The following is a 144179-nucleotide window of genomic DNA, read 5'->3' as shown; positions in this document are numbered from 1 at the left end:
CATAGACTAAGCAATTCACAAAAGCAATTAAAAAAGCAAATAAAATGTTAGGTAATATAAAACTGTTGAATTTAAGTGTAGGGACGTCATTCTTAAACTATTTAATGCACTCATAAGACCACATATGGAGTATTGTGTGCAGTTCTGGTCACCACGGTATGAGAATGATATAGCAGCACTAGAAGCTGTGCAGAAGAGAGCAACCAAGTACATCTGAGGACTTGAAAGACATGACCTACTCTGACAAATTCAGAAAATGAAACCCATTGAGTCTTGAGCAGAGGAGACAGCATGGGGACCTAATCCAAGTATTTGAAATCCTCAAAGGCATTGATAAAGTAGATCCAGCAAAATTCTTTCACTTTAAGGACATCAGTGGAAATTAAGGAGAAGTGTATTTAAGACAGAAGCCAGGAAGCACTTCTTTATGGAAAGAGTTGTGGGACGCTGGAAAAAACTAAGTAGACATGCAATTAAAGTAGAAACCTTGACAACCTTTAAGAAGAATCTGGATGAGATACTGGGACAGCTTAGCTATTAGCTACATAAATGAGCTTGATGGACTGAATGGTCTCCTCTCATTTTGACAAATTTATGTTCTTAGTACTTTTCACATTTATCCAGAGTTTAATATGGTGTCTTTTTAGCAACATTGTTTACTTTTACTGATTTTATTGAATGACCTGAATGTGTTTTGTCAATTGTACTTGTTCTGGCACTTTCCATTCATTTTTATGCATTACTTTTTATAAAAATACATTTTGCTCTTTTTCATGATAATCTTCTTCAGTCAATTGTGCAAGCAACTTTTATTTATATAACACTTTTGTGCACCATTCCCAGGGCACTTTGTCAATGTATTACAGGTAGTATGAAGGTCATAAGCAGGCCGGAGACGAGGATTGAACCAGTAGCCTTGGGGTTTAATGTGCAGAACCTTAATCTTTAGACCACACTACCTGCTTTAGAGAAACAATTACTCATTGTCGACCATAGCCCTCTAATGAAAATGTCTTGTTTAACTAGAGAGCAGAGCCAACATGATTACACACCAACTCTAATAATAATAATTCTTTACATTTATATAGCGCTTTTTGTCAATACTCAAAAGTGTTTTTACATAGTAAGTGGGGAGCCACTTCAACCACCACTAGCATCCACTTGGATGATGCAACAGAAACCATGTTTGACACAAATACGATTTCCTAACAGCAGTTTTTTTGGTGGTTTAAGAGTGAGAAATAGTTATCCAATTAGAGACAGGGCATGATTAAGGACCAGAATGACTAGACCATGGAGGGCAATTTAGCCAAGACATTGAGATACACTAAGCTCTTTGCGATTGATGTCCAGAGATTTTTTTATGGCCACAGAGAGTGTGGACCTCAGTTTTACATGTCATCCAAAGGATGGCGCAATTTGTACAGCACAGTGTCACTGCACTGGGGCATTGGGATATACGTTGAAACCACAGGGAAAGCACCCCCTGCTGGCCTCACTGACACCTCTTCCAGCAGCAACCCTAGCTTTTCCCGGTTGGTCAGCCAAGTAATGGCTGGGCCCAAACATGCTTAGCTTCAGGTGGAAAACCTGTTCTGAACAGTGTGGGCTGATTGTAAACTACTAGTGAGACATATATAGACAGGCCTGACCTCTTTAGATGTGTGTTGTGATGATTTATAAAAAATGTAGAGTGTTAATTGTTTATACTTGTGCTTTACTCCTGAACAAATCTGATTTATAAGTGGCATATTCTGTGTACATAAAAGGCTGCTCCTTGAATAATCTTGTCTTCATTAAATATTGACACCTTTCTAGTCATGGCTGATGAAACTATTACTAGATCTCTTAAGTGACATTTATAGTTAAGAATATTTAAGCAGTAGGCTGTTCTGAGCTTTCACTTTCTTCACTAATATTTGCGGGTGCCAGCGCAGGGGTCTGTTTTTATAAAATATACATTTGTATTTCTTTGCATATATTTGTTGCACTATATACACTTACACTGTATTTTGTCATTAGTGTAAAGAGGGCTGCATTTGTAAGTGGAATAGATAGATAGATACTTTATTAATCCCAAGGGGAAAATTGTGCTTAATCAAAATAAACTATCAGAGTGTACTTTGTGATAGACTAATACCCTTGTCCAAGGTTTGTTCTTGATTTATAGCTACACTGAGAGGGCTGAGTGAATGAAAGTACACAATAGGTTTTTAGTGCTCTCCATTGGACGTTCAGCTACATATAGAGCAATTGAGGTAGGTGATTACACAATGCTTTTTTATATTATTTCTGCCTTTTAGTCATACTGGCTACTGTGTCATCAAGTTAGCTCAGGTGACAGGTTCTAATATGAGGAACAAGAAGAGCGATGAAGGAAGCAGTGTACAAAGAATTTGACACTTGTAACAATGAGCTTCAGCTGTGACTAGGCTGCTTACTTTAATTTGATACGGCTTTACAGTCTTACTTTCCCCTCCAATGTGCACTTTCTACGCAGCATGGGGAATCCCAACCAGTGTTCCCTTCCTGAACAGTTTCTTTCCATCCTGGCTTTGTCCTTTGCAAAAAAGAGCTTTGGGGTGTTGCCTTGCAGGCATTGAATTACTGGGTGGGTGATGTGAGAAATCCTGCTTAAGAAACTGTGCTGTTCACAGTAGTGAGTCGCAGATATACAGGCTGGAGGCAGGGAATTTTTACTGCACTTTTGTGGTTTGTGAAGTAGCTGGCAACTCATGTGAGTGGTTTTATGTCTGAATAGAAGCAAATTTAGTTTGCTTCTGGGATACATTTCTGCTATTTTCCAGTGGTACATTTTTAATTCTCCAAAAAAAGCTACTAAGGAGATCAAAGGAATCTCTGTTAAGAGTGTAATATTGTAAAAATTAAAAGATCAGATACCAGTGACCAATAAATAAAAAGTATGCAGAATTCATCTGTGACATTTGATTGCACAGTGGAGCACTATCCTGCGCAAAGCATTCCTTGGCAAAACTGAAAATCCTCAGAGATCAGGAAGCAAGTTCCCAATAGTGCAAGCAGAAAATAAGGTGCAGTGAAAAGCATGTTCCAGGTCTGTGTCTCTGGATATATTGGCCATGGGTTTTTCTTATTTTTGCAATGATATGAATAGCAAGTTCACTCCTAGGTTGTGTGGCTATAGAATAAGCGACTGAAGGCAACAATAATGCTTGTTTATATAATCACAATTTGAGATATATATATATATATATATATATATATATATATATATATATATATATATATATATATATATATATATATATATATATATATATATATATATATATATATTGCCATCCATCATCACAAAGCATTTCACATAATTCCCAACAAATCATACTACCTCATAGCTGAAACAGTAAAAGTGATTAAAATGTGTCAATTTAAGTTTATTTTCTTATCTGCAAGTATTTCTTCTTTTTTTCAGATCTATTATGATTGATGTATTGTTGTCTGATGGATTTTTAATCCCTACCACTGAACAGTTGGATTCATTGGATATTGAACCTTTAGGTAAGTGCAAGCACTGTTGCTCGCTTTACATTTTTAATGTATTGAAATGCAATCTTTACTGACCATTTTTCCGTTTGACTGATAGAAAATGAATTGGGAGAAGTTCCATCAATCCCTTCTACTTTTCTACGATTTTGGCAGCCTTTGTTCAGACTTCTGCAGTCTCGGGTTTTTGTCTCTATGCTGCTTCAGAAACTCTTCTGTGAACTGCAGCAGTGCTGTGAAGTCACAGAAATCAGAACGCAGTACATTGTGGGCTGGATCAATGAAATTATTACTTGCATTCAGAAGACAGGTAAGATTCCAAGAATTTCCAGAGTCGCTAACGACTTATACCCCATAATTTCTCCAGGATTTACAGTTAATATAAAATATAACACCTAATTTTGCACAGATTTTGTCAAGTTTTTCTTTTTAATTTTTCTTCCTGTTTAGTCATTCTGGTTTGTGTTCAGATCATAGTTTGTATGTACATGTAAGTAATGTATCTTTATTTTTAGAGCTTATGTAAAAATCCCAGTTCCCCGCCTTAGACAACAAACTCACCCTAAAGTTCTGTAAAGCACATACTTCTGTGTGTGTGTGTGTGTATTCTTGTTTATGTGTCCTTTTATCATTTTATGTTTTTACGGTTTACTTTTTAATTTGTATTACTTTTTATTTCACCTTGAACTGCACATAGATGGATCTGCACATACTTGTATAAAGTTTAATATTATTTCTTCTGACTCACAAAACCTGTGTGTTGCACCGATAGAGTGCGGCTTTTCGAAACACAACTCTCAGCTACAGATTATGACAACTTTCTTGTTATAATTGCATGTTTTTTTAGTGCTTATCAGATGATTAAATTGGTCAAATTAAAAAAAATATTCCTCCTACCATTTAAGAGTTGCCAGTTAACCTACCTGCACATCTTTTGGGATATGGAAATAAAGCTGGAGTCCCTGGAGGAGCACGTGCAAAGACATAGAGAAAATGTGAAAACTCAACACCATATTCAGTGGGTCCACGGAATTTTAACCCGAGAACCTAAGACCTGTGACATGGTGTCACTTTAGCACAAACATAAGCATGATAGTATAAAAATATTCTGATAAAAATGGTATAATTTTTTTCAATATATTGAAGTGAAAGAAATCTGAACAAGTATTTAACCAAACTTTTTGTCATGTTTTGTCATTGTCTGCATGGGTCGTCCTCTGGGTACTCTGTTTTTCTTTCTATATCCCCAAAACTTTTCTGGATAAGGTGATTAGCTGTTACAAGCTGTCTGAGCGTTTGTGTGTTGTGTGTGAGAGAGATAGCATTGGGTTACCTTCCCAGAATTCAACACTTGTTCAACACATATTTCCTAAAAGTGAAATGTCTTGGTACATTTGAAAGGGATTTGAGTAACATTTGACATCTTTATCCAGATGACTTTAAACACTAGAAATACTAAACATGTGACTTGGCTATCAGCATACCAGAGAACTCTATTTCCTTGAGTCAGTTCCTTGAGGAATACTGCCAAGTTCTGTAATGAAAAGGAGTTGTTCATTTTCCGCTGAAATGTTTTTCTCCATCTCTTTCTTATAGAATATACACCAAAGGGTACCTGCCGTGGTCAGAAGGACACAACATCGAAGAGGGATATAATTACATGCAGATTTCGCTTGGACTGGTGGCAGCTACTGAGAATGTGCCTTGCAGCTCCTTGCCCGGCCACACCTGTACTACTTCAGCTGTATGTATTCAGGATTAGAGGCAAGCTGTATGAAATTTTCGTTAAGGTTTATAAGTGTCCTTAGTGTCTGTGTTTATACAGAGCACAGTATTCCATTAATTAATATGTCTGACAGATTTTGTAATGAAATACAGAAAATTTTTCCTGGCTTGGAAAAAGTATTCAGCCTTCAGAAATATTCTCACACTTTATTGCTTAAGATTCTAAACTTGCAGTACCTTATATTAAGGTATGATTGTTTCTGGCAGAAGGTAACAGTGTACATCATGTCAAATCAAAAGAATCAAATTGAAAAAGTTTCAACATTTTGCTAAAAAGGAAAAATCAAAATTTAAATTTAGGCAGTATTCCTACCCTTTGTAAATATAAGGGCAACTTTGCCGAAGGGCTATGTATTACCTTGACAGCTCACCCAGTTTATTGAGGTCAAATAGTGTTGTGGAGATTTTCCACAAACCAAAATGAAGACTGAAGAGCATTCAAAGCAAGTCTGATATAATTATAGAGTAACACTGGTCTGAGCAGCGGTGCAAGACCAACTCAAAGGCACAATGAAATTCAGTGCAGAGCGTCATATGAAAGAGGATATTATATGGAACTATCAATCAATCAACATTTATTTATATAGCACATTTTCATACAAAAAATGTAGCTCAAAGTGCTTTACAAAATGAACTTGCAGCCATACTGCCTATGTCAAACCACCTTTCTAATCTAACAGGGATGGCACTTCTCAAAGAGGCTACTATGACAACGTTTGTCACTCTGATTTGTAGAATATTTGGTGAGGTATTTTTTATAATCTCCGAGGCATGACACTCAAAGGGCTTTTATGCAAGAGAAGCAAGGAAGAAGACAAGACTGAGGGTGGACTGTCCTTGCTCATAGCCAGGTAACACCATCCCCACTGTAAAATATGGGAAGATGAATGCTGCATCACACAGAGATTCTGAAGGAAAACCTACTCCTCTCTCACAGAATGCTTACACTGGAGAGGAAGTTTGTCTTTGGAACAGAACAATGACCCAAAGCACACTGCCAGAACAAAAGTGAAGTGGCATAAAAGGAAGAAGAAGAATGTCCTTGACTGATCCAGCCAGAGTCCAGACCTTAACCCTATTGATCAACTGTCATGACGCCTAAAAAGTACTGCCAGCATCTGCTCCCCTACTAACCAGGCACAGCTTGAACAATATTGGAATGGGGAGTGGACAAATGTCTCATTGTCTAAAATGAATAGAGAACTACCGAAAAGAACACTTGCTGTAGTAGCTTAGAGAGGTGGTTTAACCAAGTGCTTTTTGGAATTACTTAGAAACTGTTGACTTTTCAGCTTTTGGAATTTTCTTCCTTCTTTGGGTAGCACAATGAAAATGATTTATTTTACAAATAAAAAATCCCAAGTTTTCATTTATGTGAGAAAAAGGTTAGGGGCTGAAAACATTTTTTAACGCATTATGCGTTGAGCACTTCAGTCTTGAGGGACCTCAATGACTACAGGTTTTATTCCAGCCCATTTCACAATCAGTGCACCATTCTTTCTTTTACTGGATCACATTATTTAATCATCTGGCCTACAAAAATATCCTAAGAAATTCAGAATTATTTGTGTTCTTTGTCATAGCTTTAAATGCTTATTTTTCTTTTGCCATTTTCTTTTTTAATTTATTATTTTTTTGACTGTGTTGCGTAGAGAGCACTTTGAGTAGTGAGAAAAGCACTATTTAAATGTATTATTATTAGTTTTATCCAAATACTGGCAGCATTGAATCCACCCGTGAATGCCTTTGTTCCTCATTTTTACATTACACATGCATTATTAGTGTCAGGTGAGTGCTCACTGGTTGTCAGCTCTCATGCATACAGAGCCCAACGCTAGATAAAACTTTATTTGTCCAAAGGGAGGTTTTGGTATTTTATATAAGCTCTTTAAATATAAATAAATTATTTTTTATATATATACATAGGTACACAGACAAAAAGATCTCAAAATACAGTGGGATGTCTAAAAAAAGAAAGAAAATTAAAAGAAAAACTTTGACTTGGCAGTCTGTCACAGTGAGACATTATACAGATATATTGTTGTTGGCAGTATTCCAAACTTCTGCAGAACAATTTATTGGCTGAAAGTCCTCAGTGGTTAGTGTGTCAAAGACAAAATGTGCAGCATTGTTCATAATGGCACTCAATTTTGTTTTAAGTCTCTCCTTCAGTGGTTACTCCAGGGTGTCTAGAGTCTTTCCTATAACTTGAGTCTGCCCTTTTAATTAGATTGTTGATTTAGTTGCCCTTTGAAGCGATATTCCTAGCCTAGCATATCACAGCACAGAACAGTCACACTGTCCATCACAGAATTGTAGATGTGAAGAATGTTGCTACACACATTAAAGGAAAGAGCCTACTCTGCTCTTTCTTATATAGTTCCTCTGTGTTACGAGATCAATCCAGCCTATCAATAATGTGGACCCCCAATTACTTGTAGCAGTGCATCTAATCTACATCCATTGAATAATGACCAGAAATAGAGGTTGTTTGGTGCAGCGAAAGTCAATAACCAGTTGTTTGGTTTTGCTGATGTTAAGTTGCAGACAATTCTTTGTGCATCTCTTAATGACTTAAGACAAAACTAGTAAATCGTGCTTGCAAAAATTTCGCAATAATAATAGCGTTGATGAAATCATGATGAGGGAGAGAAGAACATCACATGTTACAGTAAGAAAGGAGATTATTTTAATGAGTAGTGACTTGTGAGAGAACTCCTATATTAGAATAGTAATATGATTAGTATGGGATGTTATTATAGTCACTTACAACAGCATGAGTATTTACAATACAAAGTGTAACATGAACAGGTTAACAGAATATATTAGATAAGAAGGGAAATGCAGGGCATGTGTAAGTCTGTATGTGTGAAGTGTGGCCGTCATGTAATGTAGTATACCGACGTCTATAATAATTGTCAGAAAACGCAATTTGTTGCATAAACGTTATTGTCACCCAAAATATTCCCCTGTGTGTAACCCGCAAGTACCTGTACGTTTAACTCGGGTTTCGATGCAACTCTGGAAAATGTAGTGTACAGCTGGCCATAGGTAAAAAAAACAGGGCCTGGCAAATACTCTGTTGTAATGTTTCTTGTTGTCTGGTAGTTTGCTGCTGCTCTTCAGAAGGGTTGTGTGTCTAATTCATATTTTGTTCACTGTCTAGATGCAAGACTTGCTGTTGCTAATCTTTGAATAATGTTGCTCTGTGTTTAGTCATACACTTGTTCTAAGACTTCTGACCTTTGCTGGTTGGTCTGGCATGGTGTAGATGTTTCTGCTTCTGTGCGTTAGTGTGAGTATGTAGGCCTGTGAGATCATTTCTGTTGGTCGCAGCTAGGCTGTATGTGCCTTTTCATTTTATCAGGAGGCTTACGTTGAAGGAAAAAGGTGGGGTAAAATGGTAGTGTCATAATACAGTTTTGATCAGTAATAAAGTATGCACCAAATAAACAGTCAAATACCACAGTCAATAATTGGTCACATTGAAGACTTGAAGATAAGCCTAAGACCAAAACTCTGCCAGGAACATGGATTCCTCGCTATTGTTGTGGAGAGATAGTAGTTGTGGCAACCGTTGTTTATATCGAGCTCGGACCGACACAAATGAAATAATAGAAGGATGGGGCGAGTCACAGACTGGTTGGAGTTGCTAGGTATGTCAGAATACGATGGGAAGCCACACTCCACCACTGCCAATGACTCCCTCAGATTATGAAAATGAAGTCCACAACAGAAAAGTACTATAATATGGCCTTAAGCTATCTGGAACTAGAAAGCCGTATATTGAAACTAGATAATTGCCAAACACTAACTCCTGCATTTGCATCCACATGGAAATTTCATTGCAGGGAAAGCTTTTGTTTTACATGTTAGAATGTTTGAATACTGGAAAAGCAAATTGTTACTGTAACCACAAGGTTGTAGGCTCTTGACTTCATGCTGATAACCTTCATAGATTTTTGAAAGAACTGTAAAAATCACTGCTTCAGGCATATTCTGAGCTTTGTACTTTAATTAAGTTGCAGTTTAAGACACGTATTTCTTTTTGAATATGTGATTCAGAAGCATATTTAGTTTTTGTTATATTCTGTTTGTTTATAGCAGTTTAGGAGTTAATCCTAGGTTGCCATGTCAGTCATCTTGGACTTCTATGTTCTTACATTGGCTGTTTTGCCTAGATTTTATATAAAAACTGCTTTGTGGCTAAAGCAAGCCACCTCAGTTTTGTTATTAGTTCCATCTAACCCCATTTTAAAGAGCATACAAACGCATAAAGTTCCATACAAAAGTTCAGATACTCCTGGCCAAATTATATATTTTGTCAACATTTGAAAGGAAAAATAGTAAATAATAACCTTAGCAGCAAATAAACTAAAACAACTGCATTTCATGAAAATGTAAATGTACACTTGAGATTTATTTGATGAACTGATAAAAATGTAAGGTCTCAGAACTTGTTCAGTCATTAGTCTGGTTTGGCATAGCTCATTTGGTGTTATTCTAGTCGACAGTTGCCATTAGGAAACAAATATCAAGTGCTGACATTTCCAGAGCCTATTAAATTCTTTGACTCTTCAATTATTGTACATAATTAATAGGCTTTTCTGAGGATGAGAAAATTAAACTAATCTATACCTACCAAGCAAGGGGAAGCATTGAAAAGATATTAACTCTTTTAGGGCGGATGTCGACTTTTGTCGACAGGGGTAGAGGGCGATAATCAGCTGTAAACGTCGACAAGACTCACTGTTACGTTATAGGTAGACCCTCTTTGCTAGGAGGACTGTTGGACTCGTTGACTTGATGTCGAATTTCAGCGTGTGTGTGAGTAGCATAGAGTAAACAACGTCTAGAATGGCGTCGACATCGGGCAAGAGAGCGAAGAGAATGCACAAAGCAAAATGCTTTGCGTGCGTTATTTATTTTATTTTTTTGTTTGCGTGCTATCTCTGGAGCGGATTTTGACTTAGCTCCTGATTTGTTTGCATACTGTAGAGCGTCTTGGAACCAAAAAAATTGTTATAAATAAGCGTTTTATGTTGATTTATGTGTGACACCATTACTTTTTTTTTTTGGGAAAAATATTCAGCCCTGGGAGAAAAACAAAAAAAAATAATTGGCCTAAAAGAGTCTTGCTGTTAAATTCTGGATTTGAACTTATACTCTTAAGGTTGTGTGGCAGCTGATGGCACATTTGTGCAAGTACAGAGAAGATTTGATTCCAATAAATACCAACAAGTCCTTGGGAGGAATGTCAAGACAGTAAGTCAGGAAACTAAAGCTGAAATAAGGATGGGTTCCACAAAAAGACAACAATCCAAAACACACTTCAAAGTCTCAAAAAGTGCACACAAGGTTTTGGAATAGATGATGCAGTCCCCACATTTAAACATTAATTGTGCTGCCCATCTAAGATGGATTGAAATCTAAGTAATCATTGTAGACCTGAGTATAAACATTTTTAGTAAACCGTACAATGCATATGTCTCTGCTATATGCCATTTGGTATGGGATTCATAAAAGCAGTGTTAATGTTTGGCATGTCCCTTCTATTGGAATGACAAATGCAATGTGTTTTATTACTATAAATGTTTGCGATGTGCCATCTTTTGGAATGATGGAGACATAGCAGCCTGATTTGCACATAGAATAAACACACACTTATCCTTTTATTAAATATTTTATTATTCTATTATTAAAGCTTTGGTTCCATTTGGGAGACTGGCATCATCCCAACTGACTGGAAAATGGGACTTGCCGTCCCTATCTGGAAAGGGAAGGGTGATCGCCTGGATTGCAGCAACTACAGGGGGATAACACTGCTCTCAGAGCCGGGTAAGGTCCTTGCTAGGGTCGTCCTCAAAAGAATCCATGATCAATTGCTCACCTACCAGCGACCGGAACAGTCTGGTTTTATGCTTAAGAAGTCTACCATCAACCTCATCCTGGCACCGAGGGTTCTCATGGAGCGCAAACACGAATATCAGCAGTTTCTTTGCAGCCTTTGTCGATTTTTGCAAAGCGTTCGACACAGTTGCTCAAGCTGCCCTGTAGGACATCCTGAGGATTCACAGGATCCCCTCGAGGTTGCTGGATATCATGGCCGGCCTGTACACTGGTACTGTGAGTGCTGTGCAGAGTGGAGGCAGGACCTCTGCATTTTTCCCAGTTGATTCTGGCTTTCGTCAGGGGTGTGTTCTTGCTCCTACTCTGTTCAATGCTTGTATGGACTGGGTGTTGGGCAAGGTCGTGGGTTCCAGCAGCTGTGGGGCATCTGTTGGTGAAAAAAGGTTCGCGGATCTTGACTTTGCTGACGATGCTGTGATCTTCGCAGAGTCAATGGAGGCTCTGATCGAGGCTCTTGACAGACTGAGCGAGGAGTCTGAGTGACTGGGCTTGTGAGTGTCCTGGATAAAAACTGAGATCCAGGCCTTTAATGACCTCTTGGGCACAGCCATCAGCAGTGTGTCTGTTTGCGTATTGACCTTGTCGAGAGGTTTACTTACCTTGGCAGTGACATTCATGACTCTTTCTATGAAGTCAGTAGACGAATTGGGAGAGCATGGGGTGGTCGTGAGGTCACTGGAAAGGGGTGTGTGGTGCTCCCAATATCTATGCAAAAGGACAAAGGTCCAAGTCTTTGAAGTCCTGGTGCTTCCAGTCTTGCTGTATGGTTGCAAGACATGGACGCTATCCAGTGACCTGAGATGAAGACTGGACTCCTTTGGAACTGTGTCTCTCTGGAAAATCCTTGGGCACTGCCGGTTTGACTTTGTGTCGAATGAGGCACATTACCTGCATTGTGAGGGAGCATCAGTTACGGCACTACGGCCATGTGGCGCGTTTCCCCGAGGGTGATCCAGCTCGTAAGATCCTCATTGTTGGGGACCCGAGTGGCTGGACCTAGCTAAGGGGTCGCCCACGTAACACCTGGCTGCGGCAGATAGAGGATCATTTCTGGAGGGTGGGACTGGACTGTGTGTCTGCCTGGGGGGGTTGCAAACCAGGATCACGAGTTGTTTTGTTGTGTAGTGGGTGTGGCAATGGACTGTACCAGTGCATGTTCCCCAACTTGACTTTACTTATCCTTTTATTAAGGCAGATTATTGAAAATTAGGGTGTAGATCTTAAATGTGATTTGCATGCAAGACCCAATAATATCTCATGCCTAGAAGAGATCTGCAAGAAAGAATGGGTGAAAAATTGCAAAACAGCAGTTCCAAGACTCCTTAGCTGGCTACAGAAATGTTTACAAAGTATGATTTTTGCCAAAGAGTTTGTTACAAAGTACTGACTTAAGACGGTGCTGAAACCTTTGCCACTTTTACTCTTTTTTTTTTTTTATACATATTTTCAAATCTTATACTAAATTGTAATGTACATTAACATTTTCATAAAAATGCTGTTTGAGACTGTTTGTTGTCAAAGTCAAATGTAAAAAAAATGTGTCATTTGGCCAGGGGTGTCTGTACTTTAGCATATAAACATTGCACTGGTGCTGCATTCTTTTTGTATGGGCTCCAACTCTCCACAACAAGTTGCATCCGTGAATGAATAACTGACTAACTGGAGATGGAAATAAGAAAATGCATGAAGAGTTTATAATATCTTATCTAATCCAGATTAATTTAAATTAAAGATAAAAACAGTGGTGATTCCTGACTGCACTAGAGTTCTGAATTCAAATCTGGGCCCGTGCACCTTTGTGTGTTTTTTTTTGTTTTTTTTTTTTTTTGCCTTTTTCTTCCATGCTTGTGTGGGATTTTCTCCATTTCCTCCTTCACCACCATCCCAAAAGACATGCATGTTAGTTTGAAGTTTAATGGGTGGCAATAAATTTGACCCTGTATGCAAGAGTGAGGGTGTGTGCATGCTTTGCATCCTGTACCAGGTTGGTCCCTGTCTCCTGCTTGATGGTGTTGGGACAAATGCCAACCTCATGTGATCTTGTATTAGAATAATTATGTTTAACTAATTATGGATGATGAATTAAATCCCTGTGTGTAATTTAGACCAACAGATTAATATATTTTAATTGATAGACTAATAATAGGTTAGTTATCTGATTATACAGTACATACTCTGATGAGCTGGTGGCATTGTGACCTTTCAGTCAATTCATTTTAGTATTACAGTATTTAGTATTTTACAGTTAAGGTCAGCAGAACAGCTTGGGAAAAGGAAATAAACTCTACTGGATTTTTGCCTCACCAACAGCACTATAATCTTGTCCTTTTCTGCAGAATCCTTGCAGAGATCAAAGATCCATTACCATTGGACACCAAGCAAAAGCTTATCCACCTCTGCTCAATCTACACGCAGACTGGAGACAGTGGCATGTGTTCTCCTTCCGACAGCGATGATCAGGAGGACTGCATCTACACTCTGGAGAGCCTTCAGAGGTCCATGAAGCAAGAGCTACCACATGCTGATGACAACCTGGAAGTTGAGCAATCTGACCAGGAAAGCTGGTTCAGTTCCACACAACCACAAGCAACCATTTCAGAAAGGCTGACCCCAGAGGTTGTTGCTGAGCGGATGAGCGCTCTTAAGGGCTCACCATGGCAGATATGCACAGGTATCTCTACTGATAATATATCTTTGAGGCAATGGGATTACATCAGTGGTTGTTAAACTTTTTAAATTTGTGGACCTAAATAAGAAAAATAGTATCCCAAAAAGAGGATTATTACCGTAAAGACAGCAGACTCATACATACGGTAGATAAATAACGATAGATATATTATTAAAAAAAAAAAATAAAAAACAAGTATATTTGTCACATGAATTTTACTAAAAGAGAAAACAGAAATACAGACATATTGTTAATAAAACAATAATTATCATTGAACACAAGGAGCAGATTTCTAATATTCATCACTACCAGTGCAGATACTTATTTTTAGGTTTAGTTAAGCTAAAAAAAATAAGTACCTATTTATAAGGAATATGGTGCAAGGATAATATGATATTTGTGAGGATAGTATGAATGGTCAGTTAACTTAGATAAAGGATAAAGAAGTTAAGAAATAATTAATCGATGCAGTTTCTTTGTCTAGTCTTAAATCACATTTTCTAACGAGTTCCAGACTGACAATACGCACTTTGCAGTGAGTTGTTCCTTGTGTCTGATTTTCATGCAGTAGTTGGGTATAAAATGTTTAGCAATGTAGCTAAATTATTCCTAAAAAAACTATGCACAGTTTGTATTTTATACCGATGACGGGATGAATCCTGATGAAGAATTCAGCAAACAGGCCAGGCTGACTGACGCAGTGCTGAAAGTCTGCTCTACAGTCTGTCCCACCCTTTTGATATTTTCTGGTGTTCTTCCAGTTCTCAGTGGTTCAACAAACACAAACTACTTGCTACCAGTAGACCACTTTAAAATGGTGTGAAGAGTAGGAATTCATCCTCACTGAGCTTTATGCACATCTGTCTTGATTCAGTGTATGCCATATTGGTAAACATACAATGAGGCACTGACCACACAAACATATGATACCCCTGCCATACTGATTCAACCCCAATCCTCCAAACAAAATGCCCTGAAACCCATCACATCCCTGTCATTCCCTCCTCTCTCCCATTTACTTTTATTTATCTTTGCTTGTCAGTCTCCTTAGTTTGACTCTTTTACAGGATGGTGTTTGGAGAATATTAATTACATTTTTCTGCCATAGAAGCAACAGCTCTCTCTGATGCAGCAACAGCATTGTTCACAGGCTGTCAAATCGCATTCTACTACAGTAAAAAGTACTCTAAATGGGAAGGTCTATTGTTCACCGTAGAATTTGTCATTGGACAGACTTGGTTAATTATATTGCACAATCCTGTGGCGACCCATCACAAACATGTCTACAACCCCCATAATTTTAAGAAACACTAGGTTAGATTAAAGGGGGGTGATTACTATTAAGATGTTAATCTTTTTCCTTCAGACTCTGTGAAGTGGGAAGAGTATCCATTAGGGAAAATACCTGGACAATCAGATGACCCTAGCTGCCTAATGGTGGACAGTTATTCTACAATGTCAGTGATGGACCAGTCAGTGGACCTAGGCAGGATAGCCTCGCACAGTACAGGCACGGGGTAAGTATGACGTTGAAGTTTACCTGTTGGCGCTCACTAATGTTACCACACAAGTAGCTGCTTTTGAAGCACATCTAAAATTTTGGACAAAATCTGCCTTAACAAATATTTACCCAGCAGAGGAAAGAAGACCAAAGTAAAATCAGTAAATCAGCTTAGCATGCCTAGAAAATCGAGAGAAAAAAATCAGTTTGGAGGAAAAATTCAAAAGAGAATTGATTTGTAATTGAGTATTGTAATGCTTGTAAAAATGGTGTTCACAAGAGTTAGGAGGGATGTCGGATAAAAATCTTTAAAATTAATAAAAAGGGAAATAAAAAGGATAGTGGACAGTCCATATCTTCTGCATTTAGACCAATAAGATGCACAAGCATGGCACACTAATATGGATGTCTGTCAACAGAAACAAATTGCTGCCAATATAAACCAAGCAGACGTTCATTTTTGTTTTTGTCAGTTTGTGGGTGCAAGTTCTAGGTGGAGTCTACATGTGACTGCTTTTGGTAGCTCCCCGAGAATGAAGTCACATGTGTGTCGTTCCACTTGACTTGTTGTTTTCTCCCTTCATGATGCTTCATTTTGAAGTAAAGAAACTAAGAAAGAGGAAGCTGAGGGCCAGCTGCATCCTGTACGCATTATGTGCAGGTTCCTCCTTTTGAGCCTTTATGACTTTATGAATCGGGTTTGCTAAGCATGTTCTAACAGCAGCTGGTATTATCATAAACTCCTTATTGAGCTCAGGAGCAGGGTGACGGTAACAAATCTATTATTATAAACAGCATATTGACTAAAACCTTTATCTGAGGCGATTTACAGGATCAGAGTAAAGTACAAATGTCTACATGCGTTTCTACAGTTGAAGCACAGGTGTGGGTTCAGTGACATGTCTTTCAGAGTCGCATAGTAAGGCAGAGGCAGCGGCTTTCCAGTCAGCTTTGGTAGTTTCTGTAAATTCTTTTATTTATTGAACTTAAGTATGCTACAGTACTCGTACCAAGATGTCAGCAAACTGATCTCTACCTTGGGCCCACACATTGAGCAAAGTGGACAAGGTTACGTCGGTAACTGTAAAACCCGCTTAACATCATCACAGAAAGGATTAAGGAGAATTCAGAAGGTGCTGGTGTATTATGTTAATGAAAAAAATGAGGCTGGCGATCTATCCTATCATAGAGGAACACTTCAGTGTTTTACTCGCTGCGCCAGCATTTGTCCTGCCCAAGGCATTAATGAAATTCCTAACTTAGGCTACGTCCACAGTACTACTTTTTTTCATTTTAAAATGGCCTTTTTTAAATAAAAATGATCTCAATCCACACTAGTCTTTTCAAATCATTTACAGAAGTATCTCCACAGACACTAAATTGACTAAAAGTGTATATGACATTGCTGTTTGCCAACACTGAGCATTCCTTTGTCAGCCGTAACAGGAAGAGGAAGCTTCCTCCTTGAATGGACGGTATTGCCGTTGGCCACGGGGTTTTTCACAGATCTGTAGTGACTGGTAAATTTACCGTTTGCACATGTATATAGCATTCAAACTGTAAGTAAGGCAATTCAGATAAGCAACACAATAAGCACCTTGGGAAAGCAGCTCCTCTGTTTCTACAATGTTGGAATAAGGTTTTCTTCCATGAAGGGTGACCAATCAGAATTGGATGTTGTAGTTTCCCAAACCAATCAGCGTGTGATTAGAGTCTCCATTTTCAAAACTCTTCCTTTTCATCCATCCACACTGCAACACCGAGTCTATATTTTCAGAGATGTGCAACTCTGGGGGCATTTTCAGAAGTCTCTGTTTTAACGGGTTTGAAACGCTTGGGATGGTATGCACGGAAGGCAGAAAAGGAGTCTAATGTCTGTGTTTTCAAATGAAAATGTAGCGGTGTGGATGTAGCCTTATGCCAGTTGTGTGAACTGGCCCTTTAAGATCAAGAAAAATTCATCTTTCATATGAAGGACACTTCATACACCTATTTGCAGACTACTCAGGTTGACTGTGGCTGTAAGGAAGGAAAACGCAACCTGCAATTAACAAGGAATGCACTGCTGGCCTGTCTTGTTCCCTGAAGCACCAGTCAGTTCATCACCTCTGATGACCTTAATCAGACCAGTGAAGCTACTGACAATTTTCAACTTACTGGAAGTTTCCGTTTTCGAACCATGCAATGCCTGTCTTCATTACATCATTCATTGCTCTTCAAACATTCCCCCCCCAGGCATCTCTCACTGACAAAGAGGGGGTCTTGCATGCTTTCACTTTGTTTGTTCAGCTATGCTTTATATCTGCAAAGCTTCAAGCTATTTAGTTTGTGATTTTCACATTAACTTTCTTACTAAATGAACACAATGTGGATGTTTTATACTTCCTTTATCCCCTAATCCATTGTACTCAAGTGCTTCTGCCCCTTTTTCCGGCCTATTTCTTTCTCGTCAGTGTTATTTAAGATAATGCATTTAAATAATATATGTCAAATTTGTATAATTTTGGCAAGGGGGATTTATTTATATGTTTACTCTTTGTTTTTCCTTTGCTTATGTATGTTTTGTATTAAATGTAGTTATGGAGGGGAGGCCATTGCTGCCTTGTCATCGGAGCAGCTGTGGGACGTCCTAGGCTTAGTTATCTGCAGTTCCTCCTGTCTGCGTATTTGCGTGTTGGTTGATTTTTTTTTTTCTTCTCCTTGAGACACATTGCAATGGGACCTGCTGTTTTTGCTTTTTTTCCCCACTGTTCCCTTCTCCTGATTATCTACTCATTCTAATGCATCAGTGGATTCCATTTAAATATAATAATGAACAGACACAGAGGGCTGAGTGTGAGGAGATTGTTGGATTTGGGGTTTGGGTGGGCAATGGATGGTATTCCCTACTGTTTTAATATGGGCAGTAAGGTGTCCAGGGTGGTGATGCTGCTCGGTATTTGTTGCTTTTTTCCCTCTCTTTGTCCCTCCACATCTGCTTTTTTTCCTATCGCATCTCTTTTTTTTTATCATCTTTTCATTTATGCTTAGTAGTTTTCTCCTTAACTTTTTTCAGTTGCTAATATACAGTTGTGCTTGAAAGTTTGTGAACTCTTTAGAATTTTCTATATTTCTGCATACATATGAGCTAAAACTTCATCAGATTTTCACTCAAGTCCTAAAAGTAGATAAAGAGAAACCAGTTAAACAAATGAGACAAAAATATTATACTTGGTCATTTATTTATTGAGGAAAATGATTGAATGTTACACATTTGTGAGTGGCAAAAGTATGTGAACCTCTAGGATTAGCAGTTAGTTTGAAGGTGAAATTCGAGTCAGGTGTTTTCAGTCAATGGGATGACAATCAGGTGTGAGTGGGCACCCTGTGTTATTTAAAGAACAGGGATCTATCAAAGTCTGCTCTTCACAACACATTTGTGGAAGTGTATCATGGCACGAACAAAGGAGATTTCCGAGGACCTCAGAAAAAGAGTTGTTGATGCTCATCAGGCTGGAAAAGGCTACAAAACCATCTCTAAAGAGTTTGGACTCCACCAATCCACAGTCAGATTGTGTACAAATGGAGGAAATTCAAGACCATTGTTACCCTCCCCAGGAGTGGTCGACCAACAAAGATCACTCCATGAGCAAGGCGTGTAATAGTCGGCGAGGTCACAAAGGACCCCAGGGTAACTTCTAAGCAACTGAAGGCCTCTCTCACATTGGCTAATGTTCATGTTCATGTTCATGAGTCCACCATCAGGAGAACACTGAACAACAATGGTGTGCATGGTAAGGTTGCAAGGAGAAAGCCACTACTCTCCAAAAAAAAACATTGCTGCTCGTCTTCAGTTTGCTAAAGATCACGTGGAAAAACCAGAAGGCTATTGGAAGAATGTTCTGTGGACGGATGAGACCAAAATAGAACTTTTTGGTTTAAATGAAAAGCGTTATGTTTGGAGAAAGGAAAACACTGCATTCCAGCATAAGAACCTTATCCTGTCTGTGAAACATGGTGGTGGTAGTATCATGGTTTGGGCCTGTTTTGCTGCATCTGGGCGAGGGCAGCTTCCATTCATTGATGGAACAATGAATTCTGAATTATATCAGAGAATTCTAAAGGAAAATGTCCATGAACTGGATCTCAAGAGAAGTTGGGTCATGCAGCAAGACAACGACCCTAAGCACACAAGTCGATCTGCCAAAGAATGGTTAAAGAAGAATAAAGTTAATGTTTTGTAATGGCCAAGTCAAAGTCCTGACCTTAATCCAATCGAAATGTTGTGGAAGGACCTGAAGCGAGCAGTTAATGTGAGGGAACCCACCAACATCCCAGTGTTAAAGTTGTTCTGTACGGAGGAATGGGCTAAAATACCTCCAAGCCGGTGTGCAGGAATGACCAAAAGTTACCGGAAACGTTTAGTTGCAGTTATTGCTGCAAAGAAGTGTCACACCAGATACTGAAAGCAAAGGCTCACATACTTTTGCCACTCACAAATATGTAATATTCAATCATTTTCCTTAATAAATAAATGACCAAGTGTAATATTTTTGTCTCATTTGTTTAACTAGTTTCTCTTTATCTACTTTTAGGGCTTGAGTGAAAATCTGATGATGTTTAAGGTCATATTTATGCAGAAATATAGAAAATTCTAAAGGGTTCACAAACTTTCAAGCACAACTAACTGTGGTATCTTTGAACATTTTTGACCTGGGGTCCACTACTAGAAGATCAGATATATTAGATTATTTGTTGTGCTAGCATGTTCATATTGCTTTCCTTCTGGATATTCTACTACTAAATATGGGTTATACCCCAAATTGGGATAAGGTGTTATTTGATGGCAGCCTCATCTTCTGTCCAATAAAAAATTGGGGATGTCTTTCTTCTGCGGCCAAACCAATCTTTTAGATTTTTTTGTAGAAGTAATCAGAATAGTTGACAAAAACAAATCATACGACATAATTTACCTAAACCTTCAAAAAGATGAATTCTGAAACTAGAAGCTGTAGGCATTAGAGGTAACCTCCAAAACTGAATCTCTAGTTTGTTAACCTTGACAGACGAGAATGCTCCACATGGAGCCAGGTCATCAGAGGAGTCCCTCGGGGGGGTCTGCCTTTGGACCATCACTTTTACTGACTTATACTATTGAAATTGATTCTGGTATAGTTAGTAAACTCGTCAAATTCGCAGATGACACCAAAATTAAAGGGATGGCAGACACTGAGGAGGTGTCAAAAAAGAATTCAAAATGATCTGGACAACCATCAGAACTGGGTGAACACTTGGAAGATTCAGTGTAATATAGAAAAGTGCAAAGTGCTACACATTGGCAAAAGGAATATAAATTATAAATACCAGATAAAAGACCCTGTCATACAGGAAGCAACCTCTGAACGTGATTTAGGGGTTTTTGTTGGCCGACCATTTTCATAGACTAAGCAATGCACAGAAGCAATTAAAAAGGCAAGTAAAATGTTACCGTAGGTTATATCATAAAAACTTTTGCTGAAACTGTTTTAATGCGCTCGTAAGACCACATCTGGAGCACCGTGTGCAGTTCTGGTCACCACGGTACAAGAAAGACATAGCAGAGCTTGATGTTGTGCAGAGAAGAACAACCAAGTGCATCCCAGGACTTAAGGACATGCATGAACTACTCTGACAGATTCAGAGAATTAAACCTGTTGAATCTCAAGCAGAGGAGACAGCATGGGGACCTCATCCAGGTATTTAAAGTCCTCAAAGGCATTGATAAAGTAGATCCAGCAAAATTTTTTCAGCTTAATGGTGAATCACGTACTTGAATCAGTGGAAGTTAAGGGGAAGTGTATTTAGGACTGCAACCGGGAGGCACTTCTTTACAGAAAGAGTTGTGGGACTCTGGAACAAACTACCAAGACATGGAGTTAAGGCAGAAACCTTGAGAACCTTTAAGAAGAGTCTGGATGAGATATTGGGACAGGTTAGCTATTAGCTGAAGAAATAGGTTTGATGAACTGAATGATCTTCTCCCATTTGTCAAATTTCTTATGTTCCTGTGCAGTGTAACCTCCCAATTAAAGTTTTAGCTTGGCGCACAGCAGCATCTCCACTTTCTTTGGCATCCCATTATTCAGGGGCATCATCATGAGTTTTCTAAGCAGCTGCATCATTATCTGGTTTGGAAACTACGGTGTGTCTGACTGTAAGGGCCTATAACAAAGAGTGCACTTAGCAGAAAAGATCATTGGGACCTCTCTTCCCTCGATGAAAGACATTCTCATAAACTGTTGCATCTGCAAAGCCAGTTGTTTTCTTTCATTCCATTTCCAATCAAGTTGAAATTCACTCCTCTTTATCTAATCTGACCCTAAAGAAGCCCCTGGATGATGAAACCTCTACTGTCAATCCCACTACTACTTACTACTCTTCAGATTAAAGAGGCTTTAGTGTCTTTGCAATCTGGGAAATCACTAGAGCCAGATGGATTACCACCTGAATTTTATTTGAAGGTTTTGAAAGCGGTCTCCTTTTTTTTCCCCCAAAACTTTAAACTCTGCTATCTGCACCACATGGTTGAATGATTCTGTTATCTTTTGTGATCAGTGGGCTGTTTACAGTTACTTAAGGTACCATCCCATCTCTTTGAATTCTGATGCAAAAATACTTACCGGTAATAGGTTTTAGTGTCTGCCTTCAGCTTATAATTTCCATGTTGATTCACCCCAATCAGAATGTTTGTTTATACTCGCCAGGAGATGGACAACATGAGATGTCTTCTCCATAGTATCGAAGCTGCACCCAACCTTCCTCAGGCACCCTCTTTGCTGTCTTTAGATGCTGAAAAGGCATTCAGTCCAAATGAACTTGTCTTTACTCTGCCAGGTCAACCTTTATTATGATAGCACTGGTGATTCCTCATCTACAAAAAGGACGTAGCAGCACTAGAAAAGGTCCAGAGAAGAGCAACTAGGCTGATTCCAGGGCTACAGGGGTTGAATTATGAGGAAAGCTTAAAAGAGCTGAGCCTTTACAGTTTAAGCAAAAGAAGATTAAGAGGTGACATGATTGAAGTGTTTAAAATTATGAAGGGAATTAGTCCAGTGGATCGAGACTGTTATTTTAAATTGAGTTCATCAAGAACACGGGGACACAATTGGAAACTTGTGAAGGGTAAATTTCGCACAAACATCAGGAAGTTTGTCTTTACACAAAGAACAATAGACACTTGGAATAAGCTACCAAGTAGTGTGGTAGACAGTAAGATGTTAGGGATTTTCAAAACTCGGCCTGATGTTTTCTTAGAGGAAAAAAGTGGATAGGACTGGCGAGCTTTGTTGGGCTGAATGGCCTGTTCTCGTCTAGAGTGTTCTAATGTTAAAAAAGGTGTGATATCAGATGGGGTTTGGGGAGGTCTGTGTCAGTATGGTCAGGACACTTTATTCATCTGTCTCCGCTATTACTATCGCTAATTCAATTATATTGCAGCATTTTCGGATTTCTTAAGAAGCCATACAGTGCTGCCCACTTTCCCCTTTTCTCCTCAGTCTCTCTCTCTCTCTCTCTCGGACTTTTAGCAATTCCTATCCATAAGTCAAATTAATCTCCCCTATAACTTAGCAGGGCACTCACCACATAGTCGCACTTTATGCCACTGCTATCGTCTTGTTTTTTCTCCATGATGTCTCTTTGGAAGTGTCATATGTTCTTATTGTATTTCTTTTTTCTATGTTTGTGCCCGGTTACATAATAAAGATTCCAAGTCGACGACTCTTCTCCTTGATGTGTCCAGCAGTCTGGTGGACCATTTCTGGGGTCCACAGCAGGTCTGAGCAAGTGCTGGCAGTACAACTTACAAAGTCAAATACCTGGATATCATGTCACCTCATTAAATTATAAGTGCATCTTCAAAAGTGCCCAGGATCCTCCGTCTCCCCCTATCCTTTTAGTCCCGACTTTAATAAAATGAATCTTGTCCCTTTGTTTAATTTATCATCTGAAGGACCCACACCTCCGTCCAGTTAAATTCTGGTCTAAAGTTAGATCTCCTTTGTCCCAATTCCTTTGTAATGCTAAAAAAAATGCACATTTAACGTTTTATATTGATCTGAGATAGGTTGAGTGGGAAGTGTTTCCTTGCCAGATCTTGAAATGTAGCAATGGGCATTTACACTTGGATCAGTTTTGAGCAAGTTGCATCCCCCATTGATATTCCTCTTTCTTGGCTCTCAGATGAAAGTAGATTTGCGCTTCCTACTGTACATCTCGTCATCACCTTTTACTTCTCTGTGATTTCATTTAAATTGGGCTCACTAGTTACATACGCACTTCCTATAAGGTGCAAGATGGAGAAGCAAACCTACATTTACTTACTTCCATCTTTAATAATGCAGCCTTGCTTCTTGGGGGCATTTTAGTCCCCAAGTCTGGATGCAGTGTGGTATCACCAAGCATTCAAACACTAAACGCTGCTCTATATCAGTCCGTTTTTGAGTCTGAGTTTCTTTGTCTTCTTTCTCCCTGCTGGCCCTTAGTCAGGCTGTTCTCTCCTAAAACCAAGCCTTTGTATTATATGTGAGATGCCTCTCCTAGGTCTCGACAAGTTCCCTGGGTTTGAGAGTGTCATTTAAAAAAAAAGTATTACTTTAGCACCTTTGAAGCCGTCATCAATACACACTTGTGTTTGCCTCACTTACCTTTTAGCTCGCACACATTCTGGGAACGCCCCAAGGTTAGGGTTTTCTGATGTCATTTCTCAAAGCTTCTGTCATCGATTCTTTCCGTTCTCACCTCAAATGTCGCTTCTTGTGGACTTTTCTGCCATGGTTCTGTGTCTTCCAGCATAAGCTATTCTTTCTAGGCACCGTTGCTACCAAATTGGCCTCAGCCTCCTGCTGAAAACCCCCCAGTTTACCTCCTTTTTAAATCTTATATTAGAATTACACGCAGCTTTGATGAATGGTGCATTGGGTTGTAGTGTTTCAACTTGGCAGGCCTTCATCTGTAGCCATATAGAGGGGAGCTGCAATGCAGTGTCCACCATTCCTTTTCATATCGTTGCATCTTCCCCTTCTTGGCTATCTTTGTTCATACAAGGCAGGGTGAGTAACTGACTGGCCTAATACAAGATTTGCTCATGACAATTTCTGTATTGCACAGTGGTAAAGATATTTAAAAATTTCCGTTGAAAATATTGAAACTGTAATTTACATTTGAATGTATTTGATACTTGAAAGCGAATGTCACAGTCCTGCTACACGTCCCGCTTGTCTTTCTCGGTCTTCATTACAGGACAACAATCATTGGCTTTCATCAGGGGTGTCGAGCTCAGATCTTAGGATGCTGCAGGTTTTTGTTCCAGTAATCTGAGGCTAGTGGACGACTTATTTGGCCTGGATTTTAATTGACTTGGCTCTTAAGACACAGAATCCTTCTTCTTTGTTTCCTTAACCAGTAGCCAAACAATAATGAGATGAAAAGTGAGGGAGTCGATAGATGAGCAGCTCAAACTGCACAGAGCTTCTTAATTTGCAGCCATTATGTCATTTTATGGGTTGTTACTGCTCTCACTCTGCCCCACCAAGTGTTCTGTGGATGACCACTTATTTCATTCATATTGTATGAAATGGGATCAAGTTATCTGGTCTTCTTTTGACACACTTTGCATCGCATTATTTTTTGACTGTTGGTAGAGGAAAACCAGAAACAATGAAGGATGTGGAGTCCTACAAAGTAAGACAAATAAAGCAAAGGAAGTCTGTCCCACTACCAATGTTGGTAAATAAGAAAGCGGATGGAACGAAAACCCTGACACCACTGTAGCCCTGCAGGGTCCGAGTTTGACCCTTCTGGCTTGTATTATAGAATAAAAGTGTTAGAAGAGTGTCCTTCTCATCTGAATGCACTTTCTTATGCAACACGTTCTAGATTCTGAAGATGTCCAGATGTTCACGCAGAGCTGATCTGCTGTAGCACTCCATAAGCGGTGAGACCCTCTTGGTCTGGAGGGCTAGCACGGCTGTAGGTTTTCATTCTAAATCTTTTCTTAACCTCCTTAGACTTGGACCTGAGCATCACTCGGGCTGTGAAAATAGTGCTAAAAGAGTCTCTCGGGCAACTGTATAGACACGTCTCGCATAAGACCCCAGGTTTACTTGGGCTGTAAAACTGCCGACAGCATTTGTGCCTAACGTCACTCGGGCAAAGGTATTGGCAAGACTTGTGTCGGGCCCGAGCGTCACCCCGGTAATGGTGCAGATGCGTCTTCTCCGAGCCTCATAAGGGCGCCACTCCTCGGGCAGTGATGACGAGGTGAATCTGTCATCAGGCAGTGACACTTGTGTCCCTCACTCATATGTGCTGTTCATACTGCATCATCATTATACTTTCAACACTTCTGGCTTTATACTTTTAAGTGTTATGCAAGTTTTACAGTAAGATGAGATTTAATAAAAATGTGATGCTTTTTACATTTTTTTGAGAAAATGTGTAACACTAAGGAGGTTAATTAGTAAGCAGTTATTGCTGCTAATTAATTCTTCTGTCTTCGTTTTAAATGACTTCCTAAGACTCAGCCCCTTAATTGTTTCTTTTCTCTTTAATTAGCAGCCAAAGACTAATGAGATACAAAATGAGGCAACTCATGACCAACCAGCCAGCCTGTGTCCATCACACAATATCTGAAAATAAAGAAAGGTGACGGCCTCAGTAATAATGTTGATTTACTCCACAAAACATTTTGATGGTTTTCAAAGAAAAAGGAAAATCGACAGTTTTGGAAATGTCAGCCATGGCAGAAAGAGAGCAGCAACAAGTCATGCAATTAAATAGCAGAATTAATTAACAAGAAGAATCGACTTCTAATTGACAAACTGCCTGGAGTTTGAGGCCCTGACTTAGCCGCTCATCTGCACATCTCATTTCTCATGAAGCAATTCAGAGGACTGAATCTTAAAAAAGCAAGGCAATTAAAATGAAGGGAAAAAGAAGACAATTAGCAGTAAAAACTGGTCACAAATTAAGGAGAGGGTTAGATTGAAAACCTGCAGCCACAGTAACGCTCCAGGACCAGAGCTGGAGACCCCTGAAGCCTGTAATTTTCACTGGGTACCTTTTAAAGACCACCCTGACCACCGCCTCCTTTGACCAAACATTTCTTCCAATAGTGATGGGCTGTTGCCGTGACCTCCGTGCTGCCAAGATAATGCAGTTGTGCCAGACTGTCGGGGCCATCGTTGAAGGAGAGCGTAGTGTCCCATTTGAAAACATCCCAAACTGATTATATTTGTTTGTTTTTTGTGTTTATTACAGAATACCAATTCTAAAGAATGAAATAATCTGGGCTTGTTAACAGTTGTGCCGTTAAATTCTCGTGTTTTAACTGTTTGTCCCTCAATTACAGGAACTCAGTACAAAAGAGTGCCACACCTGATGGACTGCGCTGGACACAAAGTGACTTGCACAGACTTAAATCCAGCTTGCAGCTTTTCTAATAATGTCGCTGGACCCCTGCAAGACTGTGAGAAAAGGGCTGCCCAGGTGAACGTCCTTCTAGAGAGAGGAGCTCCTGTTAAACATCTCTGCAAGTCCTGTGTTGGACTTCCTATCTTTGTTCTGTACCCCATTAAAGGGTCAAGCTAGTGCCTCTCACCCACCCCTGCGCAGTGTTACTTTACAAATGTGAAATCCTTGGTTGGACTCGTACAAGCACATGAAGTCTGTCATGGCCGCTGCATCACTTCCAAGTGGCTGTTTCTCCATTCGCTCATCACTACATGAGGAGGTCAAACCATTTTTTTTATCACATGCATTGAAATAAAATAATTTTAGAATTGTGCGTCTTAATGTTGGTTTTTGTGTTTAATTTCAAAGGAAAGTTCTATAAGTTAAAGCACCCTGTAGACCAGAACAGTAAGCAGTGAGCCGCTGACCATTTGTGGCAAATTGTGACTTGGCAGGAACCAAAGGATCAGGCTGAATGTGTGCCAGCTGACAAAAAGTCTGGACTCGCACAAACTGAGACAAAACAAGTTTATTTTAGTCATAAACAGACTAGCAGTGCAAAACCACAACTCAATGACCAGCATGTCATCTTCAGCAACACAATAAAGTATTTTACTGCAGTCCTCACTTTTACACACAAGTGAACAGTAAAGCATTGGATGTAGCACTGCATTACTTGCAGTGTTTTCAAGATGCAGTGATGCTGGCTGGCAGTGCATGCAATGGTGCTGGCAATGGTTCTCTTGTAAGGCAAATTTTACTTTAACTGACCACGTGTCTGCATTGTTAGAAGTTTCTTTTCTAAACAGCCTGTTTTCATTTTCACAACTAATACAAACCTTCAGAAATACCTTTTGGCCTTTTACTGCAGTCAGTAACTGACTTTACATCCTGGGCTTCACTTTCTAGACTATCCAGGCTATGTGAAGTAAGCCACCTTTCATTTCCCGGTGCTCTGTGGAATATACAACAGGGTTCATTTTACTTTGTACAAGGACTCCTTTGCCCTTTTTGAAATATTATATAAAATGCTCTGTGTACTTAGAGCTTATGTTGGGTTACTTAGTTAACCATACTCAAATTTATAATAGAGGGTGAGGCAAAATGAAGTAGCACATTTCTTAGGGTCATTGCTCGAGGTACAGGGAGCCGAGTGGGTTGGGGTGTGGGGTCCTTTGATAGGCGATCCCTTGTAGTTCTCAGTCAGCAACCTGCGTTGGTCTGATGCATACAGTGCTTTTGCTGCCTAAGCGTTCTTCAAAAATAACAAATCCATCATCACTGCACAACACGCATTCCTCTTAATGGTGACATCCCAAATCAGAAAACAATTCTTCAGTGGGTGGCTAAATTTCGACAGACAGGTACAACATTGCACAGAACATCTCCAGGCCATCCTCGGACTGCATGAACGCCTGAAAGTACCCAAGCTGTAAGGGCATCGATTTTGCAGTCTCCTAGACATTAAACGTGCAGAGATGCTTCTGCCTTAGGCATTTCCAACAAGTCTTTGAGAAGGATTTTACACGAGGACCTTAATTTCCATCCATACAAAATGATGGTAGTGATGGGACTTCCTGAGAGAGACTAGGAGAGCCGTAGAGGGTTGTGTGCGAGCCTTCTGCAAACCGTTCATCGAGATCCCATTGTCATGTGCAGCGACGAGACACATTTCCATTTGAATGGCTGTGTAAAAACTTTTGCTACTGGGATGAAACCAACCCTCGTGAACTTCATCAGAGACCCCTGCACAGTCCGTGTCCTAGAGTTTGGTTGCAGAATTTGCCATTGTAGGTCCTAACTTTTTTGAGGAGGGGGGGAGCAACGATCGCCATCACTTCTGAAAATTACACTGAAATGAGGCCCCAACTGGAAGAAATGGATGTGCTGGTTGCCTGGTTTCAACAGGATGGAGCAACAGCCTCATAGGGCCTGTGTGGAGGGAGACGTTTTTGGGGAAGCTGATCTCCTTGCCCAGAGATGTCTGGTGGCCTTCATGTTTGCCTGATCTCGCTCAGTGTGATTTCTTCTTGTGGGGCTCTCTCAAGTCGAAGGAGTACACACACCAACCTCAAACCCTTGACGCCCTCAAGGACGCTATTCCCCTTGAAATGGCCAAACGAGTCATGCAAGCGTTCAGAAATCGTCTCAAAGAGTGTATTGCTAACGACGGCCACCACCTTGAAGACATTTTTAGAACATGGTGAAACAAATCTATTTTGTATACCCTTGCTTGTGTCGTAATGACATTTATTTTTATCTTGTAGCATTTCTGTAGAATGAACATTTGAAGTGTGGTACTTCTTTTTGGCTCACCCTGTATTTAATAAATGAATTCAGTTTGGACTAGGAAAAAAAAAAATAGCGGCGCCTGTTTTTCAAAAGAACCCGTGTCACTGTGTCTTAACTGCTGTATGTGTACAAGTGAGCCCACCTTACCTAAAGATGAAACCTCTTCTGAGACTTGCAGCTTTTACCTGACCTTGTGGGTAATCGACTGGTGGCTCTCTGCAGTCATTAAGCACATTTGGATACAGAAAACACCATGAATTGCTTTGAAAATATCCCAACAATTATTTGCAGGTTTGAAAAATGAAAATGGCTCACCACTTAGCCAGCTGCTCCTAAAGCACTGCTGTAAAAGCTCAGCGTTCTAGCATCTGGACGATCGGGATCTGCTGTAGCTTTGTCTTGGTCACGTGTGCTGACCGGAACAGCTAATTCTTAAGAGACATTTAATACAGCATACTGAGAAAGAAAGACCCATATTGATCTATTAAAATGTATATTTATACGCATTTTGGCACAGTTCACACAAACATGGCTTACTGTACAAACACCACACGTATGCTTATTATAAGAACACACACACTTTGTCATTAAGACTTACATTTTGTTTGGGTCAACAGGCCCAAAGAGTTTATAAAGGTTTTCATAGATTTTCTTCAATAATTTGTCATAAAGAAAAAGCAACAAATAAAACAAGTTGTTCAGTATGACACAGAATCCCCCCCTCTCTGCTCGCTCGTGTGTCCCTCCCTCCCTTTACGCGGCTATAAAGCCAAACATTTCAAACAAGTGTACACTTTGTTCCCGTACCCTCTTGCAGAGGGACATTCCAGTATCAGAGCAGTTTATTATAAAATGCATACAGGAAAGAGGCAGCGGCAGCCCCCACATGAGGAAGAGATGGCTGCTCCCAGAGTTATTAATGCAATTTGTAAGACTTGTTGAGGAAGGTTAACAAAACCAGAGGATAAAAATGATAAAACTGTTCCACTATATACAGTGATAATGCAACTCCATTCAAAGCTGCCAGAAAGCAAGCTTTTGGGATGGCGATTTCTATCTTTTTACAATTACGGGAAAGGTGTCACTTAAAAAGTGACTTTAAAAAAATTTGAGTTACTGTAACTACACTGGTTTGCCATTTTACAGCAAAGCAATAGATTCAAGTCAGGCAATAAATAAATAAATAAATAAATAAGATGGTTAAATAAATATTAATGCTCTTTAGCAGCATTGCGTTGTTCTTCACAATAACACAAGCCACTGGAGAGCAGATAACCGTTCAAATCAAGTCCACGCCACAGTGAAGTGCAGTGCGATGCGATGCGGTGGGACGAGTCCCGGATGACACGATGCCAGATGCATCACAGGACAGGCCTACACATCAGCAGCACTGAAACGCTAGTTGAAGCGTGGGGACTTCGTACAGCATGCATTTCAAGGGACACACACAGATGTCACACAAACCCGAGAAACAAATCTGTGTCTTGCCCCACCAACTTGATAGACACAAGTAGAACAGTAATATACAGGAGTATATCGATACTGTATTTTACAGTTTTAGCTAATAAATATGCAGCAATGGTAGTGCCAGAAGCCGGAACCAAGCTCAGTGAAATACTTCATTTTTAAAAGGTTCCTATACTGTACAGGTGCCCGCCTACTAGGAAGCCGTGCACACCTATGGGCTACTCCAGGTGACACACAGTGTCACAAACATGGTGGCAAAAAAAGAACAAAAGTTTAAAAATAAACAAAAAGACTCCCTATTAAAGCTATTCTATTCATGTTACTGTACATTTCATAAATATTTAATACACTGAAAAAATAGATACAATTTGTATCAACAAACAAAGGTCATTTCTGGACATTTGAGGCATTGCAATGTTGCTGCAATTACACAAATACAATGAGCAATATATATGTTTTCAAATATTAAAAAAAATTACCAAGAGCTGAGTGGGCTTACATATGCGCATGCTTGTCGTTAACACAGATGGCTACCATGCCCACACCTGTAAGGTTTGGCACAGGGGGGTAACAACGAGCATATCATACACATTTCAGCATGCAGTTACACAATTTGTACCCTTTGCCATCTGAATCCCATAGAAAAAAACAAAAAGAATTCTGTATGTGAACAAAACAATCCCTGCCATGCAATGCACCGTAACAGAAATAGTTTGCAAAGTTCTTCACAACAACCATTTATAGTCAAAGTAAAAGGTGTTTAAAAATAAAGATTATTATTAACTTAAAAGCTCCTGCCACTCGGGATTAATAAATTACTCTTACTGCCCAAAGTGGCTGCAGGTCTCACCAAGTGGACTGCTCCAAAAATCAGGCGGAGTTGAGTTCTTGTCCACTAAGTCACATGTGTGGTCCTCTGCTAATTAGGTGCTTACTACAAAGAAATATAGTAGGTCACTATGACCTACAAGGCTCATACATAGACCCCTGTCCCGACAAGGGTCCATGTGACATTTTATCAAGTTCCTGCGAGCAGCTCTCTAGATAGAGTCGCAGTCTGCCCCATCAAAAGGCAAGCTCATGCACACAAAAGTCAGTTCTGCTCTCGGTACTGACACCTTCAGGATTGTCCATACCAAGTTTCATCACAGCTGGATGAAGTATTTTTAAGAATGCTAAACAAACACACACACACACACACACACACACACGCACGCACAATGAGACAGACAGACACACACACTGACAGACAACCAGGCGCCTGCGCATTCCCCCATCTCAAAGAGACACATCCCCCACAGGGGGATAATCATCACACCTTCATATGAAGGGAAATTTATTCTCAAACATTTGAAGAAAATCCTTTCGGTCTTCCAGAGGAATTGTAGTAATAAGATGATTTAATGAAAAATGGGGAATTAAAAAAAAAAAGATAAAGCAAGGCCCCAAGTTGGTGAAATTCTCATCAGATCTTCATCAAAACCTAATGATTGCATCCTTAGATAAAGCACAAGAAAAAAAAAAGCATGCAGCCTCTGAGGTGGTCGCGGTGTTGGACAGGAAGTGCATACAATCCACTAGATGCTGAGTGTTAAAAAAAAAACAATAATTAGTGCAACCAGGAAATCCCAGAGATTGAATCAAGCCACCAAAACCAACAGGAATGATCACGAGCCACTGGCACGGATGCTCAATAATTCCCAAAATGGTGCTGAAGAATTCAACTGCAACTATAAAATGGGATTCCCAAAAACATGACGTACCCACTCACTCCAAAGCTCTATTCTACTGTTCAAAATTCCTACAAAATGCTGCTTCATTGTAGGTGAAGAAGCACTATAAAAATGGCCCTGGACAAATTAGTGTCGGGTAAAATACTGTATTTTTAGAATAGCTATTGCACATTTCTTGCTGGTACTGCTCAGCTTGCTAGACATGTCCAACACAAACTGAGAAAAATTTGTTATCTATATCTATATAATATATATATATATATATATATCTATATATATATATATATATATATATATATACACATATACATATACATATATACACACACATACACAGGGTGTCCCAAAAAATGTATACAAACTCTGAATGACGTTTATTTGAACTTGCTGAAGTTTGGGGATGAGGACCAGTTTTCCTTCCAGCAGGATGGAGCATCTCTCCACTACCATCATGATGTGAGGGCCTATCTTAATGAAACTGCCAAACAAAAGAGGAGGTAACCAGACCTCATGGCAATGGCCTTTTTTAAATATATATATATATATATATATATATATATATATATATATATATATATATATATATAAACGGGCTCATGTCAAACATGAGGTTTATCTCACAAAACCACAACAATCGGTAAATTGAAAAGTCAGTGGCAGAGAATGTGCACAAATACCAAATGAAAAGATCCGTGATATTTGAAAATCCAGTGATCTGAGTTATCAGAAGTGCCTGGACCAGAGCAGCCAGTGACTTGTGATAACTGATTCTACATTTGTCTTTAATTTGAATTATAAAATTTAGATGTATCTTAATAAACTCTTTTTTTATAATCATTCAAAGTAGGTATACATTTTTGGGACACCCAGGGTAGAGCTGCCAACTCTCTTTCTCCACAAATGAGGACATTTGGGTCAAAAAATGAGGACTTTTGAGGACGCCGTTTCCTATGATACCATAATATGCCTTTCTACTGTCTTATGTTTTTTTTTTAAATGATAAAAACCTTTAGAAGTAGTTTATCACTATAATTATGATATTATGGCCACAATCACAGTCACTGCCAAACTAATAACCCATTAAATATTTTGAACATGTCAAGCCTCTCAAATGAACAGACTTCATTCCTTCCATTCTTATTTGGATAGCTTAACTGTTGTAAACCTGTAAAAAATGATACACATGGTAAACTCACTTCTAGTAAAATAAAAATAATTTTACTCTTTTCAATTTAGTTTATTTGAATTTATCTACATTCTTCTGTATTTTTCTCAGTAAATCTGGGTTCTTGGATAAATATGAATAGAAATCTTTACATAGCATGCTACTGAAATTGAATCTTGTGAGCATTAGCCCCTCAGTTAAGTCTGTTCTGTCCATTTGAAAACAAGCAGATGTTGTTGTTCAAGTAATCTGTGAAATTGCACTTTTTGACATAATGGGTATGTATTCCTGAATTTATGTAAATGAAAGAATTATGAAAATATTATTAAATTACTTGAAGAAGTGACTTATTACTTGATCATCTGATAACTAAAAAGACATTGTATTTATATGACAGAATAAAAGTGTGTTTTTTTTAATTAACTGAAACTTTAATAGTTGACTCATTCATTTACAATTATAAATCTATTTTGGAACAACGGGTGGTAATAATATTTTCAATTAAAATATTACAAAGCAGTACTTACTCGCTCTTAAATATAACGGACTGTACCTGGATGTCAGAAATTTCTTGTTTAACCAAGCTGCTGAAAGAAGAACCAAAAATAAGATCTCACATAGAAAACGTGAAATTGTAATTTTGATTTTGAATAAATTCACTTGGTTATGGTGAATAAGGATTGCAAATAATTAAGGAAAGGAACAACATTTATAATGAACTGTCTACTCGCCAAAAAGATGAAGCTGACTTTAAAAGCCAAGTTGGACAGTTATCAACGGTTCTCGTCAATATCGGTGTTATTTACTACCAGAATGGAATTGAAGATTCTCGGAAAAAATGTGTGTGCACTACTTCTGCAAATGTTGATTGGTGTATGGCTCTCAATTTTTATGAATGATACGGATATGGAGATTTTAAAATTTTAGGAGCAAAGATTCCAGAAATTTTCAAAATTGTATAAATTCCTCCCATACAGTCTATGGTGCATTAAAAATGAGGACATGTCCGGGAAAATGAGGACAGTTGGCAGCCCTAACCCGGGTTGCATATACCGTAAATATTATTATTATGTTTACATACGCGCACACACACACAACCTCTATGTACAGTATGTGTGTTTTATATATGCTGGGTCTCACAAAGCATACCAACATTTTAATCACTACTGCTTTTCTCTAATCTCAATGTTTTCTAATTACTGTGACATGCACTGAACAGGTGCCACTAGTTATTTTTAAATATAATAAGTACCTTGGTGAAAATATGTCCCACTATTCTTCACTACTTTCATTTTTACCTAGGAGAGTTGTCATTTGAAATATCTGCAATAGCTCACAATACCTCTTTCTAGTGGCATTAGTACTGTATTTATTTTATAAAATTGGCCTCAGCATTGATAAAATGTTTTTTATGGGTACTTAATAAAAAAAAAAAGACTCCTTTTTTAAGAAGAAAAAAATTTAAAACAGCAGCATGCAAGCCATTAGCAAAATGCCAGAAATAACCCAGACTACAGCCTTGCGCTCAAGAGTGTTTCAAAGTATGAAACATTTAGGCAGTGTCAAACCTTCTCATGAATAAACAAGAGGCCTGACCGGGCCTGCTCGGCGTTCATGAAAAACTAGAATTCAACATATTTTGCTCAAATTGGATTGAGCAAAAGACATTCAGCTATTTTTTTTCTTTTGCCCCAGCTACAGGGGTGGTCAAGTCCTGTCTTTGCAACAATTCAAAAGACGAAAAATGCCCTCTAAGGTGCATCAAATTTGCTGCAAAAGAAAACTGGCCAACCCCCACCCAATCCCCTCCTAATTGCCCTACCCCTCTCCACACCCCTTTAAAAGCTAGAATTACAAATTTAAGCTCCACAAAGTTCCATCCTAAGAAGTATTGGTTCAAACACATCTCAGGAAAGAGAAGACAGAGGCTCAACAATTTTCAAATGTTCAAATAAGGAAGTCAACCTCTTCAAAAAAACCCCAATTGGAAAATAAATATAAGTGAATGACTTTGTCAGGTGCAAAGTGAATCACATTCATTTCAATAACCACAACTGACAGTTTCAGTCTTGCACTATTAAACCAAAACTGGCAAAAGAAACCATGTTACAGTAAGGTATTATGCCCAGCCAATGCCATAGCATCACTTGGGTGTGTGATTACCCGTCTCCACCTGTTCAGGATAACAGTGAATCATGACCCAAAAATGCACAACTCAGAAACGTATTGTTACACTGTCGTCCTTCATGTTCTTGGGTAACATTTTCAATTAGCATTTGTTAATTTACCAAGCCCACTCATTTCACTTTCTTCAGCAGCATGACTTCAACATGTGAATGTCCCTTAATACTTTGCCGGGACAGACTTGAGGTCTCCTGAATTTAAGGCAACTGAAATTGTAATTCTTGTGAGGTATTCACTTCCTTAGTATTTAAAACATTTGAAAAGGACTTGCTTTTTTATCAAATCACAAAATAAATGGAGTGTAGTGTCAGAATTCACAAAGTTCTTTTTATATGTACAGTACATACAGTATAGTATGTGGCATGATATCCTTTTGTTTTGACTCATAAAAAATATACGAAACTACATTTTGTCTTCCAAGTGATATTCTAACGGCCAGATCGTAATTCAGTAACTATGACAGCTGCAAGCTGTTGTGGGTCTGTTAAATGAGGATTCTTCTCCATAACGGAGTGAACAATATAAGCAGGGAAAATGTTGCAGAGGTTACGGTAAGTCTGATACTGATGCTCCGGAATGACATACCGTTCCTGAGGTTCTGCTGCAGACGCTCCCCCTTCCCAAGGTGATCTCCAGATCTGCTCCATTTTCTCTGGCATGCTTCGCACCATGACACGCTCATAGCAAGGCTGCATGAGGCTGTTGCTTAAGGGGTATGAAGTATGATATCCATACGAGTCCGAACCACCACAAGGAAGCGGGTCCCAGCTGGCATGTTGTTCTCTACAGAGTGGAGGCCTCCTCTGTCTCATTGGATTGCTTTCATAGAGTCTGGAGTCTGAAATGCTGTCCATCCTGGTCATTCCCAGAGCCCTGCCAGGCTGTGATGATGCAGAAGGGTGAATGTTTTGAGGTATAGGATAATCTCCTGGACAGCTTGACCGGGCACCTACCACTGGATGCTGTACATGAGGTGCAAGATGGGAAACAGACTGCTTTCGAGGGGTCTGTTTAGGTTCTTCAGGCCCATAGCTCTGAACTCGAGTTAAAGCTTCGTGGAAACTATGAGCAAAAGGCTGAAGTCTGTTCTGAGAGGATGAAGGAGTGTTCTTTGCGCCATCTTCAGCAGCTGAGTCTACTGAACTCAAGTAAAGGTCACTATAGGATGAGTAAGGCTCACTGCTTGAATGCCCAGCACAAGCATCTGGACAAGGACTTGGATTTCGAGAGTATAATCCCAGTTCATGCTCCATGCTGTAGAAATTGTCGGTGTTGTGCATGCTGTTTAGACTAAGATTTGAGAATTCATTAAGCATGGAGTAGTAACCATGGTCAGCTCCAGGATCATATTTGGGATATTGTTCACTATAGCTGATGGAGGTGCCATGGCTGTTTGTGACAAGGATGGGTGGGTATTGCACACTAGACATATGCTCCAATGAGGAGCCTTGGTGAGAGAATTGTGAAGAGCCAGGCACTGGGCTACTGGCAGAGCGCGTGTTTAATGCCCCAGCAGCATGACTCTTGGAAGGCTGCATGGTAGGGACACTTAGAGCAGTGACCAAGGAAGGCACAGAGTTTGCCTCAGACTTCCGAGCCACTGACAACCTCTCCTCGAGCTCACATGCAACAGAACGAATGCTGGGGTCAGACTGACGTTTAGGAGCAATGCGCTTCACTTCTGAGCTTGAGTCACCCTTGGTGGTAATAGGCCCACTGCCGCACTTGGCCAGAGCACCTTCACTCATTGTTTTCACAGCAGAAAGCTTGGCAAATGCTCGCAGCTCATCTGCGACCGATCTCTGTGGCTGATTGGCACGCTCTGGATGGTAATACTTGCATTTGTGCCCATAAGTGCACTTTTTTCCTGCAAAACAAAAGTCATAATCCAGACTTGAAATGTTTTTTTTCTGTATTCATTTTGCTATAGTGATTAAACAGATGGAACTTTATTTGTCCCCAGGGAGAAGTTAGACTTTTTACAGAAGCGCTTTAAATAAATAAATAGGTAGATTAGTAAATAAATAAATACACACACTTTGGTATGAAAACACACCAGAATTATTATAAAGCAAGAAAATTGAAAAGAAAGAAAAGTTTTAACTTGGCTGTCACAGTCACAGTGATATATTATGTAGATGTATTGCTGTTGGTATAAAGGAGACCCAGTAGTGTTTCTTGACACACTTCAGTTATTCGTTGGCTGAAAGTCCTCAGAGTTAGTGTATCAAAGAAATAATGTGCAGCATTGTTCAAAATGGTACTCAGTTTTATTTTATTTCTCTCCTCTCTTCGCTACTACCTCCAGGAAGACGAGAGGCCATCCTATAACTGAGCTTGCCCTTTCATTTACCTTGTTGATTTGATGGGCCTCACTCGAAGTGATGTCACCAGTCCAGCACACCACAGCATACAAAATCGCAATGGCCATCACAGAGTTATAGAAGATGTGAATAATGTCACTTCCCACATTAAAGGAACAGAGGAAAAAGAACCTGCTCTGTCCTTTGTTAAATAGATCCTCTGTGTTCTGAGACCAGTCCAACCTGTCATTAATGTGGACCCACCTCTCCATTCTCATCTTGAAAAGTTATCGGACATTGAGGCTCTTTGGTGTGGCAATAACCAGTTTCTTTGGTTTTGCTGATATTAAGATGCAGACAATTCTCTTTGCACCAAGAAACAACCTTTTCCACCTGACTCCTATACTCTCTCTCATCCCCTTTATTAATACACCCCACATCTGCAGAATCATATATGAATTTATGCAAGTTACATGACCTGGTGTTATATTTATAGTCTGAGGTATACAGCGTGAAGAGAAAATTAGATAGGATTGTTCTTTGTGGTGCTCCAGTGTTACTCACATCTATATCAGTCCTCGAGCCTTACAAACAGGACACACTAGGCTCCTCCACCTGTATATCTCTGAGTTTACCCCTTAACAGGGATGGGTAAGATGGAATTCAAGATGCTGGTGAAATTAGAAAACATAGTCCTCACACTGCTGCCAGCTTTGTTCAGTTGAGAATAAGCCTTGTGGAGCAGATAGATAATTACATCCTCTACTCCAAACTTCGTCCAGTAGGCAAACTGCAGTGGGTCCAGGTGGTCTACCACGACAGGACCAGTCTCTCAAAGGTCTTCATGATTTTTTTTTTCTATTTTAGCTATGTACACCTCATTTCCTTCATTCTGCTTTTTGTTTAGCATATGTTGTACAACCTTCAGAGTGTCTTTGCATCAGGTTGTGGTCAGATTTGCCTAAAGGAGCCAGTAAAATACACTTAAAGCCATCTTTAACATTTGAATACTGCAGGTCCAGCTTGTTATTTCCTTGCGTGGAACCAGTCACAAACTGATAGGTATTTGTCCTCATTCCTTCCAAAGTCACATGGTTGTAGTCAACACATATTATAACTGCAGGGTCCGGGTGAGTCATCATTAAAGTTTTGGTGACAGAATGAATCATTTCTGTTGCTAGGTCTTCATTTGCAGAGGAAGGAACTAAGGATGATGTAATTTGTCTCCATGGGCAAGTAACATGAACAAATTCCGACAGACAGAATTTCAATATCTAAATTACAAACTGTAGTTTGAACTGTAATATGCTACCTTTTACACATTTCCTCATTCACATAAATGACCAATCCCCCTCCTGTCTTTTTCCACACCACACTGGGTCTCTGACTGATTGAATAAGATGAAATCCATCCAGCATGAAAACAGTTTCAGGTATGTCAGGTAGCCTGCACTACATAAAGCACAAAATGCCACTGTATTTGTATGCTCCATAGCCCACTATAAGGACAGACAGTTCTTATTTGACAGAGATCGAATATTGTCCGTTACCACAGATGGTAGACCAGGTCTAAAGGCTTTTCACTATGCTTTTACTCTCACTCATCTACATTGCCTTCTCAGTTTGTAGACAAACAGCTCCTGTGGTAAAGTAAAACTGATCTGTTTAGGTGTTTGTGATCACAGTGCAAGTAGCTGATTACAGGAGTTATTTAATACACCCCTTTTTCATTTTCTCAGTGTCTCTTACTATTTCAGGTGTTGTAAATATAAAGCAGCCTTTGGGTCCTGTTTGAGACTCCATCAAAGTTCACAGCTCATCTGAAGTGCAGTCAAGACAAGCCAGCATCTGGGTTTGCATACTGCTATTCATTGGTAAATTTGAGATCCATTTAACAGTGACAAGCCAGGAGCCATATCAATTCTAATTTTAAATAAAATTAGTAACTAATAAAAAATTTCAGAAACTAAATGAAAAATAGTGACAAATACTGCGCTTCTGTAAAAAGGATGCTGCTTGAACCGCTCCCAGAAGATAACTAGTTAATAATAAATTATCTGACTTGATTTAAATATGCTTTGGGGAAAAAAAAATATTTTACCATATGGGCATGGTTGTTTCTTGTGCTCTGGAATAACAGGGCGTTTCCTGAGGAAATTCTCTAGACTAGGTCCATGTCGTCCTAAAGGATCATCTGGTGGCATAAACCTGTAAAAGTAAAGTTAAATTACTACATTGCCATGCACTCAGCTGTTGTTTATTAATTGAGACTTTTCCTTATAAGCATAAGACATAATTCCTAAATGATCAACTATTCTTCTATGTCTGTCAAAGCCTACAAACAGGTACAAAAATCTAATCAAATTTCCATCTTAAGTAATGAAAAGTAAGAAGCAGTGATGCTCTGATCAATTGGCCACCAATCTAAATCAGCCAATTTTCACTAACAAAGGCTGGTCACAAAAAATATATATATTTTCAGCTCCTGCTTTTCTAAGCTTTACCGTAATTTAGTTGCAGTGCTCCTTTTTGCAAGGTATTACAGTAGCTGAGCCAGGGCTGTTATGTTAAAGAAAATGGAGTAATAATCTTCTTTCGGCTGCTTCCATTACGGGTTGCCACAGCGGATTATCTTTTTCCACGTCTTCCTGTCCTCTGCATCTTGCTCTGTTACACCCATCACCTGCACGTCCTCTCTCATCACATCCATAAACCTTCTCTTTGGCCTTTCTCTTGCCTGGCAGCTCTATCCTTAGCATCCTTTTCCCAATATACCCTGCATCTCTCCTCTGCACATGTCTAAACCAACATAATCTCGCCTCTCTGACTTTGTCTATAAACCATCCAAAATGAGCTGACCCCCTAATGTACTTGTTCCTAATCCTATCCATCCTCGTTACACCCAATGCAAATCTTAGCATCTTTAACTCTGCCACCTCCGACTCAGTCAGTGCCACCGTCTCCAACCCATATAACATAGTTGGTATCACTACTGTTCTGTAGACCTTCTCTTTCACTCTTGCTGATACCCGTCCATCACAAATCATTCTTCTCCACCCATACCACCCAGCCTGCACTCTTTTTCACAGCTCTTCCACAATCCCTGTTACTCTGTATTGTTGATCCCAAATATTTAAAGTCATCCACCTGCACCAGCTCTACTCCCTGCATTCTCACCCTTCCTCTGACCTCCCTAAACAAACAAAAAAAAAAAACCGATTTCATCAGAGAAGACGTCCTGTGTCATTAGACAAATGACAAGAAAAGGTACGTTAAGGAATGCAGACCTTTTAATTTTTGTCCTTTAAATTAAAACAGACACTGCTTTAGTTTGAACAAAGAGCTTATTTAAAATGCAGCGGCTTACACTTTTAATTGGTAAAAGAAAATATAAAAACATCTTTTTAAAAAGTTTTTATAGTGTTTATTATTTGTTGCTGTTTATAATACAGCATATGTTTTGGTAAGAAACAAGTACTACATAATTAAAATGGTAATCCATATTTTATAATTACACCTCAAGTATTATGGATATCTAGCTGATATATTGAAGAAAAAAAACACACCTGTATAAATATAGTAAATGTAAATTTTACCAGCAAAAAGTTGCAGTGCAATTAATGATTTAAAGTGATTAAAACCTGTAAGTGCATGTATATTTAAATTTAAGCAGTGTTTAATTGCCAATATCAATTAATTGTGTGAGAATACATATATATAATTTTTTTATTATTAGAAAAATGGTGAAAATTACTTTTTTAAATTAAGCCTTGTTTCAGATAGATTACAGAAAGAATTAAACAATATGACAGATTGTGTTCATGAGGAGCATTTTTATTTTCTTTTATGCCATATGTTATATCTTCTTATATAACAGGCTACCGTGGCTGTCTGTCTGTCCAGGATTTTAAATCACCTGTACCCCGCACACTGTTTGACCTATGGACCTGAAATTTGGTACATATATGTCACGTCTATTATCGGCTTTTGGGGTGATGATTGACCTCCAAGGTTATTCCTCTTTTTATTTTTATTTTATTGTAGAATTAACTCTCAGCAGCAGCCAGTAGGGCATTGCATGTGTATGGGTGCTGTTTTCATTGCTACCACCTTTGCCGTCACTTCCCTTACCTCTCCATATCTTAAATCATTCTTAAGACAGATTGAAGACTTAAGTGCCACTTTAAGTGAAAAATTAAGGAAAACGTACTAAACAATTACAACACAAACACTGACTTAATTAGTTTTAACGCAAAAAGATGCTGACGAAAGGAGAGAAGAAGCGGGCCGCTAGGGTGGAGAAAAGAAGAGCTGCTCAGGATGCCGCAAGCTCATCAAAATCTGAGCAAACAAATGTTAAACGTACAGAGAAAGAGGATGAAAACTAAGAATGCTCAAGTCAAGTATATTCACTGCGCCGTTACTTGTGGATAAATATTTTCGTACGTAATTTATTAAAGGATGTATTTTAAGCTGCGGTGGGCTGGCGCCCTGTCTGGTGTTTGTTTCCTGCCTTGCATCCTGTGTTGGCTAGGATTGGCTCCAGCAGACCCCCGTGACCCTGTATTTAGGATATAGCGGGTTGGATAATGGATGGATGGATGGATGTATTTTAAGGAAATTTTATTGAGTTAATATTTTATGGTTACTGTAGTAAAATGGGTCCACAGCTAAGCAGCAAATGGTTATTTAGATTAATAAATAAATAAGTGGTCGGCTTGATTGCCACAGGTGTGCAGGTTCGCACGGCTGTGTGGTGTTGGTGGAGTGATCGAGAATGGGCATACCCGCATGTGAGGGTGTTTTCTGTCTTGACTGCTTCATTGTGTGGTCTGTGTTACAGTCACTGCACCCAATGAGGCATATTAGGGGGAGTCAGACAAAAAAGGAGGCAAAAGAACAAACAGAACCAGAGGGCAAATAGAGGAAGCCCGAAAGAGTTGGTGAAGGCATTACCTGGTCAGCCGGTATTGAGGAGTGCAGGCAAACATCAGGGGCCCCACGAAAGAACAAGTAATTAACATTCTTGAGGTGGATCAGTTCCGCACTGAACAGTTATTGAGTAGCAGGGGATTATCGAAGGTTTCCCTAGGGATCTGGCAGGTGCCATTTGTTTGTATGAAGAAGATGGGAGAAGGCGGCTTGGGGAGTCACAACAAATGCACCGAAGGAGACAAATATGGATTAGCCATGTTTGGAAGGGACCATGGTTGCTGATGTCTCTGCCGAGTGCAAGACCTGGAAGGGTGAGTCGGCAAGACAGTAAAGAGAGATGTGCTGGACTGAAGGAGAGAAGAAAAGAATGGAAGTAAAGCATGGTGAGAGATGCAGAAGGATGGTTGCTGCAGCAGCGGAGAGAGAGAGATGCAGCATGGATACTTCATGACTGGGGATTATTAAAAAGGTAAATCCTAACTTTGTTTTACCTTCCGTTTTTTTTAACTTATTAATTGCATTGCTTTTTTATGAACTTCACCGTGAACACAGGAATTATTTATTGGATTGTTTATTATGGGGATATGCACTGTTGTATTATTTTCCTTGGATTGTCTTTAAAAAACATTCAAGGAATAAAAGCACTTGCACATTTATGCCATCAATTACAGTCAGTATGTGTGTCCTCACTTGTCAAGGTTCAATACTTTGGTTAGGACTATCAATGGATGCAGGTTCAAGAGGCTCCCATTATGGTTTTGGGAAAGTGTAGCCAACCTGCACCATCACAGTCATTGAATAATAAACCTACATCATTTAATTTTGTTAATAAAAAATGAAAAGTTAACACCTGTAGTCTATAGCTTAATTATAAAAACACTGTAATATAAGACATAAGGCTTCAATTTGTCAGAATATACAGGGGATTAGTGTAAAACATTTTTTAAGGGGATAAAGAAAAAAGAAAAAACTGGATCAGTATTGGCCGATCAAGTAGCATTAGATCAGTGATTGGTATAAGTCTTAAAAAACCTGGCATGAACATCCATAGTAACAAGCAAACTTATAGAAAAAATTACAGGAATCTAAAAATGTTTTTATTATTATGTATCAAATACAGCTTTTGCTTAATGTACAATCCTTGCCACCTTGCAACAACAGTAACTTACTTCAAACTAAGGTTGGATTTCTATTATTGACAAAGTGATAATTATTCAAGTTCTTCTGCTTTGAATTGTAATAAACAAGCCAAATAACTGCTCCACACTGACACTTTTGAAATGCACAAGCTTTGCACTCATGGTTACATAGTTGGTATCATTTGTCCAGCTAAGATTTCAAATGTTGCTTTTCATCAGTTAGTTTGTTTTAAAGGGTGCATGATATGTGCTGCATTGCTGTACCTTTTTCCTCAATAAAATACTATTACATGAAGAAAGTTTTTCAATTTAATGACATACTGCTAAAGAAAAGGTCAATGATTCGATTATTAAAAGAATAGTTCAGGAAATTCCCCTATTTCTAGCATAAGGGAGAAAAAAGAAAAGTATATAGAGAATATTTTCTTCTAAAGCTGAAACTTACTTGTCATTCACAAAAGAGTACATCAAAAGTCGTTCCTCAATAAACTTCTTCCACTCTGGTTTTTCATTTTGCAGATCTCTGTAATTATCATTAGATACAATAATGCCATCGGAGTCATATGCCAGCTTCACAATGAAACGGTCATCATAGCATACCACCCTCCGACCCTGGACTCTACGTGAAGGGGTGAACACCAAGATTTTCTCTTTTTCCAGCTTCCGCAGGATCTCTTGATCTGTTCAAGCCAAGGGTGAATAATTTAAAAATAAGATTGAAGATTACTGTGAAAAATTACACTTAAGAATTACTCCACTACAGAGGGACCAAAATATTTTTAAGCAATCAGAAGGAAATATTTGGATTGAAATAATTTCAGAAACAAATATGTGCATTATTAAAATGCTAAATCAATGGTGTTCCAAATAATATTAAACAGTACACCAATTAAATATTTAATTTTAAAATAATATTTTGACAGGAAAACGCAAGGAGTGTAATGCTGACAGACAATGTAAGGATTTACATAGGAAGTTCTAAGGTTTATCCAGCTTCACTGACTTAATGTATGACAAAATCCAAGCCATTTTGTTATTTAACCTTCATACCATATAAATGTGACTAGTTCCTGTTTGCACCAGATGCTTTCATGATAATCCTTGACCTGTTATGCTTCTGTACTGAAATATGAGGGGTTCAGAAAACAAATGAATATATAAACATGAATCTCTGCCAATATTCTTTTGCTTTTACCAGGCACTATATAAATAAAATGTATTATTATTATTATTATTATAAACATAATATAATAAAGGACTGATATAATACCTGTAATAGGTGCATCAGGTCTAGACTGCTCTTTCCTCCAGGCTGGTACAAACACAGTGATATCCTTGTGTCCTTTTTCCAAAAACCAGTCCACAGCAAGTTGGATTCCACGACAAGAAAACACTTCCTTGTTTCCATGACTAGAAAATACAAAGCAGCTCAATAAACGTGTGCTCCAAAATAATTCTCATTTAATGGAAAGAAAAGAAGGATTAAGAAGAATAACTAAAAGTTGTCTAAAATGAAGCTGCACTTTAACTTCTGGTTCTAGGCAAGCTGCTTTAAGTAACAAAGCTTTATTATTCTACAAAAATTATACTATTATGAAAATAATGGCAGGAAAGTGGTGTTTAAATCTGGATTAACAACCTGAGCAAGTCACCCAACCACTGCATGTTCCACATTTGACAGGAAGATATGTGTTGCAGTGGTGAAAGTTTATTACACAAGGAAGTTCTCAGCTTTAATCCATGTTAAATCAAGATACATCATTATAATATTCTGCCCAATAAGAAATTTAGCACAAAAGCATGCTTACTTAAGGAAGTGGTTTAAAAATAAAATATGCATTCAAACCATGCCCAGATATTTTTCTTATTCATGTGGTCAAACTACAAAGTGGAAGGCATTTCAGCATCTCATGTTTTTAAGGAAATAACCTGTCTTCAGTATTATTTTTATACTTATCCTAGATACGACCTTAGTAGGGAAAATTATTAAAAAGATATTCGTACAAGGGAAAAATAAGTGAGACTGTTTATGTCAAAAATATGGTTGGACTTGTGGGGGCTTGTGCCAGAGCCTATCCCAGCATCACAGAGCATCAGACAAGAAATAGTCCTGGACAGGGTGCCAGGCCATTCCAGGCCCACTCACACGCACTCATAGTGGAGCCAATTTGGAATCTCCAGTGAACTTAATCTGCATGACTTTGGAGATGTGGAAGGAAAACCAAAGTGCTCAAAGGAAACCTCAAACAGAAACTGGGAAATGTGCAGAATCCACAAAAACAAAACCTATGCACAAGACCCGAACCCAGCATAGTGAATCAATGTAGTAGCAGCAGCAATAATCAATGCAATATCAAACTATCCTCTGAGAACACTGTGATGGTTTAATAATGGTTCATTGTTTAACTTTAAAAATTAGATCAACACAACTTGCTGACTTTTTCAAACACACGTGAGAAGCAGAGATACAATGCCACCACAAAGCTTATACCAATATTTTACAGCATGTTTTCAAAACGCATCGTATGGAATCTTAACAAACTGGACATTTCTAGTAAGGGCATAATGCTGACAATCTTGTTGTCACTATAAAGCCATAAAGGCAGTTTTAACCCACAATCTCAGAAGAAAATTAAAATACCTCTGGAGTAGGCTAGAATGGAAAAACTGACATTGGCTGCTGGGTTGCGCTTACTTTGGCAAAAATATCATTCAATAAAGTTTTATTTTTATATATTATTTATACAGATTGTTATTATATTTACATATATAAAAAGCACAACATTACTAGACCAAAGGATGCCCGTCTAAACTAGTTGCAGAAAATTCTTTTCCAAATCTCAAATAATGCAATATGTATGATCAATGTCACTCAGTGAATTAAGGATCAGAATATATAAAATTTAACATAAACCTAAAAAGCAAACAACGTTATGAATTTTGCTAACAGTTTTCATATTAATTAAATCCTTTTGAAAAATAATACATTTGATACATACAAAAATGATTATTGACCAATAATGAATATACCAACATTTTACAGTAATTTCTCTGAGATAGCTCAATGAGCATGACTGACTGACTAAGATGACATCACCATAACAGTGGCTTCTCTTCAGGAGGTAGTCTCCAATTACCTATTACAACACCTCTTGTTTTATTTATAATCCACCAAGTATTAGCAGGATGGGTAGGCATATGTATGTATGTATGCCATAAGGGTACTGTATATTGCAAAAAGGACAGAAACAACATTTTTGATTTGGTGGTTGTGCAATAGCATTCTTTACAACTGGTGACGGGCCAGAAATTGAAATGAAATATAATTAGCAGCAAGGAAGAAACTTGGTTAGTTTCTCTCTGCTAATTCTGCATACGCCTGCCTGTCACTTGCTGTTTAAATAAAAATCTCTAGTACAAAAAATAAATAAATAAAAATCATCTGACATGTTTCCAGTCACATGCAGACATTTTGTTGAGCCATGAGACTTGTGTTGTGGTTGTTCTGGTAGTAGGACATCTGCTTTGCCAGTTATGATGGCAATCTTCGTGATAACAATTCAACATAGCATTGGAGACAGACTTGATACTCCATTTATTCCTCCACAGCGCATGGAGAATGGAGTATGGCTATCGTCAGCCTTATCTGCAGGAATCAAGACATGATAAGAGGTTTCTAGGTAAAATCATGGGAAGGGTTTAAATGTAGTGGATTTTCCAGTGGAGAAAATGCAGCAATATGCATGATAGTGTGTTTTGGTGCTTCTTTACATTTAAAAAAAATTATACAGTGTGCTCTTCCACAATGATGTGAATAAAAGCCAAAAAATATAACTGATTTTACTAGTGTGCTATGGATTACCAGTGTTACACAACTGCGAAAACATGCAGGTAAATGTAGAGGTGTGAAGGATTCTTCAGGCTGGGATGTTCGTTGGTTTCAAAAAACTTTATGAACTCCAAAAAAACGTTTTGGTGAGTTTTATCATTTTCATTTGTAAAGCTGCATGAAAAATGAATTTTAGAAGTCAATTTTGTGAAACCATACACAACACAAAACTGTTTTGCTCATCACTAGCTGTAACTTTATCCTTGTGTACCTGCGGTATTCTGTCTAACAGTTACAAAATCTCTTTTCCACATCCGGCATATCTCTCTACTCATGTAGCTTTTCCCCTAGCTTCCTGATGCATGTACACTATTATGACAGATCATTTACAACTACTGTACTGTGTATATTTTCACTGATCTATTCTTTCTACTCTCTAAAGATGAGAAAAATATTACATTAAAAACAGACAAAATACTACTTGTTTGCAATTTCTTCACTTCAGAAATGTAACAAATCTTTAAAATAAAAAATTAAATGAATTGTATTGTTGAAAATGAGGGAATGTTACCTGCAGTTTTGCTGCCATATGCCTTAGTGTATTCAGAGGAAGCAGATTGATTATGTCTACTATATGTACAGAATAGCAATTTAAAAAAATAAAACACAGAAAATATTTTTCCTGTGGAAAAAAAAATGAAACCACAATTTTCTTGCTATTCCCTTTACTATGAAGATTGACAACTCAGTATTATAATGAACACATGATGCAATGAAACACAAAGGAAGCTGTTCTTATTTTATCTAATTATAGAATTACCACATTCTTCAGAAATGTTTCTAGGTGTAAATCATTTTTGCACAACTTTGCATGCTTTCTGTGAAATAACTTACCCTAGTGAGGTTACTGTTTCAAGTACTTTTTGCAAATGTGCACTCATACTTTATGAACAAGGGAGAAAAGTAATGAGTGTAAGTTTTCACACCACAACAACAGAAAAACACGTATAGTTAAACATCTTTGACCTTCTTTAACGTTTTTTTTTTTTTAACCGATTGCTAGTTTCAACATTTTGGTTATCCATTTATGACAGATAAGAAAATTTAAGGCATGATGACATGCAAAAAATACTCCAAAAGCCAATAACATGCAGTTACAGTACTTATAGTATGTTGCAGTACCCAAATGGAAAGCAGGGTCAGCAAAGGTAGACTGCACAAGGCCAGTGTCAAAGAACTGAGGTGAAAAACCAAGCAAATGGCTACCCTTTTTAACAGAGTCAATGTTATGTATACAATTTATTCTTTTGATAGATTTTTTATTCTTCTCAAAAAAATGTCATACTTATCAGAGTGTGTATAAATGTATTTTCCTGTTTATAGATAAAAATCATATGTATACTTGACTTTATAAGTCAATGCAGTAACTATTTACACAACTACGATAGAAAAACAGAGAACTCAAATTGTACTTTACATGTATAAGGCAACAATGATAGATAGACAGACAGACAGACAGACAGACAAACAGATACTTTATTAATCCCAAGGGGAAATTCACATAATCCAGCAGCAGTATACTGATACAAAAAAACAATATTAAATTAAAGAATAATAAAAATGAATGTAAAAACAGACAATAACTTTGAATAATGTTAGCATTTACCCCCCGGGTGGAACTGAAGAGTTGCATAGTGTAAATGATTGAAACTGTTAAGACCATTACTGTAGTAAATTGTATGTACAATGTACCATGATATCCACCAGCTGACATTAGCTGCAAGTATTTTTTTCTAGCAATCTTGTATGTACAGTGGTGTGAAAATCTATTTGCCCCCTTCCTGATTTCTTATTCTTTTGCATGTTTGTCACACAAAATGTTTCTGATCATCAAACACATTTAACCATTAGTCAAATATAACACAAGTAAACACAAAATGCAGTTTTTAAATGATGGTTTTTATTATTTAGGGAGAAAAAAAATCCAAACCTACACGGCCCTGTGTGAAAAAGTAATTGCCCCCTGAACCTAATAACTGGTTGGGCCACCCTTAGCAGCAATAACTGCAATCAAGCGTTTGCGATAACTTGCAATGAGTCTTTTACAACACTCTGGAGGAATTTTGGCCCACTCATCTTTGCAGATTTGTTGTAATTCAGCTTTATTTGAGGGTTTTCTAGCATGAACCGCCTTTTTAAGGTCATGCCATAGCATCTCAATTGGATTCAGGTCAGGACTTTGACTAGGCCACTCCAAAGTCTTCATTTTGTTTTTCTTCAGCCATTCAGAGGTGGATTTGCTGGTGTGTTTTGGGTCATTGTTCTGTTGCAGCACCCAAGATCGCTTCAGCTTGAGTTGACGAACATATGGCCGGACATTCTCCTTCAGGATTTTTTGGTAAACAGTAGAATTCATGGTTCCAACTATCACAGCAAGCCTTCCAGGTCCTGAAGCAGCAAAACAACCCCAGACCATCACACTACCACCACCATATTTTACTGTTGGTATGATGTTCTTTTTCTGAAATGCTGTGTTCCTTTTACGCCAGATGTAATGGGACATTTGCCTTCCAAAAAGTTCAACTTTTGTCTCATCAGTCCATAAGGTATTTTCCCAAAAGTCTTGGCAATCATTGAGATGTTTCTTAGCAAAATTGAGACGAGCCCTAATGTTCTTTTGCTTAACAGTGGTTTGCGTCTTGGAAATCTGCCATGCAGGCCGTTTTTGCCCAGTCTCTTTCTTATGGTGGAGTCGTGAACACTGACCTTAATTGAAGCAAGTGAGGCCTGCAGTTCTTTAGACGTTGTCCTGGGGTCTTTTGTGACCTCTCGGATGAGCGTTTCTGCGCTCTTGGGGTAATTTTGGTCGGCCGGCCACTCCTGGGAAGGTTCACCACTGTTCCATGTTTTTGCCATTTGTGGATAATGGCTCTCACTGTGGTTCGCTGGAGTCCCAAAGCTTTAGAAATGGCTTTATAACCTTTACCAGACGGATAGATCTCAATTACTTCTGTTCTCATTTGTTCCTGAATTTCTTTGGATCTTGGCATGATGTCTAGCTTTTGAGGTGCTTTTGGTCTACTTCTCTGTGTCAGGCAGCTCCTATTTAAGTGATTTCTTGATTGAAACAGGTGTGGCAGTAATCAGGCCTGGGGGTGGCTACGGAAATTGAACTCAGGTGTGATATACCACAGTTAGGTTATTTTTTAACAAGGGGGCAATTACTTTTTCACACAGGGCCATGTAGGTTTGGATTTTTTTTCTCCCTAAATGATAAAAACCATCATTTAAAAACTGCATTTTGTGTTTATTTGTGTTATATTTGACTAATGGTTAAATGTGCTTGATGATCAGAAACATTTTGTGTGACAAACATGCAAAAGAATAAGAAATCAGGAAGGGGGCAAATAGTTTTTCACACCACTGTATATATGTTGTACTTCCTAGTTTTATAATTTCACAAGAAGTTGTTCACAGGAGTTATATTAATTTAATGCCTTTGCAATACATCGTATGAAAAAAATATTTGTACAATAATATAGCTATCTTTGCCAAACATTATATATATATTAGCAACTTGACGCGCGCTACGCTGTGCATTGGATGACCACAGTTGAAGGACTCAATCGTAAGGACCTCTCGTCGGGTGTCTCATTGGCACGCTTTTGCCTCTTTCTTTCGTGATCACGGCGTAATCTGTCTTCTCTCTCTGTAGGGGTTTCAGTTGCCTTTCCTTGTGCGGCAGAGACGCGTCGTTAAGCTAATCTGTGTGAATGCCGAGTGTCCGTTTCTTGCGAGCAACTGTCATGCCTTTGCCTCTTTGCTTCGTGATCACGCTGTAATGTGTCCTCTCTCGCAGCAGCAGGTCTAGTTGCGTTTCGTTTCGGCATTGTTCTGTAAGGTCTCCTCCGTACAAGTGCACATGGGTAGCTGAAGACGGAAAGGCATAGTGGGCATAGTGAAACACACGAATTGGTGACCAGGGGAACCATCCGACTCAGACGCGGGGCTCGAAATACTCAAGTGCACATGTTATTTAAAATTAATTTTTTTTTTTTTGTTATGAACTTCCCCAAAAGAGTTGATCCCTGTAAATAGTTAATAGTATATCAACAATATAATCTGTTGTAGTACGGGCGTTAATTAGCGTCACACCTCATAACCTGCATACACCACGTGTTTGGCTGTAACGTTAGAAGCGCTAAGGGTCGGTTGTGGTTTCTGTTTCTTTCATGATTTTTTTATTTCATTTTATTGGTTATATAATAGGCAGAGGGGAGAAGACGTTAATGTGACGCTCGGTCTATTTCTTTACTTTTGTTTTGAAAAGATTTTCGGGAACAGGAAAAATAAAAGCAAAGGGGAAAGAACGGGGGCGGTAAGCAGGAATTCTGAGAGGGGACGGACTGGGGCTTTTCTACGGGGCAGCTATACAGCGAAAAGGAACGCGGACACGGACACTTCGCTGGGCTTTTATTATATAGATATGTATACTGAGACAATAGTTTGTCAGCTACCACAAAGGCTAATAAATCAGATGGGGACAGGATAGGGGCAGTCACTGTCATTTTTAGCAACATGTTTCCACACAGCAAAGCATACTCCTAAATATCTCAACAAATGCGCAAGAATTTAAACACATAACAAGCTGGCACCTTACTCTCAGATTTTAAAATGTTGTGTATATGAATAGCTTCATTAGATAACAACCTCAGTTTACCAGACTGCGACAGCAGACTTCAGCAGGGGCATGAAGCAGAAGACAGTGAATTGTGAGTAGGGGTTCTACAAAGTGAAGCAACATGTTCTTGTAACTAGTCAGTAGCATTTCATATGAAGATTGGTTGTTTCTAATAGATAGCTTATGATACTCTTCTTTTTGAACTTTTATCATCAATCCAAATGCAGTGAAAAAGGCTGTGCAATTTATCAGCTGAAGCAAGATGAGTAAGTGGAATTAGAGTTAAGTAACAGTGTTACTTTCAAACATCACCCCTTTATGCTACTCAAGCAAACAACTTTAATGTTTACATTTCCACCGGTCAATTACAAATAGAACATATGATAATCAATTGGCTCCAGAAGAACACCGTAACCCTGTAGTTAAGATATAGTGGGTTGGATAATGGATGGATGGACATATGATAATCAGTTCTTGAGTACAGTCTTTCTAAAGAAGTCCAAAACATACTGAGTAAGACCTAATACATTGAATGCATACACATGTGTGTATGACTGCTAGGATGTCCACAGCACCTTGTTTCATCGTTTAGCTGAATTGTAGACTGTTTGACAGTAAGATGTACTTATAGTGCCATAGAATAAAAAGAAAACCTCTGTCTAGTATGGGAATAAAACACAAGAAAATGGACACCGCCATTTCTTTTACTTTAAACGTCTAACATTGGCTTTAATTAACTGCTTAATTGTAAAAAGACATCTTTTGCTACCTTCATACAGGGGATAGGCGAAAGAAACAGCAAAAACAAAATATTTGAGAACAACATGAGTCCTATCCGTTTGTCTCTAAAATACAAAATGCACTACACCTAAACTTTGCCCTCCTTTCTTAGATGCTTGTTTACAAGCCACTTGTCTATAGTGGTCTATTTTTACCACACAATGTTTATTCATATAAAATGCTATGTGTTTTAAATCCACATCTAATTAAAGTAAACTATTTTATGTGATTATATGAAAATGTAATGTGTTATCTCAGTGTCAAAGAACAGCAACATGACCTTGTACTTCTCTAAGATTAGGGAATTACTAATCCTAAACACAATGTACTCAGAATTAAAGAATTGACACCACCTAAAGACAAGTATTTTCCAGTAAATCTTGTTCCTAGTACAGTACTGAAAGAAGATTTTTAAATATATAATCTGAAAAAAAAACACAAACTCCACTGATTCACTGATTTTAGAAATGTAAAAGGTGTTAAGAGAGAAAAAAGAAAACATGGAACTCTGAATATAAATGCCAATACCACTGCTCCTTGTGATAAAGCATCTTTGCAGACTTCAGTTCATATGAGGCATACAAACCAGTTAGAATCACAAACACAGGATTATATAAAAAGCCAAAGAAAATGCAACAGCTTGTCACTCCATATGCCAAAATGTGAATGTTATCCAAGAAAAACAAAGAAACAGTTACAATTGTTCCATCATCTATTAATTAGCCTACCACTGGATCTAATTAACTCTGAAGTCTGAAGATGAAAGCACCGGCCACCTAGACAGAGTTAACATCTACAACATCTAGGAAGTTATAACTAATTATGGCAAGGTACCATATGCCTTTAAAAAGCATGAGAGCAACTGCCCTTAAAATAAATGTAATATGAAACAATAATTCATCCCAAAATAATTTTTTTTTTTTTTGCTTTTTAAACTTATATACATTGCAGGGGACCAACGGGTGTCCCTGCCAGGATGGGTCCTGCTCCCTTACCTGGCCAGAAGACAGAAGGACAGCCGAGGAGCAGTGATATTCATCTGCCATGCCAGGATATGTAAGCAAGAAGATGCTGCAACAGCAGCTACACCTGGGTTGGTGTCCCAGCAAACTCGGAAGGACACGCTGAATGTGCTTCTGAACCGGTAAGGTCAGGGCAGTGGGTGACTGCCCGCTATGGACAGAGTGTTCCCCCATGCAGTGGGTGGCAGCATCCCATCTGCAGAGCCCCATTATGGATACCCACAGGGCATCTTGGGAGTTGTGGTCCCAGTGGCCTGTCCTGCCGGGCTCTGTGGGGGCAGTCTGGGGGATCTCTTGGATACTAACAGCCCAAGGACCACTGGGGTCTCGCAAGACCCAAAAGTGCTTCCGTGGGGTAACAGATTAAGCACAACAAGTACTCCCAGGTCTGGATTTAAAAGCAAGCCCTCCACTTAACATGGGGTGAAAACAGAGAAAAGTTGTGCAGAAGGTATTGTTGAAATTAAAACAGTTTAACTTGGACTGTTGTGGTTCAATTTTGTTTGGGGTTTTGGGGTGTTGATACACTCCCTAGTGGCCACAACACATAAAAAAATTATACTGTACTTCTAAAAAGATTTTTAAAAACTCTGTGATGTTTTCCTTGATGCAACATATACATCATGTTTTATTACAACATATGAGCATTACAGAAGTAAACAATTATTTAGCAAGAAAGCACAGCTCAAATGGATATTATCTGAGCTTTTGTTGTTGCAAATTAAGAAAAATCACTGGTTCACAAAACGCTTCAAGGCAGACAGCTCTATGAAATAACTCCTAAAAATCGAACTGCTTATTTTATAATGTACACTCGAATCAAAGACGTTCCATCAGGTACTACTGCCTGCATTGACTTGAGAATGGCAACAGGCACAATGTAGCATCAAAGCAAACAAGATAAGCACTGGGCCTAAATTAACACCCTTACCACCATCACCATTTAAATTTCAAAACTGGCGCTCTATTATTGCACACTTAAGATCCAAAAAAAAAAAAACTTGGCAGCTAACACTGCAGACAACATACATGGGATTATTTAAAGGGGCTGAAAAAAAATCACTGTCTATTTACAGGAAAACAGAAAAATTAGCAAGAATCAGGAAGTGAAAGGAAATATTTAGAAATGGACGAAAATAATGCACTTAATTTTAAAAGTTACTATTTGGCTCCAATCAACTGTCAAGTTTAAAAGTAACAGCTGTAATTGCATAGATGCAGTTACATTTTAAACATAGTGAATGGGGGAAAAAAGCACAAGAGACATGTAGTAAAAAACAGAATATCTGCAGCTTTTATAGAAAAGCACACTCCTTACCTCATGGCCACATTAGAGCCATCGATGACAATTGGCCGCAGGTTGTCAAGGTTGTCCATGGCCTCCTCCTCTAATGATGCTTCAGGACTTGTAATTTCCTTGGTGCATGGTACACGTGCCACTAGGGTACTGGTACCTGAACTTGTACTGGAGGGTGTGTCCACATCACCTTTATTACCTAGCCTCACAAGCTCAGCAAGAATGTCATTGATTAGTGCACTTGGCCCCAGCTTGTTTAGTACAGTCTGAATTTGTTCCATGGAGTAGCCCAGCTTCAGTGCAAAGTCCATTTTCACCTGGTAATCTTTATCCAGGCTGGCAGCCTGGGTGTCCTGAAGGATGCTGCTCTGAGAGAAGCTTGGGCGATCCAAACAAGGTGAGCGGCAGAGCTGACGGTGTGGCTTGTTGCTTATCTGTGGTTCTGTACTGTGGCTGGCAGCCTGCTCAGTTTCACTCTCTGAGCTGCTGCCGTCCTCTGACTCACCGCTGCAGTCTGCAACCTCTTGCAGGATGCTCCCCTCTCCTCTAGAGGCCTTCTCCATTTTCAGCTTTTCCACCATGGACCACGCCGTCATTACGTTGTGCTCCCCACCTGAAATCTCCACAGTGTTTTCCTTTATTTCCACCACAGCCTGCGAGTCATACTCAATAAGTGACTTCAGGGACAGCAGCCGTCTGCGCAAGAAAAGTGTCAAGTGCTCCTTTTTCTTGTGTTCCGGGGAGATGAGGGATGTAATATAATCCTTGAAGGAAGGAAGTAAAGCAAAAAAAAAAAAAATTAGACAGTGGAACAAATTCAGCATTTATATGTTGGTCACTTTTTAAAAGATAATTAATATATAAAGAACAGAACTGAACAGAATATACTTTGACATATGCTCTCAAAAATAAAAACTAAATGTTCTGTCAAACACTTTTCATAAAGGTTCCATAATTATTTGAGGTATACATTGACTGCCAAGATCTACCCAAACTCAGTATTAATATTCCAGTAAAAACCCTGGATCAGAATTCCCAAATGGGACCAATAATACTAGTAAAAGTGTCATCCAACTGAAAATCTGGATTCTCAAAAAAAATTGTAACAAACATTAACACATTTCTAGCTGCACTTTTGTATCTTAATATTTATTATTAATGTTATATATCAGAAAAAAAAAACTGTCCTACAGGTAAAGCCCAAGTCATAAATAGCTGCTTATATGTTAAAACAAGTAGGTTATAAAATGTCGTTTTAGGTGCAGGCTATACCTGGTAGCGAATGTCTCAAAATTCAAAATTTAGAGAGCACTTCCAAATGGCTTTAAGTGCAAGTCTTGTGTGCGGATCATGTAAGCCCGGCGCAGCACATGTCAGTCCCAGAGGAAAAGGCCAGTTCCCAAAGCCGGCTGTCGTCTTATCAGCTCTGTAGATGAGCTGCACGCTCTCGTGACATCAGCTGGCTATGTTGTCAGCAGAGTTTCCCAAAAGGAAGCGACAGCAGCCTACCTTGTCATTTCCCCTTTCTCGCTTCAGTAATGCCAGATTAGGCAAACACAACTGTTCGTGCTTCTTTTTCGCAGACTGAACCTGGGGGCTCTAGCAATGCACATACACTCAGTGCCGACTTGTTTGTTTTTCATTATTATTTTACAGGTGTTGTGCACGTTGAGCCGTTTATTCCCATTTTTTTTTCTGTCACGAATCAATAGAGGCGCCGAATCGATTACTGTGGTAAAGCAAATGCGCATGCGCTAATCCCCTGTAACTCCCCGCGCCCTTTTCTTGCAGATAAACTTTTATTTTATTTAAGCGGCAATCACATATGAAAAAAAGTAAACTCTAACGTTATATGACTGTGTGGATTTTGTTCTCCGGCAACCCGACCTGTCCTCATTTTCCCCAAGGTGTAGTACGACTGGCATACTGGGATGCAGTCGGGTAGGTGGTCGTGCACACATCAGTATATTCTGCACCTGCCGTTTGTACGCCATCCATCCGTTTACCCATTTACTTCAGCACATTTAGTCAGAGAGAACTAATTAAGTTATTAATAGACGTTAACTCTATCGGGTAGGTCACGAGGTCTTCTAGTTCTGTGTCCGACATTACAGCGACATGGTTTTTTTCGTATCTATGCAAAACAGGTGCTTAAATCACTCCTACAATTGAAGCTACTCACCGCTAAAGGACCCCAGCGTGTGTGCCCGCCTCCATCCATAGTTGCGGCCCATAGCGGCCAACCCAGCACTAAGGAGTAGGGCGCCTTTTTCAGTCTGGTAACGCCCCTTCTGCATGACGCAATCAGGGAGGGTCTCTCTCTCTCTCGCTCTCTCCCTGCACAGCGTGCTTGACAAGAACGTACTGCAGATAAACTTCAGTTACGGGGTATTAAATGCTTTTAAGCAGGGTTTCTTCAACTTTTTTTCTGACTCAGTCTTCCCTTTTTAGGGTCGTCGAGACTTATAACGATCTACAAGGGGTTTAGTCAGGTGGTCCCTTGGTGAATCGCCGACCACCGCCAGAGCGCAGCAATGTGGACTACTTAAACAAACCGCGGGGACCCACAGAGGCACAATTCGCAAACCGTACGCTATTCATTCCCATTAAATACAACGGTGACTTGTACCTTTACGAGACCCCAAAGCGACACTCTACTTTGAAGAACAAAACCTGCGGACTGCCGTTGCATGCATGGTGTGTGGATGAGTTGTGTGATTTCTGCTAACATCTCTCTTAAAAAGTCCAGTGTTAACGGTAGGGCGTATGCCAACCATTAAGAAGAATATTAGGGAAGGTAAAAGGCAGTTATAAAGAAATATTGCAAACAATGTGAAATATTCTTTCACTGTTTAGTAGTAAATGAGCAGTAAAGGGTGTCAGGAATAGTAAGGTATTGAAATAGGCAGACAGTGAAATGGCAATGCTCTAAACTTGCATTTTTCTTAAAAGTTTTCACATGTAAGGATGTGGATAACTGTTCAACAGTAGCAGGGGTTACTTAAGAGGGAGAAGTACTGCTTAGATTGAATACAATGAAATGTAACAGATAACGAAAGGACTAGATAATATTTAATCTTGAATGCCTAAGGAGTTGAGTGAGTACATGTATAAACCCTTCACGGATATTTTTAAGTCACTGCACACTGGGGAAATGACAAATATCAATTATATAAGAACGACCATCAGCCAGATCCAAGTAACTATAGACCAGTAAGCTTAATATAAACCACAGATGGGTTTGTGGCAAATGAAATGATAATACCGGTAGTAATGAAAGTAAAACCTTGATTATCCACCACTCCACTCCATTAACCGTCAAAAAAAAAACAAACTGCATGCCAATATCTACCTATTACTACTGCCTCACAATATGCTGTAAGCTCTGCACATTGGAACAACTCTCCCTTCTGCTAATGCATGGTGTTCTTTCCCAGCACCATGTCATGCCGCATTTTAAGTTCAGTGATAGGAGAATTTAGGAGAAAAAGGAAGGTGTGGTGAAAGAAAGTTTTGAGTAGGGAGTCAGCAGATAATAAGTAGGAGTGTTTGCGACATAGAAAAAGACTGAACGTGAGTGGCAGGAGATAATTATTGGTAGGAAAAGCTTTCTATTATTGTTCTGTAACCCACATAATGGAGTATAAGACAGGGCACTGTTTGTTACGGAACAAAGACTCCTAGTAAAACGTAGAGTTGTATTTGTTTATCACACTGGTCATTACAATGTTATATTGATTAATTTTGTTAATACTATATTATATTTTGTTAATATAGTTTTTTTCTTCAAATAAAGATGACTATTCGCTAAACTAATCTACTATATATCATTTGTAAAGTAGCTGTTCTGTTATCCATCTTTTCTCTTATCTGTCATGGTCTTGGTCCCAACCCCTGACGGATAATCAAGTTTTTACTGTACTGTAAGGAATTAGACACTGGAAGTAAATGTTAGTTTTGAACATATAATGGGAGGTCTGAAAATTGAAAGTACTGCTTCTGAGAAGGATTTAGGAATCACAGTGGAATTGTCACTATTAACTTCCAATCAGGGTTCAGAAGCCATGAGGAAGGGTAACAGAATGTTAGGTTATATAACGCCTTGATGTGTAGAGTACAAGTCAAAGAAGTTTATGCTTAAGCTTTATAATGCACTGATGAAGCCTAATCTGGAGTACTGCGTACAGTTTTGGTCACCATGGTAAAACAAAAAAGACCTAGCAGTGCTAAGAAAAATCCAGAGAAGAGCAATGAGGCTTATTCCAGGACTGCAGGAGATGAGTTATGAGGAAGGATTAAAGGAGCTGAACCTTTTAAGTTTAAGCAAAAGAAGATCAAGGGGTGACAATGATTGAAGTGGTCTTCCTTGCGTGGAGTTTGCATGTTCTCCCTTTGTCTCTGTGGGTTTCCTCCAGGTGCTCTGTTTTCCTCCCACTGTACAGAGACATGCTGGTCAAATGGCAACACTAAATTGGCCCTATTGCGTGTTTGGTATGTGGGTGTGTGTTTGTATTCACCCTGCGATAAATTGGAGCCGTGTCCAGGGTTTGTTCCTGCCTTGTATCCTGTGCTAGCTGGGATAAACTCCTGGATTAAGCAGGTTACAAAATTACTAAACTTTTAAGCACTTCAATGTACAGTGAATCAAGACGAGTTCAACAAGTACACAGGGACACGGCTGAAAACTTGTTAAGGGTAAATGTTCCATAAACATTGGGAATGGGGGCAGACATCTGGCCACCTCATGGCCTCTGCTAGACTATTCTATCTATTATTCTGTCTATTAGTGTGCTAGACAGTATGCCTCTAGGCACCTTCAAAACTTGACTTGATCTTATTTTGGAGGAATTAAGTTTATAGGATGCAGAGCTCTGTTGGGCTGAAAGGTCTGTTATCGTCAACATTTTTGTAATGTTCTTATTAAAACAGATACATACCCTCACACATAAGACTGAACCTCTAAAGACTTTTTTTCCTGGGATATCCTCTTGTAGGCCTGTGAGTGCCTCTGTAAATGTCTGCTGTCAGTACAGATTTCAGTCTGTCATCTGATTTGCCTCATCTAATTAATTTTGTCCTGAAAGCAGCTAAGGGTACAATTCAGTAACCCCTCCTTGACAGAAGATTAGTTTATCAAAGGTTTTGATGGAATCTGCACAATGATTTGTACTGCTTCCACACAACTCCAAAAAATCGAGTTCAAGTCCTAGACCATTCACCACCTCAGGTGAAACTGCACACTCTCCAGATCTGCACGAGTTTCTTCTCACATCCCAAAAATGTACATACTAATTGCAGAGTATGAAAGTATTCAGCAATGGACTTAACTTGCATTTGACACTGCTAAGATAGGCAATAGGCTATGACAACCTTGCCATAAAAAAAGCAGAAAATTCATGCAGTGCTAGTCACTCAACCTAGCACCCTCAACATAGGTGAACTACAATATCTACAATAATGTCAAATCAAGATCTGAATAAGATACTGTAATTAACAGAACTAGATAACTTGTTCCATGTATTTGCATTTCTCAGCATGAAAAAATATTTTTAACCAATTGTAAGGTAATCAAAAGCTATGTAGAAATGGTCATATTTGGACAATTCCATCCATCCAGTTTCTAACCCACTGAATCCGAATACAGGGTCATGGGGGTCTGCTGGAGCCAATCCCAGCCAACACAGGGCACAAGGCAGGAACCAATCCTGGGCAGGGTGCCAACCCACCGCAGGACACACACAAACACACCCAGCACACACTACGGCCAATTTAGAATCGCCAATCCACCTAACCTGCATGTCTTTGGATTGTGGGAGGAAACCCACGCAGACACAGGAAGAACATGCAAACTCCACGCAGGGAGGACCCGGGAAGCGAACCCAGGTCTCCTAACTGCGTGGCAGCAGCGCTACCACTGCGCCACCGTGCCGTTTGGGCAATTCAGGCTTGTTAATTAAAAGGATCCCAACGAGGGAGGAAATCAATGTTGAATATGCATATTCGGCATAGGAAGCATCCCAACTCAGAATGACTAAGATGTATCAAATATTGTGCTGCCAGACATACATATTAATGGTATTTGATTTCTGGACAGAATTAGTACACAACTCTGACATCATATGTTACATAAGCCAGCACAACACTACACTAGACATCAAACCCATCAGCACAAAATGAGCTCAAGTTTGCAGTACGGAGTACTGAATAGAATGCAATAACATTAAACAATCCTTTTATTTTCATGATCCACTTATTTTAATTCTGAGTTGAGGAGTTGAGGCCTATCCTCAGAATGCTAGGCACAATGTAAGCACCAAACAAAAACTGCACTTGCACACCCACCCACACTCATTCATACCCAGTCAATTTAGAGTCATCCCTGAAATGTTGCAAAGGGCAAGAAACTAAGCATGAAGCATGAAGCATGATGCTTTGTTGAAAAAGAGCACATATCAGACGGCAATAACTGAAAACATTCTGGACCACACAACAGAGGTAAAGGGCATTTAGTACTTCAGTCTTTATGTTAAAGTTTATTTTATTGCATTCTTATTATCATCTTGCTTTGAAATATATTAATATTTTGCACTTCCTAAGTCATAAGTCATTTCCTCCACAGTGACCGTTTACAGATACACTTCACAGGGTAGTATGCTGAGCCCCCTTCTCTAATTCTTGTTCACCTATGACTGCATGCCCAAACACAGTTCCAACTGTATCATTAAATTTGCTAATAATACCACGATCATAGGCCCAATCACCAACAATTTTGAAATTCCTTACAGAGAAGAAGTCTACCTGCTGACTTAGTGGTGTCAGGATAGCAATCTCACTCTTGATGTCAGCAAAACCAAGGAGCTGCTCACACACTTCTGGAAACAGACCACACTTTAATTGAAGGAAAGAAAACTAAAGGGCTTTGACTGGTTGTACAGGAATAGTTGGCATTCACAGCAGCATGATAATTAAAGCACTTGGAGAATAGAATTAAGTTCAAGACTTTAATATGAAGTTATACACATACATGTGTGTTATTCTTTCTTTGATGTACACTATTCATAAGGAACTCTGTAACAATTTGAACTGCGTAAGGGGAAAACTAATACTTTAAACCAACACTGAGAATGTTTTTTCTCTTTTCTTTCCTGCTACCCACAATGCTCCACTCTACTGAAGGCAGCATCTAAGTCCGTCTTCCTGACAATTAACTCCGCCTTTCAGACATCCATCTGCATTGGAGAAGATGCTGTTGAGATGCTGTTGAGAGGGTGAGCAACTTTCAAATTTATTGGAGTGACAATCACTGATGGATGGAAATGGTTACAACAAATTTTGCTTATTGTTAAGACACCTTTACTTTCTCAGACATCTAAGGGAAATTTGGATTTCTTCATCTTTTCTCACTAACCTATACTGATAGACAATGCAGTCTGTGTTTTGTATGTCATCTGATTGGCTTAAGATTGCAAAGCCTTGCAGATGGCAGTGAAGGTGGCTTCGAATATTACCAGCCAAACTACCATATCAAACTATGCACTATATTTTTGTACCACATAAGGGTCTGGATCTTGCTCCTTATGTTACATTTGAAATTATTACTTGAACAGTGGGGCAAGTGCAGCAACCAAAAGAAATATCATCCTCTCCTTCCCCGATTTCAATGCATGAGTGGAGGTGTGGATCTTGACCTCATCTTACAAAATTAGATCCATTGGGAAGGTTGTGTTGATTTTGCCTTCACCTCACCAAAATAGATCTGTTCTCTCAATTTTATATCTACAGTGGAATGACAGACCATCTCCACATTTTCCTCAAATGCCCTCCTGTATGTCTGTATTTCCTCAATGTTTGCTATTATTACAGATTTCAGTCTTTTATCAGATTATTTTATTATCATTCCACTTATCTTAATTATAATAATTCTTTGCATTTATATAGAACTTTTCTCACTACTCAAAGCGCTCAGCAATTGCAGGTTAAAGGCCTTGCTCAAGGTTCCAACACAGCAGAGTCCCTATTGGCTTATACGGGATTTGAACTGGAAACCTACCGAGCCACCACTCCACCTGATTTTGAGTGCCACAGATGCACACACTGAGCTGGCATGCTTATTCTCTGCCATGTGTTCCAACACTTCCTGGAGAATTTGCAGACTAGCCGAGACATTTAATACTTAAAGTTTGTCCTAAATCCCCCATTGGGTATCCTGACATTAGTCCATACTTTGTACAACAACCATAGAAGCCACCAAAGAGGCATTCTAACTACGTCATCAAAGCATTTCAACATTCATAAAACTGCTGCTGCTCAGACATTAACTCATCGGTCAATCTCACAATCACCCATTCCCTCACTTGTGAGCAAGACCCTGAGGTAATTGAAATCTTCCACTTGTGGTAGCTACTCTCACTTCACCCAAAGACAACAAGCAACTCTTTTCTGGAGGAGCAGATTCTCATTGCAACCACAATACATCAAGCTGAAATCATCCAAGTTCATGCAGATGCTCTGATCTGATCTGGTAAATCAAAGTAATTTTTTAAAGTAGTAGTAATGCATTTAAAACAGTAATTTCTCCTTGATGGTATACTACATAACCACATTTTTGACAAAACTGGACATTCAGCAGTGACTAGCACTGCTTCTTCATACCTCCATTCATCATCTACAGCGAATTTGCACATTATCTTCATGTTTACATTGGTTCCTCACAACATCCTTAAACATTAATCCCTTGCTCATTCAAATGATCAATTTAAATGCCCAAAGTCAGAGAAAGATGAAGATTCTTACTCGTACTTGCATGTCTACCAAAGACTAGTGACAGCAGTATAATACTATCAAACAATGAGCACAGACATACACACTGAATACAATATCAGACAATAGATAGACATTACACAGTACAGGTCTAGCTTTTGAGTAGCCTTATGGCCAGTCACTGAACCTAGTGGTACCAGTGCTAATGGCCCTGAGCTGTCTGGCAAAACACAGATGATAGAACAGTGACTGCAGGATGGCTAAGGTCTCCAATGATACTGTTCACCTTCCTCAGCAGTACATGTTATATTTATTCTCAACCAAATAGAGTTGTGTACCATTAGTATTCTGTGTCACCTTCACCAGCCGCCAGACAGCTTTTTGGTCCAGAGCTGGGCTGGTGCCATACAAAGATGTAATACAATCAGCGATGACAGACTCCACTGTGGATCTATTAAAGTTGATGAATGTAACAACAGGCATATGGATGAGTGGGGGACTGGGGCAGAGCCAGCCTGAAATCTCGCTCATAGAAGTGTGCCATTGCAGTTTAAAAGCTGCCATGGAGTGGACAGAGGTCTCTCTTTAGTTCTTCTTTGTAATCTGAAGGCCCCAGGTTTGTAGCCAGCACTGCGCATTGCAAGAGTACAGAGCAAAATGATCAGCAAAAACAAATTTATGCCATTACTGGGACTCTCTCAGAGAGGGGACAAAAGTGGAAAGCTGAAAGAATTTGAAACTGCATATGATGGCACTGCATGAAAAGTCAGAAGCCTTTGTGGTAAAAGCCCTGGAGGAGTTCTCCCGTATGACTCAGCCGTCTAAGATTGTACTTTCTGACCTGGAAAACCCACATTTACATCCCGGCGATGCCAGGATAGCCTATGGAAGGAGTAGTGACACACTGAATGTATTCCTGAGCACAGACAGTGAGTAAAGATAGAGATATTCTGACACTCCTCAGATATCTGAAAAAACAATGATACTGGTGAGCTTGACAATAGGCAGGATGTGTTTATTCATTTAGGGCCATCTGTGATGGTGATTTCAAGATATACTGTACTATAAAGGCCCAGAACATAGCCTTTATTTAATACGCGACTCTTGATATGACAGGTCATCCACACATACAGGGGACACTTTCTCCTTTATAGTGGGCTCTAGTTGCTATAGAAAGAAAAAAAAAATACTTTGATTGGCTCCCCAGTTTGTGTGTGGGCAAGAAATTACCAAAATAAACAATAATGAAATTAATTATTGAACATTTCACTAATGTCTTTAATGTTATTTTTTAGTGCATTTAATTAAATCTTCTGACTACTAAAAACAGATGTCACACAGTTTAAATTTTAATGCAAATTGATTTTTGGCTCTAGAACACACACAAAAAAGTACTTTCAGTATGTGTGAAACACTCCATTCAAGTCAAACAAGTTTTCAGGTGTTTCAGATGTTTAAGATCGCTGCCAGGAGCACAGCTGATGTCAGAGACACAAGAGGTGATGAATTATTTATCACCACAAAATTGGACTGTAACATGCATTGTGGTACTTGCCAGCAAGGATATGGATTACTTCTAACCAAATCAGGTGACACAAAAGAACCAGGGTTTGAGTAGCTATTGGAGTATTTGTGACATAGTGTTTTGGAACTTTCAACTGTTTGGTTTTAAGAGTAATTATCCATTATAGGTTCATCCATTTTCTAACCTTTTTATCCATTTTGGTGATGTGGAGAACACAAGTTGTATGGCTGAAATCTGACCTATTTTGGCAGTCTTGGGCACACTCTTTCATACCTGATCAGTCTTATATCACCATTACACCTAAGAGTTGTGAGATTAAATCTGGTGTACCTGGAGTTAAAATCCACGTAAATTCAAACAGTTCAACAAGAATCTGCAGAAAACTGAATTGTAAACAGGAGTTCATCTTGCTCAGAGCTGCCACAGATGTGTTTGTTAGGCTAAAAGGTCACATATACAGTAAGTGAATGTTTGCAGGCACATGAGTTTGCCCTAAAATGGCTTGGCATCCCATCTAGGGCTGATTTCTATCTTGGATCCAATGCTCTTTGTATATGCTCAGGATTCCTGCAACCTTGTCTTGGAATGGTAGGTTCAGAAAATGGTAAATGGATAGAAGTGTATATTGAAAGTAAACAGGCCATAATAAAACACCAATATTAATATTTCAACTGAGTTCTTAATTACAGAGTCATCCATCCATCCATTATCCAACCCGCTAAATACTGTAATTAACTACAGGGTCATGGGGGTCTGCTGGAGCCAATCCCAGCCAACACAGGGTGCAAGACAAGAAATTTGTTAACATTTTGTGTGACTTTACTCAAAAATAAATATCTACATATATATCGACATATACACTCACCTAAAGGATTATTAGGAACACCTGTTCAATTTCTCATTAATGCAATTATCTAATCAACCAATCACATGGCAGTTGCTTCAATGCATTTAGGGGTGTGGTCCTGGTTAAGACAATCTCCTGAACTCCAAATGAATGTCAGAATGGGAAAGAAAGGTGATTTAAGCAATTTTGAGCGTGGCATGGTTGTTGGTGCCAGACGGGCCAGTCTGAGTATTTCACAATCTGCTCAGTTACTGGGATTTTCACGCACAACCATTTCTAGTGTTTACAAAGAATGGTGTGAAAAGGGAAAAACATCCAGTATGCGGCAGTCCTGTGGGCGAAAATGCCTTGTTGATGCTAGAGGTCAGAGGAGAATGGGCTGACTGATTTAAACTGATAGAAGAGCAACTTTGACTGAAATAACCACTCGTTACAACCGAGGTATGCAGCAAGGCATTTGTGAAGCCACAACACGCACAACCTTGAGGCGGATGGGCTACAACAGCAGAAGACCCCACCGGGTACCACTCATCTCCACTACAAATAGGAAAAAGAGGCTACAATTTGCACGAGCTCACCAAAATTGGACAGTTGAAGACTGGAAAAATGTTGCCTGGTCTGATGAGTCTCGATTTCTGTTGAGACATTCAAATGGTAGAGTCAGAATTTGGCGTAAACAGAATTAGAACATGGATCCATCATGCCTTGTTACCACTGTGCAGGCTGGTGGTGGTGGTGTAATGGTGTGGGGGATGTTTTCTTGGCACACTTTAGGCCCCTTAGTGCCAAATGGGCATCGTTTAAATGCCACGGGCTACCTGAACACTGTTTCTGACCATGTCCATCCCTTCATGACCACCATGTACCCATCCTCTGATGGCTACTTCCAGCAGGATAATGCACCATGTCACAAAGCTCGAATCATTTCAAATTGGTTTCTTGAACATGAAAATGAGTTCACTGTACTAAAATGGCCCCCACAGTCACCAGATCTCAACCCAATAGAGCATCTTTGGGATGTGGTGGAATGGGAGCTTCATGCCCTGAATGTGCATCCCACAAATCTCCATCAACTGCAAGATGCTATCTTATCAATATGGGCCAACATTTCTAAAGAATGCTTTCAGCACCTTGTTGAATCAATGACACGTAGAATTAAGGCAGTTCTGAAGGCGAAAGGGGGTCAAACACCGTATTAGTATGGTGTTCCTAATAATCCTTTAGGTGAGTGTATATTTATGTCTGAATTGCAGTCTAATTATTTGGGTGGTTACCTACCAAGTAATGCTTGTGGTTAGTTGGCCAGTTGGCAAACATCCGCCACATCCTCTCAGTTGCGAGAAGCAGTTCATGGATATGTTATACAGTATCTGCCAAATAATACAAAGAATACATGACACATGTTTCACTCTTATTGTGGCATGTCACGGGGATCAAACTTCGGACATCAGCGCCTGAGGTAAAGCATCTGATGTTGCGCCACAGCAGCTGGTTTGCTTATTTGACAAGGTGAAGATTGCAGTATTACATTCTTCGGTCTGAATCGAATTCTGATTACTTGGGTGGTTACCTACCAGTTAATGTTTGTGGTTGGTCGGCCTGGAAGCAAACATCAGCCATGTCCTCTCAGTTGCAAGAAGCTGATCAAAGGATTTGTATTATTGGCAGATACTGTATATATATATATATATATATATATATATATATATATATATATATATATATCTCTTAGGCGAAGCTAACCCGGGAGGCACGGAGGAATTAAAGAGAAAAAATGAAAAAGAAAAGAATCACTGCTAGTTTATGGAAGGGCAATAGGTCATTAAAGAAGCTTTGTAATTGAGTAATTTGTTTAATAAGGCTTTATTTTAACCAGGGATTGCAGCTGTTAGCAATTGTGTCAAAGGTTAGGGGTGCCCCCTAGTGGCCACAACATGGCTTTTCACATTTACCTGGAGGGTTAGGAGGACTGTTTATCCTCTTTTTAAAGAAGAGTCCTTTTACCTTAACTGACTCTTAAGCAATTCTCTATGTCCACTTTCTCACTATTGTGTTCTCACTAATTTTATGTCCAATGCACCTACAGAAGTCTGAAAACACAATGGCTTAGTAGTTTAGTGCTGCTGCCTGACAGCCCAAGAGTGCTAAGTTTGAATTCTGTGGCCGGGCCCTGTCTGTGTTAGGTTTGCATTTTCTTCCTTTGTCTACAACATACCAAAGACATGCATGTATATGGTTAACTGAAAGCTCCAAATTGGCCTTGTATTCGTGAGTGTGGGTTTGTAAGTTTGCACCCCTTCCAAGATTGACGTATACCTTATTCTCAGTGCTGACTGGGTGGACACTGCCTCTTTAATATCATGTACTGTGTAAATGGGTAAAAAATAGATGGATGAATATTTTGTAATGGTGTGAGTTAAGATGGTAGAGGTATTTGGTGAACAACATACATAGTTAACTGTGAGTTAAGACTTTTGAAAAAAAATATTTTACAAACTTAAGGGACAACAAAGGTCAGAAAGCTGAAGTTGTAAATATTTACTATTATGCAATTAATGACCTGGAGGATTGCAAAATTATTATGCAATAGCATATAAATGGAAATGCCCATTTAGCAAAAGCCAGCGTAATTATTTCACACTGTGCATGCTGCATAATACGTCTGAAATGAGTGTACAAACCTCTTGAAGTAAGAAGTCAGCCTTGGAGTTCACCAAACATGATAACTGGACCAATGAGTTTATGAGGCTTCACACTCTAATTTGCAGGTGTTTCACATTTAAGATCTTTTATTTATCTAACAGCAGCACCAATCACCCTTCAGAAATCAGCACACAGGTAGGAACAGAACTGGCCAAAACGTCACTGGTAAAACTATGAAGGGTACACCCACATTGTTATGACCTACAATTACTGTTCATCCATCCACCTTCTATATCCAGTTTTTCAGGGTCAGGATTGAAAGCTTATCCAGGCAGCAGCACATGCAGAGATTAATCCTGGATGACCACCCATTGCTGAACATACTGACAGGCTTTAGGTCAGCCTGAAATTTTCAGCCAATCTGTGTGCAGAGGGTTTCTAAATCAAACATGGAGAAAACATCCAATCTTAGCATAAAAGTCATTCTAGTAGGGAAATGAAGTAATTCCTTTAAGTCAGAAATGCTGCTCATTTCACCACTAGTCTGCTTTCATCTTCAACCAGGGGAATACTTGAAGAAACAACGACAAACTTTCCTCAGTATGTGTCATGTTCCATTCTGGGACACAATAAACTGGCTCTGCTATATTTTTCCTAAACTTCTGTAAAGTTTTATCGTCCCCTTGGGGATAAATATCTATGTATCTAAAACCATTTGTAAGCACTTGTATATTAAAACTGCAGAAATGGTTTCTGATTCATGTAAAATGAAAACTGTACCTGCTTGTGCTCCTACAGCAGCAATGCATATTTCTAGAAAATTCTCAAAGATGGAGCTGATCATGAATCATCAAAGTATCACTGCAAAAGTTTTTGGGGATAGCCCCAGCTGCCTACAGAAAAAGTAGGAGTATGAATCCAAATAATATGCGGAAGATAGGTGTATTAATTGCAAGTCAAAACACATGATGGATGAACCAAAAAAGTAACTCAAAATGTGAATGTAAACAAAGATAGAAATGCTGCCCTTTCAATGAGGTTGGACATTGTCACACATGTGCGTCTGGGGATCATCTGCCTGGCTCCGCTAAGGTAAAAGATACCACTCAAGGACAAGAGGGGCCGCTGTTGCTAAGTGTGTCATCTCTTTTACTTGCAGCTCCAAGAAGCCACCCAGTGAGTGCACCTAACCCTGCCATTGCCTCACAACAGACAGAAGTCCAGAGTGATGCATCTTGAACTCCTTCCTGATGGAGTCTTTTTTTTTTTTGGTCTGTTTACGGCCATCATTTACATTATGCCATGTTACGTTTGTTTTCTGTTTTTCATTAAATGGGGTTGCCCTTTTGGTGCTCCAGTACTCCTTGTGTTTTGCCCTGTAGGTCACAATGCCTTTTCACATTCTTAAACACCATGCCTGTTCTCTTTCGCAGATTCTGTTATTTTCTGGCCACCCCTTCCTGCACACCAGTTAAACCCAACACACCTCCTCATTTGAGAATCATTAAAACACTGGGCTGGGAGTTGTCTTTAAACCCGATCTGGGGTTATGTTCACAACTACACCCAAAATCACTTCTGGATTAATCACTTACAAAGTCTCTTGTTATCCTTCAGCCATCGCAGCTATGAGCAGCTTCAAGATGTCTGCATCCTTCATTGTGTATCAGGATCCAGGTTTTACTATGTGGCACATTATAATCACCACCTTCTGACTTTTCACCAAACTGTCATGGCCATTTATTTCCCCTGGAAAGCTTCCATGAGACGCAGCAGATTCCCTTCATTATGCACTCAGCAAGGCTCTTGGCAGACTACTCTATTACACAGTTTACTTCCAATGCACCTACAGAACACACAGAAGCCTTCTTGTCTACCAACACTGACATACAGAGGTGCTCTGCTCCACATCTGTCTCATGCCATTTCTATACCATCTTTGCTCCCATTCCATCTTCTAGAATATATTGTCCAAAAATGTCTTTTAAACAAGTGGATTACATTGCATAACAAGAGCATTGATAGTTCACAGGATTCACTTTTGGTCACTTAGTAAGTCAATAGTGGCACATGTTTGCCTTAAGATTCATGCTCCAGTGCTTTAACCATTCCAGACTGAAATTATGCACTGTGATCCAATTACTAGGGCCCTGGATTTTAGCCTACATGTTTGTCAAATTAATCTCTGTGCAGGACTCAATGGGTGACTTGGAGTTAATCATATGCCCTGCCTGTGATACATCTGTAAAGATATCTGTGAAAAGTCAAGCAAAATGACACCTTTTATTGGCTAACTAAAAAGATTACAATATGCAAGCTTTCGAGGCAACTCAATGTGCCTGAAGAAGGGGCCCGAGTTGCCTCGAAAGCTTGCATATTGTAATTTTTTTAGTTAGCCAATAAAAGGTGTCATTTTGCTTGACTTTTCACTACATTCATAATAGCTAGCACAGTACAACACCCTAGTACTATAAAAATATCTGTAAACTAGTGTAACGTATCCTGAACATGTTAGTCGCCTTGAATAAAACAGTCTGCCAAATAACCAATAAAAAAGATAATTCTGTCTAATGCTTTAGATGTGTTGGCAGTAAAAACGGGCCATAGAATCAGTGAACACAATAGAGCTTCTTGCATAAAGATAAAACCTGACTGAACTCAATGAGGCACCACAATGGCTGTGCAGGTAAGAAACAGTAGCTAGTGTTGCTGAATCATACTGTGTCAGCACCTTAAATAATACAAGTGGCATATTATGCACAGCTTAATCGGCTTTGAAGATCAAATCCAAGAAAAGTAAAACGGGGAAAAACCACAGAATGCTTTCATCTTGTACTTCCCATTTTCCAGTAATTCTTTAAATTGAAAAAATGTGTTAGTCTCACCAAATGAAAAGTAAAGCTCTATAGCTAGCATTTAAGACATAGAAAGGTGAACCATTCTGTAATTCCAGATTTTCAGTATATACCTAAATGATCATAAATTCAAATGTGTATTTGGTGGGTCAAATTTTTTCAAATAGTAAACAAATTTATTACCCATTCACAACTTACTTAATCGAGATCATGGCTGCAGTGAGCTGGAGCCCATTCAGACTGTATTAGGGGTGCATGAGTTTTTTAAAATCAGTGCGCTCAGGCTCCAGATGGGTGTAGGTGCACATGGTAGCGTGGGCGAGCGGCCCAGAGTGCTGATGAGAGAATTGGCAAAGCAGATACATGCGGTTCGGTTGATTTCCTAATTAGTGCTTTGCTGTTCATAATTAAGGCACCTGTGCCTGCTGAAGTATAAAAGGAGCCTGAATAGGACAGAAGGGTGTAACAAGAAGAGACACAAGGCATGGCAAGGTTTGGGGCTGCCACCCGTTTAATGCGAATTCCTGGCTGCAAAAGCAAATGATTCATGTGAGTCAAGTTTACAAGACAGAGTCCAAAACAGAACTGCCTCCCAGAGAAAAGGCGGTAGGCTTTATAGGACGTTGGGCGGAAGTGACGTCGTCCTCGGGCCCGGGATCGGAAGTGATGTCGTCCTCAGGGCCGGGACCGGAAGTGATGTCGTCCTCGGGGCCCCAGGACCGGAAGTGATGTGTCCCGAGTCGAGGTGGTGGCTCCTGGTGGGATTTCCCGGGAAAGACCTGTAGGGAACTTAGAAAGAGCGTCAGCGTACATCGCCTGACCACCCCCCACCCCCCCCCGGGCAGATGTATAATCAGTCCTCTCTAAGCCCTTCAGCTGCCTCCTATGCACATGTGTGTGACAAGGGACATACCTAGAGAGAAGATAAAGAACAAGAGCAGGAAGGAAGGAATAAAGGTAAAGAGAGTAAAGAGAGGCAAGATCATGGCTGAGCTGGTGCAATAGCAAGGAAGCAGGCAGCTGGGAATGTTGCCCCAAGCTGAGCAGTGGCACTTTGGTTGCTCCTTGGCCACTTAGCACCATGCCAAGTGGGCTCCCACTGAAGGCTGAGAGAAATAAGCAGGGCTTGTGGAGTCCTCATGGATGCCAAGGGATGGCGGCGAGGACACAAGTGAGATAAAAAGGGTTCACTTCACCTATTTGAGGACGTCTCTTTTTTCTGAGGAGACCAAAAATGGCAAGCAGAAAAGACATCAGTTTTAGTTGGATGCACCAATATTCAAGACTGGATTTTAAAGATACATATCCTGGCTATGTGTCAAACTGAGGATTTTAACCATTGTTGGATTATTTATTAACTGATTTTAACACTGTTTTTATCCGGAAATATTTATTTATTTATTTAAAGACTTGCACTGTACTTTATTGTTTTGAACGGTTGGCTTGGAATAAAAGCACTATGCACTTTACACTAGCCCTTGTCTGTTATGTGTCCTCAGTGCCCAGTCCATTCTTGGTTTCATGACTATCGATGTTCTGGGTTAAAGGAGGAGTATGCCAGCTGTGGGACAACCAGGCATCATGCAGGGTATATTCACATACATACTCACACTCATTCACACTGGGCAGTTTAGGGTCATTAATCAATCTAACTTACATGCTCATGGGGTGTGAAAGAAAACCCAGAGTATCCATAGAAAACACCACATAGATACAGGTAGAACATGCAAACTTCACTTAGACGATAACTGGATACACCAGGATATGGCCACACTGTCTCCTGGAGGTAACAATACTAACAACTGTACCAATGTGCTTCAAGTCTTTAGCTCCCCATTTCCATTTTAGGAAATGTTCCTACACCAGCACACCAAAAAATATGACAGGCAACAACATTGTAAATCCTGTAACAGTTTTGTCTGGCACTCGGTCTGTCTATTGAAAACTTAAACTGCAGCAAGTTACTCGGACATCAGAAAAGACTAAACCTGGAACTGTAATCCAGTGAGGCATTGGACTGTAAGAATCAATCAAGAAAGACAATGTCACTGCTCATTATTTCATAGATAGTGAATCTCTTTATTCAACAAAAGTACCATTCAATTGTCATTGAAGGAAAGGAAGTTAAATGGGGCACTCAACAAATCACGGCTGAGACCTTTATCCAAGGCAACTTACAATATTTAAGAGATACAACTGGTAACATTTCATTTTTGTTTTTCCATTATCAACACAGGTAGGTGAAGTGACGTGCTGCTTGTCGGGCAGTGTCAATAGTGGGATCTGAACCCAAAACCTCAGGGTTTGAAGTACAAACCCTTAAGCGCTATGCCACACTGCCTGCATAAAAGAAAGTAGGTAGCAGGTAACCAGTATAAAAAGGTAGGAAGTAAATTCCCACAACCTCTAGAGCAGGGGTCTCCAACTCTGATCCATACAGTGCTTCAGCAACTGCAGTTTTTCACCCTAGCCCAAGGGCCCTCAATCATGGTCCTGGTGGGCCGCAGTGGCTGCAGGTTTTTGCTCTAACCCAATTGCTTATTCAGAAGCACTTATTGCTCAAGTAACACTCCTGCTTCATTTTCATTGCCTTGCTCATTAAGATTTTGAACCCTTATGGCCCGTTTTAGTCTTAAACACCTGTATCCTTGGTTTTTAATTGCTCCTAATTAGCAACAACATGCCAATAACAAAAAAGACCAGCATTTCTCAATTTAGCTTGTTACCATGTACACCTGTGTGTATTCATCAAGCACTATTGGGTTTAATAAATAAATGGAAGGAAAGTGAAGAGACAAAAGTGAAGGACTGAGAATTACTCCTCCATTTTACCCTTCAAATCTTTTGGATGATATCCTTAGAAAGGGAAAGAAAATCTAGGATGTGAAAAGTACATGACATAGCAGAGTTAAAGCACTAACAAGCCAAGAAATGAAATTATTGGCAAGAATTGTTTTCTAATTAAGTAACCAGGTTAGAACAAAAACCTGCAGCTACTGTGGTCCTCCAGGGGCCTCATGTATAAACGGTGCGTACGCACAGAAATGTTGCGTAAGAACTTTTCCACGTTCAAATCGCGATGTATAAAACCTACACTTGGCGTAAAGCCACGCACTTTTCCACGGTACCTCATGCCTTGTCGTACACAAGTTCTCCGCTCGGTTTTGCAAACTGGCGGCACCCAGCGTCAAAGCAGTGCTACTGTTCCTGTGTGGTTACTCATTATTTTCATGACGCGGCTTTATAAATACACAGAAACTAACCGCATATTGTTTATTAGTGTAATGCATCTGATTGTAATTAACTCGTAAAAATATAATGGTCCAGGGAACAGCCATAGTATTCCAAATACCATAACTGCTTTAGCGTTGTTACTCTCACTTCTTCTTCTTCTTCTTTCAGCTCCTCCCGTTAGGAGTTGCCACAGCAGATCATCTTTTTCCATATTACTCTCACTGCACGACTCGGAGTATTTATATCACTGTATCTGAGTGTGAATCACAGCAGCAGCTGATTGGAAAGAGAATTATCAGTATACAGCTTTAAGGACACGCTACTTCAGCCACTGCAAAATGTTTTAAAGCCTTTCCTGTACAGACCTCGCGGTTCAGAAACAGTTTAATCCCAAGATCTTTAAATGCACTCAATCAATTGCTCCTTGTAGAACGGTTTGTACTTATAAGTACAATCACCCCACTGTAAACTTGCACTACAGTTATATCTCACAACCTGGGCCACTTTATAAAGCGTATTTACATATGATGACGATATCATTTTAAGGTGAAATGCAGCAAAATATGTTTGTTAAATTATACACATAAAACTTTAACTTCATTTAAATAATCTATATTCTTCACTGGGAGTGTCGTGAAGGATAGAATAATTAAACATGTACTACGAAGGTATTTCAATGTTCTTTAAACGTTTTGAAGAATCGGCGCTAAGCTTACAGATGGCTTAACGTCTATTACAGAGCTGATTGTGTGGCGATCGGTTACTTGGGGAAAGAAAAGCAAGGACTCTTGGGGCGGCCACGCCAATATATATTGAATATAAAGCAGAAAGAGAAAATAACAACACAGCTAAAAACGCAGCGACAAATTTCGACAAAAGATGAGCACGAGGCTCATGAAACACATGTTTAATAATGTGCTTTAGCTCCTATCATCATGAAAATGACATCACGTATACATCTCAGTATTTTAGTTATTCAGAGAGCTGTAATATCACAAATGTAATGGACTCTGTGTCCAGTTGGAGGAAGAGAGACAGTTTAAGAAGCAAGTAGTGATTCACACACATAGAGCACATACGAGTAGAAGATTAAATACAAAACAAAGCATTTAACGTGCTACTTTAATTACGATGTAATTTTGAGAAACTGGTTAATTAAACGATTTTAAGATGAAGTTTATAATGTTCTACTAAATGACAAAATAAACTACGTGATTAAAGTGGAAATGTCGAGATTGAAGTTGACATTTCGTGCTTTTTCCCCACCGTGTGCCTTTTTTCTCTGTACCCTAATAAGTTTTCATATGACACTCAGACAGTGGGCTTACAACTCTTCTTTTCACGGCAACTTTGATATGTGACTTCTTTTTTATTTCCGGCACTGTGCGATTTTGTGAATGTGAGCTTTCAAGTTTCTCCAACACGCTATGGGCGTTACAAAATGCGCGTGCACGAGCGTTAGTTTTCACGCTGATCGGGATTTATGTAACGAAAGAACGTGGAAGTTGGAGTACGCACAGATTCCTGCATCTGGATTTTTCTGTGCGTAAGCACATTTCGGCTTTTGTGCTTACGCCATGTTATAGTGCGAGTTCTACGCACGGCGTTATACATGAGGCCCCAGGACTGTGACTGAGGATGCCTGCCCCAGCCCTTTTCTTAATTAGTGACCAGTTTTACTGCTAATTAACTTATTTTGATTTAATATTAACTGATTAGTTATGTAAGATTGACACCGTTAACTATTTCTTTTTTTTACTAATTAGCTGCCAAACAATAATGAGATACCAAATGAGCCAACACATGACAAGCTAACCTGTGTCCAGCATACAATATCTGAAAAGAAAGAAAGGTACTCAGGTCCACAAAACATTTTGATGGCGCTCTTAGAAACAAGAAAATAAGCAGTTTTGAAAATGTCTGATTCGGCAGATAACTTACAATCCATAGAATGACATAAATAATTTAATTAACAACAAGAATTAACTTCTAATTAAGAAGCTGGTTGGAGTGAAATTGGGTGGCATTTGAGGCCCTGACTTAATTTTTCAGCTGGTGACTCACTTAATATTTCATTTCTTTTTCGGTGCCAGTTAAGGAAAAAATGAAGCAATAGAGAGGACTAAATCATAAAAACAAGGCAATTAAAATGAAGGGAAAAGAAGTCATTTAAGAGTAAGTATAAATTAGTCATTGATTAAGAAAAGGGTTAGAATGAAAACCTGCAGCCACAGTAGCACTCCAAGACTGAGTTGGAGACCTCTGCTCTAGAGGCTCCCTGCTGCCACCTGTACCAGTACTGGAAGAAGTTATGCTCTGCTTGTCTATGTCCCATAGCATTCTTCTATTTTCCATTTCCCTAGTACAGAGGTTCGTGCCCATGTTCAGTCCTGGAGGGTCGCAGTGGCTTTAAGTTTTTGTTCAAACCCTATTTTATAAATAGAAGGCAGTTATTGCTGGTGAAGTACTTAATGTTCAAGGGACATTTTTGGGCTTTATTAAAGGGACATTTTTGGGCTTTATTAAAATTTTCACCTCTTAGTGGACTCTTTTAGTCTTTATAAGCTCTATTCACTGTTTTTGATGGCATCATCATTTCCTAACCAGCTGCTAGTTAACAATGAGATGCAAATGACAAAGAAGTCAGCAGCTCACCATCTAACCTGCTCTCTTTTACACTTGTGCGTGTTCATCAAGAAGTACCTGCTTAAATAAAAAATTTGGAAACAAATAAAAGAGAAAAAGGGAAGGGCTGAGAATGATCTGCTCTTGGTCACAGGTCATCTGGATGAAATTCTCAGAAAGAAAGATCTACTGTACAATATAAGAATAATCTGCTGTGTGAGAATGAAGACACTAAGAAGCCATAAAATTAGATAACAAGCTCCGTGATCAGCAAGGATCAACTGCTAATTAAGTAATTAGGTTGGAACACAACCAAACGCTGCCCTCTCTAGCGCTGAACTTTGGGAACCCCTGTTTTAGAATTAGCCACTCTAAGGCAGCAAGTCCCATTACACTTCTGGCATGGCAGTCTTTGTTATCTCTGCCAGTTACTTATCCTAATGTCACGGTCATATAGAACCCTGTCACTGTGACACAGTGCACCCTAATGGCATCAGGCCTGGTTCTGGTTTCTAAACTGGTTTGGCACAAATTAGCCCGGGTGTGCGTATGAGTGTATGCTGAAACTGAACTTACACCACATCAAGGCTTGGAATCCTCCATGTAACACACACCTTTGGCTCTGACTGCAGTTGAAGTTGCAATAGTGCAAATGACTTTAGAAAACAGAGGAAAGAACTGGCAGGTTTTAACAAATCACATTGATTTAGTGTATGCTAATGAATCATGTTATCTTAAAATTCACACACACACCCCACTCAAAACTGCTTTCAGCCTCTAGTCCTCTTTAAATGTTTACCCACTAAATGTTTACTAAGCCTGAAGTGAAGAATAACTACCTCTAAGTGGAATTTAGCTCCATCACCTTAATCTCTTGGCCACACCATTGAAAGTGAAATCTTCAAAAGGCTTTAGGGGCAGCACTAGTGCTACATTAAAAGAAGCCATAAGGCATATCTGGAATATGCACACATCCAAGAACAAACATACAACAAATTCAGACTCCTTATGCCTCTTTTCTCATGCCCTGCTCGCCTGAACACAAGCAGCATTTCTAATCCCTTCACATGCTGCCACACACCTGCACTCTGGCGTGTTGATCGGCAGGATGTGACATTTCTCCCACAACTGTGATTAGTGTCACATTAGTGTTGAGCATCAAATAGTAAGTCTTATTATTTTTGTTTTGTAAATGTAACAGCCCCCATCTGTCTAACCCAAAAACAGTAAGCGCGGGAGGTGTTAGCGGAAAAAAAAGAACTTCTTTGTGCTTCAAAGAATTGCTCATACCCGAATATAAAACATCTTACTACTACTGATAAACAAACCCACTTAGGCTTATTCTGGGGGAGGAGGAGGAAGTCGAAGCCGAAGCCTTGCAGGGATGTGCACAGCAGACACACACACACACACACACAACACTGTGCCTTTGGCAAACAGCTACACACACACACACACACACACAACACTCCCTTTCCAATGACAGGATGCCTGAGAGAGGCTCAAGCATGTGACGTGTGTTGCCAGGCAACCAGGCTCTGTCATCCACAAACAGCTTTTGAGTGGAGTCACGACTAACGGGCAGCACAGGGATGAACTGCTCAAAAACACCATCTACAAGACTTGTTATTTACTTAGGGGGCTGGGGTGGGGGCTTGTGTGCTGTATGGTTGACAAGTAGAAGTAAGCAAGGAATGGGCACAGCAGATCCCCTAAAACACCTGCTTGTCTTGAGGGACACAAGACTCATTTTTTGCTTGCTTCTCCTTTTTTTTGTGCTAGTAAAGGACTCATCCATTTTTTATCACTTTTATCTGTCTATCCTCTGAATGTGTCATATGTCTCAGTAGCTTGCTATGTTTTATGCAAACAGGCGTAAATATGACTAACAGCACTTTCTACTGCCGCAAGACTGTCCTCTGAACTTATCCTTTTCCTCCACCCTTTATACAGTCACATTAATCGAAAATTGTCAGTGCATCTTCCAATACATCCAACTCAGAGCCCATTTACTGTAGACATTATACGCCTGGAAAGTAAACCATTAGGGAATGGTGGCCTAATTTTCTGATGGTGTGAATAACTCATGTTAGACAGGTAAAAGACTCAGTGGACTTTGCTGCCAATCAGAAGACATAAGATAAGCTAGACTGGACATTTTTGTAAAAGAAGATGACACACCTCATAAAATTTTGGCTTAAAATTTAGACAAAATCAGCAGGAAATTATTAACTTCACACTAAGGAAAAAATGGTCCAATCTAATTAATCTAATTCAGTGCAAATGTCTTCATCCCTTTAATGGCACTAGTGAGAGATAGGGTGATAAACTGCATTTTGGTTTATACCATACATAAGAACATAAGAAATTTTGCAAACAAAAGCAGACCATCCAGACCATCAAATTCACTTGTTTAGCTACATAATAGCCAAGCTGTCCCAGTATGTCATCTAGTTTCTTAAAGGTTGTCAGGACATCTGTTTCAACTATATGTCTTGGTAGTTTATTCCAGAATCCCACTAGTCTTTGTATAAATAAATACTTCCTGGCTTCAATCCTAAAACCCCTTACTCTTAATTTGCATGATTGTCCTTGAGTAGAGCTCTACTGGCTGGATCTCCTTTATCAGTGCCTTTGAGAAGTTTGAAGACCTGGATTAGGTCCCCACACAGTCGCCTCTACTCAAGACTAAGCAGGTTTAATTCTCTAAATCTGTCAGAGAAGGACACGTCCATGAGTCCTGGGATGCACTTGGTTGCCCTCCTCTGCACAGCTTCAAATGCTGCTATTTCTTTATTGTAGCATGGTGACCAGAACTGCACACGATACTCCAGATGACATCTCACAAGTGCATTAATATAGTCTGAACAAACAGTCTCTTGATTTATATTCAAAATATTTTACAATATAACCCAACATTTGCCTTTTAACTGCTTCTGTGCATTGCTTAGATGATGAAAATGTTGTGCCAACATAACCCTTAGAGCACACACACATCTCCATTTATCATGACCAAAAAGTTATACTTTGATGCTGGGCCTTTTCTGGCATTAGTAAGCAAATTAACTCCTTGGGGCCTAACAGCCAGTAGGGTGTGGACCCAGCCTACCTAGAAAAGAAAGGTGAAGCAGAGTGGGGCCGTAAAATAGACTACTTAATGCTCCAAAATACTACACTGCTATACTGTCACAAAATCTTCTCCAGCGTGTGTACAAATGAGCATGGAAAATTAGATGTTTAGCAAATGCTATGAGCCCATTCCATTCAAGGTGATTTCATTAGCTACAGCTAAGTTGTCCCAACATCTCATACAGAAACTTTTTAAAACTTGTCAAGAGGTAGCCTACGCCATCCTTTAAGGGTATTTTTTTAAATACTAAGCAACACAACTTATGCGGCTTATTTCTCAACTCTCTTTCAATAGATGTCCCCTTCTTAGAGTAATCTTGAAACTGCTGAACAGTCAATAGGGTCCTCTTTCTCATTCAGAGACCACTGTATTTCTTCTTAATCTAAACCTAGGCCTCACTGTGACCTCCCTCAATAGTTTCCACAACCCATGCCTACTAACTTTAGAGTGCCAGATTTATCCAGTCAGTGTCCAAAATGCTTGATGTGGTGACAACAGAATCAACAGTTCTCGGAGGATATTCAGAAGCTGGCACCATTATCTTACAGTTTCATTAATGACAGCAGAATTCATATAGAAAGAGAAATTCTATAGAGGCACTACAGTAGCAGAGGATGCTCTTTATTATGTTCTGATATAATCTGATCAGCCCTCAAAATGCTTCATTGGAATTTTCTGAAACTGTACCTTGTAGCGGCTATATCCTGTGGTTCCTTAGTAGCTTTGACAGGCTTTAAGACCTTTGCCTCAGATTCACATCAGAAACAGTCTGCTTCTTCTGCCCAGAGGGTATAAAACTTAGTCAACTACTGTGACTGGATACAAGTGGGTGCGATGTAACTAATTATATACGAATTAATGCAATGTGGGCAATCTGGGCTAACTTATGCTTGTCATAATGACTAAAGCAATTCTTTTTAAATGTTTAAACATTAAAGTTTCTATAATTATTTATATACATGCTGATCAGTCACAACAATAAAATCACCTGCCTAAATATCATGCACCTCTTGGCACCAAAACAGCTCTGGCCCAGTGAGGCATGGACTCTCAAGACCTCTGAAGGTGTTCTGTGCTATCTGGCACCAAAATGTTAGCAGCAGATCCTTTAGTCCTATAATTTACAATTTGAAGCCTCTATGGATTGGAACTGTTTTCCCACAGATGCTTGATCTGATTGAGATCTGGGAAATTTAGAGGACAAGTCAACACCTTGAACTGTTTGTCACGTTCCTCAAACCATTCCTAAAAATTTTAGCCATGAGACAGGATGCGTCATCCTGCTGAAAGAGGCTACTACCACCAAGGAATATGATTTCCATTAAAGGGTGTACACGGTCTGCAACAATATTTAGGTAGGTTTTACATGCCAAAGTAACATTTACATTAATGCCAGGACCTAAGATTTCCTTTTGTCCAGAACATCACATTGTCTCAACCGGCTTGCCTTCTTCTGATAGAGCTTCATGTTACCATGTCTTCCCCACGTAAATGATGCACATATACCTGGCCATTCAAATGGTCTAAAAGAAAACGCAATTCATCAGACTAGGCAAGCTTCTTCTACTGCATGATGATCCAGTTCCCTTTCTCACGTGCCCACTGTAGGTGCTTTCAGTGGTGGACAGGGGTCAGCATGGGCAGTTTAACTGGTCTGCAGCTACGCAGCCCAATATGCAGAAAGCTGTGATGCACTGTACATTCTCACACCTTTCTCTCATGGCCAGAATTACGTTTTTCAGCAGTTTGTGCTAAAGTAGCACTTCTGTGCAATCACACCAGATAGTTTTGTGTTCATTCCCCATGTGCTTCAAGCCTTGGGTGCCCATTATCCTGTCACTGGTTCACTGGTTGTCCTTCATTGGACCACTTTTGGTAGGTATTAAGCACTGCATACCAGGAACACCCCACAACACCTGCTGTTTTGGAGATGCTCTGACCCAGTCATCTTACTTAATACCTAATATTTTCTACTCCTTGACAGGTGCCAATGTAATGAGATAATCAATGTTATTCACTTCTCTTGTGGTTTTCATGTTGTGGCTGGTCGTTGTATAGGTTGAGCTATAAAACCCAGGTCTCCACTTTAATGTCATGAACAAGACTTATTTATGCTGTCCATTTATTCAGTTTTATCTTTTTTCCATAGAACATAAATAAGGACTGGCAATTTAGTTAGGATGCTGTGACGGATGGCCGGGGCCGATGCCCACCCGGGACGCCCCTTCTGCATATAATCCAGGGGAACAGTCATGGGAGTCCTCCACAGCCCTCTTGGGACCCAGGGTGGCCACCAGGGGGTGCTGCAAAGGTTCCCGAGCCCATCTGGATGGCTCTTCAGCCACACCTGGAAGTGCAACTGGAAACGGGTGATCAAGTACCTGGAGTACTTCCGGGTGGACTATAAAAGGACCCAGCAGCCACCACTCCGGAAGCCAGAGTCGGGAAGAGGAGGACAATGCTTGCCGGGAGGAGTGGTGGTGATTAGTGTGTTTTTGTTTCGGTGTTTTGGTTTGTGCTTTGTGGGACTGTGCTGTGCCTTTGGGACAAAGGGAAGATGCCCCATAGGTGAAGACAATAAATTTGTGTTTGCTTTTTACCTGTGTCTCTCTGTGCCAGGTCGGGCGCCAATATAGCACCTTGCTACAATGCTCACTGGAACCTTTCCATTATTATGCACACTGGGCGAAGACCCAGGGTAGATCTAGCACATGCTGGAAGAATTTTATTTCTTACACACCCTGTGAATTCCCCAGGAGAAGCTGGAGACTAACCTGGGCAAATGTCTTGTTTTTTTTTAGTGTGGTGTGTTTCCAATGCAGCTTTCACCATCATGAGAGTACAGAAAGTGAGTGTCTGACAAATAGGAGTGAGTTCAATTAATGTCCTATCATCATCCGTGGTCCCTGTGTATATGTAAGGGAGCTCTCCAACTACTCATCTTTCCTTTCATATCTCAAAGGTGTTCAGGCTAGAGTCAGTGGTGCACCCCTTGTATACGTGACCATGTTCTCAATCTACTTTTATCCCCCCCACAGGTCTCAAAGATGTGCAGGACAGAATCAATGGTGAGTTTAAATGGTCTCTGTATCATGTAATGTGCATGGGAGGACAAGTTTGCCTTGCAAGAAACTGGAAATCTATCCAGGGTCAGTTCTCACCTTGCACTTTGAGACTTCAGCTTCTCACTGCCATGAAAAAGAATAAGTGATCTCAGAAAATAAAAAGACAGATAGAAAATAGAAGTAATATATTTCAATCTATCTATTTAATAGGTAATGGAGAAAGCAAACAGAAGATGGGCCACAGTGATAAGGCAAGCCGAGGTCAAACGAGAAGGACAAGAAGAATACTAATATAACCCAAAAAGTTACCCATAAATTGTAGTCATCAAACGGAACAGAATTAGTTGCTAAAATTAATCACACACCCAAGAACTTTAAACTACCTTTGTTATGGTATTATCCACAAACTTGGATGACATGGATACTGTACTTCTGGCTGTTACATTAAACATTTTTATGGATGTTGTCACACATGTGCATATAGAGGACAGTTTAAGGGCTTGGAAAATTGTAATCTTCCTCCAGAAAGCCAGAGGGACTAATGCCTTTTCTCATCCTTTCTCTGCATACCCGAAGATAGACAACCATGACACCTATGACATCACTTCCAGTTTCCATCCACCTGGACCCATCTCTTCTTTCCAAGCAACAGCATCTTAGCCAGTCTATCTTTGAGACTTGTGTCATCACGATGTTTCTTTTCTTTTCAATGCACTATACCTCATATTTTATTTGAATATACTGGTGCCCCAAAGATTTATCATCCCTATTTATTTCTTATTATTACAATGTATTTTGGTATATTTTTTTTTTGTTAAAGGGAGAATTCTTGACAAAGTTTATTTTTACTTTTTTGTTTCACTCCATTCTTTGTTGACACAACGCTAGTATTGCATCACATGACTGCGGAGGTTACTTTCGTGACACTGCTGGAACAGTTGGTGTTCCATAAACAGAGTTAACAACTTCTTAATGTTAATTTCTTCTTTAAAGTGTCAGCTCCCCATTTGCCTTCCTGATGGTCTTTCTGGCTCTGACCCAGCTTTTGTTTTTTGACTACAATTTTTGCATTATTTTGCCTTCTCCTTGTCAGTTCAGACATTCACAGTACCTTTCAACAACGGGTTATAAAGCACTGTGTGGGTGACGTCACATCATGCGACCTCTGGAAACATGCCCCCCAGCAAAATGCCAAGGCGCTTGTTATGATGGATGTTATTGATTGATGTTTTATGTTTTCTGCATCTTGTGGGAATAAAGTATACATCTCTTCTTTACCTCAGAGAATCCGTTTGTGATATTAGCTTTTTGGTTTAAAGCCTTTTAAGAAAAGTTATAACTTTAATTTGTTATTTTACAGTGCTAAATTGAATGCTGTCATTTTTTATTAAGTGTTGTAGTTTCCATGGGGATTTCACGCAGAAGGCACAGGGAGATGTGCTGTGTGTGACATCACTGGAGCAACAAGCATGCACATCCCTTAAGTATCCAAGATCTTTACACTGAGAGCTTTTAGTGTGTGTTATTTATTATGGGGTAATTTTGTTGGTAAAATCCTTTGGTTTTAGGATTTAAATTTTTGGATCAGCATTTGGGATGTATTTGAAAGATCATTTTGACTTACTTGTTACGAACTTGGTACATTTTCTTACCGTGTCTCTTCTCCAGGGGCCTCATGTATAACGCCGTGCGTAGAACTCGCACTATAACATGGCGTAAGCACAAAAGCCGAAATGTGCTGGCCAGAAAAATCCAGATGCAGGAATCTGTGCGTACTCCAACTTCCACGTTCTTCTGCTACATAAATCCCGATCAGCATGAAAACTAACGCTCGTGCACGCGCATTATGTAACGCCCCAAATCCTCCCAGAATTACGCCTATTTGAATATGCAAATCAATATAAATCGCCCTTAAGCGCAGCCTTCTGTAATAAAGACAATGGGAAAAGCACGGGGAAAATATAAGAATTTCAGCGAATACCAACTGGAGGCAAAGGAAAAACATACTATTTGTTCAAATAAGCCGTGGTATAATCAACAAAAGGAAGTTGATCGAGTGACATAGCGTGTTGGAGAAACATGAAAGCTCACATCCACAAAATCGCACAGTGCCGGAAATAAAAAGAAGTCACATATCAAAGTCGCCGTGGAAAGCCGAGTTGTAAGCCCACTGTCTGAGTGTGAAATGAAAGCTTATTAGGGTACAGAGAAAAAAAGGCACACAGTGGGGAAAAAGCACAAAATGTCTACTTCAATCTCGACATTTCCACTTTAATCACGTAGTTTATTTTGTCATTAAAGTAGAACATCATAAAATTCATCTTAAAATTGTTTAATTAACTAGTTTCTAAAATCACATCGTAAATTAAGTAGCACGTTAAATGCTTTGTTTTGTATTTGATTTTCTATGTGCTCTATGTGTGTGAATCACTACTTGCTTCTTAAACCGGCTCTCTTCCTCCAACTGGACACAGAATCCATTAAATTCGTGATATTACAGCTCTCTGAATAACTAAAATACTGAGATGTATACGTGATGTCATTTTCATGATGATAGGAGTTAAAGAACGTTTGTGCTCATGACACAAGCATTTAACTTTTGCAGAAATTTGTCGCTGCGTTTTTAGCTGTGTTGTTATTTTATCTTTCTGTTTTATATTCAATATATATTGGTAGCCGTCCTGCAGTCAGTGCTTTTCTTTCCCCAAGTAACCAATCGCCATACAATCAGCTCTGTAATAGACGTTAAGCCATCTGTAAGCTTAGCGCCGATTCTTCAAAACGTTTAAAGAACATTGAAATATCTTCGCAGTACATGTTTAATTATTCTATCCTTAAAGACACTCCCAGTGAAGAATATAGATTATTTAAATGAAGTTAAAGTTTTATGTGTATAATTTAACAAACATATTTTGCTGCATTTCACCTTAAAAATGATATCGTCATCATATGTAAATACGCGCTTTATAAAGTGGCTCAGGTTGTGCGATATTATAACTATAGTGCAAGTTTACAGTGGGGTGATTGTACTTATAAGTACAAACAGTTCTACAAGGAGCACTTGATTGGCTGCATTTAAAGTTCTTGGGATTAAACTGTTTTGAACCGCGAGGTCTGTACAGGAAAGGCTTTGAAACCGTGAAACCGGTTTTGCCGTGGCTGAGACAGCGTGTGCTTAATGCCGTATACCGATAATTCTCTTTCCGATCAGCTGCTGCTGTGATTCACACTCAGATACAGTGATATAAATACTCCGAGTGGTGCAGTGAGAGAAATATGGAAAAAGATGATCCGCTGTGGCAACTCCTAACGGGAGGAGCTGAAAGAAGAAGAAGAAGAAGTGAGAGTAACAACGCTAAAGCAGTTATGGCATTTGGAATACTATGGCTGTTCCCTGGACCATTATATTGTTACGAGTTAATTACAATCAGATGCATTATACTAATAAACAATATGCGGTTAGTTTCTGTGTATTTATAAAGCCGCGTCATGAAAATAATGAGTAATATCACAAGAACAGTAGCACTGCTTTGACGCTGGGTGCCGCCAATTTGCAAAACTGAGCGGAGAACTTGCGTACGACAAGGCATGAGGTACCGTGGAAAAGTGCGTGGCTTTACGCCAAGTGTAGGTTTTATACATCGCGATTTGAACGTGGAAAAGTTCTTATGCAACATTTCTGTGCGTACGCACCGTTTATACATGAGGCCCCAGGTCCTTATCATTAAAAGGCCCCTCTGTCTCCAGCTTACAGAAGAGTGAGTGGCATTAATGTTGGACTCAGAGAATAGTGGTGACCACAAAAAAAAAGCAAAATGACACTGCAGAACAATATGACCAGTTAATTCCTTAGTATTTTTAGAACAAGAATTAGTTTTACAAAATTCAAAACAAACCCCAGATCATGATAATTCTAATGTAGCATACATCACGCTATCAAGCTAAAATTAAACTTAATTTAAAAGACAAAACTCCATATAATAAGTCCATAGTAATATGGTGTCTTTCAAAAGATCTTGTTTTATAAAAGCCCTAAAATCACCAGCATCACCTTATCACTTAAAGACGCTCTGCCAAACCTTCTTTAATTTGTTTGTTTTGTGTGTTAGGGGGTTCTGACTTCACTCAAGTATGTGTAGTGCACGCTTTATTGGAATTAACTTGAGGAGAATGAGTTGGCCAGCTTAAGACTTTTCACGCTTTCCTCCAGCTGAGTGCTTTGCTTACTTGGCAGTGTGCTTTGAGTCATTGTTTTGCTGCATGGTGACATGCTAGACAATGATTCTGAAGCCATTTGTCTTGTGCATATGTTTAACTGAGATATTTTGGTGCACTTCTGAAGTCTTTCTGTTGCTATAATAACTAGTTATATCTTGGGGCAGCCGTGCTTGTCTATGTCATCACTATAACTCGATGAAGTGGTATACATTGGGTCATTTTTATTTTTTCCACAGTTCCATCTTTACCATCACTGTGTCGAAGATTTACCTGTGCCATAATACTTTGTTCCTGAACATCTCAGTACATTTCTGAAAAATCAGATCTATAATTTAAAGTTTTAGTTCTAATTAAAGATATACATCTTTGGTGGACATGGCCTGAAGTTTTCTTGGAACAAGAGATTGTGATACTAGCCATGTCCTGCGGAGACTGCTGGGAATTTCAAGTGCTACTTGTATTCAAGTACTTCTAAGAAACTCATCATTTTGTCCTTGGCTGAGTGGGCCATAACAGTTTACAAAGTACATCAGGGGTTTTTATGTTAATCATATATTACAAATTTTCATTCTGCTATGTCCCACTTATGTTATATTGGTTCTTTCTTCCTGCGCTCAAATTGCTTGGCTATTTTTATGGACAGTTCTTAAGTCTTCATTTTTATTTAGTTTCCAAGGAGAACAGCAAAGATTGAATTTGATGGTAGACAGTACCAGCTCTTTTGTTTGTGCAGAATCAAAGCAACAGAAAACACCCAGCCAATTAGAAGCACTTGGCAGGCAATCATCTCAGTAGTTACAGGGGGATAAAACATCCATATGGAAGAATTCAATAAGTGTTAACTTATATATCGGTAAAATAAGTTAAATTATAAGCTAAATTATAGGTGAGATTCCCATATTTATTTTTCATCTCAAATTCAGATTGCTCCAGTGTTCAGAAAAATGCCAATCATTACAGATCCTGCTTAATATATAAGGCTTATAGTAAGTAAATAGAAGTGTTCACGTTCTGTATATTAACTCCAGTTAACAGACATTAAAAAAGCCATAATAAGCTATTAAACATCTAGTCCATCAATAGTCCATCTACTGTGGCTAAATCATCTCGCACCATGAGCAAACCATTGGACATTTTACAGGTGAATGGCTGTATAAAGCTATATTGCATTTTTAAAAGAAGACAGGTTAGAATAGCAAGGAGTGCTGCCCCCAATGTCCCAAGTGTTAGGATTGACACCTTGTCGAGAACCGTTTCGTGTTTTGAAGTGTTAGCAGGATAAGTTTTGGTCCACCACAACCCTGAACTGGTTTAAGAAAGTCAAGTTTTGTTTTGTTTTTTGCTTCTTTCATGTAACCTTGGACTTTATTATTCAGTTGCATTGCAAATCATTAAATGAATGCATGGTGCCTCTCCAGGCCGCAACTCCAGGTTGGGATCAATTGTGGTGCATGCAAGAGATATCCAAATAGGATATGAATCTCAAAGCCACACAATGCAAACTTTTAACTTTGATAAATAATCATACAATTTCATTCTGAGTGAAACATACAATTGCTGCCTGCAAACAGAGGGAACACATCTCTAAGAGGTGTTGAAAGGCACTGGAAAGTGTTCATTTTAAAATCTAAATAATGGTTATTTAGAAGGTTGCCATGTACATATACCTGTTCAGTGTGTCTTCAGTACTTTTAACTCACTTTTAGTAAACTATAGTGTGAAACAGAACACCTATTGTGCTAAAATAACAGGGTGGTTGATTTCCAGTGTACAACAGTCTGTAAAATTAGCATTAAAGGAATTTACAGTACATGAATACCCACACTGGCTAATTCCTGTGTCCATTTCTTGAATTAGACCACTCAAATGGAGATGGAAAGTTTGGAGAAGCAGGAATGTACAGTAACTGAGGAAACCCCACTTTCTCCTATTATTTCTGCGATAAATATCCAATCACACTTTTACAGGCAACTTTCAAAACATTACTTATGTTACAGTTACCTTAAAAGAAACACTGAGGCCAAATAAACACAGTGAATGGGTTTAAAAATTTTAAAGGTTCTTTACTGCAAAGTTCAAACACATACAGGTACTGTACCTGAATAATGGTTAAAAGTAGCAGATAAAGTCAGAAATTGGCAAATCGAGTCACAGTGGAATGACAGGTGCCTCTGACACAGTTTGTGATGCCCTTTGTTCACAATAGGAAAGGACACCCAAGAATGTCTACAGATATGAGAGCAGCACGTTTTATTATGACTTTCATGCATGCACATGACTTAAACTGCAACGAAGTAAAACTGCAATCCAGAAGAAAGAAAACTAAGAAATATAGCACAGCATGTGTAGCCAGGAGCAAAACCATAACCTATTCATCAGGCAGGTGTTTCAGTTCAGCACAGTGAAGTATAATGAGACCTTAAATATTTACACTACTTTTTTGTATTAGAAAATACTCAATTCATGGTTTTGATTTGAACTGTTTGGTAACTTGTTGTATCTGAATAATAACAAATTCACTCATGGTGCAGGAACCTGTTATTGAAACACAGGGTCATAAACTTTAAGAATCACTAAATGTCACCTCACTGATAGATAGATAGATAGATAGATAGATAGATAGATAGATAGATAGATAGATAGATAGATAGATAGATAGATAGATAGATAGATAGATAGATAGATAGATAGATAGATAGATAGATCAAAGCATTGGATCACCTGGCTTTCTCCTACTGTCCTCAGAATGTTGGGTCTAAATCCTGGCCTTGGCATACCTGCGTGAAATTTTCAGGTTCTCCCTTTGTCTGTGTGGGGTTTTCTTAGGGTAATGTGCATGTCAGTCTGACCATGTTGTTTACCTGAATGCTGTCTAATCATGATTTGGTATTTTTTTAAACACTACATGAATGGAGAATGACACCTCTTTTGAGATGAATGGTCCATTCCCATCAGAACTTTAACTCATTTAGAAAATGGTACCACTGCATGGGAGACTTTAAGACTGGGATACAGTATTAAAGTTATAGGCACCCTTACAAAACAATCATACTGTACAATCCACCATTCCTAAAATAATCAATATTAAATGTATAGTATGCTTTGATACAGGACACTTAGATATTTGTATTTTGACAATATTCTATATTTGTCTCATTTGAAAAACTGTGCTTTAAAAAGACAATTAGCAAAACAATAAAACATAAGAACAAAAGAAATTTAACGACACAAGATCATTTAGTCCATCAAGTGCATTTGTTTAACTGAGCTGCCCCAGTATCTCATCCAGATTCTTCTTAAAGATGGTCAAGGTTTCTGCTTCAACTACATGTCTCTGCAGTTTGTTCAAGAGTCTCATAGCTCTTTGAGTAAAGAAATGCTACCTGTTGTCAGTCTTACATGCACTTCCCCTTAATTTCTTTTGATGTCCTTGAGTACGTGATTCACCCTTAAGTAGAAATAATTTTGCTGGATCTACTTTATCAATGCCTTTGAGGATTTTAAATATCTGGATTAGGTCTTCATACATTCTCCTCTGCTTGAGTCTCAACAGGTTTAATTCTTAAGAGTCTGTTAGAGTAGGACATGTCCTTAAGTCCTAGGATTCACTTGGTTGTATCCAGATGTGGTCTTATGAGTGCATTATATAGTTTGAGCAGAATGTCCCCTGACTTAGATTCAACACTTTTTATGATATAACCAACATTTTATTTGCCTTTTTAATTGCTTCTGTGTATTACCTAGTGAATGAAAATATTGCACCAACATAAACTCCTAAATCCTTTTCAAAGGTTGCTTTTCAGTGTCTCCCATTTTATATTTATAATTTATGCTCCTTTTGCCAATGTGTAGCACTTTGTATTTTTCCACATTACACTGCATTCTCCAGGTGTTTGCCCATCTCTGAAGGTTGTTAAGGTCTCTTTAAATTCTTTTTAGCCACCTCCTCAGTGTCTGCCATACCTCCAGTTTTAATTCCATCTGTGAACTTGACAAGCTTACTAACTATACCAGAATCAATGTAATTAATATAAATCAGTAAAAGTGATGGACCAAGGACAGACCCCTGAGAGACCCCACTGATGACCTTGCTCCATGTGGAGCATTCTCCTCTCATATACTCTTTCTCTCCTGCCGGTTAACAGACTGGAGATCCAGTTTTGTAGGTTACCTCTGATGCCTACAGCTTCTAATTTCAGAATTAAACGTTGGTGTGGCAGTGTGGGACTGTATCAATGGCTTTTTGAAAGTTTAGGCAAACTATGTTGCATGCTTTGTTTTTGTCAACTATTCTGATTGCTTCTTCAAAAAAATGTAAATGTTTCATTTGGCAGGACCTTTGTTTCTTAAGACCATGCTGGCTGCCATTTAGAATATTATTTTCATTTATGCAGTTTTCTCATTTATTTCTGATTATAGTTTCCATAATTTTGCATGGCACAGAAGACTAATTGGTCTGTAATTACTAGGATCCATTTTCTCTCCCTTCTTGAAGACTGGAGTCACATTTGCAGCTTTCCAGTCCATTAGTTTTACCACATCCATCCATCCATCCATCCATCCATCCATTCTCTTCCGCTTATCCGAGGTCGGGTCGCGGGGGCAGCAGCTTAAGCAGAGAGGCCCAGACTTCCCTCTCCCGGCCACTTCTTCCAGCTCTTCCGGGAGAATCCCAAAGCTTCCCAGGCCAGCCGGGAGACATAGTCCCTCCAGCGTGTCCTGGGTCTTCCCCGGGGCCTCCTCCCGGTTGGACGTGCCCGGAACACCTCACCAGGGAGGCGTCCAGGAGGCATCCTGATCAGATGCCCGAGCCACCTCATCTGACTCCTCTCGATGCGGAGGAGCAGCGGCTCTACTCTGAGCCCCTCCCGGATGACTGAGCTTCTCACCCTATCTTTAAGGGAAAGCCCAGACACCCTGCGGAGGAAACTCATTTCAGCCGCTTGTATTCGCGATCTCGTTCTTTCGGTCACTACCCATAGCTCATGACCATAGGTGAGGGTAGGAAGGTAGATCGACTGGTAAATTGAGAGCTTTGCCTTACGGCTCAGCTCCTTTTTCACCACGACAGACCGATGCAGAGCCCGCATCACTGCGGATGCCGCACCGATCCGCCTGTCGATCTCACGCTCCATTCTTCCCTCACTCGTGAACAAGACCCCGAGATACTTGAACTCCTCCACTTGGGGCAGGATCTCTCCCCCAACCCTGAGAGGGCACTCCACCCTTTTCCGGCTGAGGACCATGCTCTCGGATTTGGAGGTGCTGATTCTCATCCCAGCCGCTTCACACTCAGCTGCGAACCGATCCAGAGAGAGCTGAAGATCACGGCCTGATGAAGCAAACAGGACAACATCATCTGCAAAAAGCAGTGACCCAATCCTGAGTCCACCAAACCGACCCCTTCAACACCCTGGCTGCGCCTAGAAATTCTGTCCATAAAAGTTATGAACAGAATCGGTGACAAAGGGCAGCCCTGGCGGAGTCCAACTCTCACTGGAAACGGGCTCGACTTACTGCGGCAATGCGGACCAAGCTCTGACACGGTTGTACAGAGACCGAACAGCTCTTATCAGGGGTCCGGTACCCCATACTCCCGAGCACCCCCACAGGATTCCCCGAGGGACACGGTCGAATGCCTTTTCCAAGTCCACAAAACACATGTAGACCGGTCGGGCAAACTCCCATGCACCCTCCAGGACTCTGCTAAGGGTGAAGAGCTGGTCCACTGTTCCGCGACCAGGACGAAAACCACACTGTTCCTCCTGAATCCGAGGTTCAACTATCCGACGGACCCTCCTCTCCAGAACCCCGAATAGACTTTTCCAGGGAGGCTGAGGAGTGTGATCCCTCTATAGTTGGAACACACCCTCCGGTCCCCTTTTAAAGAGGGGACCACCACCCGGTCTGCCAATCCAGAGGCACTGTCCCGATGTCCATGCGATGTTGCAGAGACGTGTCAACCAAGACAGTCCTACAACATCCAGAGCCTTAAGGAACTCGGTATCTCATCCACCCCGGGCCCTGCCACCAAGGAGTTTTTGACCACCTCGGTGACTTCAGTCCCAGAGATGGGAGAGCCCACCTCAGAGTCCCCAGGCTCTGCTTCCTCATTGGAAGGCATGTTAGTGGGATTGAGGAGGTCTTGAAGTACTCCTCCCACCGACCCATAACGTCCCAGTCGAGGTCAGCAGCGCACCATCCCACCATATACGGTGTTGACACTGCACTGCTTCCCTCCTGAGACGCCGGACGGTGGACCAGAATCTCCTCGGCCGTCCAAAGTCGTTCTCCATGGCCTCTCCAAACTCCTCCCATGCCCGAGTTTTGCCTCAGCAACAACCGGCCGCGTCCGCTTGGCCTGCGGTACCTATCAGCTGCCTCCAGAGACCCACAGGACAAAAAGTCCTATAGGACTCCTTCTTCAGCTTGACGGCATCCCTCACCGGTGTCCACCAACGGGTTCGGGATTGCCGCCACGACAGGCACCGACCACCTTGCGGCCACAGCTCCGGTCAGCCGGCTCAACAATAGAGGCACGGAACATGGCCCATTCGACTCAATGTCCCCACCTCCCTCGGGACGTGGTTGAAGTTCTGCCGGAGGTGGGAGTTGAAGCTACTTCTGACAGGGGACTCTGCCAGCCGTTCCCAGCAGACCCTCACAACACGGTTGGGCCTACCAGGTCTGACCGGCATCTTCCCCCACCATCGAAGCCAACTCACCACCAGGTGGTGATCAGTTGACAGCTCCGCCCCTCTCTTCACCCGAGTGTCCAAGACATATGGCGCAAGTCCGGCGACACGACCACAAAGTCGATCATCGACCTGAGGCCTAGGGTGTCCTGGTGCCAAGTGCACATATGAACACCCTTATGCTTGAACATGGTGTTCGTATGGACAATCCGTGACGAGCACAGAAGTCCAATAACAAAACACCGCTCGGGTTCAGATCGGGGGGGCCATTCCTCCCAATCACGCCCTTCCAGGTCTCACTGTCATTGCCCACGTGAGCATTGAAGTCTCCCAGCAAAACGAGGGAATCCCAGAAGGTATGCCCTCTAGCAACCCTCCAGAGACTCCAAAAGGGTGGATACTCCAAACTGCTGTTGGCATACGCACAAACAACAGTCAGGACCCTTCCCCACCCGGCGGAGGGAGGCCACCCTCTCGCCCACGGGGTAAACCCCAATGCACAGGCTCCAGGGGGGGCAATAAGTATGCCCACACCTGCTCGGCGCCTCTCACCGGGGGCAACTCCAGAGTGGTAGAGAGTCCAGCCCCTCTCAAGGAGATTGGTTCCAGAGTCCAAGCTGTGCGTCGAGGTGAGTCCGACTATATCTAGCCGGAACCTCTCGACCTCGCGCACTAGCTCAGGCTCCTTCCCTTCAGAGAGGTGACATTCCACGTCCCAAGAGCCAGTTTCTGTAGCCGAGGATCAGACCGCCAAGGTCCCGCCGCCACCACCCAACTCACATTGCACCCAACCTCCTTGGCCCCTCCCATAGGTGGTGAGCCCATGGGGAGGAGGACCCACGTTACCTCTTCGGACTGTGCCCGGCCGAGCCCCATGGGTGCAGGCCCGGCCACCAGGCGCTCGCCATCGAGCCCCACCTCCAGGCCTGGCTCCAGAGGGGGCCCCGGTGACCAGCGTCGGGCAAGGGAAAACGTTGTCCAGTTTTATTTTCATTGGAGGTTTATTGAACCGCTCTTTGTGTCATCCCTCACCCAGGACCAGTTTGCCTTGGGTGGCCCTACCAGGGGCATAAAGCCCCGGACAACATAGCTCCTAGGATCATTGGGACACGCAAACCCCTCCACCACGATAAGGTGACGGTTCAAGGAGGTTAGAAATCTGAACAACTTTCCTAATTTTTCACCTTGCTGTTTTTTTTAGCAATTCTATACTTTAAAGCCTCAATAAAGATCAAGGTGATGTTTCAAAACTATAACAGCTAGTGTTAGGAATGAAATGGGCATAAGCTCACTTCCTGTCTTGGCTCAGGCTATCCAAAATGTACCCTAGTCAATTATGTGCATAGTGCTTCACTGGATCACATGATTTGGGAATGTCCCCTGCTTAAAGTTTATTGGAATTAAATTGTCCCTTATTATCAGACAATATTGCATTCATAATAATCTTAAACACTTTAACAACACTGTTTGGTAACTTGTGATGGGATATTACTGTTTAATGAAAAGCTTAGTGTAGTAATTTAAATGATGTTGCTAGCACAGTCTTTACTCTATGATGGCCGGAGTCATTTTTTACACTGTGGTGTGCTGGGCCAGTAACACCACCACAAAGGCCCACCGGATTAATAAGTTGATTAAGGAAGCAGGTTCAGTTATGAGATGTACTCTCAACTGGCTGGAAAGAGATGGAAGACAAAACTGATGGCCATTATGAACAATTCTGCACATCCTCACTATGACACATTATCATGAGGACTTTTAGTCAACTAATTATTCAACAGAAGTATATGAAGAAATGCTATATTAATGATAATATGCCTTTATAATGCCTCACTGGGGCTGCTCCCTTTATATTTAGCCAAGTCAGAGGTTTTCTATCATTTTAGTAATCTGCGTGTGTATTTGAGGGGCAATGGTTGTTGTTTGTTATAATATTTATTTATTCACTTATTAAATGTTTACAAAAAGCTACACTTCTCCCTTGGGAACAGTGCTATCTATCTATCTATCTATCTACCTACCTATAACAGGGTTGGAAGATGATTCACATTAGAAGAAACTTTCCAACAGTTTATTAAAATTTGACAGGCATTTACAGTATAATGTTCTGCTCAATTAATTTAACACACTGAACCTCTGCTAACCATTTGGATGCCTCAATATCTTTAAGTAATTATTTTATATTAAATCTTCTTCCTTTGTACTTCTCTAGATTGGTAGGAGAGGTGATACAACATATTATTTGAATACAATGTAACTCTGTGAGTCGGACTACTTTTTACTCACAATAATGTAATATATTAAAAATCAGTACAAGTTATTTTGTAAATTAAAAAAATGTTGAGGAAAAATTAAGCATAGAAGATTAAAATTATTCTGTAGAATGGATCTGCATGACAGAGTGAAGAGAAGCTAATGCAGATTTGAAATTCTAATTAAAAGCTTTGGGCAAAGAAATAATAAAAATTGGAAAATGAACTTGAGATACAAAGTGTTTGATGCACTGTATTATCCTAGAACTGAAGCTGGTTGTCCTCTGCTCTCTAGTGGCTCAGTAGGGACATTGCTCTACCAGATTTCTTCTTACCTGTCTTAAGAAATCATGATCATTGTAACCACAAAATCAAGCAGTTTAGTAAATAGGGGCACTAATCTTTAATATGTGTTTAAGTTTGCATTAGAAGTTCCATATGAAATGTTAAATTCTGCAATTAGACAGTATTATATATGGAAATGACTACTTCATCTATAGCAGGGGTACACAACTTTGGTCCTAGAGGTCTGCAGTGGCGCCAGGTTTTTGATTTAACCAAATGTTGAATTATACCTCAAAAGCAGTATTTTTTTGGACTTAGTTTTAGTTTACACATATGTTAATCAGCTGCATTTAAGTTTTTAATTCTTGCTTGTTTTCTTAAACAGCCATCAGTTAATAATGAGGTGCAAATAAAAAGAAGCCACTGCTCTACAGCTAACATACATACCATTAAAACCCATGTACATGCATCATAAAGTATCTGTGTCAATACGGTGTTCTGAAATAAATGAGAGAGAAGTGAAGGACTAAATGGTACAAATCTGTTCCAGATGCCAAAACATATAGATAACGCTGTCAGAAAACAAAAAATCTACAATATGATAAAAATTTGTCTTGGAAAAATGAACACACCAACAAGCTACATAATTAAATAGCAAGTCTCATTATCTGTTAGGCCTGATTTTAATTACGAAATGGGTTGGAATGAAAACTTGCACCCACTGTGGACACTAGTATAGGAACACTTAAGAGACTTGCTTGGAAATCAAAAAGTAATTCAGACGTGGAGACCGACTCAGGAACTTTGTGCTTTAATATCCAGTATTTTAGCAACTATGGCATAATGTCCGTCTTACAATAACTTGCTGTAAAATCTGTTTTTTTAGATGTATCTTAAAATAACTTAAAATCTGTTTTTAGAAGCTTCCAAATTTCATGAAAATATTAACAGCAACAGAAACAACTATCATACTGTGATATAAAATGAAGTTATGTTTTAAATACATTCTTGTTTACAATGGCAGAACAGAGTGGAGATGTGTTGCATGTTAGAATTTCACTGTACTCTGTATGCATAACAACACTACTACTAGTTTGATAGCAGCTGGTCTGAAATGCAGACATTTTGATATTTTACACATTAGTGGTAAGAAAACATTTTTATGAAAACAACACACACTAAAGCTTGGGAAATGCATGTTGTTTATATTTCATTCATGCGCAGTCTCTTGATTTGCACAAAAGTAAGTTATTCTTGATTTGGCTAACAAACTCTAAAAGACAGTGTTTCTACAGTTCTTTGTTTTTCCCTGTAATGAGCATAACTCATTGAAAATAAGAGTAAAAAGTTTATATGGCTTTATGTAATGTGAAATATTCTTTACAAGCAGAGCTCATAAACATATACAAAATTGAACCTCTTTTTTTCTACAATTTCAAAAATTCTAATAAGACAGAGTAGCGCACAGAGGTACATAATTTAACATCCACTATTTACATGTAACTAGCAATTCTAAACTGATAGCTGTGTGATGGTGAGTGAGCTCAAGTGGCCCCTTGTCCTGGGTTGGTTTCTGCTTTGCACATTTTGGCTGCCAGAACAAACCCTGGACCCCTGCAATCTTGAATTGGATTAAGTGAGTTATTTAAAAATGTGGAATTTAAAAAGCAATACATTTAAATTTAAAAAACAAGCTATAATTCTAGCCAACGTCTCTACAATCTGGAAATTTCAGTAGTCCCTGATATTTAATGCCAGTGCATTTGTGGCTATCATATTTTGTTCTCTCTTTTGTTGTACTGTTCAAATGTCATATCTGATAATATCTTTTGTCCTATAATAAGTCTAATGAATAAAAAAAAAATCAGTAAGGCTGTCAACTCAAAAATTGCCAGTTACAATGGATATGCCCTGTAATGGAGCAGCGATCCCCCCAGGGTTGGTTCCCACTTTGCTGAGATATTCGTTTTTTTTCTGGCCTTTGTGCTTCCTCCTTCACATCCCAAAAAGAGGCAGGTTACATTGTCTAGGATGAGTGAGTGTAGAAATGTACATTTAAGTGATTTCTGCTATATGCCCAAAGATTTTAAAGCAAGAAAACAAAAAAAAAGGTTAGAGAATTGGGAGCATATTTTTCCATTTTTCTAGTTGGAACACTATAGCAGAAAAGCAAAAAGAGCATGACCAACCTTGTTTAATGTTGTTGATGTCGCCATGTGACCTGACTGCTCTTCCTAAACCACACTAGCCCTGGCACTTTCACTTTTTTATCCAGGCTACTCCAAGATGTTTCTCCCAACAACACTGCAGGCATACAGTAATTACCACAGAAGCGTGTTCTGACATGAAGTGTTAGTGTAACACACAAATTGCCTTTACATTTGATTTACTGTTGTACATTTTGTAAATACACAGCCTCCCAAACAAGGCCACAATTAACTTTAATCACATACTGAGAATTCAGCATGCAGCCTCATGTGCAATTTACCCAACCAGTCTGTTTATGACATATTGTAACTGCAGCAAAATGTTCTCCGTGGCAACAGGGGATGTAAAGAATTCTCATACACAGTCCCTCAGACTGGTGCTGAAAGCAGGAATGCCACAGCAAGCATTCTACCGGTTCATTACACCTCTGTAACCTCTAGCCACTACTGTGGCTTTTTTGTAGCTAAAAGACCCATACAATGCAGGCTGAGACTACTCTAAGGTTTCTCTCGGTCTGCTGAACCAACAAGAAAGCAGCAAATTACTGATGAGCAGCCAGCGGTGTGAGTAACAATCTATTAAACAGACCCTGTCAATTTAATGTTTCCTATGCCTTTAAGAAAATAAGTAAAGCTGGTCAAAACCAACCAAAGCTGAAAAACAATATAAACCCAACCATTTATTTACCTCCAGAGCCTACCCTGGTGGCACTCTGTATGGGGCACCCATTTCTCACAGGGCACATTCGCATAAGAACTGTACCAATTTAGAATCTCCAATTACTTGAAAACTAGCATACCTGGTGAAAAAAACATTCAGCATGTAGATGTAGTAGTTGCTGTAGGATGTATGATTTACTTTCATTTTTTAACACGTGATTCTGCACATAATTAGCTTCATGTTTCTTCTAAAGAAAAGCTTTCCCAAACACTATCACCTCAGCGGTTGTCTTTTCCACTTGACACAAAGACTGAGAAAGTGAATAACAGTTGGTACACACAGATGAAGAATAACAGATCAAAAAATCAAGAAAGATTTGGCATCAGTTTATTACTGGTGGCCACACAAACCTTCCTGGAAATACATGGCAGTTAACCAGAACAAATCGTAACTCACAGAAGGACTACCTCATGAAAAGAATAATTGCATATTATTTAAATAATGCAATGCTTTTGGTTTGTTTGTGAAATTTGCATGAATACATAGGTCTTGGTAAATAAAAAGTTATTTTTCCAAAAATGTATTTTGTAAATTTGTTTTGTCCCTTTTATACTTATCACAGACATCAATCGGTGTAATTAGTTCAGAATGCAGCAGCAAGAATCTTAACCAGAAAATGAAAATCTGAGCACATCTTACAGTTTTAGCATCGTTACGTTTGTTACCTGTGTTCAATAGAATTCACTATATGATACTATCGTTACATTGGTTACCAGTGTCCTTTAGAACTGACTTTATAATATGATAAATGGTATCTAAAGCTTTAAATAATCTTGCTCCTTCCATTACTTTGGAGTGCTAGATTTTCTAACAGTGGTCTACTTAATATTCCAAGAGCCAAGCATAAAAGAAGGGGTGAGGCAGCCTTTTGCTGTTATGTACCAAAAATCTGGAATACTTTAACAAAAGAGACAGGCCAGACTAACACTGTGGATCATTTTCAAAAAAACTCCTACAAAAACATTTTTTATATGTCTCTTTTGCAGCTACATTTTAGTTGTATTCCTAATAGACTATACATGCATAGAATTATCATATTCTTCATCAATTCACAATCGTTACTAATCTGCTTAGTTTCTGCTTTATTTTCCATTTCTTCTGTGGTGGCATTTTGTGCAACCACAACCACCTGATCATGGCACTGTGCTGCCACCTGTGATGGTCAAATGAAGTTGGGTGTCACTATAAAAATAAATGTTGTTGTTGATACAGGAGCTCCAAGACTGTCTGAAGGTGTGAAATGGAAACTAACCATAGGTGAGGCATTCCTTTGCATGGCACATACACATGGCTAAACAAACTCACATCTAGCAAATTTTGCACCTCCACTTAAAAATAAATTAAAGCCCCTACACTTAACAGTAACTTAAGCTTGAACCTAATGAACATAACTTTAGAATTTGAAAGGAATCTACAGTACCCAAAGAAAACCACAATGGACATGAAAAAAGAAAAAAACATGTACATTTTATACACAGTGAATAGCATCTCTGTCTCACAGCACAACAGTGCTGGGCTTAAATCCTAACCCCAGCACTATCTGTGTGGAGTGTGTATCCATGCAGCTTTATTCCTGGGTGCACCAATTCATATTCCAACTGTTACAGGGTGTAATGACTCCACAGTTCACCTAGTAAAATGGGGTATGTACACAAGTGTACTGTTTTGGACTGCAATCTGTCTAGGTGCTAGTTCGGTTCAAAACCCTCATTCTGTTTTATTTTTATCAGACAGTACAAAATAACTCAGGTTGTTATGAGATGGACAGCTAGGGATAAGAAACACTTCACTTTAAAATAAATATGGAAAAGTATATTTGTATATAATTGTAAGTGCAATGAGTTTTTATGTAGAGACCTGCAGACTTTCATTTCTCCCAGAAACGCAACTAGATGGCAAGTCTCAAATTTAACTGAGCTATGAGTTCAATTAGTCCACATTTCACATCTGAAAATACAACCCAGGGTGTGAATTACTTTTAAGGCAACTCTATGTAAACATGCAGATACTCTTAATAAGGTGAGAATTAATAAAATTCATGGGTTGGGTAGAGTAGAAGGTGTGAAGGAAATATAAGGTGGTCTGTGTTTTTCTCAGTTTAGTTTACTTGTTTGTTGAAAGTGCCATTGCCATAAATGTTTCAGTTAGCAATAAGCAATCAACAGACAATTAAGAACACACAGTGAGGAGTAGCAGTTTGTTTAATGCCAGAGGCACTTGTCCATGTTCATTAGATCAAGTTAACAAAGATATAAGAGCAAAATATTAATTGGAATTTTAATAAAGACAACCCCAACACTTCTGTGTTCTTTGCTCTATATTTTTACTTAATTATTACTATGTAGCAGGGTGCTGAAGTGGTCACTTCGTTTGTTTCATGGATTGAAATCTTGAAATCTCATATTAGATCAATATCTGGAGTTTGCATGTTTGTCCCATGCCTATCAAGTTTTTCCTTTGAAACTTCAGAGCATTTCAGCATTCAGGTTATTCAGCGACTAGTTTGGCCCCCTGTGAGTGAAGGCATGTATGTGGGTGGGACCAGCAATTGACTGGTGGTCCAACAAAAACAGGCTTTTGCAATGCACTCAGTGAATCCCATCCCATGCATGACCTTGAACTGGATTGATCACATCTGGACATTTATGTCACATTTACTTTGACTGTATTTTTATCCAAAGCAATTTATAAATTATAAATGGTTACTAGAATTCCAACCTTGTTGTAACAGTCAAAGCACAAGCATGGAAAATTACGTTTGCTCATATATGTGGTGCTACTTTAAAAAAAAAAAAAAAGCTTAATCTCTGCAGGACAGTCCAAATATGAAAAAAGGAAACAAAAACAAGCTGTCCAATTCCACAAGAACACTTGAAAACTGGAGATGTCATTTAATTACAAGAGTGACTAAAATGCAAACAGGTAAGTGCACAGTCTAACAGCAGAACAAGTTAACAACAGTAGGCTAATGGATAAGAAAAAAAGCATCTGTAGGTGAAGTCTTACATGATCACCAACCTAAGCAAATCGTTATCAAGCAGGCTCTAATACTGCATGATATTGATATTGATTAAGTCATCATATTAAACAATAATTCAGCAAATATACAGACATAAATTATGTTTTTGGAAAGTAGTTAATTTTAGTGGAAAAATGAAGTCTGACATGGTCCAGAGATCGCTTTCTGGATGCTGAATGTTATATCCTTTCTGTTCACCTTGTTTTATACTCATTACATTCATCAACTGTGTCCAGAGATGACCCATATCAAATTTAAGAAACAGAGAATATCAGAAAATCTATACACAGACAAAATGTCCAATATATCTATGCAATAAAGATGCAGAGAAAACACTGATGACATTTCAAGAAAATTTGACTTGGTATAAATTTAAAAATAGCTATTTTCAGGTAAAATGTGAATTTTGACCTTGAATGTGGATTTCTATTAAGATTTTTGTATACAATTAGCTTTGTGATTTACTGTAGTATAATTCTTAAATGGAAATAAATAAATAATGCTGTTTTCAAAAAAAATCATACAAATACAAAAGAGTTGCCAACAATCAAAAAATACTTAGTTGCGTATTTAAAAACAATGCAACATGAGCTGTTATTCAGCTAAACTTCAGCCGCTAGCATTTACCATGCACATTAAACATTGGGATATAGCGGGTTGGATAATGGATGGATGGATTAAACATGGTAACACACTTGACAATTAAAGTAAAAGTATTTTGATATTTTGTTCTGTTTGTGGCAATTGCGCAATTTAAAAAAAAAAATAGTAAACAAGTATTACTGACAGCTTGGTGGCATAGTTTTAGCACTGTTTTCTCATGGCTCCTAAGTCCTGGATTTGAACCCTGTCTTGGTCAGTGTCATTTCAAACCTTGGTCTGTGATTTTCCTCTTGACATTCTAGTTTTTAATCTTATATCTCAGAGTCTTATGTAATAATAAAGCACAAGGCAACAACAATCCCTGGACAGGGTGCCAGTTGATCACAGGTGATTTAGATATTGTTAAGCCAAAGAAATGAAAGTATGTAACCCTGTTCTAGGGTATTATACACTTCGTAAGCTATGACACAAGGTCCATTCTGAAAAGCAAACCTCCTGGGACAAACTCAAAATAATGCAGAGCCGAAGGTCAAGAACATCTACTACATAACCAAGAACTTTTGGGAATGTTCTGGTTACTGACAGACAGACAGTAAAGAATGTATGTGCAGTATACGGGATTACTGTGTATTGCTAATCTAATATATTTTTGTAAATAACAAATTAATTATGTGATAAATATTCACTGCTTGTTCACTGGTTGTCTGTCTGTCACAATATACAGGGTGAGTCAAAATTATGTTAACATTTGAATGGCGGAAACAATTTATTCACAAAACATACTTCATATGTGCAAGATGATTTACAGGAATGTCTCAACCTCTTCGCCATCATGTTCAATACATGTACTATACGTGGCACATAAATTGTCCATAAAAATTGTATATACATAGCAGTACCATTAGTGTTAGCATAATTTTGACTCACCTTGTACTTCAACCCTAGTGCTATCTTATTGCAATTCAAGCTATCTAGCCATTAAAACTTTTCTTTAAACCAAGGCACCCTAACACAACTTATCAGCAAAATTCAAACCTCAGGTAACAAACTCACCCCTGATTCTCTTCTACCAGAGACTCTTATTCTAATGATGTGCTGCCTTCCTGTGCCTTAACAGTTTTTTTTTTTCTCAAAACATTAAAGCTACATTAAATGCCTAGCTAAGCAATATTTTCCTTAAAATTTCAAGTGTTTTTCCTTTGTGGCCTGTTTCAAGGTGCATGTCTTTTTTGGGTTAGCATTTAGCTCTGAAATTAAGTAATCTATTTTTAGGGCAATTGTGCCCTCTAGAAAATATAGATGCTTAATTGCACAACTGAAAATATGAATAGAGCAAAAAACAGAACTCGAATTTCTAGCACACACCATGTCAGAAACCACTTTGACTGAAGTGCAAAGGTCTTAAAATCCTACCACCAAGTTAACACATAAACCACTAAGATAATGTTTAAATTTGAATCACCCAAAAAAGCAGAAGTTCTTACCTCTCAGCCATTCTCAGGGTACACTGTACTGTAAATGTAAGTTTTCTAATATGTACCTACATACCTAATATCATACTACACCTAAGAATATAATTGCATGAACAGTGTGCTAGCCAAAACTTATAATGGCAAAACAGCAAACACTATGCACATGCAACTAGGATAACAGTCGCTGTCTTAAATGAAGAAAAAGCAAGCCAGCTATTATTTGTCAAGCAAGTGAACATTGCCATAAGACTGTATGTGCTTAATGTAACTGGCTGAGGGTATGGTGAATAGTGTGACTGACCACTTCTGTCATTTTCTAGTTTCATGGCGAATGCAACTGATTTATTTTAAACTACTTTTATGTTGTCTAAATTCTAACTTTTTGTTTATTAACAGGCACTTTTATTTTAGGTTTTTGTTTATATTTTGCATAAGTAAAACCTTTAAAAAAAAAAAAAGGCAATAACTAAGTCAACATCAATATATCCCTCACTATGAGACTTGATCTTACATATTTGTTAATTTAAAAATTTTTTTGGTACAGAGTTGAAATGTGAAACACTCAACAGAGAACTTTAAAACACTAAAACTCAGGATATATTTGTTTCTATGTGTACTTAATATTTTTGTTTGATTATTATTTACTCCTTTGTAAAACTTGTTTTACATCTTTGTATAACTTAGTTAATTCTTTCAATTATGTTTATACTTAATAGGCTGCTCTTGATATTTGTTTTTCCAGCTGTGGAGTTGGGGTTATGGAGTCAGAGTCATGGAGTTGAAAGCAATTATTGGGTTACTGGAGTTAGCTGGCAAAAATGTACCAACTCTGAGTAAATGTAAATTGTAATATATTGTGTTACATTTTTCCAATTTCACAAATACAATTTCAATTAAACTATAGTTTTTCTTCTAGCCTTTCAGTAAAAACGTAGCCTCTTTTGTTATTTTGTAAGTATGATTTAGTACATCTCATAAATAGCTAAAACAGCATTACTACAGTCTTTAAAACCAAACTTTAAAACCTTAGGATGCTAAAAAATATCCTGATGATTTATGATGGCAATCATGAAATGCCTTGTTTGGTTTTAATCAATATAATAAATATATTAGCCTAATTACAAATAGAGGAGTCAGAGTCCAAGCCAGTAGTACAAACAACAGAGAAAATGGAGTAGGTGGTACCATAAATTGAGGAGTTCAGAGTTAAAGATTTTGTGTACCAACTCCACAGACCAGCTTTTTACAGTCTGACATATATTTGCTTTTTTCTTTTTATAGTATACTTGTTCTATGTATTTACATTTTTTGCTTACACTTTTGTCTTTACTGCTGTTTAAATAGTTTCACATTGTCAACTGGAATAGTTATGTATGATACACATTTCCCTGTATAGTTTGCTATCATTGCTTTACTTACTATATATTGGTGTGTAAGACAGTAATCACACTATATGTATTAATTATTTACAGTTATGAAGATGTTGATATTTCTCTCTATATATGCATTACAGTCTGCTATACATAGTAGTGTATGATACGATAATGTGTTTATTTTATAGTCTTCTAACTGCTTACTGGTTTCTACTTATCACTATTCCATTACTTTTTAGTTCCCCCTACCAGAGTTATATAGTATCGTTCCTTATTTTTAACAATAATATATACAATTTAATAGTATTAATTTGTCTTCTGCTCTGTTGTATAAAGTCATATCTCCCTGCAAGATTCCATATAATTATACATATTGAATGTTTTTCTTACTATTTCAGACATACTTTATCCTAAAAAAAAAAAATAACAGTAGCTGTTCAACCTTTGTCTCGTCTTCAGCCTATTTGGAAAATTTTACTCTGGCTAGAGATCATAGGATATGACCATGTTTAATACCTATGAATAAAATATACAAGCTGAACATGACAGGACATTCTACAGCCACAAACTTACCAAGCTAAAAAAATAAAAAAAGAAAGAAAAAACTGTGAATCAATTAACAAGGCAAAATTCACCTGTAATTCATCTTACATTTCAATTGCCCAAATAAACTTGATTTAACTCAACAGAAAGTTTGTAAAAGGAACTCATAACCTATTTTTCCAGCATGCTTGAAAATATGTGGCTCTCATACTGTATAGTACATTTTACAAATGTACCACGATTTACATCTTCAGTTTACCTACTGATACATTTAGGTCAGGGTGGACGAACTATGACCTGTGAACAGGATCTAGTCTCAGAGTAGTTTAAGCTGGTCTTTGAGATCAAATATAAATTAGTGAATATTCACAATACTCCACCTTGTCTGGTATCATTTCTTTCTTACAGTTCATTATTCTTGCCATTAGATGGTTTCTTACAGTTCATTATTCTTGCCATTAGATGGTGCACAAATGCTACACCGGTTTGATTTACTGCTAGAGTGGATTCACTACACAGAAATAGAATCTACAGTATAACCAAGTGAGCAGAGGGAAGAAGCGGAAGGTTAACAGCAAATGCAAAGTGTTCAAAGAAGAAAAAAAATAAAATATACTTTTTGATTAAGGGTGATACAAAAGCTAGTTGTTCAATTTGTAAGGAAAGCATTGCAGTATTCAAAGAATACAAATTCAGCCAGCATTATTTTTTAACTAAAAATGTTAACTATGCTAGCAGTCTGTCATGAAGGAGTGGCCTAAGAACTTTCAAACTACCAGCTAGTTTACAGGCTCAGTTCACTTCAATGTATTTTTCTGGCCTTTTACTATACAAAAAGACCACAGAAAGCCAATTTACTGTTCAAGAAAGAAGTGATCAGCCACCTGTCTGCCCAGTTCCCAACTCTTGATAACAAACCTTGAACTAATAAACAAATGTATGCGGATAATATTATTGGCATCCTTGCATTTTAGCTATATCCTGAACAATATCTGCTGAAAAATTGAGCAGTGAACAGCTTTGATCAGTGTACACTTACAGCAGCACTGGATAAAGCAACAATAATTAAAAGAGAGAAAATGTGGAAATGATATATAAACTGAAAAGTTGTCATGCACCAAATATTGGCATCCTTTAAAATGATTCAAATCAATTTGATACTCTTTGCTGTGAAAATCGATTAACCTGTAATACATTGCTAGTACAGTATTCACCTGACTAGAATTAACCAACAAATTATGGTTTTAATGTGTAGAAAAGTCTGTTTCATTCTCTGTTTCTTATTGACAATAATGTAAAATGGTACAATGCCATCTCTAAAGATCTTGACATTCCCGCATCCATAGTCCACAATCTTATTAAGATGTCTACTGCCCATTTAGCTGTCAAGAACACCCTAAGACATGGTGGGAGGAGGAAAACTGATCAAAGAAGTCTTTAAAGGTCAGTATGAACTGTTGAAAAAACACCAAGTAACCCACACCATATACTCATCACTAAACCGAGTGGGGCTTTATGGGCCAAGGCCAAGGAGGACCCCACATTTTTTAAAGACAAACATGACTGACCTCTGCCCAAACCTACCAAGAGAAACCAAAATCAAGCTCTTTGGCAATGAAGACCAGCAATTCCTGTCTTGCAACCTCATTATGACATTCCCATAAACAGAAAATGTTGTTACACCATACCCCACTGTTTCTGTGTTGAAGCCATTCTGCACATACAGTATCAGCACAAGGTACTCTTAATCCCAACAACATTAAACATTATGCTGCTATTAAATTACTTTCTTGCTCTCACATAAAAGTGCAGCATAGCAGTGAAACATAATCATATATGACAAAATTCAAAGCCAGTGATTTCCAATTTTCAATATACACTGCAATGACGAATATTCCGCTTGTTGGTAGTTGTCATTAGGATACAACTAAGTGAGCAAATTCCACAGAAAAAAAGCGAACTAAAGGTAAGAACTACTTTAGCAAAAATATGAATATTTCTACATTTCATATGAATGCAAATCTCAGATTTCTTTTCTAAATGAAGAATAAGAGAAGAAATAAAATAGAGATAAAATGACCATAGATTATGAAACTGGATAAAACAAAAAACAGCAGTCACATGGGGTTTGTCAGGACTGACCTTGGAAACCACTACCCTAGACGTCTATCTAATAGCGCCCTTGTCCTGGATAAAGGATTTTTCTATCTCACTGCCATTACTTTATATATAAATCTAACTGGCAAGTAGCTTAATTGTGATTTTGTTTAATTTTAGATTTCATCCATGACATTGCAAAAAGCAATGAATCATATGAATCATGTAAACTATTTTGAACTTTATAGAAATCAAAATGTACCTGCAAACGTACCACAAGTTCCTGACCACTTTTAATTTAAGCCCCTCAAATGTCTACTATTTTCCCCTAAGTTGACACAGGTGAGAGGTAGTTCAGACTTTCTTACACAGATTTAAATTTCCTCCACATTTTTCTCAATGTGGACAATAATGGCCTTCTAAGCTCCATATCAAAACTTAGCCAGACATTTTTTCCTGATTACTTAAGACAATGAATCTAAACTGACAGCAGTCAAAAGGAGTAACTGTAACTTGAGAGAAACGGCTATTACCTCCATTGATGGATAAATCTAAAACCAGATCAATTTACCTGGACTTCTCAAAAGTATCAGAGATAGCATCATTGTGCAAGTTGAAAATAAATGTCAAAATTCTATCATGCACCCAAAAAACTGATTATTTTCAGCACATAATGTGATAGTAACATCTCCAGGGACTTTTTTTAATCTCCATCTCCTGGCACAGTCTGTAGAAGGAGTTGCACTATGAAGGGCCTGCTGTTTTCACTTCAGAGTTATGGGGAGCCAAAACCTTTGGTAGAGCACCAGTCCACCACATCACTTACTCACAAGCACACGCTCACAAACAAATGCTGGGAAAATTTAGGGGTGCAATTTGACTCAAACACTGACAGAGCATGTAAACTCCATGCAGAAACTGCCCAAGACTGGAATGTAACCCACTCTCCCACAGTCAGCATAGACACACTAAAAACACAGAGACAGAAGAAATTGGTATAGAATGGGTCATATGGAACTTCCAAATAAACTTAATGATACATCAGGAAATCACTCTTTTGAAGATTTTACTAAACAGTACAATTATTTGTACTATTCAATGATAAACATCAAGTACATTACCTTACATAATGTTTATTATGTACTAAAATAAATGTAAAGTAAAACAAACAGGACATTGAATGAAATGAGCAACAAAAATAATATTTTATTGAAACTAAACACATTGGATCACTTGAAGTAAACAAGCTGCACAGGCAGACAGATTGGTACGGGGTCACCTAAAGCCTCAGTCCATGAAAACCTTTACAGATCTATTATGGTGTGTGTGTTCATATCTTTTACTTCGTCATTTAGCATATGCTCTGAGAGATTAAAAAAGCTCCCAGCTATCTTCACTTATAAATTTCTTTCAGTGCATGCCTATGTGCACTTACATGTGCCTCCATGTATGTATCCCAAAAACCATCTGTGCAAACATTTTGCAAATCAATAGGTCCAGTCCCATTACTAATCTGAGCAGACTGCAAAAAAACCATTCAGGGCAGATATAACAGAAACTGCTCATTCTAAAATGACATCAATCAGGAGCTCTACATAATGCTAAAAAATGCACAGTTTTACATACACACATACAGACACCATGATAGAATCAACTTTTCTTGATGTTTTGAACATTGTACATTTAGAACTTGAACTTAACTTGGTAGTAATTTTTTGATTCCATAACCAAACTTTGATTTACATGAAAATAATAAGCAAATGCAACAATTTTACAAACAATAATCAGCTGTCACAACATAATCGCCCAAACATCTCAAGAAAGTTAGAACAAGCATTGTGCAATGTGCATGGTGTAAACCATTGATGGCTGTCACCCCTTAACCCCTATTATGATGGCCATAATACTTAAAAAATTCAACATGAAAGTAAACCCAACTATACTCTCTAACAAGTATACCACATAAATCAGCACTCCAAGCAGCTTTTGCCAACATTACTGTCACTCATGTTGTTTCATGTGTTGCATGATTAATCAAATCCCATCAATTAAAGACTTCAAATTCCCAAATGAAAAATCAGCATATCCCATATTATGATTTCTGATTAACATGCGGAGGATAAGCAAACGTATGCAAAGCTCTCAAGACTTTAACAACATGATGCAGTCCAAGTAAGTGCAACATGGAGGAGGCTTCCAGCATTCAAAAACAACCAGACCACTTGTGCAAAAAGAAAATGAATCCAAAATAATACCATATAAGGCACCTTTCATTAATTATCAGGCTTGAATGTTTTAAAGTAAAACATATCTGTAAAGTACCAGTGCAATCTATCATTAGACATCTTTGAAGTAGAATATTCATGCATGCATAATATAGAAGACATCAAGTGGAAGAAGTCACTACCCCCATTATCATGTAAGGTAATATTTTATATTGTAAAGTGGCTCGCAGTAAAAGGGCAAGAACGGTCCTTAGGGGGTTCTCATCTTAATTAACATGAAGGTCAAATGGCCCCTCATACTTAACCACTCCAGCCTTACACACAAAACCATCTTCTCTCAATTCTTAATCAACAGTACACTTTTGTGATTTGTAACAGTGTCTTGTTAGAAATCTGAATGTCAAAATACACTTTATAAAAGAATTCCTGAAAATCCCTCCCTCACCCTTTTACCCACAAGGAAGTGTAATCTAATGCACTTTCATCAATATAATTAATATTACATAGTGCTTTTTAAAACAAACCTATGATTTAAATGACTAGAAGAGAAGCATTTTACATTGTACAAACAGCTTCTAACAACTGTCATTTAACATTTTTTTTATTCAATATACTTTTATAATAAATCAATGACAAAACAAATTTGTAAAGCAATATCCACCTAAAACCACTTTCCTCTATCACATTATCCACGAAGAGGGTCTCATTTAATGACTGCCACCTAAAGCCAGAAGTCCCACATATGGTCCAATAGCAGTCTTCGATACTCATTCAGGTCTAACTCATATTAATTGAATGGAATATGTATATAATACAGTTAAATGGATAATTTGAAAACATGAAAACAGAACTCAGGTTTGAAAACCCAGATAACCTCTCAAAGGGGTCATTCATAAGAAGTAGGTATTCCTCCAGGAAGCCTGAGCTAACAGAATTGTTAAACTGACCATGCAACCAAGTAACATGTGAAGGAGCTGCCATTTATACAAGGTTAACTTGAGAAAACGGCCAGGACTGTCCAATTGAAGATGCTCAGCATTTCATATAGTGTCCTAAATTACGAAAATGGCTTCCAAAGTTAAACCAAGATCTCTTTGACAGAAGCTCCGTTTGACATGCCCAATGATAAGGCCGTCAATAACGGTGGCCAATGTATTGCACTAAGCGATGCAACCTCCTTTATAGCGCCTTGCATTACTTAATATAAGGAGGGCACCTATTTGGGCCTTGACATTGTGCCCATTATAAAGCGCCTTTCAGCTCGCCGTACTGCACGAGTGGAACGGTAGCGTGACATCACTAACAAATGGACAGCCCTAGCGTGCCACCGCCCGAACCCGAACTCGCGCACGACTGCAGCTCCTGCATGACTCACTCGTGCAGCGGCCGCCATTCCTCGCGAGGCCCTGCAGCCCCGAGGAGCGCGCCGCCACCACCACCACATGCCCTTGCCGACACGCCTAGAGCTGACCCGACGGCAATGTAACGCTTACTCTGGCCCGGCTGCGGTCGCCCTCGTCGCCTTCCCGCACGCTCACCGCGATGCCCCCGCCGCCTGGCTCCGCGGGGCCCTGGCCCACTCGCACCCGGAACACTCGCTCGATGTGCGGGATGGAGCGCTGCAGCAGGGGGCCTGCACTCGCCGGCGCCCACAGCTCCACCACCATCGAGCGCTCGCTCGCTCCAGCTGACACGCAGAATCAATTCGCAGCGAAGATCCGGATGCAAAGCCGCTCCTGCATCCCTTCCTCCATCATCCTACCTCCCACAGACCGTCGCCTAGCAACACGTCTGCCGCCCCCTACCGGCGACCGTGGAGACTACGGGCGCGAGCACGTGCAGGACGCAGACGCCGCCACGCAGTCGTTGCCAGAGTGAGAGCTGAAGCGGGCGGCTCAAACTGTGATCCCCGCTGACTCACAGGTTCATCCTGTGTCTCCCTGTCATTAGGGAAGGGGTGTGAGGCTTCCCCGGCCCTTGTGTTGTTCAGTGTTAACTGTCAGAATTTAATAAGGCTAGAAACAAGTAACCAAGCAGCACACAAGTTCAGATCTTTGGGAGATCTGACGTAGTCGTTGTCCAATGACTCCCAGGGAGTTGTTCTGCCTTTTTAGTCTCACAGTGGCAACCACGTGACTGTTAACCAACGCTCTAATAAAACAGCGGTTCTCAATGTGTGGTCCAGGGGCCACTGGTGCCATGTGGCGCATGAGCTGAAATGGTCATCTTTCTTAGAAGAACTTTCTTGCTGATAAAGCCCAAGGAAATGCCAATAACACACTGACCTCGGACCACATTTTCTGAATTTCCTGCAGAGGATAATATATTTTACTTCTACTCCCATTCTTCCCTCTCCAGTTCTATACTCTGAGCCTTCATGGAAACTCATAGAGTTGCAATATGAGAATTAGCCTGCAATGCCAAAGAGTTCTGTTCATCTTGGACTTTTGCTATGTTTTTATTGCACTTCCCTAAGGTTGAACAATAGGAGTAAAACGAGTACTTAAGGTTTAACCTTTCAATAAATAGCTGTGCTCAGACGTAATCAGTTTGTTTGCCAACTCTTCTTTGTACGTTGTGTTGTTACAGTATTTTTCACCACTACATGCAGAAAACAGAATGTGAAAATTGTAATGCACAGAATTTACAATAATGAGTAGCTGTTGGCCATACTGTAGGTGGTCCTCTATATCTTTGACTTTTCCAAAGTGGTTCTCAGTCCAAGACGCTTTGAGAACTGCTGTTGCAAAATGTGACATGTTTCAACTAATACACTGACTTCTTCTGTCTCTATGAGCCAGGTAAGCTAGTATGTTTTAGTGTAGGCTAGGAGGCTTACTGGTCATTGGAGATGAAATCAGAAATCACCTCAGTCAACCTTTTTTTAAAGTTGCCATTAGTATTATGCTTCATTACAGGGCCACTTAGATGGATAGAGCTTTATTTGTCAGTCAGTCATTGTCGAACCTGCTATATCCTAACACAGGGTCATGGGGGTCTGCTGGAGCCAATCCCAGCCAGCACAGAGCACAAGGCAGGAACAAACCTCGGGCAGGGTGCCAGCCCACTGCAGGGCACACATACATACATACACACACACACACCAAGCACACACTAGGGACAATTTAGGATCACCAATGTACCTAACCTGCATGTCTTTGGACTGTGGGAGGAAACCGGAGCACCCAGAGGAAACCCACGCAGACATGGGGAGAACATGCAAACTCCACGCAGGGAGGAATTGGGAAGCGAACCCGGGTCTACCACTACGCTACCATGCCACCCTAGCTTTATTTGTTCCCAGGAAAATTTTCATTCAGCTCTTTACACACACACACACACACACATACATATATATATATCCACAAAGGGAGAAGATGATTCAGATATCTTAAAATATTCCTAAGCTTTCAACCCCTACCAGGAGTCATCATCAGTGGAAAATTATTAGACATACAGGAATCAAAGGCAGTGTATAGCAAGTGAGACATATAGGGGGGGATAAGTGGGGAGGTTAGAGGGTATTTGCCATAAAGTCTTATTTAATATGCGGATGTTGTTCTTTTTAAGCCTGCATATGCTGGGTTCATGTCCAGGTGTCTGTTGATAGCATTTTCATTTGGTAGCCATGATTCAGCCAGCTTTCTGGCACTTTTAGTATTATCCTTGAATCTTACTTGTACCATGTCCCAGTTAAACATGTGTCCAGTTGAATTAGTATGTGCATATGACAGAGACCGTGGGTCCTTCCTTCTGACAGCTTTGCGATGCTCTTGGATACGTATTGCAAAAACTATTTTAAGATACATGACTCATCATCTCCTTTTGTGGATTTCTAGCTACAAATATCCAAACCATATCACAGATCTTCACTTATGTATGTATGTATATATACAGACCAGAATAACTAAATAGGAAGAATATAAAAAAGAAAGAAATATGTCTGACTTGGTAGTTACAGTGCAAGTGAGGCACCACTGAGGCATTTTACTTTTGGTATAAAGGAGTCCCAGTAGGGTTTCTTGACACACTTCTGCTCAATAATTCATTGGCTGATAGTCCTCAGTGTTAGTGTCAGAGAGAGGATGTGCAGCATTGTTCCTAATGGCATTCAGTTTTGCTTTAATTCTCTTCTTCGCTGCTACCTTTAGGGTGTCCAGAGTGAATACCTGAGCCTGTTCTTTTATTCAGCTTGTTGATTCAGTGAGCCTCTCTTGAAGTGATGTTACCAGACCAGAAACAATACATCATTGAAAATCACCCACACCAACAGAGTTGTAGAAGATGTGAAGGATGTTGCTACCCTCATTGAAAAGAACAGCCTGCTCTGCCTTTTCTTATGTAATTCCTCTGTGTTACAAGACCAGTCCAACCTGTCATTGATGTGGACCCCAAATTACTAGTTGGAGTGCACCACATCTAACACCCATTCCTTGAACTGTGACTGGATATAGAGACTCTTTGGTGAGGGAAACTCAATAATCAGTTCCTTGGTTTTGCTGATTTTTAGTTGCCAACAATTCTTTTTTGCACCAGGAAACAAAGTTCTGAATTTGACTCATATACTCTGTCTCATTCACCTTATCAATACACCCTATAAGTCATCTAAGAATTTTTATAAGTGACATGACCAGGTGTTCAGTTTATAGTCTGAGATGTACAGGGTAAAGAGGAAAGGAAACAGGACTGTTCCTTGTGGTGTTCCAATGCTGCTGACATCTGTATCAGGGACACAGTTCTTGAGCCTCACAAACTGTGGTCTGGTCCATTATCCGGGACACTATAGGCTCAACCACCTGTATATCTCTGAAATGACCCCGTCACAGTGTTGGCTAAATGGTGCTCAAGGCAATGGAAAAATCAAAAACCAAAATCCTCACAGTGCTTCTAGCTTTGTCCAGGTGAGAATTACCCCCGTGGAGCAGATATATAATATTATTACTAAGATATTAAATTAATAAGACTGCAATATGCAAATTGTTCATTTATTTTCCAAACCCACTTACCCAGAGCATGGTCATGGGGTTGTTGGAGCCTATCTCGTAAGCATCGAATAGGATCAGGATACCAGTCTATCACAGGGTGAACATACATACATTTGGGGTGACTTTAGCATAATCAATCCACATAAAGTGCCTATCTTTGGACTATGGCAGAAAGCCAGAGCAAACTCCACACAGGAAGCAACCAGGACCTGAACCATGGTCTAGTTATTGCACTACCACTATGCTACTCAAATATACAAACTGATGGGAGTTTAAAAAATCACATCAAAAAGAAATAAAATAAAAATGCTACCAGTAGGAACTAGAAGGTAAAGTATACCTGCCAAATTTTTCCAGCATCAAAAGGACCATTGCAGCTTGCTTCCATATGCCATTCAGAAGAGAAAACATTACCCAGTGACTAATGTGCTGGAAATCATCCAGCTCTCATTTTAAATCTCAGCTAACTCATAGGTTGCCAGTATTTTATTCCATCACCATATTATTTTAGTGTTTCAGATTAGCTGGCAGACCTGCTAGACCCAGGAATTGTAAGCAGCAGCCTGATTGTTCAGATGGTGTTCTGTGTCTCCCAGTCCTTCACATACAGATGCTCCCCACTGAATCCCAGAGCTTACTTAAACTAAATCACTTTAAATCCATAACTACTTTAAAAGTAAAACCCTGTGGTCCAGTGAATAAAATACTTAATTTTAAGTCTCAGCTACCGTAAGTCACTGACTCCCAATATATTCTAAAGATTGGCCTGTGACCTTCAGTTTTGGAAATCACAAAGCTTCCATCTCATATTCTTCCGTGTGTGTGTGTGTCGGTGTGTGTGTTTAAAGTGGTTTATCTAAACAACAACAACTAATTTTGTGTTCTTCAGGTAAGGCTTGATGAAAGCTACATTTATTCAAACAAATATAACCAACAATGCAGAGTTAGTTTTTAGGTCACTTTCTATTATTAACTCAAGAGTTTGGAACAGCATCTACTAACTTTCATCATCTTTATGTTCATGAAGAGTTACTGTCAGTATTGAAATGCTCATTTGGCAGGATATAAAATCCAGTACATTGGTATATTGTCCAAACCTTGTTTAAAATATTTTTAATAATTTAAATGTCTTAATTTATTTACCTGTCAGTTTTATCCAGAACAAATTACAGTATAAATCACAAGCAATGATGTCCTTATTTCTGCAATGGGGCAATGAATTACAGATAAAGTTAACCTGTGGTGAGGACTTTTGTCCCACTACTGAGACTTTGTGACAATGATCAAGTCACTTCACCTGCCTGTACTTCAATTGAAGAAGAAATATAAGCAATTGTGTAAGTTGTCTTGGATAAAGCCGTCAGCCAAATAAGAAAGGTACCTCAACTAATAAATATAATAATACTTATCCTTGTGTTCTTAACGAGGCTAGTGAGTACATATATAAACCTTTGACACATATTTTTAGGAAGTCACTGCGGACTGGAGAGATTCCAAAGGACTGGAAAATGATAAATATCATCCCATTATATAAAAAGGATGACAAGGCAGATCCAAGCAACTATAGACCAGCAAGCTTAACATGCATCACAGGAAAATTAATGGAAGAAATTATTAAGGACAAGATTGAGCAACACCTGGCAAGGACAGGAGTTTTACTGAGCAGTCAGCATGGATTCAGAAGAGGGAGGCCGTGTTTTACTAACATGCTGGCCCTAGTGTGTGCTTGGTGTGTGGGTGTGTTTGTGTGTGTCCTGCGGTGGGTTGGCACCCTGCCCAGGATTGGTTCCTGCCTTGTGCCCTGTGTTGGCTGGGATTGGCTCCAGCAGACCCCCGTGACCCTGTATTCGGATTCAGCGGGTTAGAAAATGGATGGATGGATGGAATTCTATGAGGAAGCAACAAAAGGATACGATCAAAGTGGAGCATATGATATTATTTATCTGGACTTTCAGAAAGCATTTGATAAGGTTCCACATGAGAGGTTGAGCATCAAATTAAAAGAAGTGAGAGTTCAGGGTGATGTTTTTAGATGGGTGCAGAATTGTCTCAGACACAGGAAGCAGAGGGTGATGGTGTGAGGAACCTCATCAGAATTAGCAGATGTTAAGAGTGGTGTTCCACAGGGGTCAGTGCTAGGGCCGCTGCTATTTTTAATATACAGTATATAAATGATTTAGATAGGAATAGAAGTAATAAGCTGGTTAAGTTTGCAGATGATACCAAGACAGGTGGATTAGCAGATCATTTGGAAACCGTTATATCATTACAGAAGGAATTGGATAAAATATAGGCTTGGGCAGATTTGTGGCAGATGAAATTTAATGTCAGCAAGTGTAAAGTATTATACATAGGAAGTAAGAATGTTAGGTTTGAATACACAATGGGCGGTCGGAAAATCAAGAGTATGTCTTATGAGAAGAATTTAGGAGTCATAGTGGACTCTAAGCTTCCCGACAGTGTTTAGAAGCCATTAAGAAGGCTAACAGAATGTTAGGTTATATAGCTCGATCTGTGGAGTACAAGTCCAAGGAGGTTCTGCTCAACCTTTATAATGCACTGGTGAGGCCTCATCTTGAGTACTGGGTGCGGTTTTAGTCTCCAGGCTACGAAAGGACATAGCAGCGCTAGAAAAGGTCCAGAGAAGAGCAACTAGGCTGATTCCAGGGCTATAGGGGTTGAATTATGAGGAAAGATTAAAAGGGCTGAGCCTATACAGTTTAAGCAAAAGATGATTAAGAGGTGACATGATTGAAGTGTTTCAAATTATGAAGGGAATCAGTTCAGTGGATCGAGACTGTTATTTTAAAATGAGTTCATCAAGAACACGGGGACACAGTTGGAAACTTGTTAAGGGTAAATTTCCCACAAACATTAGGAAGTTTTTCTTTACACAAAGAACGATAGACACTTGGAATAAGCTACCAAGTAGTGTGGTAGACAGTACGACGTTAGGGACTGTCAAAACTCGACTTGATGTTTTTTTGGAAGAAATAAGTGGATAGGACTGGCAAGCTTTGTTGGGTTAAATGGCCTGTTCTCGTCTATAGTGTTCTAATGTTCTAATAACTAGTAACCTTGCCATTTACAAATTAAAACTTTATTCACTAGGCCACATTAATAATCTTTAATTTAAATAATCTCATAAATTTATTTAAACACAATTCAGTTCTGTCCATGTCAAGGTGAAAGGTACCTTAATAATGGTGGAACATAGAATAGAACTGGTGCTTCTCTAGATTAAGAGTAGCCAGCTGAGGTGGTTTGGGCATGTTGTTAGGACACCATCTGGGCACCTCAATTAGAATATGTAAAAGTTATAACCCACTAAGAGAAGATCAAGGGGAAGAACCAGGACATTCCTGGAGCCATTACATCTCCTTACTGGGAATTCCTTAGGAGCGACTGAATGATCTGGCTGGGATTAGGTGGCTGGTATAGTCCAGTTTAACATGTTGCCTCTATGATCCTCACCACCAAAAATAAAATGAAAATAATGATGATGATGATGATGTTTGAGGTACTTTTATAAATGTGTCACCTCTCCCTTCAAGATGAAGGGCTTTATGATTAAATCAATATGAACACCAGAGTGATAATACATGAAGAAGACTGGCTCTCAGTTCAAATCCTTGTGAACCCCTGAATTCCAAGCCACCTGCACCCATTGTGTCTTTTGGTGTAGGCTGAGTGGTCAGCTGAGTTAAAAGGTTGAAATCAAGAAAACTGTTTGAGAATGTTACTCAGTATGTGAATCAAAAAAAATTTGCTTCATCGTCATGGTAGAATTTTGTAGAGTGCTAGCTGTGTCAACACTGCCTACTAGAGGTAAAAATACAGTCAACGATCCTGGCCTCCCCCCTACCATCTCCTGGTTGAATTCATTGTAGTGGTAAATTGCACTAGGAAGCGCATATCAGCAGGGGGTTAACACGGAGAATATTTCACTAACAATTAGCAACAAATACACAATTAGTGCACAATCACAAAACAGGATATGGGGGCAGGGGAAACAGAAAAGGCCAGAATCACTTCAATTATTGCAATTTACTAAGAGGTGTTTATATGAACCGTTCTCGATATAAAACATATATTATAACTTAAAAAATAAATTCTTCTTTAATTCAAATGCATATCGTAGCGGGCCACATACAGTAATACGTACTTCTCTCTCTTTTTTGTAAAATCCAGGACTACAATTCCCAGAAAACCTCGGGGCGCGCATGCCCTGAGCTTACAGCCTGGCTGCTTTTACACCTATTGTTTTGCTGCCGTTGTGGAAGAATCTCCAGTGGTTTAGGATCGGCGGGACGCGCAATGGCCGACGAGCAGGAAATCATGTGCAAACTGGAAAATATCAAGGAAATCAGGTGAGGTTCCGTGGTTTGATCATTGTTAGATTTGGGCGGTAAATACATTTTAAAATGTACATACAATCGCCGTGACAAGTTTTATTTATTTTTTTCCCCCTCATGGGGTACAAGAGTACGATATACAAATGAAACAGGAGGGTTGCTAAGATGAAAGAGGTACAGTAGTGAAAGGAAAAAGATTAAGGAGTAGCATCCGTATAAGAAGTCATCTTTGCCTGGTCCCATTGTATAGCCAACTTCCTGTGGGCCCATTCTGTCTGGCACTTGAGGCTACCCGCCTGTCCCTTTAAGGGGGTTCTGAGGGCTCAGTCGATGGTTAGATTCCTTCAGACTTTCACGCGTTATGGTCAGATTTCAGGGCTTCCCTTTGTTTAGCATCCCGCAGGTAATGTTCGGTTTTTGAAATTTACTAAAACTGGTCATTCCCGTTATATATATATCAGTGCTCGTCCACTCTTAATCCAGCATCGCAGGACCACGAACATCCAGCCCACAATGCTGGAATCTTAGGGCAGGCACATACCCATGTAGATACTATGAATTATTTATTGTGATTTACATTTAGATTTATTTGCATAGCAGATGCTTTTATTCATAGCGACTTTCAACACTTAAAGGGACAATATAAAATAAAACTGAAATATGCTCCCTTTAATGGAGCGGCACCTCTTCTTTAAGACGGATACTAATCAAGCAAAATATCTGAATCTTTGCAATGCTCCTGTGGTCCTTGCATCAATTTAAAATTCAAATACTTGTCCCTCTCTCTGTATTCAAACCCTGGCCTTTTAATTTGTCTTTGTTTTTATGGTGTTCATTTTTAGTGTGTCAGTCATTGGAGCTCCTCTGATGATTTTGTTTTTGGTGTTAGAAGCATTCATTTGCATGTTGTTTTTTTTAAGTGCTTTATAAAGTACTGCAAGCCATTGTTAATTTGGAAAGACACTACTTAACTTGGTGAACTAATATAATAGTAAGTATTTTGAATACTTAACTCAGTGAAGCAAAATTATAGTAGAAAAATATTGTAAAGTGTTACAGAATGTAAAAATGATCCTAAATAAATATCTAGCAATACTAACAAAACAGAAAGAGGAACAATTATAGGCAGCAAAATGATTCATTGTTGTCATTCAGGGCCCAGCTAGAACTTATATCAGTCCCTAAGTGATCACTGGAATGACTTGGCTACTTAAGCCTCTAGATTTGTTTCTTTTCTTTTGATGCATCCAAAACTCACTTAAACTCCACCTCAGTTTTATGTTTGATGCCAACCCCAGAATCCTTTCTTGAGCTGGAAATTTTGAATAGTGAATACATTAAAGCTGCCAGGGGCAGCATTAAAACATTGGACCTAGTACTAAAGTTAAAGTCCAGACATTCATTGACTAATTTTGGTTGTTTAACTCCATGGATGATTTGTAAAGTTTTATGTTTCCTTACTGGACTTTTTATGTGGCATAAAGTGGCTTGGGGGATCTCAGCAGACAGACTGTCAATTCTCATGGAACCATTCTTAATGCATGATATGGGAGAATTTTAACTTGCTGATATGTCTTGTGTTGGTTTACCTTTGATATGGCTTTTCAGCAACTTGTTAGGCATTTTGAGAACTGTTCTATTTGGGATGCAAATCAAAATTTAATTTAATTTAATTTTAATAAAGAACCACAAGCAGCTATTTTGGTAGCAGGAGATTGGAAATTAAAGTTCCATTTTTCAAAAAGATGCTGGCCAGTAGAGGTCTGTATGAGACTGGTGCATTCTGTATTCACCTACATACAATAACATCCATCCATCCATTTTCCAACTGGCTGAATCCGAACACAGGGTCACGGGGGTCTGCTGGAGCCAATCCCAGCCAACACAGGGCACAAGGCAGGACACATACACACACCAAGCACACACTAGGGCCAATTTAGAATCACCAATCCACCTAACCTGCATGTCTTTGGACTGTGGGAGGAAATCGGAGCACCCGGAGGAAACCCACGTACAATAACATAATAACATAAAATAACTCAACAGGCCAAATATATCATTACACTTCATTCCACGAAACAGAAACATATACAATAAATAATTAGTATGTAATCAGTCTTTCAGGTTGTAGAACAACACTTACGCTCCCTTATTATGTAAAGTTAATGTTGATTGGCACTGGGCAATGGGATATTTGAAACTCAAAATGAGAAATGGTTGAATCAAAACTTGTTATTGATCATGGTGGCTATTTAACTGCCATTAGTGTTACAATAATTGTTTTTTTGTCACCTGCAATGTTTTCAGGATAATAATAACTGAAAGAAGGGGCTACCAGAATAAGTGTGACCTTAAACTGTCTCCTCATTTCTTAAGTTTGGAGGTCTTGTGTAAAGTGGAATTTCAGACCTCCAGTTTTTCCTGATTTTCAAAAAACCTGTTTCAGTTTATATTCTGAGTAAGCAGGTGATGCCAAATAGGGATGTGCATTGTGATTAATTTTGATGTTTGAGTATCAGATGGATTTTCAGTTAACCGCAAAGTATAGTTAGAGTTTTAGGCAACCATCATACTTACTTCTCTTTCAGAATTAATACCATGCAGATATTCATATTTCCTATGTAAGCTGATCATAACAACTCCCACTTTAATAAAATTAACAATAACTGAGACCTTTAATTTCAGTTTTTATATTTTTAAAAAACATTGGCATTTTCTCATTTATTAACTTAAACAGTGAGTGAACAGTAAATAAAATGTGTGCTCTTTCATAATCCTGTGCTGAAATTGTAGCCCTGGTAAGGTAAAGCAAACCATGGGTGTAAAACTGTCAACAGGGGTTTTACTTTTAAATTAGTGAGCTTTCTTTCTGAATATCTTTATTTGGAACAATGGAATTCAGCCAGGCACCCCTTTTAAAGGGCATCTCTAAATTGTTGTTTGGAGCTTCATTTTGTGCAGCTTCAGTATTTCTTGATGTTGCTCTTCTCCCAATTTAGTAATGCTTTTCTGGAAGGGGGCACTATACCCTCTGGCTCGACACAGCTCATTAGTTCACTAAAGCCGTTGCCTTCCACAAAGCTGAGGGGGCAGCATGTCCTTTGCTGACATTTTTGTCATCAGTTCTGATATTTTTTTCCTGCTCTGATTAGATCACCCTTTTGAGCTGGTGTGATAAATGAAGCTATTGAAGTTTGCTTGTGTTCTTGTGCCGTTTGGTCAAGAGATTTTGCAGAATGCTTCAATCTCATGATTCAACATTGAGTTTGTTGAACTTTTTTTTGTATGCCAGTTTGATATCGCAGATTTTGACCATGAAAACAGTTTTGCTTTCTCTGTCAAAATATTGCCAGAGTCAACTGTTGTTTTCCGCTGTCCGATTTTCTCACGTGATGCGATACACATATAGAATCACCAAATAATGTTTTCAGTATTTGTGTAATGGCACCCAAATGGTTATCCACACCTGTGCACACTCAAAACCAAACCAAGAAGTCATGAAGTAAGTTGGACTGCTTTCAGTAACTGCCCTAAACAACTGGACCAGCAGTGATTGGGAGTGTAAGGTGCAAGTAACTTGGGATATCACAGTATTTTGGGTCACCCGGGTTTGTTTCCTGCCTTGTGCCCTGTGTTGGCAGGGATTGGCTCCAGCAGACCCCTGTGACCCTGTGTTAGGATATAGTGGGTTGGACACTGACTGACTGTAATAGCACTATTATTTTCGTGCTTGGGACATGTAAAATATACTGTTTGAGTCTATATTATATTAAGACTATTATTTCCTTTTATTATTTAACACGTAAAAATTAATATTGTGCCCCTGTGGGCAAACACAGTATGTGTCAATTCATGACATCTAGTATGAAACAGTCATGATGAGTCGGTTCATCCCACATAATTTCATTTTAGTAGTGGAAATGGACTTTAACTTTGCTGTTTGTAAAGGAAAACTGGGAAATGCTTAATTACGTTCCACACATATTTTAATGTGGTTGGAGTTCTTGATATTTCATGTAACAATTTTTGCAAGCTTTATCTTTCATGCCAAGCATTCACTTCTCTGAAACACAGTAAAAACCAGGACAAATGTACTGTATAGATGCACATTTTGCACTGGAATCTCAACAGCAATGCATACCTTTAGCCTTTGAACTCTTATGCCAGTTATGAGTGATCAAAGAAAGTGATCAGTATTCCATCTGAGAAAAATTATTTGTAACTTTATAAATAACAATACTAGTACGTTTTATTTATATAGCTCCTTTCCTATGCTCTAGCTGCTTAAATGTTATACAGTATAGTATCTAAAATCTTTTCATCAGTATGTGAATGCAGTATTGTGGAAAAAAATGTTATACGGTTGTTTATGTAAATAATGGATATTTCTGTCCCATTTCATTCAGACTGCTTGGCAATTTTCTATTCTTTTTGTAGTGAATTAGTTTCTAATGGGTAGTATCTTCCAAAGTCATTACCGTTTAAACCGTTTTCATCAGAGTGGTGTCATCAGTGTGGTAGAAATTTAACATCTTATTAAAGAAATAAACTTCCTCTAACAGGACAATTCAGTAATCAGGCATAAGAAAAGCTGTTCATTGTATCTTTTAATTACTCCTCAGCAAAATGCCTTGGAGGGAGCATTCTTCAAAAGCAGTCTGTTACAGGATGATCAGAGAAAACAAAGAATAGAGGATCATTTTATAAACTACTAAATTTACATACAGTGTCAATCAATTAATACATTTTACTTTGGTTGGTTCATTGGTTTACACCCAAACGATTTATATAAATAAAAGTCTGTTATATTATATTCTGGTTCTTCTTGTACCTTTTGAGTTGCTCCACCACCCTTTCTCCATTGACGTTTATAGGACATCTGCTGACTTCTTAGTCATCCTTTAGTACATTACATTGCATATTACATCAACCTTTCTTCTGGTACATTATTTATTTGACCATCTCAGTATTTTTCCTAAACCAATTCTTATATTTCAGTGTACATATCAGGGTGTTGAGGGGGTCCGGTTTGGTGGACTCAGGATTGGGTCACTACTTTTTGCAGATGATGTTGTCCTGTTTGCTTCATCAGGCCGTGATCTTCAGCTCTCTCTGAATTGGTTCACAGCTGAGTGTGAAGCGGCTGGGATGAGAATCGGCACCTCCAAATCTGAGACCATGGTCCTAAGCCGGAAAAGGGTGGAGTGCCCACTCAGGGTTGGGAGCAAGATCCTGCCCCAAGTGGAGGAGTTTAAGTATCTCGGGGTCTTGTTCACGAGTGAGGGAAGAATGGAGAGTGAGATAGACAGGCGGATCGGTGCGGCGTCTGCATGATACGGGCTCTGCATCGGTCTGTTGTGGTGAAAAAGGAGCTGAGCCGTAAGGCAAAGCTCTCAATTTACCAGTCAATCTACGTTCCTACCCTCACCTATGGTCATGAGCTATGGGAAGTGACTGAAAGAACGAGATCGCGAATACAAGCGGCTGAAATAAGTTTCCTCCGCAGGGTGTCTGGGCTTTCCCTTAAACATAGGGTGAGGAGCTCAGTCATCCGGAAGGAGCTCAGAGTACAGCCGAAGCTCCTCCGCATCAAGAGGAGTCAGATGAGGTGGCTTAGGCATCTGATCAGGATGCCTCCCTGGCAAGGTGTTCCGGGTACGTCCAAACAGGAGGAGGCCCCGGGGAAGTCCCAGGACACACTGGAGGGTCTGTGTCTCTCGGCTGGCCTAGGAATGCCTCGGGATTCCCCCGGAAGAGCTAGAAGAAGTGGCCGGTGAGAGGGAAGTCTGGGCATCTCTGCTCAAGCTGCTGCCCCCCGCGACCCAATCTCGGATAAGCAGAAGAGGATGGATGGATGGATGTACATTTTGTTGTTCACTTCACCTTTATCTGGTCTCTTGGTGTGCCTGAACAGGTTTCTGACATGTATTAAGCCATTATGCGATTTCTTTAAGATGAATGCTATGTTACCCTAAAATTATTCTTCCATATCAGTAAGCTTTAGCAGTTTACTGATGGGTTACCGTATGCATGGTCATTAGTGTATCATTAGGGCACAATGGAAAACATGCCTGATAGGATGCTGGGATAAGGTTCAGGGACCATCACTATGATTGTACAGTTGCAACATGAGGTGTGTTTCTCAGAAAGTAAGAAATGAAGTTTCATTATCAAGTAGAAAAAAGAGAAACACAGCAATAAAACTTCATTGATGGTAGAAAAAGAGGCAGATTTAATCAGAAATGACTAGAAAGAAAGAGTTGGTTTAGTCTAAACATTTGGCCATAAACCCATATTTGTTATTAATGTAATTATGTGAGATTGTCCTCCTGTGAGTTATTTTATACTGTGCATGTAAAGAGCTTTGTAATGTAATTTAATAATGCAATTTAATCACGAAGAGAACCTATCAGATGTCTTCTCCTTCCAAATTTCTTCATGATTAGCAATTTATAAGCAGTGATTTAAAATTGTAATGTACATCTTCTATTTCTTCACAGAAATAAAACTATACAGATGGAGAAGATTAAGTCCCGGCTCAAGGCTGAATTTGAAGCCCTGGAGTCTGAGGAGAAGCATTTGAAGGAGTATAAGCAGGAGATGGACCTGCTTCTTCAGGAGAAGATGGCACATGTCGAGGAGCTGCGCTTGATTCATGCCGATATCAATGTGGTGGGTACAGTCCACAGAGCTTTTGTGGTCTGTGTGGTCAGGGTTTGGATCATTAAGTTATGGCTTAAACATGCAGCACGCTTAGGTGATTAGGGCAGGTTTTAGAGCTACATAATACTGAGATTATTAGAACTGCAGCAGACCATGGTCATTAAGTTAAGGTGTACAGTAATGGAGACCTGGGATCATTAATTTCAGAATGTGGAGTTTCTCTAGAACCTAGTGACTTTAAGCCAGGTTTTGGTGTTTTAGCATACTGAGGGCAGGGCACTACACCAGGGTTTACAGTTGCTGCAGACAAATGACATTAAGTCAAGGTTTGGGGTTGCAAGTTACTGAGGTTATTAAGCCAGGGATTAAAACTACAGCAACTTGTAGTCATTAACCAAAAGTTTAGGGCTGCGGCAGGCAAGGGTCATTAAGCCTGACTTTAGAGTTGCAGCTTATCGAGACTACCGTGTTTCCCCGAAAATAAGACCGGGTCTTATATTATTTTTTGCTCCAAAAGATGCACTAGGGCTTATTTTCAGGGGATATCTTATATTTATTCATGTACAACAATATACATTTATCCAAATACAGTTATGTCATCTTCTTCTGGAATATGGTCATAACTCTCCACATTCAAACCCTGAATTCTAGCCTGAATTTCTTGCTACTCCAGCCACTTTTAGGATCCTCCAGGATTGATGTGCGTGCTTCAATGTTTGATGAATGGTTCGATGTGGTGAAGCGAAATGCCGACATACAAATGTATTCATGTTGCTTTTATATTCAAGCGTTGCATATTCCCCAAAGTAATGACACTATATTTTTTAAAAGTCTCACATACCATCTTCTGTGCCCTCTGTTTTTTTTTTTTTTGAACCTTTACAATACCATCAGAATGCACGGCAGCGTATTTGAGCCACAGAGAAAAAAAAATAAGGATATAATGAAAATGTCTATTTTGTGATTAAAGTGGAAATTTCGGCTTTAAACTCGAAATGTCCATTTTAGCCTTGCAATTTACTTTATCATTAAAGTAGACTGTAGTAAACGTCATCTTAAAACCGACCCAGTTGTTAATCGCTTCGTGCTTCTGGGATTTCCTCCAGACTTGACAGCAGTGGCAAGCAGCATTAGATCGCCACACAGAACACATGAAATTTATAATATTCTAGCTCTCTGCACATTTAGAATTCTTAGATTTATATTTGATATCACTTTCATGATGAAATGCATTAAAATATTTATATTATGTTTTACAGAGAAATCGTTAACTTTGTTTAAATAATGAATACTGTTAATTCTTACACATATGGAGGTGGCAAAGTGGTAGCGATGCTGTCTCGCAGGGAGTCGCGTCCCTTGTGATCCCTTTTCCTGGAGGGTTTCCACACTGTGCTCAGTCCAGCCAAAGGCATGAAGGTTTGGGGACTTGGTGACGCTACAATGACGCCAGTGTATGTGTGTGCTTGTGTTCACCCTGCGATGAGGTGATGCCCTGTCCAGGGATTTTGTTTGTCTTGCACTGATGCTTCTCTAATGGGCACATCCCCGAATTGATGGATGTAATCATTAAACATCCTTTTCAGAGATATTGTGGCAAGGCATCTTCAGAATTTAATGGATGTTTCGGGCACATGCGTCGCATCACGTGAAGTATAAACCTGGCCTTAGGCGTCTTACATTTCAGCTGGCGATCTTGACTAGGGCTTTTTTTGGGGGTAGGGCTTATATTACAAAGGAGCCTAAAAATAATGCTAGGACTTATTTTTGGGGAAACACGGTATTAGGCCAGGGTTTGTCACTACAACAGACTGAAGCCATTAGGCCAAAGTTTATACCTACAGCAGATTTTAAGTCATAGGGTCAGTTTTTCAAGTTGTAGCCGACCCGAGACCATTAAGCCCAAGTTTGGAGTTATAATTGCTGAGGTTGTATTGAATGCAGCTTTTGACCAGTTTGGTATTTACCTGCATATTGACCCTAGAAAATTATTCAAAAAGGTAGATGTTAACACTGTGTTCTTCACGTTGTGTTCTTCACATTTCTGGATGTGGTGATGCTGTGTCAGGAAAGCCCCCTTTCTTTAATGGTGTTTCGCGTTTGAATCATTAGAGATATTTTAAAGCCTCACTGTAATCTGTCATAATGGTGAATTTTTGTAGTGGTGACCAGACAGTGGGTTATGTATGTATGGATAGACTAATTAACAAGGGTACAGAGGATTGAAAGCCATGATGCTGCAATGCTAAAAGACAATACTTTAATTCATGACAGAGGCCGGCACTTAGCTTGAGTTTATTATTATATATGTCTCTTAGAGGGATGGCTGCATCTTTTTTTATTTTTTTTTAAATTACTGCCACCCATAGATGGAAAACACAATCAAGCAGTCAGAGAATGACCTCAACAAGCTGCTGGAGTCGACGAGACGCCTTCATGAGGAGTACAAGCCGCTCAAAGAACATGTGGACGCTCTCCGAATGACATTGGGCCTGCAGAGGCTACCAGACCTATGCGAAGAGGAGGAAAAGCTTTCTCTTGAGTAAGTGTCTTTATACAGGTAGCAGCGATTAATCTTCATTTGGTCCCACCAGCAAAGACATTCTTCATCATGGGCAGATTGATTTTGTGCCCGTTGTGTGGAGCATAGGCTTGGAGGAAAGCAGGCTTTTCTGTCATTCTTAAGATAGGATGTAATTCAGAACCATTAGCCTTTCATTTTGTCCCCAGAATTAAAAGGATTGAACAATATGTGGACATTGTTCAGAGCAGAGTTAAAGTTTTGAAGGGGAACTAAAAAATGTGAAAGGAAATCTAAGTAATGGCTAGAAAATATTTTTAAATTAAAAACACATTCGTTTTTCAAAGTCACTCAAGTTTTTTTTAATTTGTTTTTTAAGTTATAGCCTGGTGTCTTCCTTCTCAATTTCATATTGATCTTTTATGGCTCCCATTTCTTTTCAATTGGAGATTAGTTTTTTCTAATTGAAATTGCCATGACACAGCCATCTGTCAGGAGCCCAGTCTGAGTAACTCCACTATACAAGAAATGTGTTGCATTCAAGGTAGCTTTTGAGTGTCAAAAATCACAATAAGAGATTAGTTAAACCTTTTTGTTGCAGTGTCACCTTTCTATTTATAATTACTTATCCTAATGGGCTGCCTGCTCTCACTTTGTCTGCCACTCATTTATTTCAAATAGTATAATTTCACAAAGCAGGGTGCCACAATGTTCATAATTATCCATCCATCCATTATCCAACCCGCTATATATCCTAACTACAGGGTCACGGGGGGTCCGCTGGAGCCAATCCTAGCCAACACAGGGTGCAAGGCAGGAAACAAACCCCGGGCAGGGCACACACACACACACACCCATACACCAAGCATACACTAGGGACAATGTAGGATCGCCAATGCACCTAACCTGTATGTCTTTCGACTGTGGGAGGAAACCCACACAGACAAGGGGAGAACATGCAAACTCCACGCAGGGAGGACCCGGGAAATGAACCCAGGGCTCCTTACAGTGAGGCAGCAGTGCTACTGCTGCGCCACCGTGCCGCCCATGTTCATAATTATCCATTCATCCGTTATCCAACCCGCTATATCCTAACTACAGGGTCACGGGGGGGTCTGTGTTCATAATTAAGAATACAAAAATTAAAAGTCTGAGCTGTACAAGGTAATTGAAATAATGAAACATGTTAATTCCTGTCTGTTTTCATAACATCCAGGAATGTCTAGTGGCTCAAATCTCCTGCCATAGTTGTTGCTCCACAATTACTTTAGCAGTGAATGAAGCTACAAAATCTCTTCCCATGTTTATTAAAGATGTAGCTATTTCCACTATCCACTAGGTGGCACTGATTTCTTAATGGAATACATTTGAAGAGGCATTACTGTAATTAGAATACAGTATTAGACTGAGAGTAAGTAAATTGACATGACATTTGAATGGCTAAAATAAACACAAGGAACTCTTCAGTTCAGAGCAGAAGCAAAAATCCTTTTGGTAACAAAAATTTAAATACGGGAAACTGTGTTGCACCCCATTAAAGAAACAACTGATAAAGTGATGTCCCCTTGACAGTGTCATAGAAAATGTCAAAGTCTGGCAGGGTGTGGCATACATAGCTAGGGTCTGAAGATTGTATTTGTCTGCACTCCTTCTGTTATCTGCAAGCGAAGATCAGAAGCAGTTGGTAGCTTTTGTGACAGGCAGGTGTTAGCCCACAGAACAAATGTACTGATTGATGGAATGCAATGACTTGAACTCATGCTAATTGCCTAATTAATATAGAAATATCATGGGGTGGCTCATTTGCTATTTAAACTAAACTCGTATTTAATTATTTTAGAGTGATAATAACTGTATCAAACAGTTTTGCTAAGCCCTTTTGTCATGCTTTCCTCCTGCCATTGATGTAGCTATTTTGAGAAGCAGAAAGCTGAATGGCAGACAGAACCACAAGAGCCTCCCATCCCAGAGTCCTTAGCAGCAGCTGCTGCAGCTGCTCAACAGCTACAAGTTGCCCGAAAGCAGGACACACGGCAGACGGCCACATTCCGACAGCAGCCACCTCCCATGAAGGTGAGTATTATATGTCTGGTCACATTATGCACCTGAAATAGAAGTAGAGTATTGTCAAGCTAAAGGGTGAATGGGCTACAGCAGGTCACCGTCATTAAAAAAACTGATTTCACCATATAGACGACAGGAAGAAAACACTTTGTTTACACCCTTCGATAGGGTAGGGCTGAATTTAGATGTGGAAGTGACCCCAGATATGGATAGCTGAAGAATGAGCATAAAGCCGGGGACCTTCGTGAAGTGCCTGTCAGTTTGAGCTTAAGTTTCAGATCTGTTCTGGAGTCAGTCATCCAAGTAGATGCAGACTTTGTTGCTGACTGCCAGATGCGTATGACTATTTTGTATCCTTTACTGTGTCTGTTTTCCTCTTGCTAGGCTTGCCTGTCATGTCACCAGCAGATCCACAGGAATGCTCCAATCTGCCCACTGTGCAAAGCCAAAAGCCGCTCACGCAATCCCAAGAAGCCAAAGCGTAAGCAAGATGAGTGAAAGGGGTCCTCAGAAATATCCCAAGATGACTGGGACTGAACCACAGCCAATACTGATCATTGGGAACTGACAGAACTGGCAGTTGCTTTGTTTACTATTTAAGTGTGATGTAAGCACGACTTTGTTTTTCCTTTTTAAGAAGAAAGTGTTTATGGTGCCGTTGAGTATTAATTGTTTTTAATTGATGTCATGTTAATGGATGGATTTGAGACCCCGTGTTGACAAGTGCATTTCTTTTTTTTTTTTTTTTTTACCACGGGAGTGGAGCAATGGATGCCAGCTTACTGCACACAACTGACAACTGAAGATAATGGAATTATTTGGGAAACAATTTTTTTATATTCATTTTGAATCAGAGACTTGCAGATGAGTGTCACAGTAAATGAGTGCCAAAAGTTGGCATAATTTGAAGAAAAATGAGATTTTATTTGCTAAATTAGATGGGAAAAGGAATTCACATGACTCCTTAAGTGCCCTGTCGAGCCGTATTTAATCTCCTTAATCTGACCGGACAGTCTTTAGCTTCTGCTTGTTGAGAAGGTTTATCTCTGCTCATTGCATCCCTTATTTTCAATTCTGCTTTCCACCAGCAGGTGGTGCTAGATCTTCTTTAGATGAAAAGAAATGCAAGAAAACCCAAGGTGCTACATTCGGCTTCCTCTAGGCTACCAGACAAGTTTAGGTCCTAGAGATGTTTCCAAGAGACTGACTGTTGAGCACATTGTTTTAAAACAGCTGAATCATGGTGGGGAAAAGAAAAGTATTACTTGAAAACAGTCAAACCCACACTGCATGTACTAAAGGTGGCACACTATTAATGTGCAACTTTCCTTGTAGAAACATTGTGGTCTGGTGTGTTTTACTAGGCAGCTAGATTGTGTGCCTAAATAAGCTGCATCTTACCTCCCTTATGAACCATCTTTATTGTTTTAGGGTTCCCAAATTTGAAATCCAAAAATAGTTATTTCTTTTATCTAATTTCTTTGTAATTAGTTACGCGGTGTTTAGAAGTGGTTTTAAAGCAAAGTAACTTAATAAACCCTGTTCGTGCCAATGGTATAAGGTCTCTTAATGCTGCAGCCATGTCTTTGAGTTGAGGGCAGTTTGAGTGAAACAATATAGCACCCTAATAAATGTGGTTAAGAGCTCAGGTTCAAGAATCCTTGAGGATTTATTCTCCATCTACTTAATCTAACCTACTACCAGTCCCAGAGATATCTGAACATAAAAGCAAAGTATGTTACACTGATAGAGTAAATGTGTTGCACAAAAAATTGCATGCACATCACCTAATGAAATTTGTGGGTCTAATGATGGACTAATGCCCCCTGTTCATAGATGGCTCCTGCCCTTATCCTGATGCTGGCAGGATAGACTTTGACTTCCCCAACCATAAGTTTGAATAACTGGGTTTGAGAATTTTATGGTAAGTAATCTGACATATTCTTTCAACTTTCACGCATTATTCTACTCGTCTGATCATTGTACAGAGAAGTCTGGAAGTGGGCACCAAGTGCAGGGTGCTCAGAAGCCTTGTATTGTAGTACCTTCCAGCACACGAATGTTCAGCGTCGCTTGCTTGCCCGGTTTTCAAAATGATTTCTACTTGAGTCATTCTTTTTATTTAACCCCAGAAGATGTGAACAAAAATTGTTTCTGCTTTTAGGAAGACCCAATAAATTATAGTAATCGGCGAACACTTAATATGTTGCCTTTCTCAAATAATGCAGTTTTCTTCTGCTGCATATGAAATTTATAAATGATTGTTTGTAGCTTTAATATTAGTTTATTTTATCCAATATGTCATGCTAGTGACCAGCATAGAAATACTGTACTTACAGCCTGTAGCTTACCTTATATTTTGTATACTGCATATCATGGTAAGGGGTTGCCTTGGCAACAAGTCCAGTATGACAGACCAGATTTCCTTTCCCTAACAATATCTTCTTGCATTTCTTGTTAAATGTCTAGACCAGTTGAAAGATATAGTACTGTCCTCGGGCTGTCTTCCTGTCATCCACTCCAATGAAATTCCAACTCCATCAACTGGCTCTTCTCCATCCAAATGAATATTGCCTCTCATCAGAGGTTCTTCCAGACCACCAAGACTGTCATACTTTAACTGAGAGTAAGCTTAGCAGTATTGTTTTCTTAAAAAAAAAATATGAGTGTTTCAACACAAAATGTTATGTTTTGAGCACTCCTTGTAGCTTATTAATAAAATGAGGATGGTAATAAACATTCATTACTTACGAATTTCATCTAATTTCTTAATCTTTGCTTTACCATGATGAGCCTCGTTTGTGACAATCCTCTCTTTTTCCTTCTGAACTGCAGTTAAAATGGTAAATGATATAGCTAATACACAGAGCAATGTTGTATAAAGCTGGCATAACATTCTTATCCCTGCCTAGAACTGTTCAGGGTGGTAGGAGGCTGCAGACTTCCTTGACAGTACTGGACAAGATTTTGGGTTCTAAACTTCTCAACTAGAGCCGGCTCTGTTATAGTGTTCAGAGACAGACAGTCAGTCAGTCTGTGCATCTTAAGGGGAAGTTGAGGTGTTCCAGTGGCCCACACAAATGAACAACCATTTACACAAAACCATGCTCAACTCCTAAAGAGTCCAGGTGAATACATTTTCCATAATCTATTTAAAATGGATTAACAATATTATTTAATCACAGAATATAACAAAGTCAGATGGCAGTTAGTAATTATGACTTCTCATTGAGCTCACTAGAGTGTTGTGGTAGGTTGTAAATTGACCAAGGTGTCATAAAAAAGGCGTGTGGCATTGTTCATGTTAGCCAATATCTCGGCTAACCTCCTTCTCTGTGTTACTGCCTCGAGTCCAAGCTAGTGCCCAGAACATCCTTCCTGGTTAACTTATGTTGTGCATCTTCTGTCCTCGTGCTACATCACTGTTTTACCCACAGACTGACTGACTGACCATATTCAGAAATGATTTGGCAGCCTTACAGAACATGAGCATCCTTAGCAAATACAGTCCTTTCTGAGTGAGGTCTTCGAAAATACCAACATACAGTGGGTACGGAAAGTATTCAGACCCCCTTCAATTTTTCACTCTTTCTTATATTGCAGCCATTTGCTAAAATCATTTAAATTAATTTTTTCCCTCATTAATGTACACACAGCACCCCATATTGACAGACAAAAAAAAATAATTTTTGAAATTGTTGCAGATTTATTAAAAAAGAAAAACTGAAATATCACATGGTCCTAAGTATTCAGACCCTTTGCTCAGTATTTAGTAGAAGCACCCTTTTGAGCTAATACAGCCATGAGTCTTCTTGGGAAAGATGCAACAAGTTTTTCACACCTGGATTTGGGGATCCTCTGCCATTCCTCCTTGCAGATCCTCTCCAGTTCTCTCAGGTTAGATGGTAAACGTTGGTGGACAGCCATTTTTAGGTCTCTCCAGAGATGCTCAATTGGGTTTAAGTCAGGGCTCTGGCTGGGCCATTCAAGAACAGTCACAGAGTTGTTATGAAGCCACTCCTTCGTTATTTTAGCGGTGTGCTTAGGGTCATTGTCTTGTTGGAAGGTAAACCTTCGGCCCAGTCTGAGGTCCTTAGCTTAACTCTGGAGAAGGTTTTTGTCCAGGATATCCCTGTACTTGGCCGCATTCATCTTTCCCTCGATTGCAACCAGTCGTCCTGTCCCTGCAGCTGAAAAACACCCCCACAGCATTATCTATCTATCTATCTATCTATCTATCTATCTATCTATCTATCTATCTATCTATCTATCAAATCAAATAGTTAAGCATTTTAATACATTCTTGTTTTCTATGGAGCTTGAGGCTGATAATTTACTGCATGTTGGTTGGACATGCAAATAAAAATCTCACTATGCTATTTACCTGTAAAAATACTTATTATATGTACGCTGTATCTGTCTCTCATTTTCTTCTTTCATATCTATTCCTATTTTTATATGGGGTCGCTGCTATTTATCTTTCTAAATTGTCCACAGAAAATCATTGTCATGTCCTTTACAGTCTGTTCTATTTACCAGACTATCTTTTTATATGACTGCACTAATTTCTTCCTATGCAGTCTTCCCACACAACTACAATTGCAGCTGTTTGGTCAGCTGGAACACCTCAAGCAGATTTGCAGATCTGTTAGCTGACTTTACTTTGAGGTTTTTCTTCTTTGACATAATGATATTATGAAAACAAGCTACAGTGTTACATTTTATGCAATTTTGTAAGAACTCAAAAAGAAAAGTGTAACTCTTTTGTAAGAGATCATGAGAAATTGGAATGCAAAATGTTTTTGAAAAAATCAGCATAGAACATCTTTTGTTTATGTATTATTTCACCACTGAGCTCAGCTTACTGGTAATGGTAATGCAGAAGTCAATCCTAGAAGGTTCTTTCAAACTTTAGCACCAAACAGTTGATGAGGAGAAACAGTCTGCAGGTAAAATATTTAATGCTGTAAATTACGGTCCTGGAGGGTTGCAGTAGCTACAGGTTTCATTCCCACCAGTTTCTTAGCAGATAATGCCACTTACTATTTACCTATATGACCTGTTATTGTTTTCATTCTTCCAAGACAAATCTTTCTGAGAACATTATCCCCATCATGTTTTGTGGTCTGGAATGGATTGTTCCTCTTTGTTCTTCCCTTTTCTCTCATTTATTTCAAAATATTTTATTGATATAGACCCTTCATGCTTCTTATCTACAAGTTTAAATGGAAGAATGTTAGCTGGAGAGCAGGTGTTTTCTATATCATTTGTAGCTCCTTTCTATTTGGTGGCTTGTTAAGAAAAACAGGAAACACTTAAACCCTAAAAAGAGCTGTTTAAAACTAAAATAAGCAATTAGGAGTTCTGAATCATAACAAAAGAATGAACTAAACCTTAGCCCCAAATAAATCATATAGTTTTTGTAGTAAACAAAAAAGTTCTAATTACCAAATTAGTTAAAGCGAAAACTTGCAGTCAGTGTAGCCTTTCAGGATGTAAACTGAGTAGTCGTACAAAGGAAATTGCTAATATGGAGAGTAATGCATCCATTTCAGGCTAGTGGGAAGCTGGAAAAATAAAAAGACCACAGACACAGACAAATCACCAGAGCCAGACAACATTTCAAAAAAGCTAATGACGATGTTCCTCTTGAAACAAGATTCAGACCATAACTGAGTATGATGCTCGCTTGGAAATAAGAGGGCAGCCATGTACGTGCAAGCACACAGTATACAGGGTCTGAATACTTGTGTCAATGTAATATTTCAGTTTTTTATTTTTAAAATCCTGCTTATGCTTTGTCATTTTGGAGTATATATATAAAATATACTCTATATGTTATAAAAAGTTTAGCGAAACAGGTACAATTTCATGTGAAGTTTTCACACAATGCTCATTTTTCTTCAAAAAAGTATGCTATATTAGATTATTTATTTAATAATAAAAGCACATTTAAAACAAGAGATGTTGCACCAAAGTTCTGTACAATAGTATACATCTATATATTATTTTTTTTCATCTTCGTTAGGAAAATACAACAATGATACACTTTTGTCAATACAACAATTTTAACTCACATTCATCAAACAAAATACCTTATACACATCCACTCTGCTAAGAACAGCAGTAGTTCAATTGTGTGTTAGCAGTTGACAAAGTCAACATAGTTATAAATAAAACTCAGGGCAAGAGTTTTTTCCATGTTGGAATATACCTGCGGACTGATAGTGAGCATAGCAAGATGTGTTTTCATATATATACTGTTCAAAAGAATTAAATGAACACATTTACAGACACCCCGAAAATCAAACTGAAAAAATGATGTGGCAGGCTAGTCCATTTTGCTGAAATTTCACTGCAGCAACTCCAAATTGTACTCGGTAGTTTGTATGGCCACCACATGCTTGTATGCATGGCTGACAATGTCTGGGCATGCTCCTAATGAGATGACTGATGGTGTCCTGGGGGATCTCCTCCCAGATCTGGACCAGGGCATCACTGAGCTCCTGGACAGTCTGAGGTGCAACCTGGTGGCGTTGGATGGACTGAAACATAATGTCCCAGAGGTGTTTTTTTGGATTTAGGTCAGGCAAGTGTGGGGGCCAGTCAATGGTATCAATTTGTTCATCCCCCAGGAACTGCCTACATACTCTCACCATATGAGGCCGAGCAGCGTTGTGCTCCAGGAGGAACCCAAGACCTTGGATTTCATTCCAATACCTAATGGCAGTCAAGGTGCCGTTGTCTAGCCTGAAGAGGTCTGTGCGTCCCTCCATGGATATGCCTCCCCAGACCATCACTGACCCACCACCAAACCTGGTCATGCTGAACGATGTTACAGGCAGCATAACGTTCTCCACGGCTTCTCCAGACCCTTTCACGTCTGTCACATGTGCTCAGGGTGAACCTGCTCTCATCTGTGAAAAGCACAGGGTGCCAGTGGTGGACCTGCCAATTCTGGTATTCTATGGAAAATACCAATTGAGCTCCAAGGTGCCAGGCAGTGAGTACAGGGCCCACTAGAGGACGTTGGGCCCTCAGACCACCCTCATGAAGTCTGTTTCTGGTTGTTTGGTCAGAGACATTCACACCAGTGGCCTGCTGGAGGTCATTTTGTAGGGCTCTGGCAGTGCTCATCCTGTTCCTCCTTGCCCAAAGGAGCAGATACTGGTCCTGCTGATGGGTTATGGACCTTCTATGGCCCTCTCCAGCTCTCCTAGAGTAACTGCTTGTCTCCTAGAATCTCCTCCATGCCCTTGAGACTGTGCAGGGAGACACAGCAAACCTTCTGGCAATGAAACGTATTGATGTGCCATCCTGGAGAAGTTGGGCTACCTGTGCAACCTCTGTAGGGTCCAGGTATCGCCTCATGCTACCAGTAGTGACACTGACTGTAGCCAAATGCAAAACTAGTGAAGAAACAGTCAGAAAAGATGAGGAGGGAAAAATGTCAGTGGCCTCCACCTGGTCATTAACACCACAGCAGCTGAAACTGATTAACAACCCCCTCTGCTACTTAACTGACCAGATCAATAGTCTAGAAGTTTCACTGACTTGATGCTATACTCTGATTAAAAAGTGTTCCTTTAATTTTTTGAGCAGTAGTATATATATATATATATATATATATATATATATATATATATTTTTTTTTCTTTCTAATGTCTACACTTTGTAAGCTACTAGAAACCACAGAAATGATGCAGTAGAACTGTAATTTTAGGTATGATAGGATTTTCAGTACAGGTAAGTTGGCCTTCAAGTAAGCATAGGCTTAAGTGAAAACAAATCCCATTTTCCTGATATTACACGTCTTTTGACAGCAATAGAGGGAGAGTAGATGATATTTTTGAGCATGACTTTTCAGTACAGTGTCTAATTAGAGGCTGACTATTAAGCTACTGCCACCTGAATGTGGTATGAGATGTGCAGAAAAGAATTAAACACAGAAAGCAATGTATTATGGCAAGAAGGTAAGTTACAAAATAAGAAAATATCATACTGGTGAATCCCACAATGATTAGTGATGGGCTGCTACTGTTTTAAATTTAAGTAATAAATTATGTAAATTAAAATGTAACTAACAACTTAAAGTTACAAATGAGGCCTATTCAGGTTGATTAGCAAATACTGCAGAATCAATCAGGATCACTACATATTCCACATTTCCAAGGATACAGGTTTGGGGTGAATAACGGTGAATGTAAATAAACATAAAATTGAACACGGAGAGAGAAAAAAAATATATAATTGGACAATATGTGTATGTGTGTAGATAGGGAAAGATCCTTGATGCTTAAACCGGTTCATTGCTGTGCACATCCAGATTGACAGGTAATGCTTTACTTGTCTCAAGTGATGGAGGGTGAATGTTGTGTAGTTTTTTTACAGAAACTCAATAAACAAATAAGTAAATACATAAATATTATAATATAAAATGAGCCCCCCTCAAAAATACATCAGTATTAATAAAAAGAAAGAAAACTTCTGACATAGCTAAAGATAAAAAAGCACTCAGTGTTAGTTTGTCAGAGAGAGGGTCCACAGTATTGTTCATAATGACATTTAGTTTTGTTTTAATTTTCTCCTTCACTACTGCCTCCAGGGGGTCTAGAGTGTACCCGATAACCAAGCCTGTCCTTTTCATTAGCTTGTTGATTTGTGGTTCTCTCTTGAAGTGATGGCACCAGTCCAGTATACTATAGTGAGAGATAATTACACTGGCCATCACAAAGTTGCACAAGTTGTAAAACATGTCACTTCCCACACTAAAGGAGCCTGCTCTGCCCCTTCTTATACAGTTCCTCTGTGTTCCGAGACCAGTCCAACCTGTCATTAATGTGGACACCCAAGTACTTATAAGAGCGGACCACCTCTACATCCAACTCCTTGAACAGTGACTGGACATATCGTAGAGGCTCTTTGGTGTAGTGAACGTTAATCGCCAGCTCCTTGGTTTTGCTGATGTTAAGAAGCAGACAATTCTCCTCCTAAACTCTGTCTCATCCCCTTTATCAATACACAGCATAAGTGCAGAATCATTGGAGAATTGACCTGGCCTGGTGACATGACCTGGTGTTATATATTTATATATATATATATATAAATATATATATTTATATATATATATATATTTATAGCCAGAGGTGTACAGGTTAAAGAGAAGAATGTTAAAAATGTTTACAAGTAAAAAAATGTAATAAGATGGTATGGTACTCCACAAAGTATTTTAGATATATGGGCCAATTTAATTTTGAACACATTTGATAAATATGATAAATAATAAGCTAAATAGCATATTCTCATCAAAGTATGTTTCATGCCATTATACAGCCATTCTGGCAATGGGAAGTAATGATTTTAGATGTTAATTCGCTGCCCATCATACTGAGACGAAGTTGTTCATGGGGCTCACACCATCTTTGTAAAATGTGCCAGGAGAATTTCTTTACAGTATGTGGATTGCTCTCCTAAGTGAGAGAAAGAAAGCATGCTTCTTTAAGCACTAAACTCTAACTAGGCCAGTTGTTGGCACCTTTGGGTTTAGTGGGCATTTCATATGCACATGTTTGTTTTTCTTTTCCCCAGTGACAGCTTTCAGACCCGCAAGCAGAGGCTGCAGACAGGAGGCAGTGACCCAGAATGGAAAGAGCGGTCATCTTCAGACAAGCGCTTCTGCTGAAATCATTTTTACTTGGGGAGTTTTCTAGACTATGCCTATTCAGGACTACATTGTCCAGGCATCATTACATTTACATTTATAAGGGGTCAGGTAGGCAGCTTGCAAAAAAAGACCCTTATTATTCACTTGGCATATCTACAGAATGGGTCCCACACCACACTAATATCATTTGCCATTCTTATCACAAATGATTTTGATATTCAGACTGCCTGTCCATAAACATGTTAGAAAATGTACGCATGGCAGAACATCCAGGAGCAACTGTTAACTGCTTTGAAATTTTGAGCATTTTTCTTTTTGGTTTATTTAATTAATCAAATAATTAATATGAATTAATTACCTTTGTATTTCACTTTTCTTAAAGTTTACATAGATAGAAGGGTTCAGCCACCACCAGTGTAACACCCACATGGATGATGCAACGGTAGCCATTTTGCATCAGAATGCTCTCCACGCATTAACTACTTGGTGGTGAAGGGGTGAGAGATACTTAGCCACTCAGAAACAGGGGATGATTAGTGGCCAGAATGGACAAAGCTGTGATTAGCAATTTAGCTGGGATATTGGGAAACACTCCACTCTTTTCAAAAGATGCCCATTGGATCTTTAATGACCACAGAGAGTAAGGACAGTGCCATATTTACAGCAAAGTGTGCCCGTCACTGCACTAGGGCATTGGGATCCAGCCACAGACTCCAGGGTAAGCTCCCTTGCAGGTCTCACCCACACCTCCAGCAGCAACAAACACTTTTTATAGATAGTCTCCTATCCAAGTACTGGCTGGGCTTGAACAATGCTTATTCAAAGAAAGAGATATCACATTTTTGTTAATTAAAAATAATTTTGAAAGAATGAGTCAAATGAAAAACAACAGTGGTAGCAGAATGTAATTAGTGGAGTACATAAAATCCACGTTTTTTAATAGTGTTTTACAAACTCATACAGTTAACAACTAAGTCAAACAGACTTGTGATGGCTCAAAGGCCTTCATTGACCTCAAAGTTCAATTCAAGTGATGTAAAAATTGCAAAAATGGATTTACTATTTTTAGTTGTTACCCATGCATAGTCCATGGCTAATGGTAGTTCAAAATTCTTAAACACAAAGAAGTACCCAATAGAGTACAAAAATCTATGTTGAAGTCAGCCTGTACCATGCACGCAGTTGACAGGATGGAGTATTTTTGGTTGTATTGGGGACTTGCTTTGTCATCAGAAGTGGCTATCAGGTCCCTGATGACGTTGTTCAGTATTAGGTTCTTGGCTTGAGTACATTTAAGATTAAGGTTTCTTAAACATCAATACTCAATACCCCTTAATGACAAAGTGATAACAGCATTTTGGAAATGTTTGCAAATTTATTAAAAATAAAACACTCAAATATCACATTGACACAAGTATTCAGACTATGACACTTGAAATTTAGCTCAGGAGAATCCCATTTTCTTTATCATCATTGAGATATTTCTACATCTTGTTCAGAGTCCACATCTGATAAATTGAATTATTTACCTGTCTTTAGACGGTCCCACAGCTAACAATATGCATCAGAGGAAAAACCAAGTCATGAGGTCGAAGAAATTACCTACAGAGCTTAGAGATGGATTGTGCTGAGGCACAGATTTGCCCATGGCTTCAAAAAAGCCTGCATTACTGAAGGCTCTCACAAGCATACTGGCCTCCATAATTCTTAAAGAATTTTGGAACAACTATGACTCTTCAAGGAATTGGCCACCTGAACAAACTGAGCAATTTTAGAAGAAAGGCCATGGTAACCATGAACTTGATTGTCATTCTGGCTGAGCTCCACAGAACCACCATAGGGACAGGAGAAACT

General features: G+C 39.2%; 3 protein-coding genes across 6 annotated transcripts in view; 2 read left to right on the top strand and 1 right to left on the bottom strand.

Annotated features, from left to right (window-relative positions):
* The window catches only part of las1l (LAS1 like ribosome biogenesis factor), a 91147-nt gene extending 63958 nt beyond the window's left edge, over positions 1-27189 (top strand). For both annotated transcript variants that reach the window (XM_039766341.1, XM_039766340.1), the window contains 6 exons: positions 3452-3537; positions 3623-3832; positions 5119-5266; positions 13554-13888; positions 15252-15402; positions 26755-27189. In XM_039766341.1, the coding sequence (XP_039622275.1) occupies positions 3452-3537; positions 3623-3832; positions 5119-5266; positions 13554-13888; positions 15252-15402; positions 26755-26845 (1021 nt within the window). In that variant the 3' untranslated portion in view covers positions 26846-27189. The remainder of the gene's footprint in view (positions 1-3451; positions 3538-3622; positions 3833-5118; positions 5267-13553; positions 13889-15251; positions 15403-26754) is intronic.
* An 8145-nt stretch (positions 27190-35334) lies between these two features.
* On the bottom strand, positions 35335-113835 carry zc3h12b (zinc finger CCCH-type containing 12B). 3 transcript variants are annotated; one of them, XM_039766337.1, is made up of 6 exons: positions 113567-113835; positions 55703-56445; positions 45343-45482; positions 44518-44752; positions 40100-40206; positions 35335-37563 (listed from the first exon to the last, which is right to left on the bottom strand). In XM_039766337.1, the coding sequence occupies exons 1-6, from the start codon at positions 113738-113740 to the stop codon at positions 36125-36127; spliced, it is 2838 nt and encodes a 945-aa protein (XP_039622271.1). In that variant the 5' UTR covers positions 113741-113835; the 3' UTR covers positions 35335-36124. The 3 variants fall into 3 exon arrangements, with proteins under 3 accessions (XP_039622271.1, XP_039622273.1, XP_039622272.1); XM_039766339.1 differs by lacking the exon at positions 113567-113835 and adding an exon at positions 57864-57909; XM_039766338.1 differs by lacking the exon at positions 113567-113835 and adding an exon at positions 57529-57803.
* A 7448-nt stretch (positions 113836-121283) lies between these two features.
* zc4h2 (zinc finger, C4H2 domain containing) lies at positions 121284-135420 on the top strand. The gene is made up of 5 exons (XM_039766336.1): positions 121284-121428; positions 127914-128085; positions 130446-130618; positions 132508-132670; positions 133046-135420. Exons 1-5 carry the CDS (start codon positions 121376-121378, stop codon positions 133157-133159), a joined length of 675 nt encoding a protein of 224 aa, XP_039622270.1. The 5' UTR covers positions 121284-121375; the 3' UTR covers positions 133160-135420.
* The last annotated feature ends 8759 nt before the right edge of the window (positions 135421-144179 follow it).

This window comes from Polypterus senegalus, chromosome 10 (assembly GCF_016835505.1).
Source record: "Polypterus senegalus isolate Bchr_013 chromosome 10, ASM1683550v1, whole genome shotgun sequence".
In the NCBI taxonomy this organism is placed as follows: Eukaryota; Metazoa; Chordata; class Cladistia; order Polypteriformes; family Polypteridae; genus Polypterus; species Polypterus senegalus.
The sequence above is the reverse complement of the archived record's forward strand: the minus strand, read 5'-3'. Positions and strand labels throughout refer to the sequence as shown.

Excerpts from the sequence above, each read along its gene's own strand:
- zc3h12b (XM_039766337.1), bottom strand. The coding sequence starts at position 113,740 with ATGGTGGTGGAGCTGTGGGCGCCGGCGAGTGCAGGCCCCCTGCTGCAG. Across the intron at positions 56,446-113,566 it reads GCGACCGCAGCCGGGCCAGA|GATTATATTACATCCCTCAT; the intron begins GTAAGCGTTACA and ends CCTTCCTTCAAG. Across the intron at positions 44,753-45,342 it reads ACCTGATGCACCTATTACAG|ATCAAGAGATCCTGCGGAAG; the intron begins GTATTATATCAG and ends TGGCTTGAACAG.
- zc4h2 (XM_039766336.1), top strand. The coding sequence starts at position 121,376 with ATGGCCGACGAGCAGGAAATCATGTGCAAACTGGAAAATATCAAGGAA. Across the intron at positions 121,429-127,913 it reads GAAAATATCAAGGAAATCAG|AAATAAAACTATACAGATGG; the intron begins GTGAGGTTCCGT and ends ATTTCTTCACAG. Across the intron at positions 130,619-132,507 it reads GAGGAAAAGCTTTCTCTTGA|CTATTTTGAGAAGCAGAAAG; the intron begins GTAAGTGTCTTT and ends CCATTGATGTAG.